The sequence below is a fragment of the Xenopus tropicalis genome, chromosome 4 (genome assembly GCF_000004195.4).
Source record: "Xenopus tropicalis strain Nigerian chromosome 4, UCB_Xtro_10.0, whole genome shotgun sequence".
NCBI classification, from domain to species: Eukaryota; Metazoa; Chordata; class Amphibia; order Anura; family Pipidae; genus Xenopus; species Xenopus tropicalis.
Window position 1 is genome coordinate 66,277,758 of NC_030680.2, and position 144,179 is coordinate 66,421,936.

The 144,179-nt window shown below is 39.5% G+C and overlaps 1 protein-coding gene across 1 annotated transcript; it reads left to right on the forward strand.

Moving 5' to 3' along the window:
• Positions 1-29,893: 29,893 nt before the first annotated feature.
• On the forward strand, positions 29,894-118,105 carry znf469 (zinc finger protein 469). Its single transcript, XM_012962311.3, has 4 exons — positions 29,894-30,053; positions 64,331-64,576; positions 67,638-67,735; positions 102,910-118,105. The coding sequence occupies exon 4, from the start codon at positions 103,097-103,099 to the stop codon at positions 115,325-115,327; it is 12,231 nt and encodes a 4,076-aa protein (XP_012817765.2). The 5' UTR covers positions 29,894-30,053; positions 64,331-64,576; positions 67,638-67,735; positions 102,910-103,096; the 3' UTR covers positions 115,328-118,105.
• The last annotated feature ends 26,074 nt before the right edge of the window (positions 118,106-144,179 follow it).

A 144,179-nucleotide genomic window follows, 5' to 3' on the forward strand; every position in this document is an offset into this window, starting at 1 on the left:
ATAAGTCCCTTGTTGCTTGTGAACGCTGAAGAAAGAAATGTGTTTATAAAGGCAGCTTTTCCTTATTTCCTTATAATTGTTTGATCTAACTGATCTTTAAGTGGGCATGTATGTTCTTCTGTCACATTCTCTGTACTGTAGATTATTTTACGTTTTCATACCTTGCAATTAACCATTTTGCCAATTTCACACTTAGCTAATTTGATTTGGTTTACAAATCTAGTTACATGGTTTAAAGGGGAACTCCGGGTTCCGAACCAAAATTTGTTTAAGAGCCCCACGCCACACAGAAACCCCTAATATTCCTATCCCTGCAATCTGTTCTTTCAAAAAAAGTATGAACAACTACCATTTTTATATGTTGAAATCCAGCTGCAAAACAGTTATTCTCTTTTTGAAATCCTGGCAGGGGAGGAGGGATTAAAAAATGATGTTACAAATGGTAACAACTTCTCCACAGCTTACAGACAGCATGCAGGAACTACATAACCCACAATACTATGCACTGTAATGTTCTTTTTATTATTGATATCATGTGTGCAGGGAATTGTGGGATTTGAAGGATGCAGGCTGAAGGCAGGCCGAGAATAATCGACTACTGCTGCATTCTATTTGATTTTTTTTTTGAGGGGGCAAAGGATAGCATACAAAATCCTTCTGCTAACATCCTTCTGCTTTTCTCTCTGCACGTTCCTGGTCGTCTCCTCCACTCCTCTCAGAGTCTCTGTCTTTTTACACCATCCACACCCTCTGCGCTTTCTCATCTTAAACCTGTCTATCTCGCTGCTCCTTACCTCTGGAACTCTATCCCTGAATCCCTCTGTAGGGAACACTCACCCACTCTCTTTAAGATAAAACTCAGCTGTTACCTTCTGGAGCACTAAAACATTATTTTGCCTAGTCCTGCGCTTAAGGGCAAATGCCCATACCTAGTGCACTCCTACCTTCCAATTTGTGCCTGTGTAGGGACCCATAGGGTTAAGCTCCCTATGGCTTTATCCTCTACCTCTTCATATCTCTAATGTTATTGGGTAAGAGGCCCTGTACTTGAGTTACAGTTCTAATACTGTTCCTTATAGGTCTAGTCAGGTTGACCACTCCTCCTGCAGACTGATAAAGTGTCTGGCAGGAGAGTGCGGCTTCCTCTTTGGCTGCCTGTCTGCTTTCCATCAACAGCTCCATTGAGCCTGGAGGCAGACATAGGCCCCAGTAAGCCACTTCCATTTGATATAAAGTCGGGGACAGGGTCCCGTAAACGAGGTAAAGTCAGTCTTAGGACTTAGACTCTGTTATAGCATGCTCTAGGAGTGTGACTTTGTCAGGGCTACTTAGAAAGAGCAGCTGTCGCTCCAACATAGGAGAATTTAGTGGGTTTAGCATACCCCAGGCTCTGTCTGCCTTGCTGTAGGGACCACAGTTCAGACACAGGTATCAGGCTAGTATTAACCCCTGAACCACCGTTGGCTGTAGGGATCCGGTCCAGTAAAGGGTATTCAACCTTGGGACTTCTGCTAGTGCCTGACATCTAATCTCCACTGTGGTGGTGCGCAGTTTCTGTGCTTTACAACTATTATCACCAGCTGTACCAATCTACCTCAACTGCTGTGAGTATTTACTGTTCCCTGTGATATTAACATCTGTTCTGTGAAAATTTGCTGCGGGAAAATTCGGCGGGTCAAAAAAATCCCGGTCATGTCAAAAATAGGCGCAGTCACGTCTAAATTTCTGATTCCTTAGTCACTTCTTGGTCCTGTAAAGCAGATGAAGACTAAAACTAATTGTGAGTTCACTGAGAAGCCCCTGATAATGATCTGCTCAAATGCTGAAGCTTAGGGAAGAGAGAGGTTTGTTTGTTTAAAGGTAGGTACTGAGTTCTGAACAAGTTGCCCTGTTTGTAAAAGGTATGGGAAGGAGAAGTTTAGGCATTTTGAAAAAAACAATATTTATTGTACTAATTCTTAGCAGCTAAAGGGGTTTTTAGGTGTATACTGTCTTATTTCCCTTTTAGACCTCTTTATTAAAAAGACCTTTTCCTTTTGTGTTCCTATGGTCCATACCTCTAAACGTATTCATCTCTCCCCTGATTGCTGGTGACACTGCTGGAAGGCTTCTTGTAATAGATAATGTGGTACTACCAAAATTCATTTGAGGAAACTCCTCTCTGGCCCCTTAAATAATGAACCAATTGTGTGATTCATATTGATGCAAATCAGGTTGTGAACTAAATCATATTCAGTATGCCTAGTGGAACCATAGAGAAGACTTTCTAAGTCATAGGGGAATACTGCTAATATAAATCAAAATACTGGTCTGGCATCTATTATCTGAAAACCTATTATTCAAAAAGCTTAAAAAGACAGCACAGCAATGTTCCATAGAGTCTTATTTAACAATTCTTATTTTTATTTTCTCTACCTCTGTAATAATAAATCAGTACCTTGTGCTTGATGATAACTAAGCTAGCAGTAAGCTATGCTGGAGGCAAGGTAATAATATGAAGGTAATAATATGGTGTTTTGAATGTTTTTAGCTCTTTAGTGTATTGTCATTATGGGTATTATGGAAAAACTCCTGGTCACAAGCATTGCAGATAATAGGACCCATACCAGTACAAAGAAGGATCAATGCCTTAGTGATGGTTTCAGTGGAGGCAGGCTTAAGGAAGTTTGTGCTGTGTTCCTGCTGATGACAACTTGGGGCACCAAAACCTATTCTGTAAGCTTCACAGGGAAATGCCTGGATAAACTGTAGCTTAGTTCAATGATGTGATAATAAATATATAGGCAATATCCAAGTCATCCAAATCTATAAAATTATCTGCTTGGTGTTGTTATGTTTGAGCCAAATGCTTTTATTTTGTAACTGCCTATGAATATTTGCTAACTGCTGTAATTATTTGAGCAAAATAACTAAGCTAGTTCTGTAAAGAGATGCAGGCTCTTTACATCATTGCAGATGAGCAATTCTTAGCCAATTCATCCCATCTGCTTTGTACGCATACACATTATAGTCTGCCAAAGGCTGTTAATAAAAGTGTTTTTAAAAAATTATGAGCAGTTCCGAAAGCAGAGCTAAGTATTTGAAAAGGTCAGCTATTGGCTGCTTTATTATATGCTTCCTTTCTGGATTTACCCAGTCAAAAATGACCTGCTGAGAAGGTATTCAGCAGAAGTAAAATAAAGCTTAAAGGGATATTTTAGAATTATTACAGCCAGTTTGCCAGGCATTTTTACTCCCTCACGCTGTCCCTCTTCCCCCTCAGTTTCACCCATGCTGCTACAGTATAAAAACAGAAGGCAGTCCTTGAGCCTTTGAGAGTTAAAGCTTCTAAGAACTGATTGGATTGTCTAGGTCAGAACTGACTGAAGGTCAAGAAACCACCGATTGACATTTCAAGGTTTGCCTTGGTTTAATTGGATATTTCCTTAAGTAAGCAGGAATAAAAATATGTAGGTAAGCAGTGAAACCTAACTACTGCAGAAATAAAGATTTTTTGTGAGCATGCAATATATTTTCAGGATCTAGGTGCCCAAAGGCTATCAATTTCAAACTGACGCAATTAATAAGACTTATATCACAGAGGACTTTATATGTAATGATCCAGTTCTTCCCAAGTGAAAGTTTTTCCCACTTGTTTGCTGTACAAATATAAATAATAAATGTACAGATGTAAAGTAGGTGAAATAGATCACTGTGTTTTTTTCTGTCCCTGGCTGAGGCTGGTATTTAAATTACATCTCCAATCAATTCTTCTTAATTCTTGAGGGACATTTCTAGGAAATCAGAAGCAGTTTGTATGCTTTGGTTTATGGCAGATGTTCACATAGTAGGAGAACAAGGTTTAGTACCTTTCCATATTTGAAGTTGGTGAAGAGGGACACATCAATACCTGATTAGTGAGCAATACAGGCAACGCAGCTGGGGACATGAACATTTTAACTTAAATTCGACACCACATCAGGGGACCACACAATCCAGTTGGACCATGGCAGTTCATCTGGTGTTGGTTTAAAGAAAAAAGCAACATTGTGTTTTAGTAATAAAAATATGAACAGCTTGTCTTATGCAATAACAGTGGTTTTCATATCAGTAAAAGGATTCAGGCACAAAGGAACTCATTAAAGGTAGGGGTGTGTAGAGGGAAGAGTTGTCTTGATGTCTACTCAATTTTACTTTCAGGGCTGTACATTTACCCTGGTTCTGAGTCTCTTTAATAGACAATATACAGTGGCTTGCAAAAGTATTCGGCCCCCTTGAACTTTTCCACGTTTTGTCACATTACAGCCACAAACATGAATCAATTTTATTGGAATTCCACGTGAAAGACCAATACAAAGTGGTGTACACGTGAGAAGTGGAACGAAAATCAAACATGATTCCAAACATTTTTTACAAATAAATAACTGCAAAGTGGGGTGTGCGTAATTATTCAGCCCCCTTTGGTCTGAGTGCAGTCAGTTGCCATACACATTGCCTGATGAGTGCTAATGACTAAATAGAGTGCACCTGTGTGTAATCTAATGTCAGTACAAATACAGCTGCTCTGTGACAGCCTCAGAGGTTGTCTAAGAGAATATTGGGAGCAACAACACCATGAAGTCCAAAGAACACACCAGACAGGTCAGGGATAAAGTTATTGAGAAATTTAAAGCAGGCTTAGGCTACAAAAAGATTTCCAAAGCCTTGAACATCCCACGTAGCACTGTTCAAGCGATCATTCAGAAATGGAAGGAGTATGGCACAACTGTAAACCTACCAAGACAAGGCCGTCCACCTAAACTCACTGGCCGAACAAGGAGAGCGCTGATCAGAAATGCAGCCAAGAGGCCCATGGTGACTCTGGACGAGCTGCAGAGATCTACAGCTCAGGTGGGGGAATCTGTCCATAGGACAACTATTAGTCGTCCACTCCACAAAGTTGGCCTTTATGGAAGTGTGGCAAGAAGAAAGCCATTGTTAACAGAAAACCATAAGAAGTCCTGTTTGCAGTTTGCCACAAGCCATGTGGGGGACACAGCAAACATGTGGAAGAAGGTGCTCTGGTCAGATGAGACCAAAATGGAACTTTTTGGCCAAAATGCAAAACACTATGTGTGGCGGAAAACTAACACTGCACATCACTCTGAACACACCATCCCCACTGTCAAATATGGTGGTGGCAGCATCATGCTCTGGGGTGCTTCTCTTCAGCAGGGACAGGGAAGCTGGTCAGAGTTGATGGGAAGATGGATGGAGCCAAATACAGGGCAATCTTGGAAGAAAACCTCTTGGAGTCTGCAAAAGACTTGAGACTGGGGCGGAGGTTCACCTTCCAGCAGGACAACGACCCTAAACATAAAGCCAGGGCAACAATGGAATGGTTTAAAACAAAACATATCCATGTGTTAGAATGGCCTAGTCAAAGTCCAGATCTAAATCCAATTGAGAATCTGTGGCAAGATCTGAAAACTGCTGTTCACAAACGCTGTCCATCTAATCTGACTGAGCTGGAGCTGTTTTGCAAAGAAGAATGGGCAAGGATTTCAGTCTCTAGATGTGCAAAGCTGGTAGAGACATACCCTAAAAGACTGGCAGCTGTAATTGCTGCAAAAGGTGGTTCTACAAAGTATTGACTCAGGGGGCTGAATAATTACGCACACCCCACTTTGCAGTTATTTATTTGTAAAAAATGTTTGGAATCATGTATGATTTTTGTTCCACTTCTCACGTGTACACCACTTTGTATTGGTCTTTCTCGTGGAATTCCAATAAAATTGATTCATGTTTGTGGCTGTAATGTGACAAAATGTGGAAAAGTTCAAGGGGGCCGAATACTTTTGCAAGCCACTGTATATATATGAGTTCACCACTTTAAAAAAAAAATTATTTTCATGTAAGTCCTGTGAGAGCGGCTTCTTCGTTGTCTATACCAATTCTGTGATTTGAAGACTGCACCCAGGCGTTTTTGTTTCCCGTAGATGTGAGTGCCGGCGTCTTCTATTTTTGTTTCATATTGTAATATATATATATATATATATATATAAAATACTGTATTTACAAATTAGATAACACATTGAAAAGAAATTATATTATAAGTGTTTACGTCTAGGAGATCCAACATGTGTAAAACTGGGAGTATTATAGAATATATAAGTACAATAAATTCAAGAAATAGTATGTGAATCACCAGGAGGGGACTCATTGCAATCATTTGCAATGATTTAATCAACTCAAGACACCAGCACTGCCACTGAACCTACATGCCATCCCTATTTCTGGAGTTTACTTTGCTTTTAAAAGGGTCCTTTTAAGTTTGCATCCAAACATTCAGTTCTTGGTAAAACGTTGCTTATCGCAATCCTAAGTCTCCTTTAAAGCTAGAACTAATTATCCTATTAATTGGAACAGATCATAGCTATGCTCATAGGTGTGATCTGGTATAACTGGGATCAATACAAGATCTATTAGGGTGACGAAAGATGGAGGATTAATTGTAGTGACTTTTAAGAAACTCACAGTTGAGGTGACTAAAAATCCAGTAGCATCGACTAAATGCCTGTCCACGGGGTAGAATGTTGGCCTGCAGATAAGCAAAGGCTGACAATCTGCCCCTATGCTTAAAAAGTCTTTTAGTTGTGCCTGCACCCAGAAGCTCTGAACCCACCCAGGTGCAGGCACAACTAGAAGCATAGGGGCGGATTGTCAGCTTGCGCTTATCCACAGGTTGACAATCCACCCCATGTGCCTTTGCCCATACCAGTAATCTATCTTTATGTTTGTATCCTGTCTACCTACCCATTCCTCTGTTATATATTTGAGACAGCGTACCCAACCCATTATCATAATAAATATTAATTTGCCTGGGTGCACAAAAACATTTAAACTAAGACAAACTTGCTCAATTTTTACTCAGTTTATACATGATAAAGATTTTTTTTTCTTGTATGAAACCTAGGCCATTATTAGTCTTCACAAAGAATATTTATAAAAAAAACATTAGCACTAATATAACTCACCACTTTCCTTCACATGGTATGGGCTGGAAAACACATTAGCCCACTCCAAGTCAGATTGCGGAAACAAAAGACTTAAACTGCAGATTTGCAGCTTTCACCCATCAGAATGGATACAAGTTCTTGAAGAAGAAAAGAAATTGGCAGGATTTTTTAAGTAGCTGCATGCTATGTGCCACTTAAAGCTAGTTAAATGAGATTTCCTGGTGGTACATATCATTTTATTGAACCTCCATTGTAATTTGCAGCCCAGCTTGGCATTCTTCAAAAACTATTGGTTATGTCTGCTGTTTGGGAATTGTATTGGTTATAATATAAGATGAACGCACATAGGAAAACCTAGGAGAATTTGCTAGTAACAGCTGTGTAGAATTTAGATATTGCAGGTGTGCTTTGCTGCATGCGGCAGAAGTCTAAAGCATCATTTAGCACACACACGGGGCTTAATAAAATTCTCACTTCCAACTGAAACGATTGACAGATTTGTTTGACAGCTGATGCTGTTGAAGAGAAAGATGCCATTGTCTCTGCAATGCTATGCAAAGCAGAGTTTTTCCCAAAACCTGTAGCTGCTTAACTCATGCATGTTTGCATATGTTAAAAATATTTAGTCCACTGCTAAAAAAAATATTAGAGGAGAGATCTGGGGCCAGATAAATATAATAACATCTATGTGTGTGCAGCACTGGTAACACAGAGAAGTACTATGTGCCTTCTGTATCACTCTGACATTCTGCGTACAACTGGGATGCAGGGGGAGGAAAGACTACTGAACACAGGTAAAGTATAGGAGCAAAGGGAACTGGCAGCCATATCTTGTGGTTAGATGTTCTTAGTGACCCTCATCCACATCCAACTCATGACACCCAACCTGCAGCCCTCTAGCTGTTGTTAAATTTTGAAACAGCAGTTTAAACATCTCTGTACTAATACAATCACCTTATAATTTTATAAGCTTCACTGGGGATGATGAACAATCTCCATAAAGGGTAATGCGTAAATGTGTGTCTGCTGTATAAGTAAAGGAAAATAAAAAAATATTTTTGGGGATGGTGGGGTTGATAAAAATCAACAAAGGCAAATATAAAATGAAAAATAACTCTTTTCTGTATTATATATAAAATGGAACTTTAATGGGGATTTAAACTCAACTTCTTGTATTCAAATAACCCTGATTTGCTTATTATAAGTTGATCCAAAAGCCTGCTATTATCCATCTAATATACCAGAACCTGCTAAATATAGAAAATGAGTGCAAAATGCAAAGTGCTCATAAAAGCATCCTGAGTAAGGGAGGAGGTTTAGATTCCATTTAAGAAAAGCCCAGCAGCATAACTATTTATAGGCCAATTGACCTATTCTACTTTATTCATTATTTATGGCCTTGCTGCCCCCCCCCCCCCCCCCCCTGTAACTGCAGGGCCTGCTTTCTCTTTAGTTACACCCCTGGAAAAGTTGACCTGTTTCACTTGCAGGAATTAGTGTGCCTTCCCTAAGATGGCTGCTCGTTACTGTCTGGCATAGTGAGGTCATAAACACATTTAGGGCTTTAAGGAAGTACTCCTCCCAGGAAAGAGGGAGGTAGGAAGTAAAAGGAGAACTGGAGGAAGTATGCTATTCAGGTTTACCAGATTGGCAGGTTTTCCAGCAAAGTGGGCTACTAAGTTCATACTCAGGAGGGTTTTCAAAGCGCAAACTCCATCCCCCCCCCCCCCCCATTGTACCTGGCATGCCTTTCCCAGTGCATGCTTAGTAATGTAGTTTATATTTAATAATTTGCCTACAGCCAATGTTAATGTAAAACTACATTACCCAGCATTCAATGGGTCATGCAATTCCCTTTTCTACTCTGCTTTGCTGCTGTTCCACACTCTAAGTCTCAAACTCTCTGCATTAAAACCTGCTTCCTGCTCTATCTGGTATTAGATTGTACTACTACTTTGTACTGTGATGTGGGCAGCTTACATTGGCTAAACAGGGAGCAAACTGCAGGTTGTATTAACCCTAGCTTATGTTGCAACTGTGGAATTTATGTAATAAGGAGGTGTTTCATATCTGTGATGATTCCTCTTTTAATAATAGGGTTGCCACCTTTTTCTGCCAATAATAATTGAATTAGGGGTGGCTTGTGATGTCATTTTGAGGAACAGTTATGGTGTAATAGGTGGGCAAAAGGTGGATGGAGCCAGTAAATGGACAGGGCTATAGGTGGAGCAGAGTGTGGCCTGTAGTTAAAAAGGGTGAGCGGCAGTGGAGAGCGTTGGGTAAGGAAGGCATCTATAGGACATTACAAATTTGCTGGCAAGTACATTGTCAGAAAATTTGTAATACTAGTGCAGGTTCCTCTCCCGATATCCCCCACTTGGTGGGCAATATCGGGAGAATCCAGGCTAATCCCTGGGGCCAAACAATCGAATTATAACGACGGGTATAGGCTGATGGATCCGACTAGATTTTTAAACCTGCCCGATCAGGCCCGGATTTGTGGAAAGGCCACAAAGGCCCGGGCCTATGGCGGCACAAGTTTAGGGGCGGCATGCCCTGGCGCAACAGAATTTTTAAATTTGGCTCCCATACGGAGCAGTTGGGACCTCTCCCCACTGCTCCGTATAGGAGTTTAAATGTGCGAATGCGCATCAATCGCGCATGCGCACTCAGGGGGAGAGGGCGCCGCGCGATTGCGTATGCGCACTCGTGGGGGGGGGCGGGGCGCCGCAAACTTAAATCCGGCCCTGTGCCTGATCGAGATCTGGCCGATTTCAGGCCAGATATCGGTCAGCAGTCCCGTCGGTAGTGCCCATACACAGGCCGATTGGCTGCCGAATCGGTCTAAGGGACTGATATTGGCAGCTAGAATGGGCCCGTGTATGGGGACCTTTAGTCTACTAAAAAATCATGAAACCATTAATTAAACCCAACTGGATTGTTCTGCCATAAGTAAGGATTAATTATATTTTAGTTGGAATTACAGAGAAACAGAAAATCATTTATAAAACATTTGTCTATGGGAGACAGCCTTCCTGTAATTTGGAGCTTTCAAGATAATGGGTTTTTGAATAACAGATCCCATACCTGTACCAAAAGTTTCTTTCTGGTGGATGTTCCCTTGAATTAGTGTGTGACAAAATAATAAGGTACAAGTTTGGTCTGCATGACAAAATTAAATATAATCTGAGAGTAAAGGTATTTATAAAAACCATTGTTGTATATAGGTGAACAATATTGTAGAATAAATGTTTATAAAGAAGCAATGATTAAGAAAAGGTCATTGGAAAAATTGAATATTGGAAATGGTATGTTGTATGTAGATATAGTAGAGCTGGTGGGTTATAAGTGCATGACTTCTGAGCAGAAAGGGACATAATTCTTCATTTTATTACCTTTTCTAGGTTTACAGTGTGATTTGCCTACAACTGATATATGGATATATGGTTATGTTCTCTCCGTTTGGTGATGTCAAGGCTTTATCAAATTCCTGAAAGGGTCAAATTCCAAGAAATACTAAAAGTAGTTTGTAAATTATGTTGGGGGGGGGGAATAATCCTAATACAGGCTTTGTCAGTCTAGGAGGAGAAGATAAAAAAAATATTTATGGCATGTGACCCCCAGGGTCAGTAAAAAGTGCAATACATTGTAACTAAAGGGTGATATTAAAGCTTTGAAAGCCTTTAAGTCTCAATACAGGGCTGACATTTTTAATCATGTGTGCAGCAAGTCTTTTATCACAGTTTATTATATCGCCTCTAAATTCAATATTATAATAAAGATCTGGCATGGGATGCTTAATGGGCAAGGGGCATTTTTTGGTTGGCCCTTAGCAACAGGCCATGGCCAGACAAAAAAGCCACAAGTGGATATTCACATGCACAGCTGCCACAGGAACAGCTCAATGTTTTCTCATATCTTAGACATGACATGAAAGGAGAACTAAAGCTTAACTAAAGAAGTAGGGCAGAAATGTTGTGCAATATGTTTTGGGCTTCTGTACCAGCCCTAGGCAACTACAGCCCTTTAAAGTAGATCACCAGTTGTAAAACATATGCAGTTGCGAGGCAACTCTGGGCTACTGCACAATGCATATGTTTTACCACTGGTGATTTAGAAAAATCCCTCTAGGCATGTAACTTCAAGTGTTGTTTTTGCAATTGGCCCAAATGTATAAATATAATATGGCCTTAGGTCAGTAGTGAGCACGCCCAGTGGGAAAGTTAAAGGCAGAATACATAGTTAGAAAATAACCTGCATAGAGTTTCTGTAGTTAAGGAATCACATTGAAACCTAAGCAGTGCTCCAGATATTTTGGTACAAGTTGTCATGGGGCTTCATTTATCTTTAAAATGACCATGTGATTGATTCTTAATTGTATTTTAAAAAATATGCCTCACATACAAGAGGAAAAACACATGGCCTTAGGACACTGTTAAATTATATAAATATATGTAAACATAATAATAATTTTGATGTTAATAGTTTACACAAAGACCAATAATACTTAAAGGAGAAGGAAAGGCACCCCCAAGTGACATTAATCGCTTACTTTTTACCCCGGGCTGGTGCCCCTGTTAGGAGAAAACTGCACCAGCCCGGGGTACCTGCAGTGAGCGCTTCCTTCTTCTGCGTTTCTTCTGTGGCGAATTCCCTGGGCCGGCGCATGCGCATTAGAGTGAAGGGCCGACTTTCTTGTTAAAGTTCGGCTCTTTCACTCTACTGCGCATGCGCGCACACTGAAGCCGGAAGGAGGAAGCACTGCAGCTACCCCGGGCTGGTGCTGTTCTCTCCTAACAGGGGCACCAGCCCGGGGTACAAAGTAAGCGATTTAAGTCACTTGGGGATGCCTAACATTTTGACACCCCAAGTGACTTGGGCTTTCCTTCTCCTTTAAAAAGACTTTAGCCTTTTAAAGTTACTTCTAATGAGAACATTCTATATAAATGAATCAGAATATCCCCGCTATAAACAACACTGTCATTGTATTGCAGGCTATTTGTATATAAGTGTCAGACAATGTCAGAATGCACAGGTGGCTCAGTCTACTGATAACTGCTCTACTTATCAATATGCTGACAATAGGTTAAAGGTTTGGGTTTATTTTTGGGATGTCTGTGTCCAAGGAACATAATTAACAATTTGTACCATAGATATTGGACGGTTCTACTCAAACAATTAGAATACAAAATAAAGTATAAAATGATAGCTGCAAAGGATGATGTTCCTGTTTTCTAACTGCCAACTTTGCATGCATGTCAACTGACCAATCTTTCTTACGAAGCATCTCGTCTCAAAGATGTTGCTCTTTTTCTTTCTCCTTACTGAATGATCAGTCTTATGGCTGTTCTCCAAATATTTAGCTAGCTTTACCTTAGCTTGTTACTCATTTTTCCAGTGCACAATAGGAAAAAGTCTGACCACATAGGCAAAGTTTCTCTGTTTCTCTACAACACTCGGCATAAAGTCATTATTTTACATTTAGTTGATAAATTGTACCTCATGTGACATCATGCTTGGCTTGCTCTTGTGTATATATTTCGTTTTACTTTGGTTTCAAATTTTAGAATTTCATTTTTAAAAGAAGGGCGTTACTTAACAGGACATCAGTTATAAATATGGTTGCCTATTCCCCTGTGGCATCACTTGGGGCTATAACATATTGGTGGCATAATAGGCAGATAAAAGTTGGATCTGGCTGGGGAATGGGGTGTGGCAGGGGTGGGACAAGCCAACCCGTCGCCCCCCTGATTGCCCCCACTGTGTAATGACAACTGGTGGGAGCAATGAGAAGGGAGCGTGGTCTAGGGCTAGGCAGGAGAGGTTCCTGCCTGGTGCCCCCCAATCATTGCGCCCAAGGCAGGTGCCTCTTCTGCCTACCCCTAGTTCCGGCCCTGGGGTGTGGTAATGGGCTGACTGGATGAAGAAATAGGTGAAGCCTGTGGTTATAAGGGGTGATCAAAAGCAGAAAAGGTCAGAGAATGGAGGCATTTATAGGGCATTACACATTTACTGGCAAGTACATTGCTGGTAAATTTGTAGTACTGGTGCCGGCCCTAGATAGTTATTTACCAAAATATATATATATAAAAACATTGGGTGTGAAGAGATAGTGATGTCACAACCGTTTGTATCTGTAACATCCTCCAGTTTTATGTAGTTATAAATTGATTTTTTTGCCAGAAATAGATAATTCTGTTTGAGCTTCCAGCACTGCTGTCCATGCCCTGTTTTTTCTTTGCTTATTTGCATTGTATTAATGGAGAATGAAAAGTGAAATTACTTGGGGTGCAAAACTGTTAACATCAGCAAAGTGGCACAGAGGATGCTGGGGCACCAGAAAAGTTTGTCAGTGTGGTGCTGAGAAGAAAAATATCCTAATGCATTTTTGAAAGGAAAGGAGAACTGCGGTCTGATGTCAGCAATTACAATTTTACCTTTGCTTGCCTATTAATAATATTGCCAGCCTATACAATGTATGCTATATTCACGAGTTTTGAACAGCATGGCTGATCTAGTGAGTGTTCTTTAACACAAATGAGGAAAAAGAAACTAGAGGTTTTGTTTTTAATCCATATTGCCAAAATTATTATTATGCATAGTTAAAATGTTTATTGTTTTTTGCCTGCTTTTTTTTCTATAACAATAAGACAGTACCTTGCCCTTGATTTAAGTAAGCTAGCATAAATCCATGTTGATGGCAACACTGCTCTACTGGTGTTTTTGTGGGCAGAACCCTTATTCAGAATAAAATAAGTCCTAAGCATTGTGTATGAAAGATCCAGGCTTTGCTGCTCAGTGTGCTGAGAAGATACTGTGCAGAGTATAAGTGGAATTCCTCATGCAAGGATGAGATGATTATAAGTGCTACCAAAGTAAACATAACACTATTTTTAGTTTAGAGTGGGCTAATATCTAATGAAGTCTGACACATTTTTAAAACCTTCATGGACTCTTGTAATGTTGTTGCAGTTTTTCAAATAATTAAACATTAATAACTGAGGTGCATTATTTGAGTGTATATTTTCTTTGGGTCAATAGCCTGAGCATCAAAGAATTTTGGGTGCAAACACAAAAGGCAATCAAGTCAATGAATGAGCTATGCATAATCGTCAGACCGTGTTATATCCAGCTATTCCATACACTCATTTCATTCATGCCATCTGCCATGTTTATACATACAACGTTTACAAAACTCCCAATGCAGTTCAATGCCTCGGTTGTTACCCAGACAGTTTACGGATATGTGCATAAGGCCTGCTAAAGAAATAACTCGTAATTGCCCTGATCCGAGAATAGCAGCTTTTTTGACTCAAATGAATTAAAAGACTGTCAGATTTACTTATAGAGCATTAGAATGAAAAGCATAAATAGAAGAAAATTAAAGTAGGAGAAATGACATCAGCAGGGAGCTGCAAACCCCTGCGCATTTTAACTGCATAAGGGCCAGAAGAATTTTAATATATTGTTTTGGACACACCTCTGTTTCCCAAAGGATTTATGGTCAGGTGGAACCTTTTTTCCATTTTGTATTAAACACTTGATGGAAAAAAATGGATTCCCATGAAAGAAGCATTGATTTTTTTTCGGAGACGTTCCATCAATATTAGGATTATGTGATGTTTAAAAAAATACCAAACTATGTGTCTTCATATTTCTGCTAATGTTTTCTTCTGCCTGGCTCTGAGCAGTGGAATCCTTGAAATTTTTCAGCTTGTGGCAGTGGCCTGTGTAGCTGGACCCGAGTGAAAGGATTTATTCATGGCTGCTGCCCTGCCTTCTTAAATTACCACACCTTGGGCCTCTCTGCTCCTTGAGCTGCTGTGTTTTTCTTTCATTAGATGGGATCTCCTATTGAATATCTAGCTTTGGATGGTAAAGGATGCTGCATCTTCTCAGGCACAGATGCCACAGTTTCAGATAATACAAGAAGCATATTTGTGGAAGCAGAGTGAGAAAATACACCTTAAAAAAGACTAAAAGCTATTCTTAAATTCAGTATCATTTAGAACCAATAAAATATTCTGTAGAATGTTAGATATTATGAACAATTACAAAAAAAAGGAATTAAGAGAAGAGGTCAGCAGCTCTGTAAAACTGGCCAAATCCATACAAGGAGAAAAAAGCTAAATTATATTTTTTTCTGCAGCAAAAACATTTAGACAACATTTACAGATAAAAAATATTGTCTGCATAGAGTGCATTGTTTTGTATCTGATTGTGAAATATATGAGAAACCGTGAAGAAAAAGACGTGCTTTTAGTGAAGGTTATAAAACTAGAACAGATTTTAAAAGAAAATGTAGCAGATGCAGTGCCTGGAGAGAAATGGAAAGTAGTAAAGGGGTGCAATAATAGGCAAGGAATAAATGACAAGGGAGAATGCAGCAAATACAAAAGAGCGCATTCACCTTGGATATATGGAGGGTCATTTTAAAGACAAATCAAAAACAGGATTAATTGTTCATAAAGAAAATAATAGGACCTTGGTTTTCAAAATTACTGTTTTATTTAAACATCAGATAATCCAAGATAATATGGTAGGTGGTAATGAAGCAACAGAACAATCTAGCCAACTAGGGCATAGGAATATACCCATGTGGATCCTGCCTTCAGACTCCTGAGCTCTGATTATTGCTCCCAGTGTGCACTGCAGAAACATTCCCTTTAACCTTTCCTCTGTCTTCATCTTCTTAAAGTGCCTACTTCATAAAGCAATATTCTGGGTAAGAGTTCCAAACTTTTACTTTCAGTTTGGCTTACCTTCACAAAGAGGGAAGGGGAACAAGAGTCTGTTCCTTTTCAAGGCATTTGGCCAGGTTGATAAAATGCATAAGGCAAGGAAAGTTTATATATTTATTATCCATTATTTATAGAGTACTGACGTTTATGGAGCGCTAAAACAAAAGGCAAGGAAAGTGAGAAGTAAGAAAGCGGAAAATGATAAAGGAAAGATGGAGGAAAGATGTGACAGGGTCAATAAAGACAAGACAGAAGAAAAGGGAGAGGGTGGAAATAAAGAAAAATTGAATAGGGAAAGGCAAGAGAATGTAGGAAGGAAAGAAAATAATAGAGAAATAGAGAATAGAAAAGAGAGAAAGGATCACACAAAAGAAGAGGAAACAGAATGGAACAACAAGTATATAATAGAAGAGTGAATGTGTAATGAGATTATGTAGAATACATTTTTGTAGTTTTTGTAGGTTTCTAAGGGGAGTAGAAATGGTTCAAGACGGGGCAGAGGATAAATGTGATACACCAGAAAGGAGGATGTGTCACAATAGTAGAGGAAATATTATATTATATATACCTGTAGGAAATAAAAATGCTGAAAATTCTAGCTGAAAATAGGGAAAGCTCCCAGGCCCCCAACATGTGGCATGCTTTACACTGCATTATGGCAACTCTGGGTTTTGGCAAATGTATAAATCAGAGGACGACCTATAAAAGCCAATAACTTTCAGTAGAAATTGTAAAAAATTGTCTGCAACACCAAAAAATAAAAGTGTATAAAAGTAATTACAATATAATGTACTGTTGCCCTGCATTGCTACAACTGGTGTGTTTGCCTCAGAAAGACTACTATAGTTTATATAAGTAAGCTGCTGTGTAGCCATGGGGGCAGCCATTCAAAGGAGAAAAGGCACAGGTTACTTAGCAGATAACAGTTAAACCCCCATTATATGGGGCTTATCTACTAGTTATCTGCTATGTAACCTGTGCCTTTTCTCCTTTTTTCCAGCTTGAATGGCTGCCCCCATGGCAACATAGCAGCTTATTTATATAGTAGCTTTTCTGTAGCAGAAACACCAGTTTTTTTGCAGAGCAACAGCACATTATATTTTAATTACTTTATAACACTTTAATTTTTTGATGTTACTGTTCTTAACCTGTCACTAAAAGGGTAAAATACATCAAGTGGGTTTGCTAAATTTAAAGGAAACTACAACAGGGTTTCCTAAACTATGATGAATATACTCAGGGCTGCCATTAGAAACTTTGGGGCCCTGTACAAGTTGTTTATATGGGCCCCCCTATGAACGCAAGCAAGCAGTACACAAATTTTGGCCACACCCCTTTTGTGTGAAATATAAACAGCTGATGTTACTATTCATAACAGTTCATATAAAGCGCCCATTAATGCAAGTGGACACTGTCCTACTTCTGTATGTACACAATGAACCTGCTTTACTATATACCCCCACCCCAACACATTCTCTTTCCTATTACTGTACATGTAACCACACAGCAGTACATCAGACCTAAACGCACTTTGTATACCTGCCCTAAGGCAAATTATTTTCTATCATGTTAGCTGAGCAAAATATACTACACTTACACTTTATAAATAATATAAATCTTGTTTTCTTCAGTCTTGGAATTGCTCAATCGCAGCAAGCAGGCAGGCGCCGTTTTGTGGACACTGTTATTAAGGCAAGATTTGTATCATGCCAAAATCTTGTTTATGTGATAGAATGACCTGATGCCCATACTCATGCACTGACTACAAAATTAGATGTTGAGGAGGGAGGGGAAAAGTGAGAAGTGCAGTGACATCTAGGTAGTGCTGAATGGAAAGCTATTAGTTATTGTCTGCCCTGCCTTTATGCATAAGGCATAGAGGCAGGGCAGGCAATATGATATCTGGTCTATGGAATTTTTAAATGCCTTTTAATGTGTGGATGTATTATAAAAAAAAGGAATTTAGGTTTCATGTTTAACTTGAAAAGGACTTTTATTACACTGCTTTTTATGTCTAGGTGACAGGTACCCTCCAAGGAAAGGGTAAACTCTAAAGATAAATATGACTAGAAATGCCATATTTTGCCCCAGCCTAAGGCTTCAGAATCTGTATAACAGTTACAATCCAGGCCTACAAAATTGTGCACAGTAGCTCACTATCTTGGATTTGGTGTCAGTGACACTGCACATGCTCAGCTGATGAGAAAAAAAGCTTAGGAGTTGGCTCAAGTCTTCAGTGCATTATACAGTAGGTGTTCATTGTGCGAGTGACGTGTGCCCTATTTTTTTTTGTGGCAGTTGATGCAGGGCACCCTGGAGCTACCACTTGGTCAGGAGGTGGCTGTAGCTCCATGAATGCCCTGTGTTAAGAGGAGCAGCAGCACCTGATTTGGAATGGAAGGCAGGAAGGGCTAAGCGGAGCCAAGCACAATAATACAGAAGTGCAAAGAGATCATTTTGACGCAACTTTCTGCAGGGAAAAGTGCAAGTTGCCCCGAAAAATGCAAGTTGTCCAATGTGCTTGCATTCATAAATAAGCCCTTATGTATGTATGTATGTATGTATATTTTTATTTATAAAGCACTACTTATGTATGCAGCGCTGTACAGTAGAATACATTAATACAAACAGGGGGTTAATAAGATAATATATAAATACAAAGTATAACAATAAATACAAATAAATACACAATACAGTTGCAATAAGTTAAGAGTCAAAGACACAAGAGGATGGAGGTCCCTGCCCCGTAGAGTTTACAATCTTATGTATTATGAATCAGCAGAAAAGAAAATGGGAAGGCTACCGGGGGCACCTTCAGAGACACAGATCTTCTTTGATAAAGGTTGTTGCTGGCTTGAGCTGAAAGAGAACCCCAAAACAAAATGTACAGCATTTTTAGCCTACAACAGTGTTAATTAATTCTCCTTTAAGGCAATGAAGGTGGCAGTATTAAAGTATGCGAATATGTACCTATGTAATCTCTTTTCATATGGTATTAAGCATCAGTCTTTAACTGTAACTCCCAAAAGTAAGGGTGTGCACAGGGGGAGGGGCTGGCGGCAGGTGGCAGGGGCCCCAGAGGGTGTGTGAGAGTTCATGGGGTAGCATGCCCAGTGAGCCTCACACACCCCAGTCTGACCCTGGTTGGAACTGCCAGGCTTAGTTTGTTTTGTAAATGCCAGGCACTGGGTTTAACATTTTCTATACCACTAATGTTCCTTTTATAATGTATTATTTGCATCTTATATATTTTCTTAATTTGTATTACAGTGTGTAGTGTCACACATGCTCACTTAAGGAGAAAATGAGAATATCTGAAGAAACCTGATCTTTTTCTTTAAAATAATGCTGTGAAACAGGGCTGTCCACCTGCAGGCCTTTGGCCTGAACGCATCCCTGCAGGCATTTTTATGCCCATAAGTCTATGCCATAGACAGTGACATCACCATTTTAATACAATTTGTCCCTCACACAAGTTTTCGGTCAGGTTATGTGCCCACAATACGGAAAAAGTTGGACAGCACCACTGTAGAAAATGCAGGAAGCATGCCAAAGCTGAAGTCACTGTATCCATGAATTATTAGTCCTCCTTTTTTTTAAAGAAACAAATAAAATATATCGTTTTCATCTTTGAATATGCATTGTGCATTACACACTGCAACTTTAGGGGACTAAATGTGGGGGCCTAGATTATAATATTGTACCCTTTATACCATATTAGGTAACCAAGATCAAGTTAATTTGAAACTTCTGTACAAAGAAAGCATGAGAGTAAGACTATTTGAATGTATATGTATGTATATTTTTGTTTATATTGCGCTACGCAGCACTGTATAATAGAACAATAAATTAAAAAACAAACAGGGGTCATTCCAATAATAGATACAAATAAATTAAAAGTACAATTGCATTAAAGATTCCACAGAGCTAAGTAACAAAGAGACAAGAAGATATAGGTCCCTGATGTGTAGAGCTTACAATCTAAATGAATCAAACATGATCAGGATGAAGTAGAATCCCTTCTAACCTTTATCCACTAATTAATAAAAAAATGCTATAATAAACAACCAAGTAGTGCTTTCTTTGACCCATTTCATTCAATCCATGACCAAGTACAGTAAAATAAGTTCTGTGTATGAACCTTTTCCCAGGGATTTTAGAGAAGATTATTTACAATGTCCTCTAGTGGTACAAGCTGATCAAGATGTGCGGATAGATGGCAGAGACCTATTTGATTTCACATTTCCTGAACTGCACAACACAGAGCTCAGATTTCTTCTTAAATAAGCAGTCTTCCCTGGGCACTGCTAGTGAAGGGAACAATTTACTTTAAAAAAAAAAAAAAAAAATTCCCTAAACACGGAAGTAGTTTGATTTATACAGTTTAGCCTCAGAGGCATGAAGGGATGTATTGACTAGGGTTATTGCTTTGCTAAGAATCACACCTGTGATTTGTTTTGTAATTTGCATTTAAAATATCAGTGGTATGTTCCCTAAAATAATTCAGCACTCATAGTTCTGTACCCTGACTCCAAATTCTAAATGATAGGAAATTAATTTTCTGTACCAGCATCTCTAACTGTCCTTCTGGCATCTTTGTTGAGTTATATTACATATTTAAGGATGTTTTGAATCTGTTCATAGTTAAGATTAGAAAACATGTGTCTGCCTTTACTTACAGTGGGACTAGCGTGCCCTAAACTTAATGTATGTGTGCTGTTGTATCAAAATCAACTCTTTTTTAGTTGATATTCTGCATTACTATCTGCAAAGAACAGAAATCTCAGCAACTGACAACATTAACATTGAGTGGCTACACATTCTGGGAAACAGTATAGACCAAATGCACCAAAAAAAGTCACAATGGCGGCCAGGCAACTTTGTAATCATATGCCAGACGCATTAATGATGCATATTAATATTCTTTCTTTAACATTCTTTCTGATTGCAGAACCATGTAAGTGGAAAATGACGACCTTTCTGATTATGTGAACAGTGGGTATTAGCAATGTTTTTTTAGTACTGAATGAAATTAATATTTGTTAAGGTTTGATAAAGAACTAGGTGATTTTGGGCCCAAATGGGAGTTTGTAAGGGACACCAGAACTAAACCCATATCAGCGAGGCAGTGCTGTAAGGAATACATTTCAGTAAGTAAGACTTAAGTAAGTAAAGAAATTTTCACCAATATGAACAGTGCTGGAATGGTGTATAGGTTTAATCTCAATAAGTCATTCTCTGCTAGTATTTGTGTAGTGTGAATGCAGGTAAATGAAACTATATAAGCTAGAAAGATAACAGCAGAGCAGAACTTGTGTTTAGGTGATTTGCAGTACTTAGTCTATATGACTACTGTTTGTAAATGCAGGGTAGAACAAAAGGTATTATAAAAAGGGTTGCAGTATGCTTGGCTGGAACCAATATTAGCTGTGCACTGCAACCTATTACTATCTAATCAATTGGATATCCTTCATATTCTCCTGTCTCCATGTTCATCACAGTTTTAGATAACCACTTGCCCAGGTTTGCAATAGTCCTTGACCCTAGTGTCAAGTTAGTGGGAAATATATGCTATGCATAACCTTCAAGTGCACAATAACTAATGTGGTTAGAAAGCAAGAGGCAGTGAATCCCAACTGCTGGATAATATGAATCTATGTTGTACACAAGCTTGTTAAATATGGGTCCTATTTGACATTCTGCCTGTTGTTCTGACTTAAAATACCTAATGTGTGACAGTGCAAGCACTTTAAATTGAGTTTGGAGCGAAGAAATTGTAGTGAATCAGCTTAGTTTTCCAAGCTACATCCAGTGTATAATCAACTCCTCATCGGTATACATGAGACACAAGAAGGGAAGAGAGAGGGACTTGTTTTTTCTCATTTTTAATTTAAATTTTTTATTACCCACACATATATATTTTCACCAGTTCTAGCCATAGGTGTATATTGCCCCTTTAAAACATACCTATTTCATTATGACCACTAATAAAAAAAAATTAGGCCTATCTTTCATCCTTTTGGGGGCTGTTATTCTATGGAATTTATTTTCATCACAGTGATGGCAGATGCAGAAGAGATAGGTTAGATGTGCTGTTATTAACACATAGGATGGTGCCAGACTAGATATAAACCAGACAAAGCTTACACTTCCAAAAATCATATTTTTATCATTGAGGTTGTAATGGAATTTCTTTTCCTTTTTTGTATGGCATCATTTGGAAATGTGTTAGCTGAGATTTTGACTTGCTAAATGAATACAAATGGAAAATGAAAAAAAGCAGGAGCAGCTTATATTTTTATAAGCGCTACCTTTTATGTATGTCACTACCCAGTTCTAGAGTTTGTAGATTAGGATATAAGGCTTGAAATATATTAACAGCAGAAGTGTTCTTCCCAGCCCATTTTGGCTGGACGCATCACCCCAAATTTTTCTACGGCCAGTATGGCATAGTCCTATAAGCTCCTGTAAAAAAGCATTTTATTTTGGCAGAAAAGGCTTTAGGGTGCATAATTATTATAATTCCTGTAGTCATTCTTGTAGGCATAGTTTTAGGGAACAGAAGCAGACTGATGAGACTAAGGTCTGCCCCCACTAAAGTGATACAGAATGTTTGCACTAAGTCTTAACTCTGCCCATGCCCTTCCATACTTGTGACCAACCTACCCTGGCCCAGCCCAGGTCAGGCCAGCCGAGGGGTGTTCTGGCCCCTAGTGCCATCAGCCCTTGCCCCCCTGCATTTAGGTTTTTTGCATTGGAGGGGACAGAGGGTTCACTGCTATTGTGCTCTCTGAACTAGCAAAGCCAAAATTTTGATTTAAAAATCGATCTTAAAGTTACCAGGAGCAGCATTTTGCTGCCCCTGGTAAGTTCAGGGTCACTGCTGCCTGAAACTAGTATCTCATCTTGCCTCATGGCAGCAGTGCCCCTGGCCCAGCCATTTTGGTTTTTATCCCACATCACTGTGGAATGGGGCATAGTCTCATTTGTCCTTCATTTGATGCATTGCATTGGGTTAGTAACTAGAAATTTGTCTCTTATAGTTATCAAGAGCGGCTTTTTTTTTACTACCCCTGGTAATTTGTGGAACACTGCTGTCTGAGGCAAGGTTCTCACCTTCCCCCTGGCAGTGTTGCTAGAATCTTCTGTCTCAGCCAGTTACACCCACAGTGCCATAAGTACAGGGAAATCACGTGTCCCAAGGACCTAATATGAGCAGAGGTGATTCCAAAGCCTGCACCTTCCCAATGCTGTACTGCCTTACCCCCCTGTGCTTACCTTTTTTGTGATCAGGGTAGGGGACACATTTGTAGTGCAGTGGAAATCCTTTCTCTGCACTAGAAGAGCAGAATTAATTAATTAATTAATAATTTTTAAAAAAACTGAATTTTCTCACTTATTTTTTTTGCCAATCCTGGTAATCTAAATCCACTTTGCTTTAATGCAGTGTTCCCCAACCAGTGGCTCATGAGCAACATGTTGCTCCCCAACCCCTTGGATGTTGCTCCCCGTGGCCTCAAAACAGGTGCTTATTTCTGGTAAGGAGGCAAATTTTGATTGCATAAAAACCAAGTATAATGCCAAACAGAGCCTTCTGTAGGCTGCCAGTCCATATAGGGGCTATTAAGTAGCCAATGATAGTTCTTATTGGCACCCCCAGGAACCTTTTCCATGCTTGTGTTGCTCCCCAACACTTTTGGGGATCCCTGCTTTAATGCATAACTGGCACTGGATACAGATATTGAACTTGGGCCCCCTTGAATAACAGGACTGTGGTTTAAGAATAAAGCCTTTCTTGTCAGATTAAATAACTTATTATTGCTTATTATTGTGTTATGTATAGTGCAACTAATTTTCATTATTCATTCACTCCAGTTAAACAGCCCCCTATAAGCAGTAAATAGCTTGGGTTTGCCAATTAATTAATTTCCTGGAAATCATCTTTAAGACCATGGCAACACCTTATTGTAGGGTTGCCTCCTTTTATAGAAAAAAAATACAGTTCTTCCTATATTTTTACATTTCTTCCTTATTAATAACAATTGCATCAAGCATCATTTTTATTAGCCAGGTTAGTAAAAATTTTTCAGGTGATGACCCTAAAGGAATGTTCATCTTTTGCCAAAGCTGTAGGACATTGGAATAGTAACACTTTTCCAAAAACAATAGTTTAAAGGGGACATTATGGGGGGGGCGATTCGTTAACCCTTTAACTGCCAGACGATTTGGGCAAAGCGGAACTTGTATTGCCAGACCGTTTTTGAACATTTTGTGCTCTTTCAATTTAGGGGCCTTTCCTAAAGGGTACTTTTAATTTACATGGGAAATAATATATTGTTTTTTTTGGGACAACCTAAGCTTTCAAAATATGCCAGAATTTTTGTGTAATTCCACTTGTGTAACAAGATATAGGCTTCTAAATGTCTAAAAAACAATTAAGAAAAATAATATTTTCCATAATATAAACACATATATCAGAAACATGAGTTATTTTATGCACAAAAATACAACTGATTTTGAAAGTTCAATGTCTCTTGAACGCGTCAATACCAAATACCAAGTATAGTTTTATGGAGATATCTCACTTGTATAGGTCAAAAACTCCCAGCAGTACACTACTAACTTTCCACAGCACTGCTCCAGAAATCTGCATTCTTTAGATTTCAAGGCCAAATATTCCAATTAGAGTAGGTTTGCCCTAGAAAACTATACATTTTTGGAAAGAACAGATTCTGATAAATCCAGAATAGGTAAAACTGTCTTTCTACTACAAATTTTCAAGTTGCAATGCTTTCCTAAATGTACCTGTTTTTAGAAAAAAATGTGACATTTGTGAAAATCATTTCAAAGATTCCACTCTACAGCTTGTTATCTCCCACATATCATTAAGTACAAAGATAAAACACCCTAAATATGAACGCCAGGGGTCTACTAAACAGTTTGATACCCAATTTGCATAGGTTTACCTAAGTATGTGGCATCATTTCTGTCATTTTAGCTATTGCAAAATAAACACATTTACTGCATTTTATATGGAGTAAAGCTATAAAAAAAAAGTACACTCACCCCAGAAATCCATATATTTTTGGAAAGTATACATTTCCCAGAATCTAAAATGGGTACCCATGTCTTTCTACTCTAAAGTACCAAGCCGCAAAGCTTTTCTAAAATTGTCGATTTTGACAAAACTTCTGAAAATCACCTCAAACTTCCACTCTCTTCTTTTACAGGTCATTAGCTAACCATATAAAACACCCTAAATATGAACACCAGAGGTCTGCCGAACAGTTTGATGTCCATTATACATAGGTTAATCAAAGTACATGGCTCTTACAGACCCCAAAACATACCTTGTGCACACTATTTTCATGGCTTAAATTTACCTAATTCATAAACACATGGGCAGTTTTGTGTGTGGTAAAAGAGGCAAAAATATCGGGTGACCCCCGAAAACCATATTTTTTTGGAAACTACACATTCAGACAAATCAAACATGGGTAAAGGTGCCTTTTTACACCAAAGTACGAAACTGCAAAGCTTTCCTAAAGTTTCTGAAAGTCACTTAAAAACGTTGCAATTTGTCATTTTTATCTCACAAAAGTTTTTACATACAATGGCAAATCTCCCCAAATATCAATGCCAGAGGTCTACAAAACAGTTTGATGTGCAATATGCATAGATATACCAAAGTGAATTTTTTCATCTGCCAACTCAGCTTCTGCAAACAAAGCCCCGACTGCATATTATGTGCCGTAATACCCCCTAACTGTACAGAGACCCCCAGGAAACCATATATTTTTGAAAAGTACACAGGACATCTTTCTACACCAAACTACCAAATCACAAAGCTTTCCTAAACTTTACGGTTTTGATGACATTTCTAAAAATCACATAAAAATTTTGCAATTTGCCGCATTTATCTCACAATTTTTCACATACAATGGCAAATCACCCCAAATATCAATGCCAGAGGTCTACTGAACAGTCTGATGCCTAATATGCATAGATATACCAAAGTATGTGGTTATGTACAGACCCCAAATAAAAGTAGTGCATATGAATTTTTTCACCTGTCAAATCTGCGTCTTCAAACAAATCCCCCAACTGCATATTATGTGCCCCCCCAACTGCATATTTAGACCCTCTAACTGTACAGAGACCCCCAGAAAACCATATATTCTTGGAAAGTACATATTCTGGCAAACCGAGCATGGGTAAGGACATCTTTCTACACCAAACTACCAAATGGCAAAGCTACGCTAAAAGAAATGCAACAAACAACAATGCAAGTCTAAAACTGCAATAAAATCACAAAAATGAAATACAAATAGGCAAATCAATGAAATAACAAAATTAATTATTTTACAGTGTGGTTAGTCAGAATACGTGATCCAATGGTCACACTGTGAAATAAATAGAAATAAAACAAAAGACAAAATGATAAAATAAGTAACTAAAAAAAAAAAAGCAAGAAAAAAAGTATATGTGTGTCTGTTTGTGTATACTTGTGTTTACACCTCTAAAACAAATGTGAATTTGTGTATATGTGTGTGTAAGTGTGTAAATATGTAGAAAAGCAAAAAAAAACAACCAGAAAAGCAACAAAAGGCAGAAAAGCAGAACAAAAGCTACATTTGGTAAAATGAGAGTTGTGTGTGTTGTACTGTAAATGCATGTGTGTAAATGTGTGTATATAGGTAAAAAAAAAGGTTATCGTATATACTCGAGTTTAAGCCGAGTTTTTCAGCACCAAAAATGTGCTGAAAAAGTAACCCTCGGCTTATACTCAAGTATATGGATTTTAAGATATACACGTACTTCACGTTCGTTCATGTACGTGTGTGCGCACGCATGAACGTCTTCACACAATAGGAACTTCCGTCTGCACACAACGCTTGAAGCATACAAGTGTATGCGCACGCAGCTTGAAAGTAAGCAGGGTAAGACCATGACTAAAATTCATTTTCTGCCCTAAGTATCTTTTGAACTATTGTTGAACGGCTAAAGTATTTTACAGTTGTAACCTTGTTATGAAGCAAGGAGGGCCCTTAACAAACAAGACCACAAAATGGGGCTTGAAAGTCTGGAAAGTTTTTTGTAGCATGTTAAATTCTCTTGACAGTTTGGAGATGTGACAGCATTATAACTGCAAGGTCCACTCTTGGTGCTACTGTGACATGGGCATCAAGGTAGTAAATGTTTCTTGCATTTACATATTGAGCTGGCCAGTGAACAATTATTTCTTCTGTATGCAGCTGCCTACACAGTTTACTGTTGGGCGTTTAACATGTTCAATAATTACTACCCTTTTAAAATTCATAGTGCCAACAGGTCAGCAAATGCGACTGAGCAGACCCTGCTCCAGTGGAGCTTAATAATTTCCTTACCAGTTGCACAAAAATGAACTTAGGGAAAACCATGGAAACACAGGTCATTGTTTTCCCCCTCAGGGCATACTCTTCAAGGCAGGAGGGTCAAAGAGTCCTCCATCCACCTTTCCGTAATCTGCAGCTGCCAGCATGATATATTTATGAAGAGTTCACAGGGGGACACGCTGAGTGTCCTTTAATTATTTATTTGATTATTGAAACTTAGCAGTAGCTCCATTTCCCACCCTAGGCTTATACTCGAGTCAATAAGTTTTTCCAGTTTTCTTAGGTAAAATTAGGTACCTCAGCTTATATTCGGATCGGCTTATACTCGAGTATATACGGTACTTACTTTTTTTGTGAGCTGGAGAGTCCTTGGCTGTAAACAGTGTCCCATGATCGATCTCAGGCTCTGCAGCAGAAAGTGTGTGGGCGGGATCAGCAGGGCTGGGGAAGGAAGCTCTTAATAGCAGACACGATGCGATCTGCCATTGTGTCTGCTGTTAAAAGTCAGTCCTGCAACAATCGAGTCACAGTACTGACTTGCCAGCCCCCTTGGCTCGTTGCCTATGGGGTTTGGGGTGCGCTGGACTCTCTGCACTGGTGGCAAAAGCCAACAGTGCAGAGAGAGATGCTTCATTTCTGAAGCATGTATGTCACACGTGCTTGGCACTCAGAGCCTTTTCTAAGAAGCACGTATGACATACGTGCTTGGCAGGAAAAGAGTTAAAACACGAGTTCAAATCCTGAATGGGAAAAATTCGTACTGGATACGATAATTTCTGAAGATCGCAAATATCACGAAAATGCTTAGGAAAAAATGGTATTAGTCACGATAATATAGTATTGGCGATCCGGAACTCATGAAATTTTCGTACCGAACGATTGTAAACAGCGTCAGAACCTTTCAAAATTTTTCGCGCGGGCATACGAAAAAGTCATGCAAATGCAAAAAAATCGCCGAAAATACGCTCGGAGCGTTCGTGTCTTAATAAATCTCCCCCATTGTGTAAAAAACAAGAATGTGCCAGTGCACATTTTTGGGCTGATTTATTGAAAGGGCTGTACTAGTCCCAGTCATCCACTTTTTGCTGCCTTCTTTTCCGAGCTGTGCAGGGGAGACAGTGGCACTCATTACACTGCACTGTAGGATAGGAACCAATCAGCAGCTAGGCTGACCTGATAGGGAACTCAAGCCTGTCTTTGCTTGTTTGACTGCAGGACTGTGTTTGGCTGTCCCCCTTCTACTGTGCTTCTGGAAGGGACTGTTACAACACACATCCCTCATTTGAAAGACAGATGGGGACCATAGCAGATCTAGAGGGAGCTCCAATATAGGAGCCATTTTTAAAGTTAATGCTTAGAGTGAAACTGGCAAAATATAGTATTCATTATTACCTATAAGGCTGGGGGGATTTTTAGTTATGCTATATTTCTCTTTTAACAAAAAAATTGCTTACTTTTGTTTTAGCAATGAAAGTAGCCACTTTCATTTAACCTCTCCACTATATAACTGCAAAGATCAGCACCAGGTAGAAAGCTCTTGAGCCAAACGATCAGATCACTTTGGCAGGATGCAGGCCATTGGGCGGGGGACTGCATCAATAAGCCAGTGCGCTCCTTGCTCTGTCTGGATTTTAAACCTAACCAAATAACATCTGACTGGTTTTTTGACAGATATTGGTCGGGTAGGCCCAGGGCCGGAACTAATGCTAGGCAGAAGAGACACCAGTGAGGGGGCGCTAGGCAGGTACCTCTGTTGCCAACCCCTAGTCTGGATCTATTAACCGGCACTTCGCCCTGCACGGCGTCTTTGCCGCCCTCCCCCTCTATGGCAGTGGGGGGGACTGGTCGAGGTGAGGTGGCAAGCCGGGTCGCCTATGGCACCCGGCCGAATTGGCCCATCTCTGGGTAGGCCTGTCAGAGGACCCGTACATATGCTGTTAAGCTTCCAACACAGTCCATCGTCAACTTTTATCAGCCCGTGTGTGGCCACCCCTAGTTTGGCTTGGGCATGTGTACTAGCAAATAAAGTCATGCTGTCCTCAGTAAAGCTTCCTACTCCCTGCCAGTCTCTATATTTGGGCTTCACCCTGAGATTGAGTAAGCACAAACAATAATTTAAAATGGGACCTCCACCCAAAATCTGTTTTTTGCATAATGTAAGAAAATGTAATTATAAGCAAATGTCTAATATATACTAATTACATATTTCTGTGGTCTTAAAGTTATTTGTAAATGTTATTGCTATTAAAAGCCCTGTCTGTTTATATTCTCTTCACAGCTGGCTCTGACTCGTGACACAATGTTGCAAGCCAGCTGATTAAAGCTGATTAAAAACCTACAGGAGATATAACTCCTGTTACATTGTTTTAAAAGTCAGACCCAAGGAAGAAGAAAGAGACAAACTCTGCTTTCATTAGCAATTACTTTTACAAATAACTTAAAAACCATTGACAATGGTTGATGAATGTATATTGGAAGGTTGCTTAGAATTGCCCTCTTTTTCTTTATGCAAGAAAACAGTTTTTGGGTGCAGAACCTCTTCAAATATCAAAGAAATTATCCATTTTGGGAAAACTATTGTATTTGGAGAAGTGATTCTTTCGCAAATCCCTATCACTTTGCAAAAGTTGAACCTCCCCTTTACTATCTAGTTATTGTATACAGGCTTTGTCTACGAAAACAGGTTGCTTTTGGTTGATGACTTTGACCAACCTCCCCCTCTGCAAAGAGCCATGCCTGCAGCTCTCCACAAACTCATTCCTGTACTCATTCCTGTATGCTACTGGCTCCTGCAGCTGGAGAGGGCGTGAACTCCTCTGCCAGCAACCGTGCTCAGTAATGAAGAGCTCAGTCTGTTCATACATTACTGGGGAACTAACGTCCCGTCGCTCTCTCGCACTTTCATTTACTGCAGGGCTTGGGGATTATGCAGCTGTATCATGCAGCAGGCTTCTAGCAAGGTAAGCCATCTTTCAGCCTCTATCCTCTGCCCTGTGGCCACCAGCCTCTGGGCATCTGTCACCTTATGGCAACTTTTCTTCTGTGATGCCCAAGTGCATTCCCATTGATTGTTAATGAGTGTGTGGGATCTGACAGGATGCAGCCTTGTGAGTGTGAGGTCTGCAGGGAAGGACTGTTTTGGTTTTTTTTTCCTATAGATGCATGACAGTGCCAATGACAGCTCCTATACACCAGTCATCCCCTTCTACTTGGTACTGTTATGTCATGGGATGGCAGCTTTAATGTTGTGCTGGCACTAGCTGCCTTGTGTTTGTATTTGTGTGCTTTGCTGTTAATTGCAATAACCTATTATTGGCCATTGCTGACAACAGATTTGATGATGATGATGATGATAGATAGATAGATAGATAGATAGATGATAGATAGATGATAGATTAATGCCTCCCAATGCCATTTGCTCTTTACTTGTTTATACTGGGGCAAATTAGCAGAAAATGATTGAAAGTGCCAGCCTCTGCCATAGGAGAATGCCACTGGCTGCCTCTCTTCCATTATATATATATATAGCAGCTTACTCTCATCCTGTGATCTGGCTTTGCTTGCTACAGAGAGTGCCAGAGAAAACGATGCCATCTTTAGCCTCCCGCACTTTTACAAGGCTCTTTTGCGTGCTGCTCTTCAAAGGAAAATGCCTTCTCCATAAAGAATACTTGTTCCTTTTTTTCCCCTTCTTGTGAATGGTTTTTTAAACTAACTGGGTTATTAAAAGGGGCTGGGTCGCGCAGGCACTGCCTGTGGGCTGGAGAAAGCGGGGAGGGGGAGTGCTCAGTATCAGCTGGTGAGGGAGCAGCTGTCTGTCTGTTCGGGGAAGTTCCTCGCATTGCTGAAGCACTTTCCTTTGCGAGACGCACCGTTCGGGGCATTCCTTTCTGCCTGCGCATTCCCTGCTACTGTCTGTCAGTCGTAAAAACTTAACCCATGCCAGCCCGGGCTGCTGTTGGGGGATCGGCCACACACCGGCACAGTAGTTTCCTTTCAGCACATTGCATCCCACCAACTACAGAGCAAGTGTTACAGACTGGTTTAGCGGCCATTCTTCTAGAGCAGGGTTGACAGGGCATATAGCACTATCCCAGAGACCCTTTGTGGGGGAATTGCAAATGACATAAACATAAGGGATGTCCAGCAGTCTTCTGTTGTGGTACTAGAACTCTTCAAACCCACTTGGCTGGAGGGGGAGTGGGAGTTACAGTTTTACAACAGCAGAAGGTGATGCATTTTGAGTATCCCTGATTTATCACCCCCCCCCCCCCCCCTCCTTAAGAAGACCTTATCCTTCTTGCATTGCCAGGAACCCTCTCCCCTGGAAATCCAGCCCTGCTTAGCAACACAAGGCCATTTACATTTCACAGGATAAATATATTGCTAGTACTTTTCTGAAAGTGTTTTTTAGCTGCTATGGAAGAAATTTGACTGTGTCACTAAGTAAATGGAATATTTTCATGTCTAGCATAGAAAAAAAAAACATTCTTTGCCTAAACAAGGTAGTCATTATTGGTAGTATTTAGCCTTGGTGTCTATAGCGGGATTCTGCAGCCACCTCTGTGGTGGAACCGCTGGCCAGTCTGCAGCTGGTGCCAAGAAAAGTAGCGCTCTCTCTCTCGCAGGACGCCAGCTTTGGTGGTTGAGTTTCGGAAGCACTGGCTTCCAGCAGTGTAGGGGCTGGGCTACATACTGTAATGTGGGCTGGAAATGACTTGTATGAATATAATCATCTTTAACTGTGTAGCTGCCTCCCTGGCATGGCAACCTTCTGGACAGCACACAAATGAAGACAACAGAATGTGTGCCCTTTGCCTTATTAATTAATCCTATGTATGAATACAGGTAGAAATGCTATAGGCTGTAGGGCACACACTGACATAGGCGGCCTGACAGTGCTCGACACTCTACTTATTTACAGGCAAAAGGAACTGGATGACTGTTTTGTGGATGTTGCTATTGCTGTCACTGTAAGATGAGGCTTTTAAGTGAATTCCCATTCATTGCTGGGCAGAGCAGAGCTTGTGGTTTCCCAGATTTCCTACAGGCACTGTTGATTTTTGTGTGAGCTTAACCCCTGGCCCTCTGCTGAGGCCTTAAGTCCATTGGATCATTTCACAAAGCTAAAGGCCAGTAAGTAGGACTGTTTTCATGCTGTGCTGCTGGGAGCCTCACTGGGCTGAAACCGAGTTCTAAAAAAGAAATTCTTAGTCATTGTATCTGTATAGGCTTCCTTCACCTAGCGGAAATATTTTGTGAATGTTGTTATAGGGAACCAATAGCTCAAAATGGAGAAAGATATATACACTAGAAATGAACTCTTTGGTTATGTATGCATACATTTGTACTGGACCAGTAAAACTTTAAAATCCAGCTTATTGAGCTTGGCACATATTGTATGACATCATTGTGGCTAATGTACCCCTGGAATTGCATTGTATCTAATATGTCTCACCTGCACTGTGTATAGGGTTACATTGCAATACATCATTTAGTATATTTGAATGTATGTATATTAAATTGACTTACTTTTCATTAAGTAAGGGAAGCCATTTCCCTCTTAGGCCTCATAACCACTGGTATTGCATGATCAAAGTATCCTTTCCTGTCAATACATTCCTGTATGCTTCATTTAGCATCTTTATTCACACAAGGAACTGCATCCCCATTCATCTCCAGCATTGGCCCATGTTGGTTTGCATCAGTGCTGTCCAACTTCTGTGGTACTGAGGGCCGGAAGTTTTCTGGCCTGTATGGTGGAGGGCCGCTAATGGAAGCCAGTTTTAACCACCTCTCCTTTTTTAAACTGCACCCACTGTAAAAAAACACCCATGTTATCACAAGAGCTTTTCAGACCATACCCACATAAATGGTGGTAGTGCAGCAAAAACCCATATGGTTGGGTAGGGATATCACCCTTCATTCATATGTGAAAGAATAATATTATGTCATAATAAGACACACCCTTAAATCCATATGCCTCCTCCTCCCCTGTGGATAGCACAGCAACCCCCAGCATATAATTACACACCTTAGTGACCATATAATGACTATTTCCAAATGCTAACAAAGTTCCAGAACTTCTGCCTGCCCTATACACAGGCAGCATAGGGCAGGCAGAGTATGGCACACACAGGCAGCATAGGGCAGGCAGAGTATGGCACACACAAACAGTACATACAGTGACACAATGCTGGCATTGCTCCTACAGTCTGTCTGAGGTGTGAACAGGTGAACAATGTGGGGGATTACAGTCTGAGCTTTTGAATCCCAGTCCTGGTCTGTCCCTGATTCCAGGATTGTGTCAAACCCCAGAACATTGTGTAGGATAATAGCATACAAATTTAAGGGTAATAGAACATGGATTGTTTTGCCATCATGTGATTTTTAGCTTGTGGCAGCAAAATTCCATTTTCAAGTAATAACCCATGGGTACCCATGGGTACATTGGCAGCATTATTATCATTATTGTCAAGGCAAAGGTATTTCAGAGGACTTTGCCTGCCCCCAGGGAGCAAAGCCAGTGTTTAAATATACAATATAATATTTATATTCGGTTTGGTATTGGTCTAATCGGTAATCTTTTTTTGGATGATTTGTTATTCAACCACAACCAAAATGATGGATTTGGTACATCCCTAATTAAATTCAAGTTGCATGTGATATATAGTCAGATACATGTAACTGCAGTATTGTGCAACAGGGAGAAAGCTACCCATAGCAAGCAATCACCAGGTAGCATTTCCTGATAACCTGTTTAAAACTTGTCTACTTAAGCTTACTGTACCTGCTCTGACGTAGTGCCCTCCATTACATATGTTATGCCTTCCTAATGCGGGGGGTGGGGGGCAGAAGATGAGATTTCCCAAGAACATCAGTTCTTAGCAGCCAGTTAAAAATATTGCAAATATATATTTTACATAGTAGTATGTGTTGCCTTAAAACCTACTCCATATTAAAATATTTTTTTTACTTGTCAAATGTGTAAATGCAAATTTTGCGGTAACATTAGCTCTGCTTCTGAAGCTGTGGGGCTTCCTCTGCTATGAAAGGAGTACTGCTGCCCACTGGCCTGATGGCTTCCAGTCTGCACAAGAACACAGCAGCCGCAACCATTTAGAAAAGTACACTTGGAACCTGGAGAATCACACGGACTGACCACAAGGGTCAAAAAGGAAACTCTGTGCATCAGTCTAAAAATGCTCTCTAGTTAAGGCCTCTTTGTGTGAGGGATAGTGTTTATCTTTCTTTATGTATGTCTGGATACTGTTTCTCCTGCAATATTATATTTCTTATTACACTGAACACAGAATAGATTGGAGACCAGCCCCCGCCCCCCCCCAAAAAAATGCGGGTATACACAGCCTTGTGGTGAAGTTACTCTTTTTCTAGTCTGGCTGGTAAAATACCAGCCAGGTGGCACCCTAAAGTCTGCAGGGCAAATTTGCCCATTGATAGAAAATGAGTCCCAGAGCATGTTGGCAAAGTCATCTTTTTTCATTCTTAATTTCCATCTGTTCCGGCATTCCAGGACTGATTGTGCAATTTGCATTAGCCGACACCACATTTGAGTCATATGGCTACATTTTCTGCACCTTATAGGCAGCCAAAAGTGCCAGAGGCTTTAGCTCAGCTATTCTAAGTGTATAACATCATACAGAAAAACATGATGCAAGTATTGGGTTTTTTTCTTACTTAAATGCAGATACCTTATTCTGTGGCACCTACACTTGCAATTTCATTGTGGGAGCAGGCTGCTGTCAAGGAGGTAACTTTGGATATTTATACTTCTCTCCTAAAAGTATTAAGGCTTGGAGTCATTAAAATATTTGAGTGCCATTCTCTGTGTGTCCTGGGAATATTTGTGGGATGAGATTTATGTTTTTCCATTAAGCTTATATTTCATCTCCATGTTCCCTTTCTAAATAAATGAGGTGCTTCTGGGTAAGATCATAAACTTAAGGACATGGGGTGGTGTCTGGAGCCATCTATAATGAAGGCTATTATATTGCAGGCCTCCCTCATGCACAGTGCTTTAGTCCTGCTATGAGGATAATAACACTAAGAATAGCAATGGGCAGTCACCTGTAGAGCAATCCTAGGAGAAATGTCTACATTTATCCCTTTAAGGAATGCAACTTTAGAACTAAAGTTGATACCTTGGTTTTGAATATGCAGACTTAAAGGGGCAGTATACCCATACCATAGTACTATAATGTGAATGTGCTAGCCCAGGGCAGTTTAAATTCCTTAATTCTGGACAACGCGTTTACCGGTAACGGGTCCCATACCAATACCAAGAATGTTGTTCCTATAGTGCTGCATTCAAAGCACTTCCTCCCCTGGTAAAAATGGAGAGCTTTGTTTATACAGAATTTGTGGTGTGATTTTAAATTGAGAAGCAATGTGACCTCATATCTGTCACTTGATGACATCAGAAAGTGACAATTATAACGGTAAATGTCTGTTACCATAGTATGTGTGCATTTGTGCATTATATATGTATTTATATTGTCTTTGAATTTATTGAATACTAAAGTGCTTCTATCATTATACGTTAAATGGTAATTATATTATAATGCATAAGTCATGTGGCATCCCTAACCACCAATTATATTATTTTACAGCTTATTCATAGTTTTAGTGAATAGTAGGGATAATTGCTTTATATTTGGTTAATATGCAATGAAATCTGTCAGTGCCTCACATTATATGTGTGTAGGTTGCAGCTGTAAAACAAATGTTAGGTTGAAGAACAAAACAAGTCATTAAAAATAGAATCAACTATAAGGGCTCTGGCACACAGGGAGATTAGTCGCCCGCGGCAAAACTCCCTGTTCGCGGGCGAAATCGCGCCGCCGCGTCTGCCATCCCGCCGGCGACTTACATGTTCGCCGGTGGGATGGCAGGGGAAGGCAACTCGGGGAGATTAGTCGCCCGCAAACAGGGAGTTTTGCCGTGGGCGACTAATCTCCCCGTGTGCCAGAGCCACAAAAAATTCTGTGGAATCTGTTATCTGGGATTCTTGAGACTTAAGGGTTTTCCAGATAAGGGGGTCTATCTGCAATGTGAAGCAGTGTGTCTTAAAGCTACTAAAACCATTGAAACATTAAAGAAAACACCAATGGCGGTGTTCTGTCATTGATTTTTGCTAGTTATTATTATTACAGAGAAAAAGTAACAATGGTTTGTTTAAATTGGACTTTATGGAAAATGGCGACTTTCTGGATATTGAGTCTCTAGATTACAATAACTCATAGCTGTAATATCAATAGTTCCCCTTTATACCTGAACAGTATAGTTTAATACTTGCCAATGTGAATTATAGAGATGCATTCCAAGAGGCAGCTCTATGATGTTTATTAAAATTGTCTATAACTTATCTGCTTTTAATGCAAAATTTTAAAACAGCTCCCATGTTTACTAAAATGCAATGCGCCCATTCTGTAGATTGATAGATGGAGTTATTTACACAAGGCAATAGCTGCTAAACGTTAACTTCGCTGATTAAGGTCGTCTCCATATTCTGCTATACATCTTGCAGATTGTTTTTTTCATCAGTGCTGAAGACAACACTAAAAACAGTTTGTATGAATTAGCAATAAGTTGTATTAAAATGAATTAGTAGCAACTTATTAATTTATTATCAAATATGGACAATCAATATCAGTTATGTTATTTTAATTTTACATTACTTATTATTAATGAACTCAGTAGTAATACATCTCTTTGTACCATTCATCCCCAGTTAGACTTAGTTAGACATTTAGTTTATTAAATGACCAGTCAGCATAAGTGAGTCTAACAAGGGATGAATCCCTCACCCACCATACAATTTTGAAACCTTAAGGTGGCCATACACGTTAAGATTTTTCCTTCCCTAACAAACAATTTCAGTGCGATTCAGCAAATTTGACAAATTATCACAAGGTTAGTGGGCACTGAACAATTGCACATCTTGCGATTTTTCATCGGACATCGGTCAGAAGATCGATGGGGTAGGTTTGAAAATTTTTGTCGTTAGGAATGAAATTTGCCCATTGTCCAATTGTTTGCAGAATCAAGCACATACTTTTCCTTACTTCAACTAGATGATATTGCTTGAAATGGTTATTTTCATTGATGGACAAATTGTACTTTTAAATGAGCATTTCAGGATAAAAAAAAAATAAAAATCCTAATGTGTATGACCAGCTTTAGTCTCAAGATGAACTTTCTATTAAGCAAAGGTGCAGAAAGAAAGTAAATAATGGCAAGTCTTCTTCACAGGTTAAACTGTCAGTGATTGGGGATCAATGTGACATTTTGGAAAGCAGTTAAGCTCAGAGAACCCCAGGGTGCAGGAAATAAATAATTGATGTCTGCATGCTCTGGCTGTGAATAGTGCATACATAGTCTGTCTGCATACAGATATTTGTTTTAGAGCTGCACATATGTAAGTCTGGTCTGTGCTTCCCAGAGTGAGTCCGCTGGGTGTCCACTCTCTTCTCTTGTTCTATTCCCTTACAAGTTTAAATACATTAAATAGAACCAGTGATTAATAGAAGCATGGTGCTCTCAGCTCTATTCATTCCTCCTGTGGAACAGAATCAGTTGTGAATAGTAACTATTTAGTACAACTAAATTACTTCTGAATTCCATTTTATCTCCTCTCTACCTGGAGGCTCTTCCATGAACCCACAGCCCTGTCCTGAAAAGTACACAAGTGTGTAATTAGTCTTATTTTCCCTGATATGACACTTTCCAGCTCCAGGGCTTGACTTGTTTTATTCTAATATTTCTCTTTCTTTTGTGTACCTACTAGCAAACTGAATGGCCAGCATGTTCAGGTAATGGAACAGTCATTTTGGTGCTGCTCCAAGAGCATTTTGGCGATAGCAGTTAGAGAATACAGAAAGCTATTGTTGGCCTACACCAGTGCTATTCATCTGACTTTATGTGTATGCTGATTATCATTTAGTCTTGGATGCTCACTGGCTAGATCCTATTGAACCTATTATGGGATTATGATGTGACATGTACAAATGTTTTCAGCCAATTAGCAATTAGAGCAATGAAGCAGACATCTGATTGGTTGATATGCTTTACTAGAATTTTGCTGTTACAGCTTAACCCCTATGTCATTTGAAAGAAGTCTATTGTATAATTATGCAGACTGCGTAGCCATAAATAACCTTACAGCCTTGTATTTGTTAAAGGAAAGGCTAAATTATGATGGCAAAATGTTAAAATGTTAAGCACCCCCTATTGAATGAAATTGCTAACTTTTGCCCTGGGCCAGAGTAAAAATGTACTAGTCTGGGAAAAAAATTAACAGATTGATGTGCCTCCATTTTATTTTCCTTCCAGACACCCCTTGTTTGGGCTTGCACATGCTCAATAGAGTCAAATTTTCTGCTTTTACACAAATTTCAGCACTAGGGAAGTCTGTGAAACGTAATAAAAAATGGTGGTGCTGGGCTCTGTTAGTTTTAACCCCTAGGTTGGTGCATGTTTCCAAAAAAGGAGGACAAGAAAAAAAGGTAGTGACTGGATTCACTTGGGGGGTGCCTAACATATTGGAACCTCCAGTAAATATGCTTTTCCTTCAATGAGTTGAACAGCCTAAGCTAACCAAAAGTTTACCAGCTGCTTAGAAACTACAGCTTCTACATACCTCCCACTGTCCCGCTGTCCCCGATTGACTTTTAAAAGTCCCACGGTGCAGAAGAAGCGGTTCCTGAGAGACGTGTGACGTCACGGGGAGAAGAAGAACCGGGGGATGCAGCTGGAGGAAGCAGGCGGGTGGTGAAAGGACCAGGGGGAGCAGCAGGAAGCAGGGGGACGCTGGGGAGGACATTGCGCGGGAGCTGAAGGATGTTGGGGAGGATGCTGGGAGGGAGCTGGAGGAAGGTAAGGGGCAGCTGGGGGACGCTGGGGAAGACATTGCGGGGGAGCTGAAGGATGTTGGGGAGGATGCTGGGAGGGAGCTGGAGGAAGTTAAGGGGCAGCTGGGGGACGCTGGGGAAGACATTGCGGGGGAGCTGAAGGACAGGATGTTAGAGAGGATGCTGGGGGGAGCTGGAGGATACTAGGGGGGAGCTGGGGAGGACATTGCAGGGGAACTGAAGGATGTTGGGGAGGATGCTGGGGGGAGCTGGAGGAAGCTATGGGGGAGATGGGGAGGAGGTTGTGGGGAGCTGAAGGATGTTGGGGAGGATGCTGGGGGGAGCTGGAGGATACTAGGGGGGAGCTGAAGCATGTTGGGGAGGATGCTGGGGGAAGCTGAAGGATACTAGGGGGGAGCTGAAGGATGTTGGGGAGGACACTGGGAGGGAGCTGGAGGATGCTGGGATGGAGCTGGAGGACGCTGGGAGGGAGCTGGAAGATGTTGGGTGGATTCTGGGGGGGGAGCTGGAAGATGTTGGGTGGATGCTGGGGGGTGCTGGAGGATGATGCAGTTGGGAGCAGCCCATACTATGGGAACACTGGGGGAGAACCAGCAATGTTTTAGGGGGCCCTGGGCTGGCTTGGCTACCAATGTTTTAGGGGGTCCCTGCTCTGGCACCAATGCAAAATGTAACACCTGGCTACCACTGTTTTATGGGGCCCTGGCTACCAATGTCTGTCATGAGTCTGTCATGATATACAGGTGCCACATAGCATAATGAAATCCTTAGGGCCACAATATGTCATAAAATGATTGGGGCCACCGTGTCTGTCTTCTGGTGCACTTTGTGTGTGTTATGCTTTACAGGTGTAGTTTTGTAAAATGGGCCTGTTTTGGGGGGGGTGGCCATTAAGTGGACGTGGCCTGAAAAAGTTTGCCTCGCTACGCGCGCCAGACATTTTTGTCCCTCCTTCTTTTTTTCAAATGTTGGGAGGTATGCTTCTATCAGGTTGTCGAGCTTGTTAAAACGATCCCTGTACTTATTAGTACCTTTTGAATCTTAAGTTATACTGACTGATAGGGACAAGCAAATATTTTGCCTGATACAGATTTGTGGAGGAATTTGCAGTTTTGTGAGTGGTGAAAAGAATCTGGGTTAGTATTTCACTCTTCTTTTTTGTTGTGCTTTTGTACTGATGAAACGAAGGTGCAATTGTGCTTACAAGTCATTATTCTATTCCTGCATTATTCTTTAGATGCAAGTGTGCTGTGCATATTCATTCAGCATGCAATAAGAACCCTGGAATTAATGCTATCTCTGGGGTGGTGATAGCTTCAGGTTTCCCTTGCGTCAGTAGGTGGATGCTGAGGGACATTTTCAATTGTGATTTTTATTGGGATTAATTCTCCTTTAATGAATGATGTCAATGCACTAAACAGCGGCACCCCATTTTTGCACAACCACAATTGCCACTGTGTACATACGCATGCTTTTAGTAGCTTCATATCCCTGCCAAAAAAGCTACAGTGGTAGCCAGTAGTGGTCTGAAAACCTCTCATACAAATGACACTAATGAACATCACATGCCCAGTGCTAGAAATGCAATACCAGACCACTAAAGTACCACAGGCAGCTAATGGCATGATGACTGGCCCATCACACCAGTGTTTATTTAAAGGGCACTCTCATTAAAAATGGAGAATGTTTATTGTATTAAAAGGTATTGTATTATAAGCATGGAATCTCACTGCAGACCCTAGGGCAATGGTACATTGGGTGCTTAGTTCAGTCATTCAAAATGCATGTCTGCACACAAATATCACATAGTTACACAGATTAAATCACATTGCTGCAGCAAACTACCTTAAGAGCTATGGCAAGGCATCCAAATGGAGCATGATTCCCTGTGGGTGACAAAGTATCTTGTATGCCACTGGCCCTGATGAGTAGTCAAGGCCAACCTAAAATTTTAATTGTTACCTATTACTCTTCTACATTGTCTGTTAAAATCCTAACCAGGTGTAAAGAACATTATACTTCCATATAGGGGTTTAGCAAATTATTAAGGGTTTGCTGGCCTCTTCTGTTGATTAAACAGGTACCAGTGCTTTATTTAAAAGTTATTGCTTGTTAAAGATAATTTGAGTTTGATTATATTGCTGAAATTCCTCCTCTTTTTGTTCTGTGTAACATATTTTTTTAAATTTCTGATCTCTTTCTATGGTAGATTTCAAGTTTGTGATTTCTCATTTGTAGCAGCTCAGATTTGGCCCTGACTAAGCTCTTCTTATTTATAGTTGCTCTGACAATAAAAGAGCAATGGATTATGTTTGTTGATATATTGCTGATCTTTTGGCAGGGGAAAAAGGTTAACAATACATATGACATGACAAAAAACATAGCAGTCACTCAATATAGCCTTGACAAATGTAACTTCATCAAGGCTAAGCAGGTTTCTGGTTATTTGTTCAGGCAGACAAAGCTGTAACTGCATAGTTTTAAATATAAGCTTAGCCAGGACAAAAAGAAATATTTTTAATGTACTGTTTAATACTGGACATGTAATGACTAAAAATGCCCCACAAATTTACCAATGATTGTGGGCTTAGCATTCCTTACACTTGAATCCAATGCGTTGTAGATTTCTGCTGTTAAGGACAATAATATACACCCTTTATAATAACTAATTAAGTCAAATTATGTAACCTACTAATTAAATGTAAATACAGTTTGAATTATTTCCCCAGAGACATCCAGCAGCTTAAAGTCTAAATGCCAAGATCGAGGAACAGTAGCATCCTGTTCTTTTGGAAAAGAATGGATTGCTGTATAACCTATTATATAAACAATCTTGCCAGAACTCTGGCAGAGAAAGCGTTAATGGGACTTGCCCCTAGCCCGTGTTGGAAGTGTAAAAGGGGGGGGGGTAATATGTGCCAACTTGTGACATATCAAGTGACTGACAGTGGTCCGTTCCCCATTTCTAAGACAAAATCATGCACTCATTGATGATTACCATATGTGATGTTGTAATATTTTTCTTTCATGAGTGCAATATAATGCTTGGGAATGCATGCCTGAAATGGTACGGGCGATACCCACTTAGGTCTGGCCAGTATTCATATATAGAGGCATGCATATTGAGGGAAAACTACAGAACATATGCTTGAAGAATGAATTCAATCCTTTCATGATATATACCATAGTAAATACAGGCGTCTAGATGGGTCACATACAATTTACCTGGTAACAGTTTGAGAAATGCTTTGTAAGTAACATCATTTCTTGTCATGCCTTTGCCTGCCCAGGGGCCCAGGAGTTTATGCGGCAACGTGAGTCTCCTGTGTATGAAATGTACTTTTTCCCCATTTTTGTTGCAGGGTCAGTGAATGGCTCTAAAAACATTTCTTGTGGACCCAGTAATTAGTTACAGCACAGTTTGCTCATATCTGTAATATGGTTTTCATAAGTTATCCAAATTGATCACAGCTTGGACATATGTCTTATATGTTATTTTATGGCGTTATCATACTCAGAGTATGCCTCCAGATTTGGTTTCCTTGGCTATTTTTGACAATTCTGCCCATCACCATTGCAAATATGACACACAAACAGCAGTTTCAGCAGGCCACCCTACAATTATTATCAGATTGCAAGCTCATTCGGCTTGTCCTTTCTAATATTTCCTGTTCCAACTGCCCTGCTATGTGTATAAGGGGGCATTGGCATATGCAGAGGTCAGAAAAGCCATAGTTCCTCCTCACCTCCTATTAATAATGATACACATGTATATGTTTATGTACATATATACAGTATATGCCCAATGCTTTCAGCTATATCAAGTATCTGAAGGGACCTCTGAGTCCAGAAAGCTTTGCAATATTGCTGTATTATTAGCTATTACATTTATGCCACTCATGCTGTTATATTACAAAAAGGTTTTCACCCTGTAATAGCAGTTGCAAAGTTTGCTCTGGTTTTAGTAACATCTGATTTGTTACTACACATTAACAAGCATTTGCACCTGTTATTACATTACCTCTTGACTTTGCACTTTGCTGTCCTTGAGTTTCTTCTTTCTGAGAAAAGGCACCCATTATCACACTCATATGCCATCTTCTTTTCATATATTACTTGCCTACTCATTAATTTTATGTGATATATTTTATTATTAGTAGGTATTAGTATCAGTAGTAGCAAGGGACAAAGAAAGTAATTGCCCATGCTAAATTTCCAATTGCGTTGCTTAGGATGCATCTGCTGAGCACTTGCAACGATTTGGCCCTTGCAGCACAAGGGGGACACAACACAGTGATATAGGCAGGCAGTAAGAACAGGACTCCCATAGCACCTTTTGCAGTTGGCGTCATTTAGACATGCAAGCTAGAATGAGTTCAAGGGAATACCCATGTGCTGCCCCAGGCTTCCCCTCATGAATACAGCACTACTGAACACAGGCACTTCTGTATTTTTGTGAAGAAGCAGGTCTTTATGCAAAGACAAACCCATGAAGCTTTGTATATATTGAGATGCAATTTTTAATTTGTAATGAGACAAGGCAACCCTTAAGTCTGTGTATTCATTGGCATTTCACATGTGTTCAGGTGCAACAGTCTATATGAGGCAAATTGATGATGCATTAAAAAGGGTCTATTTACAGAATGGGAACAGATTTTAGCCTGATTATAACCAAATCAGAACTGGAAAACCTGCCAGTGCATGCATCAGACAATCTATTTGTGCTGCAGCTACCATTACAGAGATAGCAGCACTTAAAAAAAGGAAATGCACCTATGTCATCCATAGGAAGCAATTCCTTCTGAGGTATGACTTTTTTACAGTAAAGCCACCTGAGCTTCCACACCTGACTTGTTCTGTAGCATTTATTATTGTTTCACACTTGTATAGGGGAACACAAATGGCAAATGCATCAGTATCACTTAAAACCAAATACTTTCCCATTTTGTGATCAAGCCCTATTACAGAATGTTTAAGGTTTAAGAGACACTTTTATGAACTTGAATGTGAATAGATAATGGTTCTTAATATAAAATTTTTGCTTTTCAAACCAACAAAAATATTGAAGTAAAAAAAAGCATTTGGCATGGCGGTGACTTCTACACTATTAAGTTTAGATTTCAGATCTGGTCTGAGTGACACTTTGCTTCAGCCTGCTAGCAAAGGGGCTCATTTTCCCTTGTGAAGCAGTGCTTGCGGCAGTGGAAGTGTACAGAGATAATCATTATCATTATCCGGCACGTTTCAGGTTAGAATAGGATTTACTTTCCTCCAAACCCGCCTTTCTTCTTTAAAGTGCTTATTTCATTTTAAAGTTCTTTTAGAAACCTTCCTGTCACCCTACTGTCAGCTCTGCCCCTGTCAGTGCTGCATGTTTAATTACCACCTTGGGCCTAAATTGCAGCCTAAGGATTTGTTTTCTCACACACAGCCAAGAGTTTGTCCAGGTCTGTGAGGTCTGTCTTGAAAGCAGAACTGTAACTGTGCTGGAACTGTAGGGCAATTTTTATGGCATAAATGTAAGTTTTTCCGCAACAAATTACTGAAGTTCATAACATATATTAGCATAAATGTTTAGTTCACTGTCAGTTTCTTGTTGAAGGAGAACTAAAGCTCAAATAAAGAAGTAGGGCAGGAATGTTGTACATTATGTTTGGAGCTCCTTTACCAGCCCAAGGCAATCACAGCTTTTTAGCAGGAAAGATCTGTGCCCCTAAAGATGCCCCCAGTAGCTCCCCATCTTCTTTTCTGCTGATTCACTGCCAAGCTCTGTGCTGCTTTCAGTTACTGAGTTTAGGGACCAACTTACAATATACTGCGTATATAGAATATAAATGTCACACTGAGCATGTGAGTGTCACTGACACTTCAAACCAAATCCAAAATGGGGAGCTCTTGTGACAGTTTTGAAGGCCTGGATCATTACTGCTATAGAGATGCTGAAACTTTAAGCTGGTGCAGTAAGTTCAGTATATAAAATATGGCATTTTTAGGGTTTAGTTCTCTCTTTAAGGGCTGCGAATACGGCGCTGTTGGTTTAATCACAATGGTAAAAAAAGTGCATCTTCAACTGAATTTCAACCAAAAACCACCGGTTTTAGAAAATGGGACAAACTGAGGGAACCAGTCAGAACAGTGGCATTTTTCAGAACAGCATCATGTAGAGGGCAGAAGGGGGGAAAGTCTATATTGCTGACATCTTTTAGTATTATTTTAATCTAATTTAAACTGGAAAGGGACAGTGTCATTTATTAGCCACTGTAAAGCCACAATTGTCTTCCATGCAGAAGAATGTATAAAGTCTTCTGGCTTGGAAAGCATGCATAGTTACGGAAGGGTTACACACTCTTTATTAGAGATGAAAAATACTACATAACGTGCAAACTGTACAAGACAAACACATAAACAGTTAGACTGAAACCCAATGTGTGACGCGACCTGTATGATAGGATTGCTCTGTTTTATCAGAACAACATGTGTTGTTTTTTTCCTCCTGATGCTGCTTTTTAGCTGCAAGGATGGAGCAGAAATGTGCAGAGATTTGTCTTGGATCCTTGCAGCATGATGGAGGGTTAATAAAAGGGAAAGAAGCAGAATTCTGGTTAGCTGGTGAGGGAAAGCTCCTGTTTATTATTGGAAGGAATATTCTTTTTCCAGGCAAGGAACAGTAATCTCCAGCATGCAGCCGGGGATGTGAGATGATTGAACGTGAGGCCTTTCTTTTCAGAAATACAGGAGTCTTTTGTAGCAATGTGCTAACCCTTCTCCCTGCGGAGGGGGAAGCAGGATGATATGCACAGGGCAAGACCAGAGGAATGGCATAGGGCTCACGCTAAACGCTTAATGAAAACACTTCCACAAAGTCACCGTTAAGATCTTTGTTAATGCTCAAATTCCTGTCTGCTCACTCTGCATATCTCTTCATCTCCTTGCGTTCCTACCAATAAATTATAGCGGCCAGTATTTGCCTTGTACAGCCCTCTAGTTGCCAGATGTGACAGTGACATACTGAAAACTGTGGAAGGAACTATTTGGTACACACAAACATAGCCAATGTCTATAGAGTTTTACAGGAAATTTCTATCCTATGACCTGTACAAATAACAAGACTCTGCACGATGAAATGATGGAAAAGGACATTTTATTAATTGCTGGAGAAAAAGATCTTTATAGAAAGAACAGTCTGCTCACTGCCAAAGGAACCTGCCATAGTAAAGACATAGCGAAAAGGACAGTCTTTGAGACAGGAAGGGCACTAATAATATTCTCAGGTCTCCTGTATTTTTTCACTATTTACTGTATATAGATCAGCTCAATTAGTAGTTGCCTGTGCAAGCATTGGGCCCTCACACAACCCCATTTTGGCATAGTAGAGACAAACTGGCAAACATACAAGACTTACATTCAAAACTAGTCCATCAGAATTGGTTTATCAATTTATAAGCCTTAAAGGTGGTCATACATGGTAAGAATCTTTTACCCTGATATGCCCACCTTGGGTGGGCAATATCATGCTAATGCGATCATTTGGCACTAGGGCCAAACTATTGCATTACAATGAAGGTAATGTGAGAAGTTGGAACGAGGGTTGCATCAATGAGCCAATAAGTCCCCAATCAAGCCTGCCCGATCGACATCTGGGCGATTTTTGACCATATATTGGTTGGGCAGACCTGTCGGAGGGCCCCATAAAGGATAAGGCAGATAAGCTGCTGAATCATTCTGAAGTACCTGAATGGACAGCTTAAATCTGCCCATGTATGGCCACCGTTAGAAGATGTATCTGAGAAACAGTTGCTGGACTTGATTCTGAGTTGAACAACAAACATTGAGTTTGTTATAAACCCACTACACTCAGAACACAAAAATGTTGGAGAGGGGAGACAGTTGCAGCAAATCTACTAATCCTAGACTCAACTTTACCCCAAAGATTAAGTGGGTTTTATACTGTCTAAATTGTTACAATGTTATCAGGCAGAATAGTCTTGCACACACAGCAACCACTGAAATAGGTTGCTTTAAATGCACATTATCTTAATTAAGTATCTCCTGATGTGTTGCACAGGCCAAATAATTATTGAACCCATATTAGCCCATATCAGGGGGGCATCATTAACCCAGAGATTTATATTAAAATTCTTAAATTTAACCAGCTGGTGCTTTTAATTAAATCAGTATTTAAATGGCACTGGAACTCATCTATAGTCTAACAAGAAAGCTTGGAGTGGGGATGTTTAACAATACAAAGTGTCAATAGATATTGGACAATGCAGATCATTGCTCTATTAGTATATCATTGTTGGAATACGCACACAAGTCTTTGATAGTTCATGGTTCTAGTAAGGTTGCACAGAATCTTTCAGGAGGTGTGGATTGGAGATTGCAATCTTACACATCTGGTGGAAATAACCAAAAGTAAAGCTCTTGTGGTCCAGTGTCTGCTTCAGTCACTCATAAATCTCATATTAACAACCATACCAGAGCCTTGATAATGTGTTTTTTGCTACAAGCCTGGTAATTGCTTAATAGTGACAATCTGCTTTACTCCTTTGTACATCACTTTAGCTTACCCATGGCATTGCACATGGTGAAGTTTGTGCCTGCTTGCACATAAAAAAATGTATGCTGCCAAAAAATAGTACTTGTGCTGACACTGCTTCCAGAGAGTGTGGAGCTTGGCAGTGAGTTCCAGCTGAGGAAATGCAATTTGAAAAGTGATCTGAATACTTTTAGCCTTATAGCGTATGTCAATGAGATAACCTGCCGAGACAGATGTTACTCTCTGCTGACTCACTCTGATTACTGTTCTGACTCACTCTCATTACTTACATATTCTATATTATGTATATCATTATGTTCATATCCAGGGAATTCCTGGAGACAACAAGTAGACCACAGAAGATCATCCAAAAGACAGCTTACAATATGACTTTAATAACTAGTAGTCAAAACAAATGTAGTTCTGCAGAATATAAAGTAAGTTATTGCCCCAGTTTTCTGCAAATATAAAAGAAAGTGTTAGGACTTGTTTCTCATGTGAAGAGGTATGTGGAGCATGCAACAGAGGTGTACAGTAATGGAAAACAATATTTAATAGAAATATTGTTTCTAATGGAATTGTGTCTGGTTTTTATCTCTTCTGATAAAAAGTAGCAATAGTAATACAGGTATAGGACCATTTATCCAGAATGCTCGGGACCTGGGGTTTTCCAGATAAGAGGATTTTCCATAATATGGATCTACATATTTACTAAAAAATAAATGTTATGTTAATAAAGCCCCATAGGATTGTGTTGCTTCCAATAAGGTTTCATTTTAGTTAGGATCAAGTACAGGGTACTGTTTTGTTATTACATAGAAAAAGGGAATAGTTCTTAAAGGAGAAAGAAAGGTAAAAACTAAGTAAGCTTTATCAGAAAGGTCTATGTAAATACAGCCAGAAGCACTCACAGAAACGCTGCACTGACTTCTCTGTCAAAAGATTAGTTGTGTCTGTTTTCCTCTGCCAGAGACATGCAGCTGCCTGCCATCTCCTCTCTGCTGCTCCCCCCACCCTCAAGAATGCTAAGAACTCACTCCCCTCCCTTAGGAATGTGGATCTGAGCCAATCAGCAGGAAGCTGACTTAGTCTAACTAACTGAGCATGTACACTTGGTCTTGGTCTCGGTGCAGGAGTGAGGCATTATGGGAACTTTCTATACACAGCTCAGCGTTTTTTCTTCCTGTTTGGCTTCTGATCTTCTGAACAGGTGAAATATGGGGAGACTTAAGGGCACTACTGAGACAACTGAAGGTATGCCTACAGCTTGAGATTAACTCTTTACTAGCCTTTCCTTCTCCTTTAAACATTTAAATTATTTGATTAAAAGGGAGTCTATGTGAGATGGTCTTTCTGTGATTCAGAGCTTTATGGATAACAGGTTTGTTGGATAACGGATCCCATACCTGTAACTGTTGTTGAATGTCATCCTCCATTGCATTATGAGGGTGGAACAGGCAGTTTTCCGCTTGGTCTGACTTAAGTTTAAGACACCCTCTAGGATTGCTCTTCTATCAACATGAATTTCTGTTAACTTAGAAAATATTTAGGATTAACTTCACTTGTGCTGCTGATATTCTGTTCTCCATGTATACTTTATCCTGTTTTATCATGAGAATTCCAATCTTCATTTTGTTGTGTTAAATGGCTTAGTGTTTGGAAACTGTAATTGAGAGAAAAAACTAAAGCTATAATGCTTTATGTCTGCTTTTAGTGCTATCCAGCTGCTTTACATTTTCTGCCTAATTTTGGCTCAAAGAACTGAATATATGACGTTTTACCACAATCTCTGTAAGACTTCAGAAGTCTAGGAAGTGGCTGCTTTCCAAAACACCAGCCATCCACTAGAAACTGCATCTATACATATTTATATATTGAAAGACACATTTTCCTCGATGTGGGTTGCTTGGGATGTAGCCATAGATTGCTGTCCCGTATTGCCTATTCAGTGATGAGTTTTATGAGCTTTATTTAATATCTGTGTGCTCATTCTTAACGTATCAGGGTATTTGCTATTTTGAACCCACTGTTCATTGGCAGTGGATGCTCTTTCATTGCCATTTGTGACATACACAAACCCATTACCATGAAGATATGTGATAAATGCTACTTTATCATACATCTGGGCCAGGAAGGAAGAGCATGGAATATTCCAAACACATTCTCTTTATTTGGAAGGGGTGCTTTTTAAAAGTAGTGACGGATTCATCTCTTTTGAGGTCTAGAGCTACTTCTGCCATTACTATGAGCTGCTTATGGGAAACTTAGCGCTGAAACAGTTGATCAGATATTTTGGGGACTTTAAGCTGACCCTCACAAGGACAATGTGATTTCCATGGAATACATGACCTTCTGTACTATAACTAGTGTAACTACTTTAGCTGCTACACAGTGAATGGTAAGCTCCAAGACAACGAATAGAGTATCCATTAGGGCTGTCCAGGTAGAGCTGTGGCCCTCCAAGGACTTTTTATGATATTCAGTCTCCTCAAGGATGCCATTGACTTCTTTGGGTAAAATTATCATTTTACTTTAATCCAGCCCTTTAACATCTGCTATGAGAAATAATCCTCCCACAACATGAAAAAAGTTGAACTGGACATCCTGACAACAGGGCTCAATATTTGAAAGTCTTTTTTACGTCACTATCAGAGTTTAGACCTTTAATTGGAATAATAAGTACACAGGTCTATAACTGAGTGAAAATGAAATTGAAAATTTTAAATAGGAGATTTTGAATGGTAGCAACCCTTTGGGTACTAAGAGTATGCCTCTTAGGTAGAGAACTCTTCTATCTGCAATCTTGTGCACGTGCAACTGTCTCTCAGGGCACTTGTACAACCCCTCACATCTGTTCATTTCAGATCTATCGTTTGTGGTATTGGCACAGAGGGCATAGGATAAGCACCACTATAATTAATCCTAAATAACAGCTTGGACTGAAACCTTTCTACCTTGCACTACTGAATAGACCTACACTGGACATGAAAATGTGTGAACTTTTTGGTTCTATAAATGTAGTTTAAGATATAATTGTGCTAAGTGGTTCTCCACTGGTTTCTGCTAGTAGCACTGGATTTCCATGCAGACTATAAATTCTATGGGATCAGTTTGCAGACATACACTAAAATTAAAACATCTTGAGGTGAATTTGCACTGCACTGTGATCCAAAGCAGGTCTGTTATTGTCTTCTTTCATGTGGTTTTCCTGCAAGCTGTGTCTTTACATCAAACCTAAATTAGTATCTCGAGGGCCTGCAGGCTTGGAGTTTCAGCCTTGAAGGATAAATGCTTGGCTCATGTCTTCCTTTTTATTCTCCTTTGTGGGGTGCCTGTGAAGTAGCTGAATAAAAGAAAATTCCCCTAAACAGCGACTGGAATAAATCAACAAAGACGCCAGTTCATTCATTCTTGATAAAATGTGGGCACAAGATGCTAGTTGGTCGAATGTCTTTCTCTGTTGTCTGGTTGTTGATACAAAAGCTTTAATTCGAATTTCCAAAGCTTGCAATGAGAATATTTGCTGAGAGAAGCCACTTTTCCTGAAAGGGATGTTTGTTTCTGTCTGCTCCAGTGATATTCTTACACACTGTCTCCTCTCTCACATGTGTACAGTTTTTTGTATTAATTGTATATTTTGAACTTTGATACACCTAGGTCTCTTTAGGGATGTATCCACTACTAACAAATGTAACTTGTTGGTCACCCACATTTATAGATCAACCCATGCCAAGTGTGTAGTTGAGGCAAGGAATAATTTTGTATCCACTCCAATAGACTCCAGTGGTGTCTTTTGACACATGCTCATCAAAACTGAACATGAAACCTTAGTAATCTCCAACAAAAAAACAAATGCATTGGACAATAATATTATACATTTTATTAAAAATGCTCATTATATGCATTAAAAGACAGTTTGCAAAACTGACCCTTGGCGCTTGCTAAGTTTTTTAGTTTTGCCCACTCCTAGTTTTTAAACCACACCCATGTTATCACAAGAACTTTCAAGACCATTACCATTACTGGTGGCACGGCAAAAAAGACAAATGGTTGGTGGTCACTGCAGGGATATCACCTGTTGTATTAATACATGTCAAATTAAGACATACCCCTCAATCCATATGCCTCCTTCTCCACTCTGGATAGCACAGCAACCCCCAGCACGTACAAACATTTTAGGGACTCCTTAACAACTATTACAACTATATGCTAACAAACCCCCAGAAGACACTTGCAACAGGCTCATCTCCCACAGGCAGCCTAGGGCAGGCAGAGTATGCAGGGACTTACAGTCTGACTCTGAAGTGTGAACAGTCCAGTGCTTACAGGTGTGAACAATGCAGGGGCCAGTTAATCTAAGTACTGATACCTTTCAAAATTTACACAAGGTAAGCAGTCACAACAGTCAGACTGTACTACAGGAGCTGCATAAGGTAGACCAGTTAGCAGGCTGCCAGCTGGACTGCCTTGTCCTATACTATACATCTGTCCAGAGAACCTGAATTGGCATTTTAAACAGGCAATATAAATGGGGGAGAATGGTACATACACAGACAAATTGCTGAACTAGAGTAGGAAACACTTGACCTAACGAAACACTGTGTTTTAAGCAAGGTACTTATGGTAGCTCCATAGCCTGTTTTTCCTCCTGAAAAATGTAATTATAATTAAATAAATGCAATCAGTTTTACAAACCTTATGCTATGTGGCTAAGAATGCTAAGAATTTTAGTGTTCCATCAGCTGAGACCATTAGGCTTTTTATATTTGATGCAGGCCCTGTGCTGGTAATATGATTAGAATTCATATAACACCATCCCTTTCTTTCTCTGTGCATAACAAAACGGAGAAAAAAAATAACAAGCAGAAACACCCACAGAATAATAAATCAGGGCACCCCAATCACAAGAGCTTAAATACTAGAGACCTAGAAGGTAATGGAATGCAGCCAGCCTCTTCATTATACCCCATTATCATTTGCTTCAGGACTCTAGATTTATCCCTGGTCTCTGATCGGATTATATCAAGTCTCTTACACACAGTGACAGGTAGCTTTAGAATTACTGGCGTGATCAGGCTTGTTAGGACGAAGAGGATGCCCTGCAGCCCAGTGTTGGTAACCAGTGACCAAACAGAGAGGCTTGTCCTATCCTGCTGGGCTCCAGTGAGAGTAGCGAAGCACAGGATTAACCCTTTTTACTGAATGAGCCTAGAACTGACAAAAATATTGCAGTGTGTTTATACTGAAGATGTTAATGTTTGGACATGTAAATGTTCTCATGTTCCATCCATATTTTTTGCATAAACAAATTGCTAATACCTATAAAAGCAAAGCTGTAGTATTCACAAATATAAGTTAAAAACTGTAAACTCTTAAGTAGCGACTTTTCTGGTAAAAAAAACAATGACCAGTCTTACTAGTTCTGGTATTTATCCTTCATATTTATAACACTGATAACATAATGTTGTTCAATTATTTCCTGAAAGCTCAGAAAGGAATTTATAGGAAAAGTTCAATCCTCTAATCAAATATAATATTTAGTGCGTATCACTGACAAGCAGGACGGAATACAGACAGCTTTTTCCTGTGTTATAAGACAAAACACTGCATTTCTCTTTTTTTTTAGTATGTTGCTAAGATGCCAAAAGGCCCATACGCAGAGCCTATACAATATATACATTCAAAGTGGAACCTATCCAAACTGTCTGAGTTATGTTATGCTAAGATAGTGTTGGTGTTTGCTGCACAGTAGCATCTGGTAATGAGACCTGAAATACTACCAGGTACTCAAGCCCAGCAAGACACTAGCAAGTCCCTGGTTATAACAACCAGCTTGTCAGCCAACAATTTACCTCTAGGCTGGTAATGGCAGATTACAAAGGCTCTAGACAAAGAGACATAGAATAATGGTGCCCTATGTAAACCTGAAACTGCAAGACAATCAGTAATAGTTTCATAAGCTTACTCAAAAGATTCTCCATACTGAATTTGTATGCAAGCTCGTAAGTGTGTCAGTATGGTATACTTTTTATTGAATTTTATTCTTGAACCAACAAATATATTTTTTTAGTTGTAATAATAGTGTGTAGGCAGCCATCTTACATGTGCATTGTACCTGAGTCTGAACTTTCAGAAAGAGCCAGCACTACACATTAGAACTGCTTTCAGATAACCTATTGTTTTTGCCTACTCCCATGTTAGTGGAGTCACAAGACAGACTTGAATTTCTTACTATTGAGTGTTATTCTGATACCTGCAGGGAGCTGCTATCTTGATTCCTTCCCATTGTTCTGCTGATCGGCTGCTGAGAGGGGTGATATCACTTGCAGCTCAGCAGTAAAGTGTGACTGAAGTTTTTTTTTGTGTCTTTTTTCAACCTAAATTACAATGTTACTATGAATCAGCAGATAATGGGTAGCTACTGGGGGCATCTTCGAAGGAACAGACCTTCCCTATTAAAGGGCTATGGTTGCCTTAGGCTGGTACAGAAGCCCAAAACATAATGTACAACATTCCTGCCCGACTCCTTTAGCCAGGGATCCCCAACCTTACTCATGAGCCACAGTCAAATGTAAAAAGACTTGGAGAGCAACACAAGCATCATAAACGTTCATGAAGGTGCCAAATAAGGGCTAAGATTGGCTATTAGGTAGCCTCTATGCATGCTATCAGCTTACAGGGGGCTTTATTTGGTAGTAAATCTTGTTTGTATTCAACCAAAATTTGCCCCCAAGTCAGGAATTCAAAAATAACTCCCTGGTTTGGGGGCACTGAGAGCAACGTCCAAGGGGTTGGTGAGCAACATATTGCCCCTGAGTCACTGGTTGTGGATCACTGCCTTTAGCTAAGCTTTATTTTTCATTTAACCCACGACAGTTGTTATAAGTACTTTATTTATATAACTTGGGGATGGTGTATATTTTTTCATATCACCAGTTTGAGGTTAGAACCAATAAGAACTGTAGAAGAATCTAAGGAATATCTAGTAGAAATAAATCTAAAGCAACTGGACTTGTTTAGTAATCATTGAAGACATTTCACTACTCATCCGAGCAGCTTCTTCAGTTCAACTGACTGGTATGGGTAGCCCTCAGCATAAATACTCTTCCCCTAATCCAATCACAATGGGAGTTTGTAACTCTTCAGAAAGGTGACATCTGAAACTCACAGAGGTGTGAATGCTGAGGAGTTACTTTAAAAGGATTACCAAAGTATCATGCAACTCTTCAAAACAGGTGTTACTTGTTAGAGTTGCATGAATGGATGTGTGAAGAGTACCCCTGAAACTGCCGGGGTACAGATGTTAGAACAGCATTGTATGTAGCAGACAGATGGTGTTGAAGTCCCCCGCCTCTGTTTAGGGATGGTTTCTCCACTTTAAAATGAATGGCCTCTTTTACACCTCTTTCAAACCAGCGGTCTTCTTTGTCCAAAATTTGGATCTTGCTATTTTCAAAGGAGTGTCCCTTGTCTTTTAGGTGTCGAAATACAGCAGAGTCCTGGCCTGTAGTGTTCGCCCTCCTATGTATAAATAATTCTAAAGCAACTGGAATTGTTAAGTAATCATTGAAGACTTTTCACTACTCATCTGAGGAGCTTCTTCAGTCTGGTATTGAAAGTCCTCAGCATAAATACTCTTCCACTAATCCAATCACAATGGCACATTGTAACTCTTCAGAAAGGTGACATCTGAAACTCACAGAGGTGTGAATGCTGTGGAGTTACTTTGGAAGGATTACCAAAGTATCATGCAACTCATCGAAATAAGAATAAGATCTTGTGGGTAGGGCCCTCTGATCCTATTTTTTACTCTGAACCCTTGTTTGTTACATTATGAAGACACCTTTTCCTAATAAATACTTGTAAAGTACTGCATGACGAATAAATGGTGATAATGATAATATTTCTGAAAGGCCTTTCAGCTTATGATCCCATAGTGCAAAATTTCTAATATCCTCTTACTGCCATGCTTAGCAACTGACATTGTTTAGTCCAATACTAAGAACTATAACTTATCTGACTGCCAGATAAAGTGAATGGCATGTGAAATGAACTAAGATTTATTACTGTGAACACCTGCCATATACAAAGTTCTCTGTGCTGACATGTTAATAATAAAATTCAGAGACTGTTTAGGTTTTTCCTCTGGGTTATATTTTGTAAAACAGATTGTATCATAATAGAAGTTAAAACAAACAGCAGAGGGCAATGCCCTCTCCTTTAAGAATGAATACTTAAAGGAGAAGGAAAGGCTAAGTCACTTGGGGGTGCCAAAATGTTAGGCACCTCCAAGTGACTTTAATCACTTACCTTTTACCCAAGGCTGGTGCCCCTGTTAGGAGAAAACAGCACCAGCCCGGGGTACCTGCAAGTGTCTCCTCTTCCTGCTTCAAACTTGCGCATGCGCACTAGAGTGGAAAGCGTAACTTTAACAAAAAAGTCGGCTCTTCACTTTACTGCCCATGCACCGGCCCAAGGATTTTGCCGACAGAAGGAACAAGGAAGGAGGAAGCGCTCGCTGCAGGTACCCCGGGCTGGTGCGGTTTTCTCCTAACAGGGGCACCAGCCCGGGGTAAAAGGTAAGCGATTAAAGTCACTTTGGGTGCCTAATATTTTGGCACCCCCAAGTGACGTAGCCTTTCCTTCTCCTTTAACTAACAGAGTACCTAACTCACAGACAGATTTATATCATATTAAGTGGTCTATTGAAGAATCTTACCAAATTGGAATATATATTTCAGTTAATATTGCCATTTTTACATTTTTTCCCTTGAGCCACCATTTGGTATCATTTTTGTGCTCTTCCAGAGATCACCTGACAGGAAATAATGCAGCTCTAAATGTAATAGGGAAAAGAGTGGGAGTAAAAGACAGAACTTTGTCCATTGGGTGATGTGATCTAACAAGTATGTGTGCCCTTGGTCTGTTTATGTGCACCGTGAATCGAATGATCCCAGGGGGCAACATTTCTTAAAGGAGAAGGAAAGTAATTTTGGCATTTTACTGCCAATAGATTCGCCACATTAGTGCCACCTAGAACACTATATTTATTCAGCAGAAAGCTTTACTATACCTGAGTAAAGAGCCCTAGAATTTCCCTCTGATAGCATCTGCCATTTTAGCTTGGTCTTGGTAGCTTCCTGCTGCAGTTATAGCTGTTAGAAGCTCAGATCACACATTCTTAAGGGTGGGGGAAGTGAGTTCTTATGCATTCTCATGGGAGGTGGGAGCAGGAGATGGGAGGGGGAGAGAACTGAGCAGACTTGTGCCCCAAACCTGAAGGAGCCCTAAAGGAGATGAAGTCTGATACTGAAGAACATGTTCACAAAAAAAGAGACAAGAAATCCTGTATTTTTTTTATAGAGAACTCAGTGCAGCATTTCTGTAAGTGCTTATGGCTGTATTTTCACAGACCTTTCTGATAAAGCTTACTTAGTGTTTAACTTTCCTTCTCCTTTAAGATGACAGTTTTTTATTTAGGATTATCCAATGGCCCATACTACTAAAAAGTATATTTTTATGAAATGGGTTAATTTAGGTGAAGCTGGGTTTTACATATGAGCTGTTTTATGCAATATATATTCATAAAGACCTTTAAGAGAGACATTGTTTGTGGCAATAGTTGTTCTTTAAATACAAGTGATATTTAACTAGTATATGCATTAATGCTATATGCTGTATGCTTGATGGCTTTGCAGTAATTAAATAGGGAGTTGCATGCATCTGGATTTTAAAGAAGCCAGATGGTTGGGCTACAGATTATCCAGGTTGTATTAGAGATCAAGTTGAGTAAGTTATCTTATTATCTGTTAACACTATGGGCCTTTAAAAAGTGTTGTGCATATGGTTACAATAAGGATCACTGCATTTCTGTGGTGTGCTAAGACTGCATCCGTGAACTAGAAGGCAGATAAATGCTGTATGAAAATATTGTTATCATACCACACATATACTATACTTTAAGCACAGCTTCTGATTATGGGAATCTGAGCCAGGACAAATAAACAGAAGCTCATTTTATGGCTGCCATGAATAGCTATAGATAGAGCCGTTAATCTGAAATGTCAGGGTACATTACAGGAAAGCTTTGCAGATCTTGGCAGTGGAAGAGCACGCTGAAACCATTGCTTTCTAAAAGCCATGTGCGGGCAAACTTAGAGGCAGGCTGTGGTATGCCCAGATCTCAAGAAATCCCTGTCACCTGGTTGGTAGACACACAAATAGTACATAGTATGCATATGTACAAACTGACTGTCGCTGGATATCAAACCACACATTAACAGAACAGTGTGAGTCTGTGCAGGGGGTTGCTGGCTGTGTTACAGAGGTGCAACCAACGAAAAGAATTTGAGGCATCAAAGGACTTCTGTTTTCAGCTAGAAAATGTGTATAAAATGGTTTCAGTGTGGAGAAGAGAATATTCACAGCAGAAGGGCTTTTGTTTTGTGTTGGTGCCACATCATGCCAAAAAGCATGGCTTAGTAGGGTAACATCACATCTCCCAATGAAACCAATAAGCTAAATAGAAAAACAGTTGGGAGCATGCAAGCATGAATGCTGCCCACAGAATGTTCCATGGCCTGTTTGTTGGCCACTGAAATACATGCCTAATTATTTTTATTTATTTTAAGTTCATATTGGTTAGTTCCTATAGATAATATATTTATTATATTATCAGCAGGGCTGTGTAGTACATCCTGATTTTCTCTTGAACATATCCCTATTAGGACTGTGCAGTCCGGTCTTCCATAGTAATTAATACAGTTGACATGGCTGCGGAAATCTGTCCCTGAACAGTTTCTTATGTGTGGGGAAACATTGTAAATACGTGTATTTTTGTCTGGTTATGGCCTCCTCAAATACATTATGATTGATATTGCGTAATATTTCCAAATATCATTAAACAAATAATGGAAGGGGCAGAGGTCTTTCCACATAGAATCACTCGGTCTGAGAAATCTGTTTTTGTTTTCTCTAGAACTTGGTAGCTGAGTGGGGAATTGTGTGGAGATTAATGTTCATTCTGAGGTTTTTTTTTCCTTTGTGAAAGAACAGTACGTTCATCTGGGGGGGCTGCCCCTTTTTGTTTTCCCAAGATTTACAATTAAAACATAGCTGAAGTGGAGATTCTTCTCCAGTGAGCTTGTGGATAAATTTTGGGCCGGTAGTCAAACATCTTATTCCTTTGATAATTACAGTAGCTACTCTGGAAAGTTCTATCTGCTTACTGAGGGGATTCCCAACAGTAGCCTCTATGAGATGAAGCTTGTGCCATTCTCTGATCCTGCAGCAAATCCCCGTCAGCCGTCTGGACTGATTTGTAACTGTATAAATGGCATCTGTTTTTTATATGTGGTGTGTTTTAGTAAGAAAGTCTGTTCTTTCGTAAATGATCCACCCGGGATTTAAACCAGTAAAATTAAAGTGAGTAGACAGTAACCCATTAGCTGCTAGAAGGGACACCAGCCTATATCGTTTACACAGCAATGCTTTTTGCGGCATTATTCTGCTCCTAAATTATATATTCTAAAAGTGATACCAGATCTAAATTTCTTGATATGATCATTATCAGACACAAGAACAAAGAATATATGTAAGCTTAACCAGCTAGTTAAAAGGGATATTATACTGATTGGTTTATTACTATTTAAAAATAAACATTTTATAGGTAAAGGGTTAGTTCACCTTTAAAATTACTTATAGTAATATGTAGACATTGATATTTTGAAACATTTTGCAGTTGGTCTTAAATTTCCAATTTTTTAGCTTTTTGTTCAGCAGCTCCCCAGTTTGATATTTTGGCAGCTATCTGGTTGCTAGGGTCTTATTTACCCTAGCAACCAGGCAGTGGTTGGAACGAGAGACTGAAATAAAAATAAGAGAGTGCCTGCATAAAATGATAAGCAATAAAGAGTAATAATAACAATTGAATTGAAACCTCACAGAGCAATAGTTTTTTGGCTGCTAGGTGTCAGTGACCCTCACCTAAAAACTGGAAAGAAGCAGAAGAGTAAGGCAAGTATTTCAAAATCTAGAAAAAATAAATTACGAAGGCCAATCACAAATTTGGTACGAATATGGCATTCTATATCATTCTAAAAGTTAACTTAAGGGTATATAAGTATTTTCTAATGTAACAGTAACATGCACTCCATTTCTCATTACAGTGTTGGCTACCAGAGGCCCCTATTTCATAGGGTCTAAATGTGGCCATACACTGTAAGATCCAATCGTTTGGCATAAGAGCAGTCTGAGCGTGTATGGATTTCATACATAGTAGAAAAAGGGAACTCATATCTCTATAAAAAAGTGCTTGCTTTACATCAATTCTATATATTTTTGAACCTTTGACCATTGATGGCACTGCTTCTGAGTCTATAGCTCATATTTCCTATATTATATTTGCCAAAAATGTCCCATGCAAAACTATCACATAGATTTGCCCAGGGGGTGTTATTCTAGGACTCATTTTGCTTCCAAGTTCCAGTGAACTTAAAAAAAGGTCAAAGAGAAAAGCTAAAACAGCAGTAGTGTTACTTTTTTTTTTTTTTTTTTAAAGAGTTGTGGAATGCTAAATGAATTAATAGTATATAGAAACTTGGTCTCTAGAACTCATTTTTAAGGGAGTGCAGCTACAGTACTTGGATTATATTTATATAGTACATGTATAACCTGCATACCTATATAATGGTACATAATAATATCATCAATTATTTTCGATTTCCAGTGATGTCACTTGTGCCACATGACTGATATTTGTTTATTAAATAAAGTAATGTAATAACTAATGTAGAATATCAGGATAAAAGATACCAAATATATATTGCCATTGAATTGGCAATGGACAACAATGCAAAAGTAAAAACTTTAGGTTGTGGCGAAGATTCAAGATGTTATGTAATAAAAGGATCTAAATATGCCCAGGAGCTGAAGTGATTAAAAACTACAAAATTACATTGAAATTGCTCACTGTACCTTAGTAGCCAATATCTTATGGTCTCTAGACTAGAGATAATACTAGACAGTTATTTTGTATGTCAACTGATATCTATATATAGTGTTAATACTCCATATGGAACAGAAAAACACATATTTATATCATTGGTACCTGTTGTAGGACCTGCAAAACCAGAAGGCTTACGTGAGAAACCTTGTATTCACCACCAGCCTCTTTCATTAGTCTGCCAAAGGCTTTAGTGGGTAAGAAACTAGTCTAGATTAAAAAGTGGATACACCGAAAAACATCAATAGGCAGGCACTCCGGGATTTTTGGTATAAAAAATGTTTTGCAGAAGTTCACAAAAAATGTAGTAAAATCAAAGTATATTTATTTAAAGCTAACACATGTAACACATGTTACGCATGTTAACATGTTAACACATGTAACGCGTTTCGTACCTTTGCGGTACTTCATATGTATCCCCCCTTTTTTAGATTAAAAAGTGCACAAATAAGTATAATGCAGGCTAACAGGCATTACATATAAATGGCTGGCCACTTCATATGACCCATTATCATCTGAGGGAATAATTTAAGAAAGAAAAAGATACATAAGAGTGTTTCTATCTATCTATCTATCTATCTATCTATCTATCTATCATTTATCTGTCTATCAGCAAGAACCTGAAGTGTGGCAATACAGTTATCATCTAACATATTTAGAGCAAGGGTAAGAATCTGGTCCCCATTCATGTCTCCTCTGGCAGAGAATATGCATTATCTTAAGCTAGATCCATGGACAAAGATTTCCACAGATGGAGAGTAATACATGGGTTATTGCTTCTAATGTAAGGCATATGGACAAAGCCAAACTTGGGCCAATAAGAACCGTGCTCTTTACTTCCAGGATGTTTGGACAGATGTTTTATTTTCTAATATTATTTCTTTTGAATCAAATGAAATAGAAGCTTTGAAAGTCAATGCAGTCATTTATTGTCAGTTTCCTCCCTAATGCTGCATTGTGCTTGGAAAGCGCCAGCTCACGTTGTGAACTCTTTTTGCACCCCTGACACAATGCATTGTGTTAAAAATTTAAACTGTATGTTTTAACATCTCTATTGCTTACATAAAAATACATTTTTGTTGTATCTAGTGAGTCCATGACTGAAATAAGTATAATGAAATCATACGTTTATAAACATAAAAGCCACCATGTGTACTTCCTATGTCTTACCACATTAAAGTTGAAGAGAAGCAATGTAAATGATACTACTGGATGTTTATTCATATGTAGCGATACATATAGGTCCTGTTCTACTTGATCCGAATCAAGACAGAGCTTGACTGTTCAGCACCCTAGCAAATAAGAAGTAATTCAGTATATTTATATTCCTAGCTATAGAGTCCTAGCCCACTAAATCTTCATGATCAGCAGTCTCAGTGGAACAGTTAGAAAAATACAGTTTATAATATGATGATATTTGTGCTTATTTACAAATCATACAAATGTTATGGCTTGTTTTGAATATTTCTTCAAGAGCATTATCAATTATACTGTATGATCCACAATTGCTTATGCCTGCCTCTTTGCCATTCATTATTACACCAGGTCTTCAACACAAAAGCTGCAGAGGTATAACATTGGTATCTACCATTTTAAGCAGCTTGAATGGTAAAATACCTGCTAGGTGGCAATCTGAATACTGGGCCAGTGAATACTGACACCAGTGAAAGCCACTCATTATTAGTCATTATAAGTCATTTTACTTGTTTAAATTATAGCTAGCAAAGGTACATGACATAGGCAGCCATGGAATAGAGGCTTGTGTGGAGTATTCAGAAGACCTTTAATATCAATCATTGGCAAGAGCTCTCCAGCATATATTTTAAAGTAAAATAGTTGTGGGGACTGCATTAATAGAAGATGAAGAGAAGGAAACCATTGTAAGGGCAGCTATAACCATAGTGTAAACAGTAAGGCCTAGAAGCTATATGGGCCTCTTTTAGCTCTAGGATTGGGGAGGTCATTAGAGAAGATGCTCATGCAATAGTCTTGCATTCTGGTCCACATTTTTTATGAAGTCAACAGATAGAGAGGAAAGGTCACTTTTACTGGGGCGTTAACCCCTTACAGAGGGTTTAAATTATGCTTATGCTGGGTGCTCGCTTGGACTAAGCGAAGACAATGAAACCCAGCTTTTAGTTCTAAGAATTTTCCATTATTTCATACCTCCTTCACATCAAAATCTCTGTATTTGGTCATTTTCGTAGAGAGTCGGAAACTCAATGTTTTCCGGCTTGCCAACAGTCTAGTGTTTCAGTGGAATGTAAGTGGAAGCAAATGGTTTGAAGGAAATTACATTTGCAGGGCTAGTTAACCTCTCTGTGTCTGACTTCAAGAAACCAATTTTTCATTGCACTTCTTACTTCCTGGATTTTCTTGCTGAGGCAGATCACAGTCACCCGACAGGCAAATGAGAAGATTGCTTCCTTCAGTCTGCTGAAAAACAGTGCATATAATGAGGTCTTGTCAAGGCCTAGACCTTTCGCTGTTTTAATAAGGCATTTGATAAAAGAGCAGAGTTTTATATTAGTAATAGTAACCTTCATTTTAGCGTTACATAACAAGTCATTAGCAAACAAGTCTGGATGTATGAATCTTAGTTTATAAAGGTGCCTTTCATACAGCCCTGCTGATTGGTCGCAGGACTCTGCTGGCTTCACTGGTTGCTCACAGCCTGCTCTATAGACATTTCCTTAGTAAACACGGGCTCCACACTTTGTAAGAGGTTGCAGCAGGGACAGTCATCTTAGGAAAAAGACACCAAAGAAAATTAAAACTTTTCAATTTTTTTCTGATAGTCTACTAATTTTTAGGCAAATTATATAGGAAAAATCCACACAGAATTGCACCAGTCAAAACACATCTGTCTTCCTGTCTTCAACCTAAACAGCAATTTAACATATTATCTAGCTTCTGGTTTATTGAGAAGACAACAAATATAAACCATCTGAACTACACTGTCTGAAGGTGCCCATACATGGGCAGCTTATTGGCCCATGTATTTGTCCTCAAACAGGCCTGACCGATATCTGGCTGAAAATCAGCTGTTTAAAAGTCCCATTGGGGTGAGGAGCACATTGGCTCATTGATGCGGCCCTTGTCCCGATGGCCTATATCCCGTCAATGTGATTTGAATGTTTGCCCAATGTCGCAGAAAGATTTGCTCGTTTGGATCCACTCTTTGTCTACACAAAACAGTAACTGCGTCAGTTTTGCTACTCATATTAATAAATGTATCACCCAAGTATACCTGAGTGAAAGTGATTTTTTCCTATGTATCAATAAAAAAATAAAGCCTTTATTAATCAAACAGTTTGCTTTTTTAAACTCGGAGTTTTGACTTTGCACCAGAATGACTCCATATTTACTATTATATTAAAATTTTGAACCAGCCACATTATTATTGTATGCTGAAACTGGCAGTTTTTCTCCCACTGTGTAATGACCCCCACCTTTTCTCTAATGTAAGGGTGATAGAAGCTCATTATACACAGTTCACTGAGGCTCATTTTCATATTGGCCTTAAAGCACAGCAGTAATGAAGTTAAATGGCTTCAGTCTTGTTCCATGCAGCACTGTTTTACCTTTTATCAAACATTTGACTTCAGTGATGGCCCTCCAGCAGCTGGATAACTGCAGCTGACACTGTTGAAGGAAACCTTTGTGATGCTGATGGGCCACTGCAGAACAGTTCAACAGCCATTACAAACAAACTAAGAGAAAGGAATACAAAAATATATCTGCACAGATATACACATAAATATGCATAATTACACAGATTTTTTTCTCTCTTTGTTTTTACAGCTGGGAAGAATATACAGTGTTGACGTCTGTCTTCCTTTGGCTGACACTTAACCTGCTTGATCCACTTGGGGTTTCCTTCTAGCCTTGGATGTTTAACCCCTTAACTAAGAAGCCATCCTCCTTCAGCATCCGAAGAGAAGTTGTCATACATCAGGTGCCTTTCTGAGGCCCAAAGGGTTAACCTATGGCAGAGTAAATGGATAACGGTTTGGCAAAGCAAAGTCTTACCCAACTCCTGCACACACGGTATGTGCATCACTTTCATTTAGATACAAATTACTATGAGCAAATAATTTGGTATAAGCAAATCAATGGTGTAGAGAGAGGTGTTGTCTGAGTGCCTAAGCACACAAGGGTCTATTTACTAAGTGAATTTACGCATCTTTAGAGTGTACTTTTAACACAGCTTGTGTCAATACTGCTTTCCACTACACTACATGCCTTCTGCGTCACCCTGTTCAGTTTTTATTTCTAAACAGAAGGCCTAGCTTCTCTAAACAGAAAAACTTTGCAAATTATTTATAATGTTGTTGTTTGAAAAATGCCAGACTGTTTCAGTAGGGATGCACAGTACTGTGTGAAATATAAGCTTGTAAAAAGGAGTGCAGTTAAGCAGTTACTGATGGGGGGGCATCAAGGCAACTCTATTCCTGCAATAACTGGGGCATTGATGCTTGTCTTAACCATTATTTTAATGCAAGGTAATAACTATCATTGCAGTATAGGTTTTATTACAACATGATTAACACTCACAGAGCTAAATACTGAGCCAAAAATACTCCAGAAATGTGCTTTGTAAAAGTACAACAGCTGTTGAATGTTAGGGGGTAGTCGTTGTAATTGAAGGGAAAACAAATTTAAGGAAAAACTTCCTATTGCTCTGAGTCACTGACTTAAAGGTCAAGGAAAACCCTATTCAGTGGGGAGTAATATGTTAGACACCCCCATAAATGTAAGTTTTTCCCTTGTGCTACTTTTCCCAAAGAATTGTACAAGTCCATAGAAAAAATGAAAGCAGTGTCATGCCACCATCTTAGTTACCTCTCCCGGGTGTCTGTTTTTAGACTAAAGCTGGCCAGACACCTCTTTTGGTAACCTCAAAAAGAAGAAATTACTTTTTGTGGTAATGTGATTCCATTTATTGGCTAACTGTTATATGTAAAAATGCAAGCTTTTGAGAAAAAATGACATCTCTTCATCAGGCATGTAATATTGTAATGTCACCCACTGTGACCTACAGCACTTATATTTGCCTGTTTGTGTCTGTAAGTTACCCTCCCATATAGATTGTAAGCTCTACGGGGCAGGGACCTCCTTCCTCTTGTGTCTTTGACTCTTAACTTATTGCAACTGTATCTTGTATTTATTTGTGCTTATTGTAATACTTTGTATTTATCTATTTTAATACCCGTTTATATTAATGTATTCTACTGTACATCGCTGTGTACATAAGTAGCGCTTTATAAATAAAGTTATACATACATACATAAGCATAATGTTACAATTTCTAAAACACTACCTAAAGTTATATGTATACTCATGGACACAATAGGATGCAGTTACATCAAAGTAGGTATCTGACATGGACATGTGAAATGGAAAGTAGATAACAGAGAACTAAAAAAAGATAAGATAAGGATCTTGTATCCTGAAAGCACTTGGGCACCAAAAAGTTTGCATATTCAGTAGGGACATATGCTGTGGCCATTTGATGTTGTTAGGCCCTTTCGAAGCATCCATGGTTCCCATGGGGATGTCCCCTAGATACATTCAGCCTGGAAACAGGGCCGGATTTGTCTTCTGGCCGGCCCCGTTGGTCGCACTAACCCCCCCCCCCCCCCCCCCCGTGTGTGCATGCGCAAACATTTAAACTCCCATACGGAGCAGTGCATGCCGCCCCTAAACTTGTGCCGCCCTAGGCCTGGGCCTTTGTGGCCACAAATCCAGGCCTGCCTGGAAATTATAACTTATAATTGCATATGAAACTTTTATCCCTGTTTAAGACACTGCTCAGGGTGTCAAATTCTTCCATACATTTATATTCCTCCACCTTCCTCACCAAATGAGTTGATCTTTACATTCATGGCCACTTTTAGTAAGAGTAACATTTACATATCTTATGCTACTGTATATGTAGAAATCTTCACTGCTGCTAAGGATGACTTTGAGAGGTCATTTTAATGGTGGCACTGACCTGCGTTTGTCTTCTCATTGGGCCGGTGCATCTTTTCCTAAAAGGAACACTGACCTGGGAAAAAAATGGTTACATTAACTAACATTAACTGGATGCCTAACATATTGGCATCACCCAAGGAATGGGTATAGGCTTGTTCAATAATCTTATCTGATAAATGCAGTGAAAACTTTCTTGTAATAGAAGTAGTCACATGCCTTGTACTACACACATTACAATCACAACAATCTGATTTATGTGATTCATTCCAAATGTTCAACTGCCAAAAGCAGAAAAAAAATGTTAGTTTAAGGGAGTGCACTAATAAACAATTTAAAAAAAATTGGCAAATAAAAACATCCAGTACAGTCTGTGTTCATGTTTAAAACATTTCCCCTTTAAAGAAGAAGGGCCAATGGTTGAACATTTGTGATTTACATACATTTTTTCCTTTCATGCTGCCCCTCCCTGCTGGTCTGAAAACAAATATGACTAATGCCCAGTTGTGGGTTGGCACTAAACTGCCACTGCGGGAGAATGCGATGTTAGCCTTGTGTGCATATCTGTTAGAAAATGGGGCAATAAAGTGCCCCTTTCCTCTCATGCATTTAATAATAGAGCATAAATGTCATGAAATATAATAGGCTGTGATTCAGGAAATCTGAGTGCCTGTAGAATGTGTGACTACTGCCAAGCCACTTTAATTCCTGTTCCTCAAGTGCAAAAGATTTAAAGGGACTTGAAATACTCTGCAAAAGGTAGAAAAAAAAGCATTGGCAACATTGGCCCAAGGTCCAGTAAATTACCCAGGGCAACCAGTCAGCAAATGTCTCATTGATTGTCATGAGATCCAGGACAAGCCCTAATGTTGTGATGTGTATTACACAGACCTGAAATTCCTATTCTCCATTATAGCAGACTTTCCATGGATTGCTTCTAGTTTAGTCAAGTCACAATTAAAACTAAATATAGCTATCCTAATAAAAGAACAAAATAGCTGCTTTAGTGTAAGTATGCTTGGTAACCATTAGTGAAGTGAATTTGTTCTCTGGAGGAAGGAACAAAATACCCAGCTGGGTTTGCAGAAGTGATACCGAATTGGACTTGACTGGTTCTCTGTCTCTCTGTTCCTAGGAGACTAGTTCATCTGCCAGTATTGTCTCGCTGCTTTGCACCGTTGCTAGAGTACACCAAAAAGAAAGTAATGTGACTGCCCCAAGGACTCCAGACAGGTAAAACCAAATACTAATCTATCTTCATTAGGCCATACGGACACAAAAATAAACTGTATTTCCTGTTGCACTAATGATGTTCCAGATTTTTGTTTTGTTTCTGGGAGTTTTATGTTTGTGGGGTAACTGAAACTTTAAAAAACACTTTGGAGCAGCAGACTGACCACAAGATCGGATCAAATACTGCAAATTTCGCACTGGCATTTGAAAAATGACATTCATTAATGATTAATTACCATTAATTGGATTTCTAATTTGTAGCTCTATTGATGGCATTGCAGCATTCATAAACTATCTATATTTTCAAATCTATAGCTTCTTAAGTTGTTTCTTTGTTAAATGGGCATGCATCTTTTTTATCAATCTTCTTTTTTATTTTTATAGTATTTAAACCACTGCCGGGTTTCTAGGTTAACAAAGAACATTAATAACTATTTTAATGTGAACTGCCCCTTTAAAGCGGACCTGTCACCTTAAGAAATAATTTCAAATTGTTTTCTATTGTGTTTGTCAAGCAAAATAAACTTTACTTACACTATATAAATTATTTTAATCTTATTTTCTTCAGCCTTGGAATTCACAATTGCAGCAAGCAGGCAGGGGCCATTTTGTGGACACTGTTATCAAAGCAGGCATTGCATGCTACCAAAATCTTGTTTCTGTGCCAGTATGGGGGGACCTGAGACCCATATCCATGCACTGGTTACACAATTAGATGGTGAGGAGGGAGGGGGAATGTGAGGAGTGCAGCAACATCTAAGAAGTTCTGAATTGAAAGTGAAAGTAACTGTCTGCCCTACCTCTATGCCTAAGGCATAGAGGTGGGGCAGGCATTATATGATTGACAGCTGGGATTTTAAAATGCTTTTATAATGGGTATGGATGTGGTAATAAAAACATTATTCTGGGTTTCATGTTTAATTTGAAAAGGGCTTTTACTATACAGCTTTTTATGTCTGGGTGACAGGTCCACTTTAAATTTAGACCTATTTTGGTTTTTTAGCACACAGCCCTTGCCCACACTGAGATTTATCTATAATGTTTAAATCTGGGATCTCTTTTCCAGAAAAGTGATTTCCTTTTGCTCAGTAATAATAAATCATGTACATATATGTGCTATGCACAATGCTTGGGACCTGTGGTTTTCTGGATTAGGAATCTCCATGCCTTAAATCTATTCATTTAAACATAAAATAAACCCAATAGGATCAAGTACAAGGTAACTCTTTTATTATCACAGTGAAAAAGGAAATCAATCTTAAAAAAAGAAATATTTGATTAAAATGAAGTCTGTGGGAGATGGCCTTTTGTAATTTAGTGTTTTCTTGGATAATGGATTTAATGCCTGTACCTTGTACTAAGCTTCATATATCCATGTTGGATAAAATCCTATTGGGTTTGGGTTTTTAGATCCAAATTATACAATCGCTACATCCAAGTCTCAGTCGTTCAGAAAAAAAGATCCCTCCCCTATAACATATTTGCAATTCATAACTGCCAACCCAAATATGCCAGAAATAACTGGTTCCAGTGTAGTTAATGGTGCCCTCATTTCTTATTTTTCTGCATACCATCTGCACTTTGAAGGAAACACAAAAACAGAGCTGCTCTTCAGAATGTTAAATCAGCTCAGTCCGATCACTTTTTCATGACTGATCTAATGTATTGTGCTTCCTTCACTAAAAATGTTCAAAGTGGCTGGGGAAGGCTTGGCCACACAAAAAAATTACTTTAGAGATCCATTTAATCTTGCCGTCACTCTACTACAATTAAAATGTCCAGACCTAGGTTCATCTAACCTATGTAAATCAGTACTGAACACATGGTTCATGCCTTAGGCTTCACCTTAGCACTAATAGAAATTATTTATAGCTGTATAACCTGATCTGCATGTGTATTATTCCTGGCAGGAAATTTATAGAGTCCATTATTTCAGGTTTATATCATGTCTTCTGGAGGCTCAATTTCACCTCCTCCTTATATCTAACATTGCTGGTTTAGTAAGTGGTCTTTCATTTACTGAGGCCTTGAACTAATTAAAGAATTATTCCATATCGCAACTGAACTCTGAGTACACATATACAGATTTCCACATGTAGATCATTTTTAATGTAAGGATGCTGTATAAATCCAATGAGTTCAAAGAGCTCTGTCACCTGTGGAACGATGCTGACTTTTATTTGACCTTCAATGCCTATTTTTGAGGTTCAATACAAAGCTGGCGTTGCCCCATAAGCCATACAGTCATAGAGTCCCACATCAAAGAAATATCCTTATTACAAGGGCAATCGCGCATCGTATTTAAAATGTCTAGAGACTTTAAAGTGTATTTAGATATTCTCAGATGTGGCAAAGTATAATTTCATCTTCTTATTACTGATAGGGTGTGGCCTGCCCATACGGCCTGTAGGCTGGCATTTCAAAATAAAGAATATAGCGTCAAGACTGACTCTTTGAGTCATCTGGAGGCCCATGGTTGATCTCCATAATTCTGTGGTGTAAAATCAGCTACAAAAGTAGAACTTGTAATTTACTACCTTACCCTTGACCTCTTGTTAATGTCTACAGCACAGATGTCAGGCTACATCTGTTGCGAACTACAACTCCCAGCTATTAGCTGCAAAGGAATGCTGAAAGATCTCACTCACAACTGATGGAAGGCCATGAGTTTGACAACAGCAGGATTAAAAGCTAGTTTTGCCACTCTTTGTACCACTTCAGCTAAATTTGGGTTTTTCATCCTTTAGTCAAAGTGTACTTTATGTAATATAGTTCAGAAATGAGGCATGTTTGTATAGCGGTCCATTCTCTCTCACTTAATGTATCTACATTTTTCCATGTGCTGAAAGAGCCAAAAATGTGCCAAGATACCACAATGAATAAACAATCTTTTGACTTGCACAAATGCTTTCCCTATGAAAATCCAGTGATGAGTAAGAGAGGGGTTGCAGCAGTCAAGTCCCCTATGACACGAAAGGAAAGAAGAAGATGTTGTTTCTGTCTGTGGTGACAGTAGATATATCAGAATCTGTGATGTCATCCTGCTTGCTGCTCATTCCCACATCCCACATTTGGTGTAATCTCGGTTTTCGACAGAAAGAAGATTTCTCCTTTGAGAGTCCGCTTGCAGCCGCTTTGTCTGCAACTGACGGACGGAGCAAGGGAATCCCTGACCTCAGACACAGGCTGGCTTTTATTTCGCTTTACTGGAAGAAAAGCCACTGTCATCACTTAATCACTGCATCTTTCAGCTCTAAAGAATGCTACTTTGGTTAGGCAGAAGTATTCAAGGTGCCAGTGTATATTAAAATATCAGCAATCGTTTGAGCAGCTGTATTAGCTCTGATGCGTATAGTCTGCAAGCTGATTGTGACGGTTTCTTTGAACATATGGGTATTGCTATTTTTATACTAACTTCAGTTTAGATGAAGGCGTTGTGGGTACAACAGAATTGGCAGTTTGCGATAATACTACTGGTAAATAAATAAAGCAGAGAGATGGAATGATTTGTATTTATAGAAAGATTCTACAGATCTCTGCTTCATTTTGTTTATCTGTCAAAGAACAAGAGGAGCTGACAATGAACCACCTGTATATCATAGTGGGCATCTTGAGAGGAGCACTGTATGCGGGCTTCAGTTGTTCATGTAGACTTACTTCATAAGGATCTGATATATCCAGTATCTTTACATCAAGCAAAATATACCATCAAGAAACTGAATTTTCCTGCTGCAACCATGCAATAGTTAAGAGGCATGCATTTTCACACTAATTGATACTACCCTTTTCTAAACCTAAACCTTATATAAGAAATTTAAGGGTGTGCTGCACCTACTGACATCTATTGACGAGGGCTGCAAATGGAACCCTGGAACTACTGTCTAGTCAGGATATGGCAATAACTCCATGGTTACCCTGCGTCTAGAGCTGATTTGGAATGAAAGGCAGGAAAGTCTGAGTACCTTTAATGAAGTGGTTTTAACATGCAAATCACTGTGGGAAATTGTGCGGAAGCGCAACTGCTCCTAAGGTCTTAAATGGTCCCTGTGGCCACTGCTGTTAGATCACACTAAGTAGTATTTTACTGTTGCAGCAGATTAGAAGAGATGGAGTAGCAAACAGATCATTTCAGAATCAGTAAGTCAGCAGCATTTTGGTTATTTTAAAAAGTGATACTGCCATGAGGTGGGCGGGCGGTGAAAGGGCCTGAGTGCAGGCCAATCCACATTATTGTTAGAACCAAATCTATGTATTAAACCACTATCACTGACTCGCTGTATCCCCGTTTCTCATATATGTGGAAGAAGGTCATCCTTTCTCTGGAGCAGACTATGGTATTTTGTAGGAGCTGTATTAAAAGAGCTGTTGTAAACTACTGCCCCCTCTGATTTCATGCTTCTTGTGCATTGCTGCCTGGAGCTGAGAATGCAAGCAAAACCTGCCTATGAACATTATTTGAAAAACCTGGACTGCTTAGCATCCATATTAAATGAGAAGGAAAGGCTAATAAAGAGTTAATCTCAAGCTGCAGGCATACCTTCAGTTGTCTCAATAGTGCCCTTAAGTCTCCCCATATTTCGCCTGTTCAGATGATCAGAAGCCTCATATTAAAAAAAACGCTGAGCTCTGTAAAGAAAGATCCCAAAATGCTTCGCTCCTGCACTAAGACCAGTGTACATGCTCAGTTAGTAAGACTATGAGGAAGCAAATCATGTTTCTTTTGATAGAGTGAGTGCTTATGGCTGTATTTAGACCTTTCTAATAAAGCTTCCTTACTTTTTACCTTTCCTTCTCCTTCAAAGGCAAATAACAGGTACCAGGTGCCATTGATTTTAGTTATAATTTTTTTCAGATAAATGAGTGAGCTTCTTCAAGACTTTTTTTACTGCTGCAAGCAACTTAATCATACTTTTTATAGCCAGTTCATAAGCCAGTGAAGTTGGTCTGTGACTCACAGAATGAGTAGCTTGTTTGCAGCAGGGAAACAAATCTCTGGTTGAGCTAAAACAAACATGACCATTTATGATATGGATTTTTTTTAGCATTCACTACATTCTAGGGGATTTTTAAAATTGTTATCTTAGTTCCTCTTTACAACTAAACTTTGTTATCATTGTTTTTGCAGGCTTGATGTTGGTTTATTGTTATGCTAACAAACAGCTCATTATGGTACTTTAAACCAAATATATCATACTTTCATTGCATTTTTTTCCTTCTGCCCAGTCTTTTGGAAAATTAATGACATAAAAGAGCTAATCTGAATAAGGCAGTGATAGGATTTGAAATGAATGCAGTACAATGAGCACAGAGCCTGAATGGCAATTAAAAGACTTTGGTGAATAAAACAGTGCAATAATAAATTGTAATCTCTTTGTGTGAAAAGCTCAAGACATTTAAATCCCACCCAGCATCTTCTTCAGATACAAGCTATATATTTCCCACCTTTGCACCAAGTGCAAGGGCTCTGTGAGCTCGCCCACACTCCGCATAGATCCTACAGTATCTCCATTTAGTTCCTGTGTTTGCACATCTGTTAGCTGTGAAGAGTCCCCTTCACAGGGAACATATGAGGAGCTGCTTTCATCCCTCAGCCCAGTGAGAGAGATAAATCAAAATGAAATGGTCACATAAAATATGCAGCTAAATAACATACTCCAGGGAGCCCAGAAATGTTGACCTTTTCCTGCCTTTTATCTGTATTTGCTTCTAAATAAATGAGGACTTTCTTCCTGGCTGGATTTAAAACCAAGAAAAGAAGTATCAGTTGCCTTTATTGGTGTTTATTCTTTACATTTTCTATTTCGAGTATCTGTTATGACAGAATGTGCAAGATTGTGTTGAAGAGCATGCATCTTGCTTATAACGCCACAGGGAAAGTAAAACCTTGGTGTCTGCCTGCACTACAAACCCTTTGTGCTAATTGCTAAAACCTAGTGGGCCTCAGTAGGGTTGTACCTTTCCAACTACTTTCCAATATCCAAATGGTCAGCAGACAGAAAAGTATCTTACCTACATAAAAATTCTGTGTATGAATGCCCCCACTACTTGTCTCACATACATACTGCTTTGACTACTCTAAGAAGTGACCATTTTCAAGCCATCTTCACCTATCAACATCAATATCAGTATGGGATTTTGATCAAATAATTTCTCTGAGATGTCACTGTGGCGATAAAAAAGTAGTGTGATATGTGATATGTTGCCATCCTCAGGCTGACAATGTGCATCACATGCAGTATTCATCATGGTCTTTTTTTCAGAGGTTCTGAGGAAGCACCTTCAATTTTCACCCCCCCCCCTTTGCTTACCTATTTTGTGGCAGTGCAGGTAGTTTTAAAAACTAAAATTCAGTTTTATGCCATCCCTGGTAAAGTGCCATCTGTGGCAAGGTTCTCACCTTCATGACTGAATATAGTTTGTGTACCCCTTGAAATATATATGATGTGAGATATATATATAGGTATATACACAGTATATATATATAAACATTTACTGCCTAAACTGCTTAATACACATTCAGCTATATTAATAAGCCTCCATTCATCACTGTAGTAGAGTATTGACTCCATAATTAGCATGCAGTTTGCCAAATTACATGGCATTTCATGCAATATTGTCTCTTATGCCCAATACTTACATTACATGCAGTATTTATATGTTTAAAAACCTGCAAGTTCAAGCTCCCCCCCCCCCCCCCCCCCGCAGCTGCCAATTCCTCACACTAATAACGGAATTTCATCCTATGTTCTTTGGCAGTAATCACAATTGTCATAGGAATGGGAAAAAATATAAAGAATGTCTTTATTAGGTAGGTTTTGGAAGAGGACAGAGAGTGGAAAGTAAAATTTTTTTTCAACTCAGCAAAAATGAATCCAGTGGAGTAACTAGAGGCCCATGCCCTCCCTTCACCTTGCATGATCACCATTTTCTTATTCTGGAACTGTCAGACCCTGTATGTTGCATTGTACAATGGCTGCTTCACACCAACTCTGTTTTCCTCTGTAGTTCATAAATCTCTGTCCATATGGCGTTTGATACGGTTGACCACTCCCTCCTGATGCAAATTCTGCATTCGATTGGTTTCCGCAGTCAGGCTGCATCCTGGATTTCTTCTTATCTCTCTAGCCGTTCATTCACTGTCTCCTATGCTAATAAAACCTCATCTCCAGTTCCTCTTAATGTGGGGGTACCTCAAGGCTCTGTACTTGGGCCGTTGTTGTTCTCCCTCTACACGCTGTCTTTGGGAGATCTTATCCATTCATTTGGCTTCAAATACCATCTGTATGCTGATGATATCCAAATTTTTCTGTCGACCCCTTCATTAACAGCTGAAACTGAGACTCAAATCTCTAACTGCCTCCTGGCCATCTCTAACTGGATGAACCAACGCCACCTCAAACTGAACCTAACAAAAACTGAACTAATGATCTTTCCGCCTAAGCCTGGTCCTACCCCCCCTTTTCTATCTCTATTGATGGCACCCTCATCAACCCCGTCGATTCGGCGCGTTGTTTGGGGGTGATCTTTGACTCCAGTCTCTCCTTTTCTAACCACATTAACACCACTGTCAAAACCTGTCACTTTTTCTTACGCAATATTGCCAAAATTCGTCCCTTTCTTCCTACTGCAACAGCTAAGCTGCTCATGCATGCTCTCATCCTGTCACGACTGGACTACTGCAACCTGCTATTAACCAGCCTCCCTAACTCCCATCTTTCCCCCCTACAGTCTATATTAAACACTGCTGCCAGAACTCTCCTCCTCTCATCCAGGAGAGTTCAGGCCCTTCCCCTGCTAAAGTCCTTATCGTGGCTTCGTATCAAACAAAGAATTTCTTACAAACTTCTTCTCCTAACCTTCAAAGCCCTCCATTCCTCTGCTCCTCACTACATCTCGTCCCTTGTGTCTCCTTATGTTCCCGGCCAACTCCTTCGTTTTTCGCAGAGCAATCGTTTGGTTGCGCCCCCCACTAATACTGCGGTTTCCCGCCTTAAACCTTTCTGCCTTGCTGCCCCTTACATTTGGAATGCCCTCCCTGATTTCCTCCGGAGAGAATCCACCCCCAGTCTTTTTAAAACTAAGGTTAAAGACTACCTTTTGGAGCACTCGCCCAGCACCTAATCTGGGAACTGGCACTTATATTGTAGTGTCACCCACTGTGACCTACAGCACTTATATTTGCCTATTTGTGTCTGTTAGTTACCCTCCCATATAGATTGTAAGCTCTACGGGGCAGGGACCTCCTTCCTCTTGTGTCCTCGACTCTTAACTTATTGCTGCTGTATTTATCTGTATTTATTATTATACTTTGTATTTATCTTTTATCTTATTAACCCCCTGTTTGTATTAATGTATTCTACTGTACAGCGCTGTGTACAGAAGTAGCGCTTTTTAAATAAAGATATACATACATACATACATTCTACCCCCCCCCCCACACTCAAATGTTCCAGGGCTCATGAGCAGCCAAACCCTTTGCTTCCTATAGATATTCCTCTGAATATATTAATAACACATTATAACACAATAATAATGTTTTATGGCAGAGCCATGAAACAAAAAAAAATTTCCCCCTTCCTCCTCATAGAATCTTGAGTCTTCTGTTCTGGTATGATCCATTCTGGCACAGGCACAAAATGTAGGAATGATGCTAAACTTGCCTTAGTGACAACCTCCTCAAAATGGCACCATCCTGCTTTGTGACTGTGGGATATTAGAAGATGAAAACAAGGCTTGACTAGTTTGTTTTAGTACAAGTAAACTTGTTTTTGCTCGCTTAAGATGGCAGAAGAGGATTTGGGTGTAAAGTTCATTTTGATAATTATATATGTTAATTATCTGAGGTAAAAGCAACTGATCATTGTGATTTCACATTCCAAACTAAATATATTTCTAGCAACAATATAACTACTGAACCATTTAGTTTCTACCAAATTCTTTATAAATAGCAGCGCCAATTTCTGTTCCATTTAGCAAAACCTGGTTTGTGCCAGTACCCAATCATCATCCCTGCTTGTGTTATTTGTAGGTTTTTATTTGCACTGGCATGAAATCAAGCTGAAGGGAAAATGTAGCAGATTCAACATAGCAACATGTACTATAAAGGGATAGCTGCTCTTCCCAGAAAGGTGTGTAGGAGATGTTCCAGCCATATAAAAGCTATTTCATCCCATGCACAGGGCCCATATTTCTTTACAAAGAAATAGAAATGTAAGGAAGCGGAAGATTTTTTTTTTTGAGGAGAATGGGGGACAGGTTAAGAAATGGAGCATTGTTTCAGATTGAAGATAAATTAGAGCCTGCGTGTTCCTGTGAAAACATATGTGTTCACCAGTGACTTGGTCTTCCACACACACAGGGTGCCCTGTGTGGGCTGACAGCAATGGGAAATTGTAGTGTAAAGTGATCCCATCCAGTAGAACACAGATCCTTTTCACACAAGCCCCAAGCTCCCTCCACCCTTCCTGTGTCCCTGCGCCTACTAATAGAGCACACTGCCATAGGTAATGATAGAACCATCCAGCAAACACAATGAGCAGATGTGAATAGTGTCTAATTGTGTTCCTTTGCAGATTCACCCATGACCTTCTAAGTCTAAGCACCAGGGAAGCCTGTCATGTTCCAGAGGGGGGAGATTTTATGAACATCTTTCATACAATGGATTGAGGCAAGGATAACAACAGCTATATTAACCCTTTGCAAAGGTTGTAAAATCTCTTAAAAAAAAATCTCTCATAAAAACCAACTTAGTTAGGAAACTGAAAACTACAGCACTTACCAGTCTTTTACATTTATATAGTTCTTCTGACAGTCATCTTCATTGTCATACTCAGACACATATAAGTATAAACTGACAATATTTATCAAAAATGTTCATTAATAATATACTGGGACTATGCCAGCAGTATCTCATATCAACAGCAAATAGGCATTTACCAGAGGTCCTATTTGAATGGTTTTCCACCACCCCCTGCAGTGCAGCACTGTGTATTTATGTGCGCCATTTGTCCCTTAATAAGTGCATTTGGGGAGCTGTAGTTCTGCTACATTTGGGAACTTACCTATCTCAGCTCTAAGCCATACATATTCAGAGAAAGTTAAAAACTGGTGAAATAGATGCTTTTAGATTTTAGGGCTTTATTGACTGAATAAACTGTTGGCTGTGTCAACGGCATTTTCAGCCTCCAGTAAACCATCTATATGATTCAGCTTGTGAAAAAATAAATGAGCATTCTGAGGCTTCCATACAGGGGGCCTTGCCATGCTAGTGGATGAATATTGGTATTATCTGTGGTCATAAACGGAGGCATAGAAAACTGCTCCCGCTGCTTATTTTCCCCCTAGTGCAATGGAACTGCATCTAGTGGGATTCTAGTGAAAGGGACAGTTTGTGTTGTTGATGGGAAGTAATTCTGGTTATAGCAATGTGGTCTGATGCCCTATTGCCAAGTCCGTGGTGCCTCTTAACCTCTCCAGTTCCTGAGGGAGCAGTTATGTGTTAAAGAATGTTGAATTTGTAGAATGTGCTTGTAATGTTTTCCACAATTTATTAAAGCCAGCGACTATACTCATACTGTTGCTAAGTGAAGATGCAGCTTTTCTCCTTTCTAGAGGGGCAATTCTACCTAGTAGTTTTCTTTATGTGTATAGTGAAATGTTCTTGCTTATCTTTTTGCTTCTGAGTACATAAGGCTTCATGGTTTGGCAGTGGGAATTAGGTTTTCGATGAGCTGTTATTCATTTTACATCTACCATTGTGTGACAAACAATTTTTGGGGTACTAACATCCTGGGAATGCACGGGAAAATGTACCTTATGTATGCTTAGCTTTTATTTAATCCCTTAAACCACAAAGTATGAGGGGAGAACATTGCATGTACTGGAAATCCCATCACCGCTTATTTGTATTTACGTTAGAAACACATTAAAAGCGCCATATTGCTAGTTTCTAGTGACTTTTAGTAGAAGAGGAATTTTAGTGTAGAGTAACTTTAGTATAAGTTCCCATACTCACCTAAAATAATGTTAATAGATATGTAAACTTTACACATTAAAAATGATTTGCTGCAGTAATACAGGGAGAGGTCAGGCCAATTTGTGTGCCTACAAGACGGGAAGATGTGACTATTAGGATCACATATGCAGTATATGGGAAATGGTACAGTAATTATACTCCAAGAAACTTTATCATGGCAAAAGATTATGGGAGACTTAAGACACCCTTTAAATGACAATCTATTATGACTTTTTAGTGTCACTGGCTGTTGGCATTTTACAGAGAAATTCTAGTAAGTTGCTGATGAGCAGGCATGGCTTTGCAGAAAATTTTCACATTTGGCCATTGGCGAATTGTTTCGCGAAACTTCCACGAAATTTCGGCTCAGAAAATTGTGGGCTTGGCAAGAAGTTGTGGTTACATCAAAATAGGCTTGGTTGTGTCACAAAAGGGCACAGTGACTAAAAAATGGTGCGGTTGCATCAAATAAGTTGCATAAAACGTTGCACCGTGAAAAAAACGTGCGACGCAAGTTTTGTGAATTTTTCACTAGTTTTGCAAAATTTTTCAGCGAAGTGAAACTGGACAGATTTGCTCATCACTAATTATAGTGACTAGTTGTTAAGATAATGTTTTTGGGTTTTTTTCCCCCCAGTTTTTCATTTTTTAAACTTTTTTTGCATATATTTTCATGCACAATTAAAAGGAAAGCTTTATGTGCATTATTAAGGGGCCTATTTACTTATGTTCAAAAAAACTTTTATTTTTTCTGAGATCGACTTGTATACTGTATAGCTGCATGAAAATACTTGTTTTCGAGTATAGATATGTATTTTATATTTTTTATTTTATATATATTTTTTAAGTTCTTATTGGTTGCTATCATAACTGCGCTGTTTAAATGAACCCAGCTGATTATCCACGGATGATTCTTCATTATACAAAAACATGTTTTTTTCAAACATTTGCAGCATTAGTTCTACCTCAGACATAAGGTCCCCCCTTGAGAATAAACCATTCCTGTATGCTTTGCTGAACATGTTTAGGTGAATGAAGTTACCCTAAATCCTATTTGTTAATATGTTGTTAGTACGTAATTCCTAAACTTCATACATATAACTGATATTATGCTGTCATAAGAACAGCAATGCATTAAACATTAAGTAATACATGTATAAGGGTCGCTAATAGAGATCTAGAGACAGAGTTATAAGTGGAAGTGCTAGACACTACTCTGTGCAAAGGAAATGATAGTGTCCCTGCTGAACTCCCCCAAGGTGTAATACCAAGAATCCAGCATTGCTGCCTTCATAGAAACAGGTCAGAGTTCACATGCTTGCCATCCCTGCGTATTGATGCTTGGTTTATTGCATAGAAACATAGAATTTTACACCAACAATAAGTGCTTTCCCAATGCACAATGCACTTTTCAAATTAATTTAAAAAACACTAGTCACTGTTTCATTCTTGACCTCCCCTTTCATTTTGCTTAACCTTGTAACGTTTGTAGAATTGCAGCTACAAAGTCACACCCAAGTGCTGAAAAACACTTTCAGTCTTTTCCTTTAAGCAAATTCTCCCTGTTGGTGACCTATCAGCCCATCAGTGTGTATCTTGTACTAAATAATGACCCAGAGGATTGGAATGTCTTTCTAGATGGAGCTACAACTTTTTAGGCCTACAGGATCAAGCCTTAAAGCAGATATGAATGCAAAAACAAAACTTGTGTCAATCAGAGAAAATGTTATTCTAATCGGTTTTTCAAAATACATTCCTTAAATATTTTCAGTGGTCATTATTTGTAAATGTAACTGCAACTGAGAGCGGTATATGTATATTGCTTTCTGCACTCTTGGTCAGCTCTCCTTCAGTCAAGGGCTCAAAGGGGTCATTCACTTTCGCAAGTACAGTGAATGATGTGCAATTTTGAGCACAATTGCCATGTTTTTTCCCCACAATACATTGTTGAACTCTACTTCTTCACTGGTTTCACTGTCAAAAGATAAAAAAGAAGCAGTAGCAACAAAAGAGCCAGTGATGCTCATCAGAGTAGGGCGGATGTAGATTCCTTCTGCACTGAGCAACCACTTGCTGTTTGCTGAACCTGTTCCTATGGCAGCAGACATATTTTGAAGTGATAGTTTACCTTTAAATGGCCCACAGGTGCAAAGGGGTTGTGTCAGTGCAGGAATGTGATCTCCACTAGTAAATGACTTGGAATGAATTCTGCTTAGTTCTTTAAAGAGATTTTTTTGTACAGCTTTACTTTGAGTCTTACTCTAGAAGCCTACAGCTGCCTGTAACTGATGCTCTTCCTTTATATACAGAATAAGAGTGCTAAGATGCTGTCCTGTTATAGGCCTCACCCTCCAGTAGCACAGGCAATGAAATTCTGCTTGTTCCAGTAAAGTTGCAAGTGAGTGGTGAGACTTCGAAATCATTTTGGCTGCTATATGTAGCCTCAGCTGCCGTGTATCTCCTCAGAACACTGTAAATACCAGAAATCCAAGGGACTGCTCTGTAACCACTTATTTTTGACTGTAGAATGTACACCTATATCCAAGTGGCGATAAAGTAATGTTTAGTAATGAGGTTTGGCCATATTGTGAATGTTTTGAGGAAAATTTATTTTCAGGCCTGGCATTTCAAGTACGGAGGGCCCAAACAGTCCCCTCCCCCCCACAGCCCACTAAATAGTGACTGTCTGTGGCATCTTATAGCAGCCCTCTGGCTTTTCCAGAATCTACAGATTGCCAGGCCTGGTCTTTTTGTACTGTTGGACTCTTGAGTACTGGTGATTAGCACTAGGTCTGCAGACCCCTCACTCACAAATCACTGTTGCAGATTTGAAGTGTTCCTTTTTACACTGTCAGACACACTGAAAGTTAACGAAAATACTACCTGGTTGTCCGGGTCACTGACCTTGGCAACCGCCTTGAAGCAGCAACATTTAGCATTTATCTTTTGATAGAATCCCTAAACTATTAAAGAGCTACAGAACAAAAAGTTAAATAATTCAAAACCCTAAAAAAAAAAACTAAAGCGCAATTGCAAATTGTTTTCAAACACTACAGGATTATAGGAAATGTAAGTTACCCATTTAACACTTGAATAGAAAATCTAAAGTTAACCTATTAAAATGAAGTACAATTTAAATTTTCTCTTTGCAAAATATGAAGACACAGCTGATCTTATGTATGTCTATGTATGATGCACCCAATATGGCAACTTCCAGTCCTACACAGGATGATTTAGATTAAGTAGCTTGCAGTGGTAATTATCCCATGGTTACCATATTGTAGGAAACTTGTGTTTATAGAATGTCACTGCAAAATATAAAAAAGCAATAAATGGTGTACTTGTTAAAGTCATAAGAGCTAGAGCAGCAGTGAAAACATATGGAGTATAGCTAAAATAATATAAGTGACAGAGAAAGTTGGAGTGACAGATTGCTCAAAAAAATGGAGTTTTGGGTTAGTTGGCAGATATGATAGAAAGGTGTATGTGTGTTTATCTTTAAGGGAGGAACGCTTTCCAATTAATAGAGGCTGCCTTTTAAAGAAGACCTTGTTGGATAAATAGACAGTAAATGGAACGGCCAGACAGGAGCCGGCTTCAAATCTCTCGCTGCAAGCTGTGAAAATTGGCAGCAGGGCCAGTTTTCCAGAGCTTGCCTGAAGCGTCTGTCTGACATCTGCAGGTCTCTTAACCCCTGCCTGATTGAATCTAAATGGTTAAATGGATTATCCTCTGAATCTTTCTATGCTACCTCGCCTCTAGATTGCACCATGCAACAGCAGCTAATAGCAGCTTCACCACCAAACAGGAGAATAACCGCCTCATGCATTTCTGCAGCACATTCATTTCCATTTGCATAGAGCATCTTGCCATTGCTGAAACGTATCTTTCTTTTCTTTTTTAATGGATTATCAGCATATCCCTAATTCTTTTTGAAGCACTTTTCACATTTCAACAAGAACCAGCTTGCACCCATCAGTCTTGCTGTGGGTTTATAAAAATGGCAACAATACCCCCACTTATCTGTTGGTGGGAACATAGTTGTAAATGTAAGAAGACAAGTTAAGCACTAACAGGATAAAAAGATAAGTATTTTGTACACAGAAAGTATGTGACCCTCTTTATGCTTCACAAAGAGAGCAGGAGCCCCAGTGTGTGGAATACCACCTAGCTGCACAACTGAAATGTTAGCGCCCAGATACCCACAGAGAGAGACCTTGCCCCTCAAAGGGTTAGTCTTCTTGCAAATAAATACTCTTAACAAGCTTGCTCTGCAAACACTGCCTAAGCCAATACTAACTCATTCTGCTGTAGACATAATTGAAACCATTATCATCCTCATTCCTATAAATGTCACCACTGGCTTTCACTATTCTCATCATGAACGCTCTGCATTTTTTAAAGTAAACTGTATTCCAAACAAACCATTAATCACCTAACAATAATTAAGTTATTAGAGCAGGAAACAGCTGTTGCAGCACCTCTTGCAGTTTGTGTTCTAGGGTTATTGCAGTTTCACAAAGCCTATTTCAGGAGCACTTGCAAAACAGATGTATATGGTAGCCCCATTGAGGGCTGATTAGTGTAACACTTGAGCCTGGGGACATAATGACTAATGTGGAGCACTATAGAAATGTACATGACATAATATAGAAGCAAGATAGCTTTGGACATTTGGTCCATTTTAAAGCCATATGTATGGGGGTCAGTAATATAACTGTATCCGGTCATTAACAGTATTTTACTCTGAACTGTGGTGAACTCTTTACTCATCTGATAGTAAAAGCACCATATGAGCTGCTGAAATTGCTCAAATTTAAAGAAAATTTAAGGAAAATGTCATCCGTTCGGCCTTGAAAATGTGTGTAGAGGTATAATTATGACTATATTTCCTTAGTTATTATCATATTACTAGGTCCTTTCAGTTTTCTAACCATCTTACTCTTGCTCTAGATATGTATAATTCCCTACATCAGTGGTCCCCAACCAGTGGCTCAGAGGCAACATGTTCCTCACCAACCTCATGGATGTTGCTCCCAGTGGCCTCAAAGCAGGGGCTTATTTTTTAATTCATGGCATGGAGGAAAGTTTTGGAGGCATACAATACAGGTATATTGCCAAACAGAGTCTTCTATAGGCTGTCATTCCACAATAGGGGCTACCAAATAGCCAATTATAGCCTATATTTGACACCCCCACTAATTTTTTTATGTTTGTTTTGATTCACAACTGTTTTTGACATTTGAATATGGCTCACAGGTAAAAAAAAGGTTAGGGACCTGATATTTTCTGCAGTACAAATAACTAAATGAATTAACTCAGGCCCAACTTGCAATCTGTGGATTCCATGGATCCAATCTATGGATTCTGGTAACTGCCAGAGGGGCTGCTGTAAGATTTCATAGACAATCACTATTTATTGCGCCTGGGGGGACTGTTTGGGCCTCTGAGTACTTGAAATTCCAGGGCCTACTTTGAATCCCAGACCTGCATGAACTAAATGATCAGCTGATCTGCCACTCTGTGGTCCAGTAATGCGTATGGCACTCCTAGTGACCTAGGCTGTTTTGGCTGCTGCATTTCGTGCCTGCTTAAAATCACTTTTATAAATGTAATTATAAAAGAATTTTGTTTGCAAGTACTTCCCCAAGAGTGCTTTGATGAAATGGGTACAAGAAAGACAAATTAATATAAACAGTCATTTAGAAAAACTCTCGTTCACAATCTAAGTAAATGGGGGAGTCTCAGGGTTTGTTGCTGTTATGGTTTAAGTAAACAATGGTTGATATATTTTCTCTGTTTACTGTCCAACCATTTTTTGTGTAAAAAATTTACTCTAGTTTTGCTTTACTTTTGGAGGAACAATATTTTTGCAAATCCCCCCACGCTTGAGTGTTTTTCTGACATCAATTGCATTCATCATTGAAATGTATTGATTTCCCTTACGCTGGCTCCCTCTAATGGACTGCTTAGTAGCTGCGTGTGTATGTTACTACCTACTCATTTACCGTACCTTATAAAATAGCCTTTCTAGTTGAGAATACTGGGGAATATTTACCCCCAGCATCTCAAACTCCTTCAAGGTGATTTTTTTTAACATACCAAATTCAGCAACTGCGATACTTACCTGGTCTGGTAAATGTACAGCTGTACTATTTTGCTTAATAAATCAAAAATGAGTATGTGACTTCTGAAAGCATACTTATCTTATCCTCAGTGATCACCAAGCAGGTATCTTGGGATGCCGCCAGAGTGGATGGAATGGAAATATTTGATTCATGTTCTGAAGAGTTATCTGTACCACAATAGGCACTGTTGGCATCTTCCTGGACCTTATTATGCTCTCAGTGGACACTAATTTTCACTAACATTCTCACTTTCAAAACAATGTGTTGAAAATAGCATTGATGATAACTGATGATTTGCACTATGTTTTTGCTCAGAACCTAATGTGTAGAAACACAAAGAGATTACTAAGTGGGTGAATGTATCCTGGGCTGAGATGCTTTGTTGAATTACAATATTGCTTCTTAGGGGAAACCAGAAGGGATAATACAGCAACAAATTAGTGGTTGCAGGTTGGTATAGTATGGCATTAGAGCAGTTAGCCACGTGCTTCATAGTCAGCTCTTTGGCTGTATGTTCAGTGTTGAATGAGAATACACAGCCAATCATACTATGTTCATTAATGTTAGTTTCAGTTCATGGCTGAAATTGTGCCATGCTATGAATTCTATTTTAATGAGCTAATTTTGATTATTAGTCTGGACCCTGCTGGGTTAAGATAGATGTATTTCTAGATTCTGGAATCAAGCTACCATATTTCATTGAGACTTTCAATATATCATCAGCCCTATGATCTGTGAAATTTCAAGCTTTACTTAGAACTGCTCTGCTGCTTGGCTGAATTCATAATTTAGTGCTGCTCTCTTTGCCTGTCTCCCCCTTTTCTGCATATCGAATCACTCTTCATGAATGCATACAGCCTTTTTATGGAATATTATGGTGTTTTTAAACTGGGATAATATGTCTATGGCCAGGAATGCCATACCATTTGGTGATTATATTAGTGCTGCAAATGTACCCTATAGTCATGTGCATGGAATGAGGCGTCGGAAGAAGAAAAGACAATGCACTTAATATATGCTTGTATTAATTGCACGATTATAAACATAATTTTGAATGATTTTGATTAAAACCAGTTATCCTAACCATCAGTGTACACTAGTCTTAATGGCCAAGTCAGATAATGGTGGATTGCAAGATCCCTCTAAAATGGTGATTTTAGTTTAGTTTTAGATCACTACCCAGGTCTCTGCCCAAACACTTGGCAGTTGTTTGCTAACAAATGATCACATATCTCTAGTACCCAGTGAGTTGTGCCCATCAGGGTAGCTCTAAACCAGTCATGCCTAGAGGCTGTAGGAGATCCTAGGGCACATATGCGGGTGCACACTATCTGTGTCAGGGGGGAAGAGAACTTTGAAAGGAAAATGAGTCTATTATTATAAAGAAGAAAAAACATGACAAAATGCTTATTAGTATTTTGGAATAGATTAATAAATAAGCATAGATAATACAGATGGATTACACCTCAGTAAATGCAAAGCATTTTATGAAAACAGTTGCTTAGAAAAAAATGTTGGTCACATATTTGCTTTATAAAGCAAAACCTTTTGGTTCTTAAAGGGTATATAACAGGGATCCCTAATCTTTTTTTATCCGTGAGCTACACTCAAATATAGAAAGAGTTGGGGAGCAACACAAGCATGAAAAATGTACCTGGGGTGCAAAATAAGGGCTGTGATTGGCTATTGGTAGCTCCTATGTGGACTGGCACAACTAGTTTTTATGCAACCAAAACGTGCCGCCAATCCAGGAATACAAAAATAAGCACCTGCCACTTGGAGCAACATCCAAGGGGTTGGTGAGGAACATGTTGACTATGAACCACTGGTTGGGGGATCACTGGTATATAAAGTGAGTGCATGCTGCGCTGCTGACCAGAACCTGTGGGTAACAGTGTAACATTTTCAGAGCCCCTCTGTGCATTATATATGAAGGGCAGGCTTTGTGACTGTCTGACTGATCGCGTGAGTGCACGCAAAGCCAAATATAACTCACTTTGGTCAAGACTACAATCGGATGTCTACATTATTTTTACAGTAAATCTAATTTCTCAGTGCATACGGCAAGGGAACAATGGACAATTTATCTGAGAGCTCTTTAAAACAGAGGTCCATGCTATCTTAATAAGATCCACTTGTGCAAATACTGCTGTTTTTGAACAGATTTTTTTCCTGGTTAACCTCTTACTTGCCAGAGGCATGAACAGTGTCAGCAGTATGAAAGCACCCTTGATTTCATCAAGCAAAACAATAAGTGAAAATGACTGTTATGAATTATAGCATTTAACAACATCAACTCCAATATGGCTTCCATGACTGGGAAGAGAGTATTTCTTTTAAATGAGAAGTCCCTTTTATAATATAGTATATTAGCTTGTATAGATTGTATCACAAAATCCTTTCCTGAGCTCTCATCTACAAGCATTTTATGGATCTGCTTAAACAAATACACAAGCGTTAGACAACTGGAACTAAATCGCTTCCATTCAAAGTAAATATGCACTGGGGGGCATTTGTAGTTTCCACCAGCGATCGGCAATATGTCCCCTTTTATGTAGGAGGCTTTGGGTGGAAAAAGCATTCTGCTAATTCACTAATTACTGTGCTACACAATCCAGCAGAATGACTGCACGTTTTGGTATAGACGCCCTGAATAAAAACAAAGGCTAGTCCTTCTAGGCTAAATATTACTTGCTAGGGCTTTTCTTTCAGACACCTAAATAAATAAAGATTTTGTGATGAAAGCAATATTTAGGGCCCGATTCATCAATGTCTACCCGAGCGGTAATGACTGATTTGTCAGATTAACAAATGTTATTCTGCATTTGTACGCAGAAGTGTTTGTTCTCTTTTTGGGGACTCTGACACCACAGTGACAATTGGACTTAAAGGGGTGGTTCACCTTCAAAAACTGATTGTGACAGTTTTTGCAATTGGTTTTAGTTTTCTATTTTTTTGTTATTTTGCTTTTTGTTAGGCAGCTTTCTAGTTTGGTATCACATCAGCTATCTGGTTGCTAAAGTCTTATTTACCCTATTAACCAGGCAGTGATTTGAACAAGAGACTGAAATAAGAAAAGGTAAAGGAATGAATAGAAAGATAATTAAGATTTTTGTGTGCCGTGGTCAGTGACCCCCAACTGAAAGCTAGAAAGAGGCAGAAAAGGAATAATAAAAATTAATCTAAAGAGTAACTAACAAACAAAAAAAAAAATAAATGTTAAAAAGGCTTTGATAGATGTGCCAGTTCCAACTGCTAGGAATACACCAGGAATCCCCAGTCTGAATTAATTCTGCCTCACGCGGTATATACTGTATACGTTGTGCTGATTTATAGGCACTAACTTGCACCAGGACAGTCACCAGTTCCAAGCACTGCACCGCAGGTGTTTTTCATTTTAAGATGAAGAAAAGCCATCAATGTTAAGAGTGCACATTTACGGAGGAGAAAATAGCAAAGTAGAAAGCATCCAAAGAGCTACTGATGACATAGGAACAGAGATTAAAGGGAGAATAAAAAGTAACTTGCGATTAAGAGTCTATTTTCAGGGTGTTTATGGTGCATTGAAAGCAGATGAAAAGGCAAATACGTATTCTTATCCCTTAAAGTCCTCATACACAGCTGTGACCTGTTTCACTATACCCTTCATGGCTTTTTGGAATGTGTATAGATAGGAACAGGAAACTGGAGGTAGAAAACTTATTCTGCATTAATGCAGAACAGAAAAAGAAACCAGTATGGTATGTAAACATATTAAAAGATGCAATAAAACTGCAAATAAACTACACGTTAACATGGAACAGATATGATGCACACCTAAACCGTTAGTCTGAACAGTGTCAGAGCAACTGTTTTAATGGTGTCTTCCTAAGGCTAATGCCACACGAGGCGTAGGCGGATATTTTTGGCAAGTGGAAAAGCGCTTGCTGAAAATTCTGCCCTACGCCTCCTACATGTGCCTGCACCAGAATGAATGAGATACGCTCGGGTGCAGGCACATGTAGCCGATATCTGCATAAAAACGCGAGATAATGCAAAGTCTTTATGCGTATATCGGCTACATGTGCCTGCACCCAAGCTTTTCCGCTTGCCGAAAATATCTGCCCTACGCCTCGTCTGGCATTAGCCTTAGGGGGTAGACCCATCACGTTTGGTTTTTTTAAACCATACAACTGACCCTAGTATTTAAATGTGATAGGGACCTTAGATTGTAAGATTACTGGGACAGGGAATGCATAGATGTATAATGTTTGCAAAGCACACCTCTACCTAGAACTGAAGAACCTGTTTCAATCGGTTTAATGCTAGTCACATGTACCCCCCTTTTTAATCAAAATGAGGCCTTCCCCTGAAGGAACTGTGCAGGCAGGGAGAAATTGTAGTTGGACTACTAAAAAGGAAATAGGGTGGGAACAAGAAAGTGGAAAAGGAAATAACGGTGTTAATAAATGGGTGAGAAGAGAAATAGTATTGATGACACCTAAGGTAAGGTAAAGTGAAGGGAAATAAGTTTGTGAGGGGTCAGTGGCCTAAGGCTTCTTCATAGGCACCCTGTATTTTTATTTTACCCATGCTGTTTTACATGGCTGGGGTTCTGCCTTATACTAAATCCCAGCCTGCTACAAACAGCATGGGTAAAGTCACTATTTCTATTTAGAGTCTGAAATGCTATATACATTACATTTCTGTGGATGTTATTAAACAGCAGTAATCCCATTTAGTGTAGAATCCTTTATGTGCTTACTGATTATATGGGTTAAGGCCCAATGTACAGTGAAATCAACATCATGTTGTCTGGACAGGCACAGATAAGGGGTTGACATACTGGCACATAGTTGATTTTAACAACAGTTTTTAGAGGGGTATCCACTAGACAGAGTATGCAATCCTCCTGCGTTCCACTGAATAGGGCCGCCACCGCAGCTAGAATATACTGTTACCAAAGTCATTAAGATTAATGCAGTAGATAATTTGTGAGGTATGTTTAAATGTAGCTGTCTGCCCTGTATCACCAAAGATATCATTTTACCCAGTAAGTTAACGGAGCACTTATGTAATAGATCTTTTTTTGCGCAGGCTGAAGATATTTAACAGTTTCACTGCTATGCAACCCTTGCATGGAGTTGGGAAATAAAACTGAGCACCAACAGAGCAGACTTAAAGTTGCCTGGCAGCTGCAAGTAGCAAATTTAATACTAAATGGTCAGTGTTAGAGAAACATACATTTAGTTTCATACTGCTTCTAAAGAAAAGGGATTGATGTTTCACTTAGTGTAAAATCTACTGTACTGGGGTATTTCTAAACATAATTACACATGTTGGGTCGTGTGCACTCAACAACCCATTTGGTCTGGAACTTCATGACGTGAGCAACGTCGGATCTTGACCCGCCTTTCTCCCAACCTTAACCCCTTTACCTCTTTTACTTACCAACCCCAATAAACACACGGACACCAATTCTTGGGATAAAAATGGCCGCAGAACATTTATTAATAACAATCAGAGTTTTAATTTAAAACATATCATAAGAACAAATAAGATACAAAACAACTCATGAACACAATACAAATGTTTGTATAACAAACAACCAACTTTGAATAAACATACACCATAACAAGCCAATAACTGCGCAGCACAACTGGCGCTGCCAGCTGCCCTTCCAGCCCAGAACCCCCTACCCAACAAAACTCACCTCCTAATCCACTTACTTACCCCTGAGGTTCCAGGCATGCCATCCCCAAACAATTATCAAACTCCCTTCCTAACCCCAACCATTGTTTTCCCCCAACTCAATCACCCCGCCAACACCACTCGTTGCCTCCACCTCTATAGGGAGGGAGGGAGGGTGGGCGTTTTCCTATGCAGCCTAAAATGGATGAGGAGCGGGAACGTTTTCTGCTATTTATACCCCTAATACGAAACAACCAATCAGATAAAAAACTGGGAGTGGCTATGTCTGCCCTACTGCTACGTCATGCCCCTGCTTCCCTACGTTTCCCTACAGGTCATTGGGCTACTGGAACTTAAGGTTAATGAGCATTCTCTATAAAAGAGCTGGTATCTATAATATGGCCAGCACACACTGCTGTAGTGTTGTAAAGAGAAAGATAATAAAACAAACAGGGCTGAATACTTGAGCCTTTGTTCATGCAGCTTTGTTTCCATTGACAGTATTTATAACTGCATAGGGCTCATTTACTTTTCCCCAGGGCGCAAGTGCTAGAGCACTAAGGGACAAAGAAACATGCCCATAAGTGTCTAAAAAGCACATTTGCGCCAGGCAATGCTGAAGTCTGCACAGTAGACTGAAAATTGGGAGCAGAGTGCAGCATCTGGTAGTGTAGTCCTGCCATGTCCTTACTGCCTTCCATAGAGCAGGTGCTAAGCACAGGGCCCCATATGCTTCCTAAGTTCCCTAAATCTTATTAATGCATTTAGCCAGTTGTGGCATTTTCTGCACCATGAACTGGTACTAGTGGTTGGCACCAAGCAGTAAGAAAAGAAGACTGAGATAGGACTGATGGTTGCAACCTGAAATAAGCTTTAAGTTGATAATAAAGCAGCTAGAATCTATAATAAACTCACGAGGGGTTCAGCAGTAGAGTTCAGGTACAGGCAAGGTTACCAGGCAAGCAATGGCAGGCTGAAATTCAGAGTCCAAGCAAAGGTCATCAGACCGATATAGGAAATATTGAAGCACTCTTGGCTAGGGGGCCCACCACAGGCCAGGGGGGAGGAGGATAAGATACCTGTCAGTCACTAAATAGTACAACTGAATTTTCTTTACTGTAACTGTATTTAAAAATTATGATTTTGAAGTCAACCTCTAGTATAAGTTGCTAAACTGCACAAGTTTCACCTTTTCACTCATATTTTCTACCTGTAGTAGATTAAAAACATGTAGTAGATCAAAACTAATGACTGATTGGTTGCTGCGGCTAATGTACTGGTGTAATTTGCTGGTATGCAGGCATAAAGCATAATGGCAGAATGTTATCTGTTTTAATTGAGTTTTTTTGTTACGGAGATATTTGTTGTAAACCTATTCCTATACCTGGGTAAAAGATAAATTAACAAATTTAAGGAAGTGGCAGTAAGAATTCAGTTCCTGGTTCCAAAAATATTACAGTTTATCTGCATCCAACATTTCAGCCCATATGATATCCTCATGCACAGAGTCAACAGCCAGCTCATGCATGGATTCTTCAAATAACTCAACCCTGACAGTGGCCAAAGGAATTTCTGTTTCATGGAGGGCTCAGCTCTTGCCAAGGTAGGATGTGCGGAACTGTCAGATGGGTTTGACAGCCTGTGCACTGGGGAAGATTGAAAGCTTTTACAGCAGCCTGCCAATACCCTCTCCTCTATGGTTACAGTGATATCAATGTGCTTGGCTGCTATGGCTCCCTGGCTAGAAAAGCCCGTGGGCCTCTTTGTGCATGGTGGTTGTACCTGTGCAACCAACCAAATAGACGTGGAAGTCCCTAAAAACCTTTATTGACTCTTGCACATACGCACAAACTTTTTACAGATTGCTGAGGTTTTGCATGAGGGGGAGTTATGGTATGCTGAACAGAACAAATATCAGTGTGCTGTGCAAAAGCATGGTGATTAGCAGCAAAAGTTAGTGCTCAACTTCTTTAGTAATAAGGTACTTAATAAAGAGAGAAAAGGAATCAAATTAATCAAAGAATGCAATGCTCTCATGTTGATCTTTAACTCCTTTTCTGCTAATAACAAGCAAGACATTGGATTGATTTGTTACCAAAGCTAATATGTAAGTGCAATCAACTGTGTAAAGCAATAGAATAGATGTAAATGGGAGTGAGCATTGGCTTTATTCACAAAGGTACTTGTGACCATACGTGCTCCTTGTGGCAAGCACCAATTGTGCATGTTTCCCCTAGTAGGTAAAGTCCACAGAAAGGTAAAGTCCACAGAAACAACTTGCTTTCACCAAGATAACTGGCCACTAATGCCATTATTAACCCTGTGCAGGAAGGAAAGTCAGCAGTGAAATTGTGCATAATTCATAAAAATGTTTTTGTATTTTGCACTTGCTTTGTAAATGAGCTTTAAGGGGTTGAAAGAACTTGATGAGTTAGTAGGCTGTCACCTCACCCCTTTAATACTGGCCACATATTGAATCCAAAGCTTGCCTGGCTAATTAGCAATGAATTTAGATGCATGCTGCATGGCTGCACATAAATCAGTTCAGTCTGCAGCATGCATCTAAATTAATTGCTAATTAGCCATGCACAATGTTGATTCAATATGTGGTCGGTATTAAAGGGGTGCAGTGGGAACCCTACCAGTTCATTTCAAAGACAAAAGATTATTTGTATATCTGTGCACCGCAAATTCTGCCATTTGCCCCTCATTCATAACCTGAATATTGCTTAATACTGCAGGAAAATAAAGTGAAAATAAAAATCTACTTAAGAGAGAAAAGGGTTTTTTTTGTTTTTTTTTTCCTACTACAGTTAAGGAATATTGAAAGCATGGAAATATATTTTCTTAGTTTTAGTCATTGAAACCTACTTAGCTTTTCATAGATTACCTCTCAGTGTACTAAATGGAATAAGGCTGCAATTTATGTGTCCCCCTCCTGTTGTTTGTTTTATTCTGCTCATTTTTGGCAGTGTAAGGGTTAAGCTGTGGGAAATAGCTGGATCTTTAGGTTCATTCATTGACACAGAAGTCGGTCCCAGCTACAATCTGTTTTAGGGAGTTGTCTTTTTCACAGAAGGAAGTCATTTTTTGCAGGCAAGCACTAAGCTTGGCAACTGCCCCAAACTGAACCTGCTGCTGTTTAACTAACAGGTCTTTGGATACAAAATTACTCTCATATCCATAAGCTCATTATAATATAAGCTCCCCTTGCCGCTGTGCATTACAATAGTTTAATACATAAAGACTGGAATAATTGGCATATAGTATTCAAGTGATTGGTCCCACTGATAAATACATCTGCAGCTTTGTGATGCTTAGGGTATGGAAGGCTGCACTCTGCACTTCATTCTGACTAAACACAGGCTGTATGTATGGTTTGTGCTTTTGATTTAATTATATACACCTTAATAGGCTGTGTGCAAGGCCTGCTTTTTACGGAGGTGCCACACTTATGGAATCTGATGGACTTTACCTTGATCAAGGCCCAGGTGATTCTAGTAACACTGCTACAATATAAGAGCAAAGATGGCTATGTAAGGTGGGGCTTAAAGTTACTCTTTCAGTTAAATATAGTCAGTAGAACATATGCTCCAGATAACGGAAAAGCAGCCCGAAAAGCAAGAATGCAGCTTGAAAGTATAATGCCTATAATGTGCAGTTTTGCAATAATACAAAGCTAATCCATGCTAATAGCTATATTGGAAAATGTTTTGCAGGTCTGGTTTTCTGAAGGTTTCTGAAGGTTTGGAATTCCTAGTCCAAATTCAAGCTTTACCTGAAGCTTGTAAGCACATCAGTTATATGATCTACATGTACAGCTTGTAGAATATCAGACTAAATTGTCTATCATAATCAGGTTACATCTGTAGCTTGCACCAAAAAATCAGTCATTTGGCTATGCTATAACTTAAGCTATATTTACAGATTGAAGTTTAACATTAGATTAAATAATTATCCGTAATAAAGCAGCAGTCTACATCCACAGTTTATAGCACAAACGGAGAATAAAATATGAAATAATTAGGCTATGGCTTGTAGTACAAAACTAGACCAAATTATTAGACTACATTTCAGCTCACAGCATAATAGGAGTTTAAATCATATGCCATAATCAGGCTTCATCTACAGCTTGCAGCACAAAGGGATGCTAAATTGTTTGGCGTTATCAGGCTACATCCACACTTGTAGAGCCTAATATACTTTATGCACTATGACTGATTTTCTTAAATCAGCTAGAATCTGATGAAGGACCAGAATGGCAATTCAACATTGACAAGAAAGCTGCAGGTTTCAGATTCTTGCAGACTGACATCCTTTTGGCTGCATATACCCACTGCATATACCCACAGCTCATTTTCAGTTTAATGCTTCCTTCATAGTCATGGGGTGGGGGTTGGATGAAAGATTATCTGATACTTGCTATATGACTATGAATAGCATGTAAACTCAGCTAGAAACATTTCATTATCATATTAAGTTTACTTAATGCCTTATGTTCTGCTGTGCCAAAGTTTATATCCTGTTACTGCTTTATCTGTTTCCTATCTTCCCACTCCTTATTCAATTCTGCCAATTTCCTAAAAGCTTTTCACACTTTAAGGGGAAGTATAGTCTGCCAACTCTTTTTTTCTCTTTTTGTGGGTGCTTTAAAAAAAACATTTTTAAAAACAAAGTTGGTAATGTTTATGTGTGTTTTTATCCAGTCACCTTTATTGCGTTTCTACCTATGTTTAATCTGCATAAATGATCCTTCATTCAAACTCTTACAGGCAGAGTAAACTGTAATATTTCCATTTATACAAGGGCTGATCTGCATCAGAATGATGGCAATATTAGTGGCAAGCAGTGTAAGCCAGAGAACAAAAGGAGGTTTATGATATACTTACACTTAGGGGCCCATTTACTAAACAATTTTGAGATAATTTTGTATTTTTTCTAACTTTTTTTCTAACTTATACAACATTTCGGAATGTATGCAAAAAGTTTGTTAAAATTCCACAACTTTTTGTGGTTTTCGTTGAATTTCCACAGAAAAAATCGTATTTTGCGTAAAGACTATGAACATTTTGGAATTCTAACACTTTGGTAACACTTTCCTCGGGACTATTTTTTTCACCAGGTTTGTCCTGTCCAGAACCGCTGAGTCCTATGGAAGGCTTCCAAAGCAAGAAAGGTTTTCGTGGCTTATCAAACGTTTCGGCACGAACATATTGTGACTTTCGGAATGCAATTGCGATATTTTCGTACAAACATTAAAAGCATTTTCGTGGCATTTTAGAACTTCAGAAATTATCGTGGTTACTCCAAATTTTTACCATATCATATTTTATGATCCAAATCCAAAAAATTGGATTTTAGTAAATGGGCCCCTTAGTATAGGCATTCACTATGTAATGGGAATTGGTTTAAAAGCAGCTATATAGTACTTTTTGGTATTCGGTACTTATCTCTCTGAAGAGGAACCTGTGCAGTTTAATATGTTGTTTCTCAGGTTGCGGCTTCCGGAAACATAGGCCTTGTTGCTGCTGGAAGGGGCAGGGGCAGGGGCATTGCCTGAAACTGTAAACTTCCTTTACAAATGTGGGTGCAATTGGTTCAAAATTAATGTGTTTTATAGCAGTTATATATTATCCTGTGAGTCCCTATCGCGGGAGGAGGCTGATAGAAGAGTTCTGATGGATATCATGCCAATCCATATACATACTGGGTCTCTCTCTCACCTCTGAGAGCAAGTTAGCCTCATTGATTATATATCTAACATATAATGATAAACTCAGGGCAATATATTACCTGGCATGTTCCAAGAGTCTAGGCTAGGGCATCTACTGAGTGATGTATTACACTGTCAATCCTTACTTAATGGCCTGCATTTGCTTTAATAAAAATTAATTGTTTAGACTGTCTTAATGTGTGTTCAAGGTGCTTTTTGGTAGGGTAAGTGTCCATCTAGTGGCTGTGCTGTAAAATTACACTTAACAATGGTTAACACAATGAACTACCTAAGCCTGAGCAATATGAATAGAAATGGAAGAAATTCATATAAATAGCAGGAATTATTTTGTTTACAATGTATTGATAAGATAAATAAGTAATTCACTTTTGTCCAAAAAGCGAGCAAAAACTTAGATGAGAAAAATCATTTTTTAATCATAATTACAGAGCTAAGTAAAGTCCAACTGCATTTGGTACCTCTTATATATTTGTTTATTGTTAACATTATACACAAGGCCCTTGCATCAGATATTTCCTCTGAATTAATGAAAAGGGACAGTGAGCAGGACCACGCATCCCAACCGAACACCCGGGGAAGATATGGAATGCCACATTAGTGCTCAACAGGGATGCACCAAATCCACTTTTTTGGATTCGGCCAAACCCTTCGTACCGAATACTGAATCAAATCCGAATCCTAATTAGCATATGCTAATTAAGTTTTGGAAGGGTGAAATCTGGGAAAAATTTTCAACTTTCTTGTTTATGTGCCAAAAAGTCACATGATTTTTAGGATTTGGTTCGCCCAGATGCATGGATTCGCCGAATCCGAATCCTGCGAAAAAGGCAGAATCTTGGCTGAATCCTGAACCAGATCCTGGATTTGGTACATCCCTAGTGCTTAACCTCACTTATGCTCTTGTGGCTGATTGGAAGCAAGAGGAAAGCCTTTCCAAGAATAGAACTGGTTATAGCAGTAGAAAGACACAATTCACTTGGTTTTAGAATAAGACGTTGGATAAACTAGTGCCGACTACATTTGGTAATATAATATACAGAGTTAAGTTAGATGATATATTCTAAAATTGCAGTTGCTATAAAAAGGAAGCTTTAATACCCCCAGAAAGTAAACATAGTTTTTTTTAAAATGCACACTGAGGTTTTGGTTTTTTATACTACCAGGGACTGATTAGTATTAAGCAAGTTTGTTCATCTTTCAGCTAAACTTCATTATGTCTTCAAATAGTATACTCAGTGGCCTTTGCTCTTAAATACCAAATGCTGCTTTATAATCTCCATTTTCAAAGAAATGTTTTAAAGAATTGGACTCCCTGTTCTCTTTCCTTATTAAAGATGGTAAATGATGTCTTATAATCGGCTGCAGTCATTCTTTTCCCTTCCCCTTTCCCATGCCACTAATTTCCAAACTTTTTCTTGTGTGTTTCTAACCTTCTCCTTGTTTTATATTTGAACCCAATCACATTAGCATTTACAGAATAAGTGACAGTGATAAATAATCCTGAATAGTATATACAGAATTAATGGGACTTTATTTTACATCTGAGCAGGAATTTTCATTAAATAAACTCGGCACAGAAACCGCAATTGATTCCATTCCAAAAATTAATTCTGTTAGTTGATATATGCATGTCAAGATAACGGTTCAGCAAACCAGGAAACTTCAAATCACCACAGCCCTGCTTTCATGGTAAATTTGTCTTGTGACATGGTGAGATTTTCCTCAGAAAGCTACTCTTTATTGGCATGATATGGCTGTGAGATACCATTATGGACTTTGTCAGTGTTGGAAATTAGCCATGCAGTTTGCACAGCGTTGAAGTAGAAGCTCATACAACAACTCTATATAGCACCAAAATGATACATTTATGTACTAAAAGTAACCATTCATGTTACTCCTAGTTCCACCCTAGTCCTTTGCATGGGGTTTTACTTGACAGCTTATTGTTGGAAGGCTTCATTTGTAAATGCAAGTGCAATGCACTAGGCACAAAAAGGACACAAATTGCCTTTTTTTGTACCTACATACACAAAATAACAGATGCTGCATCTTTTCATGCTGCACACATTTCATCTGCATGTTAGAATTTTAATAACCTACCCTAGAGACCTACAACAAAATGCAGTCTGTAACAGAAATTGGCTTAAAAGACATGTAAAACCTGTATTTTCCTACAATGTACTTAAGTTGGGCATATCTCCCCCACCCAAATGGCATCATTTGTATTGCATACAGTATATCCCCTCTGTTTGCCAGAACCATCACATTTTCCTAAAACAAATAGCAGGTTTTATTCAGTGGCCATTTTTCCTCTTATACATAATCAGAGACATTTACATCTGCACATGTGCATTGTAAAGGTCATGCAATGAAGAATGCAGGCTTACACAGGCAGAACTTACTTTGATAAAAAGTTCTGCTTTGATTAAGGACTGCAATGTATAAGCTGAGCTCAGGAGAGAGGGTAATGAGAAAAAATAGGAGCAGACAGCTAGAGCAGAGGTACAATGGGGACCAGCAATGCCATCTCTTCATTGGCTGCTAAACTGGAGAGTGTGATCAGTAGTCTGAGCTGATAAGATGTGAGCATGCTCAGTAGCCAACAGCTGACGAAAATTCCTGAGGAAGGGGAAGAGTGGGTTAGACAAGGAGAGGAAAATCTAAGTTATGGAGGCTTTACTATTGATATTTGAACAACCAGAGTAGCAGGTATTTAAAGATTTTAAAGATTTTGTTGTGGGGGCTTTATGTGTCCTTTAATGAAATTGTACTAAAAGGTATGTGCCTAAGAACTAAAGTGGTTGCTGCTGTGCACCATTTACTGTTATGTGCAGATCATTTCTGCTCTGGAGTAGAGCACAAAATGTGTTCCTGAAAACAAAGAGCATAGATACAATAGAGCAAAGTGAATTGTGGGAAAAAGATGTGGCGCCTTTATCAGAAATCCCCGTAATGGAAATATTTCATCATTATTGCCTGACATGTTAAAGACCCTCAGGGTTCCAAATGACTTCTTTATTCAATTGCATGCCCGCAACTGTGATAATACGATCTAGATTGGGGCTGTCTGTATTAGCTTGGCTGGAAGCCCTTGCAAATTTGAAGAGCAATAAATGGGCTGTATAGTTGTGGCTGGATTTCGTATAAGTGGTGGATTGTTGTCAATTTAATATCGTGCATGTTGATTGCCTGTGGATTCAGCTATGTCAGCTCAGCAGGGAGTGAATGATAGCTTGCAGCTGTAGGGATAGCATTGACTTGGAGTGATAAATCCACATGAGTATTGGTTTGTCATAGGAATTAAGACTAATGAAAAGGCAGAGGGAAAGGGTGCATATTTGTGCAGCATGATATAAAAGATGAACTACTGCCAGTAATTGCATCCCTTTTTGTATGCAGAAATCTAAGGTATTTGCTTTAAAACCACTTCCATAAACAGTTCCCCAAAGGACCATCTATTGCTATGAATTCTGTTGTAGGACTACAAGTACTGCTTCTAATTCTAAAAAAATATTACTAACCAAGCATATAGCTACGTTTCAATCACTATCAGCCACAACTCTGCCAATGCAACCAGAGTGCCCGGTATGGAACAGAGACTACTATAACATTATTGACACATATCCAAAGGGGCCCTGGTAATGTTCATGCAGATGTTTCTTTACCTTGGGTCATTGTCATAACGACATTGGTAATTCCTGGGAGCTTGGGGAGAAGGATTTGTTTTGCACAAATGTACTGGTATTGCTTAGAAACACTATCAAGCTGCCTATACTCGGGAGTTTTATTGTTACAGTTCTGCCTTGGGCCTTCAGGTGATTTTTGGAGTAGAACCTTTAACATCTTCCAAAAGATAAAGCATGCTGGCAATCGTACTGAAGCACTAGCTGGATAAGGAAACATATTTATAAACACTGGGCAAACCTGCCCATGGCAACCAATCAGATGTTTGTTTTCATTGTTCTACCTGGAGATGGCTGAGAAAACGAATTGCTGATTGGCAGCGATGTGGAAATTTGTCCAGTGTTTATAAATGACATGGGATTTTTTTCTTGGAAAAAAATGTCTGCCTATTTAACCTTTTTCCTTTGTTCAGCATATATGTGTTTTTGTAATATTCCACGTTACATTTAGATTTGATTCACATCAATTTCTCAGTCAGCAAGACATACATTTGTCTTCCAAAGGTGAAATGTACATGGTAGGGTCTGGCTTCAAATAGGGCCTGGATTTATGAGGTACCAACTCATGTGCATCTTACCAACTTTTTTATTAGTATCTGGGAGCATTGAAAGGTGACACATGATTTGTAGCCATTCATGAATTTGCTGGCTTCATATAACTTATATAACTGGCTTAAACATCATGCTAAGAAAATTTATGGGATGTAGTTTCCTCTGCAGAGAAATCCTCAAATACTACATAATTCAAAATATGTGTTGTCTGTATTATGCACACAGCTATTTGAGAGTATTACAGAGAATAGTTTTTTTTCACTTTTTGCTAAATATACTTGTGTGATCGGTCCCTTGTTTACACTCACTTCTGCATTGAGATACCTTAATAGAATGAAATAATAGGGTAGAAGCAGAAAAAAATGAGTATTTTACAAATGTTTAATTTTATTAACACTATTTTAAATTCCAGAAAATAAAATGGGAAATAATTAATTACCCACAAACAATAAAAAAGGGGAACTCCACCCAAACACAACCTAAGCTTTTTGAAAAGTAAACACAAATTCAAACAACTTTGTAATATACATCAGTTAAAAAATATTTTTTATTTATGTAATAATACGGTTTGGAATAGTTACCTAAGCCTGGCTCCCTGTTCTCCTGCTGATCTGCCTGACTACTTTGAGACTCCAAAAAAATATAACAGTAGTTGACTGTCCTCAGCCTGAATCCTCCAAACCCCACAATTCCCTGCACACGTGATGTTAGTAAGAAAAAAAGAAACATAACAGTGCAATGCATTGTGTTATTTAGTTTCTACATAATGTCTGTATGCTGTGGAGAAGTTGTTACAATTTGTAACATCAATGTTTTAGTCCCCTCTTCCCTGCCAGGATTCATAATAATGAAGAAATAGTCTTATATAAACTACCCCAGCTGACAGTTTACCATTAATAGATAGCTATCAGTATGATCAGAGGTGTAAGTAGATGTTACTGGGCCCCACAGCAACTTCAATTTAGGGCCCCAAAACATTGGTTAGTTGACCTGTTTTACCAAGATATATTGAAAATACATAATAATTAGGGAATTAATGGGCCCCCTACGTTCCTGGGCCCCTGCTCTGCAATTGCAGGGTCTGTTTCCTCTGTAGTTACCCCCCTGAGTATGATGATGATAGAAACCAAGGAAAATACTGTTTAAATGCCACTATGTTACGAAATCAGAGCATTCAGAATTAAATTGGTAACAAATATCTGAACCCTTTATCATCACAATCGTCTAAAAGATGGCAGGGAACTTCTGATTATTCACATGACGTAATACAGTAGATCCCTCATTCTCTTTTTCAGGCAACCAAAAAAACTGTGTAAAATCCAGGAAAATGTACAATTAGGATAATACAATATGCATTATATATTGTTAAAGAAAATGAGGGAAAACTTAAAATCAGGGTATGTAAAATTGAAGTTTAAATATCTAAACAAACTTTCTAAGCACATTTGTGATGCTGTGGTACAAATGCAGTCTAGCTCTGCTGCAAGGCTTAGATTTACAGACTACTAAAATACCTATTAATGCTCCTGAACTCATTGTGCTTTGCCTTCAAGTGACCAAGTAAAGCTTGATTGGGTGGAGATTTTGGGTACCTGCCTTCACAGCTTTAAGCATCCACAGCTGTGTAGAGGCTTTGCGTGCTATGTTTTCTATGATAAATGAGTTTGACATAAAAAAAAAGAATACAAACCCATTGCTGCATGGCTGTAGATGTCTCTTTTTTTGGAAATGTTTTGCCTTGTGAGGATGTGATCTGTAATATATTTTTCTGAAAGTCTAAACCAGCTGCCGTAAATTAAAATATATTTCTATGTCTTGCTACAATACATGTTACATAGTCTGATTAGTAAACATGTAGGCAAAAAAACAAGCTACAGAAACACCGGAAGACTGTAGAAGTATGGGACCTGTTATCCAGAATGCTTGGGACCTGAGGGATTTCCGGATAAGGGATCTTTCCATAATTGGCCTTTCCATACCTTAATTCTACTAAAAAATAATTTAAACATAAAATAAACCCAATAGGGTTTTTTAGCTAACCAATAAGGATTAATTATACCTTAGGATAAAGTACAAGGTATTGTTATATTATTACAGAGAAAAAGAAAATATTTTTTATAAAAATGTGAATTATGTCCTAAAAAAATTATGTCTTTCCATTATGGACATTATGGACTTTTCATTATCCAGAACTTTCTGCATCACGGGTTTCTGGATAGCATGTCCCATACCTGTATTTACATTTTTCAGGGTCGTACCATAATTAAAATTTACAGATTTTTTTGTACTAAAAGGGAAAATGCTACATAGTATATAAGAAAAACAACATTTGAGAACAAAATCAGCTTAGATTTGCAGATTCAGTCTACTTATCTATCTCTCCTTTATTCTAGGTCTCCAGTTTATATACTGAAGCAAATGCTTTCCTGGGTACTCCAAGACTCAAGAATGAAAGGGAAAAGAAGAGTTTGCATTCAGTGATCCGACAAGAATGATTCGCCACAACCCACATGTGATAAAGATGTGCAAATCTAGGGGTTTTGCCAAGCATCAAGCTGTCCACCCCTTTTGAGTTGCATCATGACGGGAGAGACAAAGCATATGTATGCCATCAGCACCAAGGAACCTAACTGCAAGGACTCTGAAAGAGGCTCATCCTTTGAACAGTTCAACAATAATGAAACAGTGATCTCTTCAACAAGCAGTGCATCAGACAACTGTGGAAATACCGTATCTGGTTCAGGAAATAAAGCACCTCAGTTAAATGGAAGGGAAAAAGAGACCCATAACCAGAGGGAAGCTATAATAAGACCACAACAAGCAGGAAAGATTGATTTCAAATTATTGCACAACAGACCAAAATTTTCTAGTGATGCTTCATGGCCTAACAGTAGAAGCAACCCACTTTCTCCCACAGGAAAGAGTCGGGGAAAAGACAAAGCAAAACGATCTGGAAAGGGAGATCGCACTCAGCACCAACTATGCAGACTTAATATTACAAATTCAAGATCAAATCCTACCATTGGAATTGCCTACCCTCAGCAAAAGGTAACACCACCTAAAAAAATTGAAGTTAATCAAGGATCTGTCTCAGGAAGTTATCGCTTCCATGTCCCTAGTGTTCCTGAGAGGGAGACGGAACTACAGCAGAAGGACCTTAGCTTCAATCGGTGTTTCCAGGAGTCTAGTCCAAGCCTTACCTCCACCAGTTATACCTCAGCTTCAGCTTCTAGGGGTCACCCCGGATTAAAACTTCAGCCACCGCTGGGCAACCCCCATGAAACTTCCAGCTCTAATGTTCAGCTTCATTTTTTAGAATTCCAACAAAATGGAAACTCCTGGAATTCATCGGAAAAAAACTTTCCAGGAGCAAATAGCTATGGTGTCTCAAATCAAAAACTCTGTACATTTCCTGAGGGCAAGAAGTCAGACCCTCATTGCTTTGGATCCATGCAGTATCAGTATCCATATCAGGTGCTGCAGGAAGCAGTTGGTAATACATTCTGCAACAATGCAGGTGGCCAGGACTTTGCAGATGTCTCACTGTCAGTAAACCAGTTGGCACACAATGCGTTTTCATTCCAGTCATCAAGAGAAGGACCAGATGATCCACAAAGTAACGGGCCTTACAACGGTGTAGACAGCAGGACATATGTTCTTCCTTCTCCACAAACTTCGTTTTTACATGCACAGCAGGATACTCAACATTCTCCAACGCCTCCATGTTACACAGGGAGGAATGAACATAACAGTGATCACAATGGTGCTATTTCTTCATCTGGTGCTATAACTTCTTCTGGTGCTATAGATCAAACCCAAAGAACTTTTCAAGAAAATCAATCTGTATTTAATCATGATGACTTAAGTTTACATGGTAATGGTAAGCCAACATTAGGCAACAAAAGGCAGCCTCCATCAAAAGACTTTGCGACCAGTCAAAGACTTCTGACTTCAGGAAATGCACTACGAAGGAATATGCCACAGGATTCTTTAAATCAAGTGCACTTCCCTAGTAAAGTCTACAACAATGGAAACACAGGATCTGCACCTTTTGATAAAAGCATTTCCAGATTACCTCAGACTTGGGATGCAGGAAGTAAAACTTTCCCACCTATGGACCAAAATTCTGTGTCTTTTGCAAATTCTTCTGGAAAGCTTGTACCCTACCAATGCCAATCTAGTCCTGATCAGAGACAGCATTTAAAACCTGATAGGATTCCATGGCAACAAGTTCATCTTATGTCTCCAAATCGTATGGAGTTGCAAAGGCAAACTGGAAACCAAAAACTTCTATATCCTACTTCTACTCCTGAGTGGGGCAATAACAATATAAAGCAAAAGATTCCAGTAGAGTATCACACAAAAAAGAACCTAACAGTAGAGGGGATCTCTGCACAGAGAACTGATGGTGTTAGACAAAGCTACAGCTTAGGCAATGTTGTAATGTATGACAGTGTGAAAGAAGCAGGTCCGCAAGTATGTGATTCAAGAAACAAAGGTGTGCTGTTTGGAATAAACCAGCAGGTACAACACGTGCCATCTACAAAAAAGAATAGCAACCAATCAGTGAATTTAGCAGCAGCATCTCCCTGTCAATCTCCACTTCCTTCACCTGTTACTAATCCAATCTCTGGAAGCACCTGTTCATCTCTTTCTCCTATGTCTAGTAGTCCTGTAAATCCCAGTTCTGACGAGAGTCACAAATCAACACTTACCTTTCCACCTTATTTCCACCAACCATGCCTTTCAGCAGAAGGAAAACCTTTCCATCTCACAGAATCTTTAAATTCTAGTTCTCTTATGTACCACCCACCAGAGGCTATGAAACAATTTAGTTATTTAACAGAGGTCTCCAAGGATGAACATCTGTTTAAAAATACACATGAAAGTCAATACACCAAACAAAGTAATGGTTCCAGCAAAGTTTGTATGGACAACTTTGAAATTGAACCTCCTCCACCCCCTCCTTACTCTTCTCACCACTTGTTAGCCAATTCACTTAGCAGTGCAAATTTAGACCAGTTGGATGTCCTCCTTACATGTAAACAGTGTGATCAGAATTACAGCAATTTGTCTTCTTTTCTTGAGCATCGCCAGTATTGTAGCATGAATTCTCAAACTGATCTGAAGGATTCTTTACAGGCCACTGAGCTCAGAAAACAAATTGTGGACCCCTTAAAGGCAACTCACACTACTTCTGGGCTCTCTAAAGGTCCACTTGAGATTCATCAACATCTAATTGGTTTCAACAAAGCAGTTGATTATTTTCTTGATAGTGATGCCAAAGAGGATAACAAGGATGATTCAATGAAAGCTAATACATTCCACAGCTTAACATCAAATATGCCTTTACCAGCTTGTGATACATTAGAAATGGATGATGCCAAACTTGATAGTCTAATCACCGAAGCATTAAATGGATTAGTGTTTCAAGCAGACAATGCAGAAATAGACAGCAGTTTCATTGATGTTTTTGCTGATGATGACCCTTCTACACCTAAGGCAATGGGATGCAGTCAGACCTTTAAAGTAAAAGAATCTATAGAACACAAAAGAAAGCATATAAGTGTAGAAGAAAAGCAAGGTCAAACTAAACAGACCCAATACATCTATGAGGATAATTCAGACATAGAACATTCATGTAACCCCAGGAATAAAATAAAGAGGCACAGTGAACAGAAAAATGCAGAAATTGAACCAATTACCCCATACTACTTTGAAACAGAGAAAACAGATGTTGTAAAAAATAACCCACAAATGCTGGAAGAATATGAACTGGTCAAGCAAGGTAAAGATGAAGAAGCTTTTAAGTCAGAACTAAAAAGGAAAATAAGTATGAATAAAAATGATCAAGACATTCTGTATGACAACAAAAAGAACCATGATTCTCAACGAGGGAGAAACAGAAAAGCATCTTTGCCTGATTTTTCCAATAAGGAAGTAAAGAAAAAGAAATCATACAATGGAACATGGAGTAAAGAGTTAATTCATAAAATTGTACAGCAGAAAAACAAGCTGCATAAGCTTCATGTGAAAAACAATAAAAATGGACAGTTTTCTTTAGTAACAGAAAGACATTTTCCTGCAACTAAAAGTCATCCTTTTGGGGAATACGACTATATTTCAGATTCAGAGGATGACACTTTCATCTCTTCTTTACCAGGAAAGAGAACACCAAATGGCAAACTAAAATATACTTTCAATCGTGACCATCATGGAAGAGAAGGAAGGACAAAAGGCAAAGAACCTGTTTGGAGGGTGGGAGAGGCCACACGATTTCAGTTAAAAAACAAAGATTTGAGAAATATGAAGAAAGACATTAATAGGATTAGGAGAAGAAGCAGTCAGTCTTCAACTAGCAGTGACCAAAGCACAAGTAATTCAAGTGAAACAGGTTCAAGTCCAAAGAGCACTGAAAGAACTGATTCTGAATTTGAGCAGGATGCATTACTAAGTCATGATGGTGTGAATGTATCCAACCAGAATATAGTTATAAAACCTCTATGCAAAGAATCTTTACCAAAGACAATGAAATCTCAAATGGACTTTCCCAAAGGGACCAAAAAGTTTGGATCTGCTAAGTTTCTACTTGCAGGCTCCAAGGTTTATCAAACAAAGTTAAGTAATTCAACAAATTTTGAAGATAAAAGCAATTTACAGCAAAATGATGAAAAGGAATACTCCAATGAAATTAACTCTGTGAAAAGCGCAGACAGTCAATATTTCAAGAAATCAGCTGATGAAGAAGAAAGAGTAAGCTCTTTTCACAAGGCTGTTGTTGCCAGCACCCTATCACAAGGCATCTATCATTCAGACCTGATACTGAATGCAAATAATGTACCACAGCAACGTTCTTTTCAAAAAGATTCCATTCACTTCCAAGAAGCAGAGCTCAAGGATTCCACTTGTCTTTCTACAGAATTTAATCCTGCCATGAGCATGAGTTTTTCTGATGCTAATGTAAATTATATGAAAGAAGTACTGCATAGTGATCACAAAGACTTTGCTATAGCTGGAGGATGTTACAGTGCAGATCCAGTAGAGCTTATCTCAACAACAAAAAATCAAGAGGCCTATACCCATCACAGTCAACAATTCCCTGAGCCTACTGTCTTGCCAAGTTTTTATGATAACAACATTTTTGGTAAAACTCAGAGCCTTGCGCCCCAAATAGGTCAAGTATATGTAAACCAAATTTCTCACAAAAGCAACAATGAACAATTTGAGCATAAGTCTTCAAATTCAACATCCTTTCCTTCAAAAAACAACGATGAGAATAAGTTATCATCTACACTTTCATTTGATTCACCATCATTATTTGGCGAGTTACCTTTGGCAGATTTTGAATCCCCATTGTACACCAATGTTCAGCCTACAAAAGATAGCTATGTTGATTTTGCATGCGCTGATGATCAAATAAGAAAATCAACAGGCTTTGAGCAGCAGTATCCCCAGTTTTTGCAAGAAAAGAGCTGGGACATAACTGAAGAAGCCTCCACAATATTATCTAACAACATAGCTCATTTTCAAGTATTAGATAGTCAAGATGCTGAGAAATATGATGAAGTATCTGGGTCATCAAGGCCAGTTTCCCTGGCTTTATCAGAAACAATTACCGATTTTAATACAGCATTTATAAGTAACATATCAGAAGATGAATTGGAAATCAAAAGGTTAGTTACGGAACTTGAAAGCCAGCTTCAGACTAACAAACTTCACAGCGAGACAGCTTCTCAAATGTGCTTAAAGAATTCAATCAGCTTTGAACTTCCAGAATCTTCTGTCCCATTTCAAAATATGGTGGTAAATTCACTTGAAATTCAAAGAAAGAATATGTATTTTGAGGACAGTAAGGCAAACAACAATGTAATTAATTGTTCTGGAACTACTGTCAGCATGAAAACTAACCTTCAGGATTGTCAGTCACTTAAAAAGGTTGAAGAAAGACATGGGAATCCCAAGAGTCCTTGGACCTGCTCAATACAGTTTGATGCATTTAATTCCACAAACCAGTGTCTTGAACCAACAAAGACACAAGATTCTTTTAGTTCAACAGACAATTGTAGTCAGTATCATTTACCACTAAATGTAGGGGTACAAGAAGAACTAAATTCTCTGCCTAACACACTTATTACACCCACTGCTGTGCCTGATGCATCCTTGCCTAACACCTGCAATCAAGAGGATCAAAGTTTTTCTGAAAATGATATGAGAAAAACTATGACCTCAGCTGATCAGATTTCTGAAAATAGTGACAATCAAACTAAAAAAATTGATGCCATACAGAACAACTCTGGTCAAGAGCTTTCTAACAAGCAGCAGCTAGATGACAACTTTGATGATCCACCAGAACTGGAACCGTTTCACAGTGGTCCTGAATTAAATTCTACATTTCATCTGCAAAATAATAATGCACCTGTATTAGATATAACAAACACTCCAGAGCACAAGGCAATTTTATCTGACGAGAGACTACCCAGTTCATTATTTGGATCTGATAGTCCTGTGTCAACAGCTCAATTAGGATGCAATGAAAACAGCCTGTGTAGGAAAGAACAGTCTCCAGATTCTGTCAACTGCAGAAAACAATTAAATATTGAAAAGGCACACCAAAGCAACTTGCTTCTCCTTGACATGCCAGTTCTGGTAAAGGAAGAAAGTGCAGTTTCTGAAAAGTTACCAGTTGTTCAAGAATCAACAGATAACCCATTGCAACAGCTCCAATTATTTGTTGCAAGGACTGCCAAAACTAATGAGGAAGAAATGCTGATACCATGCTTTCCATTGTTGTTACCTACACCCTCCCATTCTGGTTCTCAGTTAGAAATGGAAAGTGATTCCATCTACATTGCTGAAAACACAAAAATAAATTCTGTAGAGGCTTCTGAGGCCTGCATTGTGGCAGCTGAGCTAAAAGAAACACCTGATGTGTCAGAAACAAAGAAACATTCCGCTATTGAACAGCTCCATGCAATGGACAGTGAGAGACCATGTCCTGAAATACTTTACCAGTCATTAAGCGGTACAACACTTAAAGAAGTTGATTCATGTCATGATTTAGAGAATAAATGTTCAGACATTGATGTTGTTGAGGTTGTAAAGGAGTGTATGTCACAAGACCACATAGACAAGGGCCTCGGTAATAGAACTGAAAACCAGATAAGAGAGCCACAAAAGGTAGATGATCAGAATCCATGTGACACAAATGAAAGCAAAGCAGCATTGAAACACAATGAACAAATAGATTCTGACTCTTTCAGCCTTATATCTGAAGCTGGTGCTTTCACAGTTTCTTCAGAGAATGCAGCTACTTCAGTAAGCAATATAGAAAAACATTCTCACCCTGGCTCCCAACATGAAGAATTTGCACTGCCTTATACAATAAATACAGATGTAAATAAACTGTGTAATGATGCAAAGAATCTTGAAATACGCAAGGCTTCCAAAGAAACCTCTGTTTTTTTAAGCCCAGAAAGTCACCTGCAGGATATGAATATGGTGAAAGAAAAAGATATTTTCATGGAAAATGATGAAATCAGCAAGGGTACCACTACAGAGTTCAATAAAAAATCAGATGATTCTCTTTATGTTGGTGAAACATCTGCTCACTTTCCCTTGCATCACGGTCATCTGAAAGCATTGCAAGAAGGCAGTCTGGAATTTCACATTCAGCTTCAAGACATTAATGATTCAGCAGTAAATCCACAGCTAAACTTTGACACCTTCCCTCATCTTCCTGTGGATGCTTCTGAACAAATGGCTTTCTCAACAACAGATAATGATCCATGCACTAATGAAGACACTACAGTATCACAAAGCATACCAAAGTGTCAAGTAGAGGGTGAAACCCATTCTTATGATGCAAAAGCACATACAGTTGAAGGGACGGATGCACTTCTTTATCCAAATAAAAATAGATATGTGGACTCGTCTTTGAAGATTTGCCAAACAGAACCAACAAAACTTAAAGACTTAATTTCACCAGTCTCTAAAGAAAATGTACCTTCATGCTTCTGCCCTGAACTTTTATGCTCTAACTATAAAGAACACCAGGCTAATCCTGTTGCAGATATTTTGCTCAGCTGTCATTCCGTGCCTGCCAGTGATGGCTATCCAATTTATACCGAAGCTGGTAACAATAAGCCATATTCAGCCCTCCAGACCCAACTTTTTACAGAAGACTTAGAAATCATTAGAGAATCTTCAATGTGTGGTAAGAAGGATGAAAACATTACATGTAACTGGAGCAATACAACTGAAAATAGCCACATAAACTGTGAATTACAGTGTGTAGACAGAGAAGCACCTTTGACATGCGACCTGATGGACATTGCCGAATCAGAGTTTTCAGGCTTAAGAAATCATGAAGCTGATGCAAGAATAATTCAGTCTTCCAAAGAACCACCAATTACTGAAAATATTAGTACAGCTGTTGAATCTGAAAGAAAATGCGCCACTGATATGGACTCTGTAATATTGCGTATTTTGGATTGTGATAAGAGCAAAGAAATATTAGAAAGCATTGGCATCCCATCAAGAAATGGTCAAATTAAAGACAAGAAGTCAACTGGAATGTCACTGACATGCAATATATGTTCCATATCTTTTAAATCAAAAACAGGATTGACAAGGCACAAAGCTGTTAAGCATAACACAAAAAATGATGGGCCAGCCATACTGCACAAAGAAATTCCAGTAAGTGAGACCAATTCTACAATACATAATTGGGGACATGAAGACAAAGTTTTACAAAAAACCTCCAAAGCCTTAAGACAGCAAACATGCAACACTGACTCTATTTCTCATAATCCATTCATAGAAACCCTAAACCAAGAATGTGGCCTTCCACATCCATACTTGGTCTCCAGTAACAGCACTTTATCAGCAAAACCAAAAGGGGAAAAAAAGATTAAAGGCCAGTCTGATGGCCCTAATAGTTTGGAAGATGCCTGCAAAAAGAAACTTAATGGCAAGGTAAAAAAGAGAAAATCTAAATTACTTGTGAACAAATGCACCGATTCTCAGGTACCCTCTGATGATATTTTGAACATGCTCAAAACAAATCTTTTAAAGGCAATAGGTCAAACAAGTAGTTTTTCTTCTACTGAAGGCAAAAATGCATGGAACCAGCCTTCAAAGAATGACAAGCAGCAAGTGGAAAATGGTATTGAAAATAGTTTGGCAGAACCATATACTTCCAAAACTTTTTCTGCTGAGGCAGATGAGGTGATGAGGATTGCTATAGATCTTGAAAAAAATGGATCAGTTTTACTTGGTGAACAGATATGGGAAAAAGATGCTAATGAACAACCTGAGCAGGTAGGAAATGTTGTATGTGATACAGAGCCTGTTAAAAGCATACCATTAAATGAAGAAACACAGTTTAATGAAGAGTCATCAAAAAATGACTTAGATATGTGTTTAGAGAAAGATATTAAAGATATAGATTATTCTAAAAAAGTCACGCTGGAATCTGATGCATCAAAGGAAGCAGATCAAGACCTACATAGCTTGTTTGATGATGATAACACATTTTCCCAACTTTTTCCAAGAGATGATCATTTTATCAGAAGAAAGTGTACCCGAGTCTATGGAAAGAAGGCTAAAAGACAGACACCTCCCTTTGAACCAGACATTAAAAGTGTACCAGAATCAACCCATACTTCTCATGTTACAAACTACACATATAATTATAGAAATATTGCCATGGATTCAACATTAATTTCTGATGGCAACCCTAGTATAACTGCAGAGCCTCATGCAGATCACACCAGTCCAGTGAAAATAGGATCTGATATGGATGAAATAAGAATGATGCCAATATCTCCAAATCATTTGCTGGAAAATAATCATATGCCTTTGCTGACTAGGGAAAGCCAAAAGGTAACAGATGGAACTGTAAGCTTTGAGGACAACCTGTTTAATTCGGCTGGAGGATCTAAAGGTTCATTTACACCAATAAGAGATTTGGATGAGGACTATAATAGCAAAATGTCAGAGGATACAAGTCTCCCAGAGTTTCCTACGATTGATATGAAGATGCTTAGTGCAAAGTTTGACATGAGTGAATTGTCTTTTTTTAGTGCTTGTGGGGATGATTCTGAGCAATCTGACTTGGATACTCCAGATATACCAAATAATGAAGATCAACAGAAAAGATATTCCAAAAGTAGGATTGGTGATAAAAAACAGGCACGACGTGGCAATGTGAATATCAAAACCAAGGATAAGCAATACAAATGTAAAGTTTGTTTTCAGTGGTTTCTAACATTGGGTGAACTGGATTTCCATAAACTGACTCATAATCCATCACCTCCACCTACTTGCTACATGTGTGTTCAGAGAAAGTTTAGTTCCCGAGAACAATTACGAGACCACCTAAAAGATAAACATGCAAAAAATAAAGCTGGCCTTTGGATCTGTGGAATGTGTTTCAAAGAAATCTCAGATGTTTGGATGTACAATGAACACTTACGGGAACATGCAACACAGTTTGCCAGGAAAGGCCAGGCACAGAAATCTGTGATGGGGATACCTGGCTGTTTTTCTGAAGACAGTATGGTTAGGACATTTCTAAGTACCTTCATTTATAGAACACCCAGTAAACCATCAAAAACACCTGATGGGGAGGACAAAAGTCCATCAGTCAAAAACCAAAACCAATCAGAGCATAAAGATGATGATGATGACCTTGTGGTGGAGAAAGAACCAATGAGGAGTAACCAAAATATTTCACCCACTCCAGTTCACGTAAAGCTCTCAGTCACTGCTCCTTTGGAAACTACACAAAAAAATGAGCCAGTTCAAAAAAATGCATCAATTCACCCCCATTGCAAGGATCCTTCCAGAGATTGCCATCATTGTGGGAAACAATTTCCAAAGCCATTTAAGCTACAGAGACACTTAGTGGTTCATAGTTTGCAGAAAATATATTTATGCCATAGATGCCCCAATTCTTACCAAGAGGTGCAAGACTTAAGGAGTCATCTTAACAGCAAGCATCAATTGTCTGAAGAAGGGACTGAAATAAAGCACACTACCCTTTATGCATGTGAATTATGTGCGGATGTCATGCATGTGATAAAGAAATCCTTTATTTGTAGCACATGCAACTACACATTTTCTAAGAAAGAGCAGTATGATAGGCACATGGAAAAGCATTTAAATGGAGGCAGTATGATCTTTAAGTTTAGGGGAGTGATGAGACCAGCCACTTTGGGAAAGGACGTTAGAGAAAAAAGAAAAGAAGCTTTTACAAATGAAAACATGTCACCTAACAAAAAACAAAAACTTCTTAATGAAAGTGAACCAGACACACCTCCTGCATTAACCTGTTTTAATGTTAAAAGCAACGGAGGTCAGCCTCCTTACGTTGATTTGGCCCTCTCATCCCAATTAACATTAAACACAGATAAAAGCAATAAAAGTGAAAATGAACAAGACATTGCAGTGAAAATAGAGGATTTGCAGACTGATATACCAACAATCAATGAAGAAAAAATTATAGATGACATAACACTAGCCGCATTGTGCATGTCACCTGTTGTTGATGATCTCATTAAAGCTGATGAAGACAAAGGAGACAAAGGGGAAGATATTTCAATGGAAATGATGAAAAGGTTAGGTGCTGAAATGGCCTCTTCCAGTGAGACTACAAAATGTAATAAATCCATTTTGTATGATGTAGAGGATTACAGCACAGAACCACCAATTTTAAAGGTAGCAAGTCCAAAAATAAAGAAAAAGTTAATATCCTCTAAACACATGGAAGAGACAGCTGATGTCCCAGAATTAGGATGCCAACAGACTGGCACAAATGATGTGTTTTGCCAATTACTGTCCAAGGAAACTGCTGAATTGTCTACAACAAACAAAGATATGTCTGCAGAAGACAACTCACAGAGTGAAATTATAAAGACTGGCAAAGAAGATACCATTAAATCAGTTCCAACGGATGAGGCAGACATATCTGGTTTGCTTCCCAAAGAAGAGGCAGTGGTTCCTGAAGTAAACCTTTCTTTAAAAGATTCCAGAAGCCTTAAAAAGAATAGATCAGTCAGCCATGCTAGCAAGACCGTCAGTCAAATGGGCGTTACAGCTGTTTGTGAAGAAGATGCAATAAAGAGTTCAGTAAAGCAATGTACACCAAAAGCAAAAAATTTAACTGAAACATCTTTTGCTAAAAAAGAAACAATCCTATTAAAACATGCAAGTGTGGATACGATCAAATCTTCTGACAAAATAATACAAACTGTGCCCTACAAGATGCACCCAAAGAGCCGCAAAGAGCACAAGATAACTGGTACTAAGGCATGCTCTGGCTCCCAGGAGAATTTCTCTGTAGATGGTAAAACAAAAAAGATGAAACAACTAGGCACTGTGAAGACTGAGACTTCTGGAAATTTAAAGAAACAAGAGTGGACAAATGGTCTTTCAGCAAATTCAGAGACTAAAGATGAGGCTCTGTTAAATCGCCACCATTCCAAGCCAAACTCAGGCGGCCCCAACAGCCAGTTTAAAAAACCTACGATTGATGCCCACAACCAGAAAAAACAGAACTCTAAGTTGAGCAATGGGGAATACAAAAGCAAAAATGCACTTATGCCAAAAACTTTACACCCATTTGCTTCAAAAAGCTCTGTTTCTTCTACAAATAGTGTTTCGAATAGGCGCAGACTGGGCCAAAACACAAAACCCACTGAGCCATTAAACTACAGGACTGCTGAATCACAGAACAATTTGTTAAGTCAGCTATTTGGACAAAAGCTTACTAGCTTTAAAATTCCTCTTAGAAGAGACGTAACAGAATAAGACTGTTCAAAGTAGCACGGTTGACAAAAAGAGAAATAACTTGGACTCTAAAGAACAGGAACATTTCATTTTTTAAACTTTTCTTTTTCTCAATCGAGCTTAGCAAAACTTGCACTGCAGTGTGTATGTAAAATAGTTTCCTTTATGTTCTAGAATATACTTCAGCGCAGCTGGTTTGTCATGCAACTTTGTTATGGATTTACATTTCTAATCATCGAACTGCTTTGGATAGTCACAAATCCCCAGTTTCCTGATGTTTTCTGGACTTTTCTTTAGTACTTTAATAAGCTGCTGAGGTTATAGGCTTCTTCCAAAAAATCCTTTCTATGTCATTTCATTTGTTCTGCACAAGTTAATATTTCTAGCTCCTAAGCTCTTTTAGGATAGGAAAGACAACAAGTCATTGGATTATATTCATGGTGTATAAGTGGCACACTATTGAGCAAATCTAAGATTTATTTAATAAGCCACAGGTCACATTAACTTCCAGGTGATTTCAACATGAAAACTGAGGCATCCAAACGGCAGATGGAACTATAAAGTAAATGAATGTATGAGGATTATAATGGCTGCCCTTGCTTGTCAGACAATGGCATAAACCCAATAATATTATGGATACTGTAGCAAATCAAGTAATTATTTTAAAAGAGCTAAGTGCTATCACTGGTGGTATTAGTAACTTTGGCATTTCCCAACTGGTTTTGTCCCATTCTGGTTGCCTTTAGCAAACATTAGGTAGGTGACATTTACTTGTCTGCTGTTTTAAACAAACATTTGATTGGTTGCTATGGGTAGCAATAACAATGTTACTTCCTGGAGCACCTGTTATTACATTACCCTATTGGAACACTTATTAATCAAAGGGTGAATAGACAGTTCACATAGTTGTCATAAAATAATACTACTTCACTTTCCTACTTTTTTAAAAATGCATTTAGAAAATGATGTGATCTGTTTAATATTCCTTGGGTACCAATGTTCAACATAATGTTCTCCAGTACCTGCTGATCTACAATTCCACCATTTCAATACTGAAATCTCTTATTCCTAAGCAACTGAAGGATACCAGGATGGACATTCCTAATATAACAGCACCTTTATCTAGACAGAGGCTCTGCCATGTCTAAATGTTTAATAATCAGCATATACCATTTTATCAGATATGTAACGCTGCTTTTTAGTTTTTAGGTCAGGGATGGGTAACATGTAGCCCTCTAGGTGTTGATGAAATACAGCTCTTTGAAACCCTATCAGCCTTCAGGAGGCCATATGTTGCCCAACCCGCATAAGTGCATACCTTGCTCTGACTGGTTCAGTCATTGCCCAAACACACTGTAGCAATAATTGTATCTTAAACAAATGTTATATGTTTCACTGGGAAGGTCGCAAATATATGCATATGTACCCTACATTGGATTCACTATATGTTAGGATGTTCCCTTATATATATATATATATATATATATATATATACCTATAAACAGGACCAGCACACCATTTCACAGCAATTCTTCTATTTATTCATTCACCGTGCGTTCCAATGTTTTGGTCCCTCCTGGGGATTAGAACATCCAGCCTCTCCTTCCAGCCTTAATTTGGAGGCTGCAGGGGTTTATAATTGTACAGCAGTGAGTAGGCCATAGGCTGGATATCCCTGAAACAGTGCAGCCCTCAGAAAAAGTACTAGCAATAAGGCAAGTGGAACAGTATGCACTTGCACTATACAGGCAGGGTGAAAGCAGGAAATATTGACTCTAACCTGTACGTAGGAGTTTTTCGTGCACTCACCAACACTGGACTGATGTGGTATCCCACAAATACAGATGCTTCTGGTTCCATATACAGTTCTTAACAGATAATGCATATTACCCAGTTGAGAATATACACTCCAGTGTTTGTATTATTACTATTGTTATTATTATAATTATTAGTTTAGCTAAGCCTGTTTTGGGTTTTGTTCATTAATGTATAGTTCAGGCCAACCTTATATTTCCTACTGTGTATTGTTCCCTTTATATAATATCTGTGACCACTGTAAATAACCTGAAGGTATCAGTATTGTAAAACACTGCATAATATAACAGAGAAACTGTGCAATTTCAGCTGCTTGTAACCCATTAACCCCCTCACCGCTACTTAAGCCCGTGACACTGACTAGTTTAAACCTTTCATTGGTTTACCCACACTCCTGAGTTTGAAGGACTTAACATACAATACAATAATATAACTTGCTTGACAATCTTACTGTAATGCTCCCAGAATACTTTGCTTTAGAAACTATGGTGCTATTTGTTCATAGATCAAGTAATGTGAAAAGAGACTGAAATTTTCATTGTCCAGTGCCGGTACAGTGTTAAAATCACTCCACACTCTATCTGACTTTCTTTTGTTTTTTTACTTAAGAATATATAAATATATAAATATAATATGTCAGAGATGGGAACTCAGGTGCAATGTACATTCACCCTGATTCTACAGAACACCTCTATCCAACATGAGCATACAAGGCACTGATGTAGCATCAGAGGCAGGAGTACTGTGCACAGATCCTAAGTAACATAAAACGCAAAGCTTCCTCCTGTTAATATGTATCATTAAAATGCATTTTTATTGTATAAAAAATATTCTACTTACTTGGTGCAATGCATATTTCTAAAGATTTTATTTTGATATTTTTTGTCCATAAAGCAGAAAGAGCATAATGCCTTTTTATATTGTAATTTTGTATGGCTTAAAATGCCTCTTTATAAATGTTTAATTAAAATATGAGATACTTTTGTCTTGATTCTTATTTTTAACCCTAAGAAAAACTGTGCGGTGCTGATTATGTAGAGGGAGACGCTGCCCTGCTGATTGTGTAGGGGGAAATGTGCTGCCCTGCTGATTGTGTAGGGGGAAACTCTGCCCTGCTGATTGTGTAGGGGGAAACTCTGCCCTGCTGATTGTGTAGGGGGAAATGCATACCTCCCAACATTTGAAAAGCAGAAGAACGGAAAAGAATATCTGCCTATGTAGTGCGGCACAATTTTTTTCAAGTCATGCCCACTTTATGGCCATGCCTCCAAAACAGGCCCATTTTACAAAACCACACAAGCGTCCTCCAGCTCCCCCCTAGTATCCTCCAGCATCCTCCCCAACATCCTTCAGCTCCCTCCCGCATCCTCCCAAGCATCCCCAAACTCCCACTTAATGTGCTCCAGCTCCCCCCTAGTATCCTCCAGCTCCCCCTAGTATCCACCCCAACATCCTCCAGCTCCCTCCCAGCATCCCGCAGCTCCCCCTTAACTTCCTCCAGCTCCCCACAGCCTCCTCCCAGCATCCTCCCCAACATCATCCAGCTCCCTCCCAGCATCCTCCCAAGCATCCCCCAACTCCCATTTAACTTGCTGCAGCTCCCCCCTAGTATCCTCCAGCTCCCCCCTAGTATCATCCCCAACATCCTCCAGCTCCCTCCCAGCATCCCCCAGCTCCCCCTTAACTTCCTCCAGCTCCCCCCAGCCTCCTCCAGCTCCCTCCCAGCGTCCTCCCCAGTATCCCCAGTTCTGCCCTGCTGATTGTGTAGGGGGAAATGCTGCCCTGCTAAATGTGTATGGGGAAACACTGTCCTGCTGAATGTATAGGGGGCTTGCACTTTGCTCTTAAAGCAGAAAGAAAATCTCTGTAAAAAAGTTAATATGTAGTAAAGAGCACAATTGCAATGTATTCTTTTGGAATGAACTATTGTTGAAAAAAGATTGATTAAAGCTAGCTCTTGGTCAGGTCTAGTGTCCCAGATTTTAATTCCTAAAGGAGGAAGCCTTCTGTATGGTGTTGCCAATCGCTATACAGAGTGCTGGTATTACAAATTTACTAGCAATATAAATGCCGGTAAACTTGTAAGGGTTGCAGCCCTACCTATAATCCTTCCGTCCCTTGCTCTTTCCACGGCAGATCACCCCTTTTATTTAGAGGCTAGCCTCTGTCCTGCCCATTTCCCCTGCCTAGTCTGCCCATTTCCCCACCCCCAAGTGACATCACTGGCTGCCCCCCAACCTAAAGACTGGTATTAACAGCAAAAAAAGGTGGCAATCCAACTCCTGCATAGAGAATGCAAATTCCCTTTAAATAGTCGCCCTGAAATTTTTCTTACTTCAGTTGGTATAATTTCCATCATTTCATGTCAACATGATATCTGCACCTGATTCTTTAGAGGCAAATATGCTGCATCAATTTAAGCAGGTGCTATGGGTACCCTGGAGCTACCACCACCAATTCACAGCAGGTATGTGGACTGATGCAGAGGCATCAAGTGTAACTATGTGGAGGTATAAGGACTGGCTTTGGACACACTTACCTTGATAATTTTTTCTGGCCTCAATATACTCTAACATACTCAAAACATTTAAAAAGTGAATGAGCTAAGCCAACCCCAGGGTGCATTCTTGCTTCTAGAAATCAGAATCAGTAGACTAGCTATGGCTATATGAATAGTGATGGACAAATCTGTCCTGTTTTGCTTCACTGAAAATCACGAAACTCAATGGGCTTTTTTTGCGATGACTTTTTCTAAGCTGTGCACCTTTTTTTTTACAATATATTCTAGTCTAAGACTTTTTTTTACTGCATACCCATCACTAGATATGAATAGTAAAATATTTATGAATGATTTTTAGGTGGTTAAAGTTTTAAAAAAACTGAGAAGGTGTTTCTAAGTAATTCTATGAGCAAATATTAAAGCTAAAGAGGAATTCACTTTTATTAGGTAAGATAATGGGGTTGTTCCATTAATATTTCCAGGCTGGCCAATCAACAAAGAATATAAATGTTTGGTTTTAGGTTTGTGCAGAATTAGTTAATTGCAGTTAAGGAAAGGTTCTTGGTCTTGCAAATCAGATTCGATTGGAGATCAATCCAAAAATGAAGAGATTGGGACTGAATGCAGACTTTTTGGATCATTAAACAAAATAAGTTGAATCTATTATACCTCATATTTGTGTGATTCCAGCCTTAATCCTTAGTGAAGCGCTGAAATTTTAAATGAAACCTTTTAGGGCTAAAATGGAAAAACTAGGAGGGAGTGTTGCATAGAGCTCCATGCCTTAAAGCAGTGCTGTCCAACTTCTGTTGTACCGAGGGCCAGAATTTTTCCGACCTACGTGGTGGAGGGCCGATAATGGAAGCCAGTTTTGACCACTCCCCTTTTTGAAACCGCACCCACTTGAAAACACACCCATGTTATCACATGACCATACCCACATTAATGGTTGTTGTACAGCAAAAACCTGCCATACTCTGCCTGCCCTACCCTGCCTGTGTGTGCCATACTCTGCCTTCCCTACCCTGCCTGTGTGTGCCATACTCTGCCTGCCCTACCCTGTCTGTGTGTGCCATACTTTCACTGTGTGTGCCATTCTTGGCTGGTTTGTGCCATACTTGGCCTGTGTGTGCCATACTCTGCCTGCCCTACCCTGCCTGTGTGTGCCATACTCTGCCTTCCCCACCCTGCCTGCGTGTGCCATACTTTCACTGTGTTTGCCATTCTTGGCTGGTTTGTGCCATACTTGGCCTGTGTGTGCCATACTCTGCCTTCCCTACCCTGCCTGTCTGTACACACTGCAAAAAGAACATATACTGAGGTGGTACTTCAATTAAAAAGTTTTTTAATATATAGTTATTGTGCAGACTGTAGGAGCAGTGCCAGCATTGTGTCACTGTAGGCTGCCTGTGTGTGCCATACACACAGGCATCATAGGGCAAGCAGAGTATGGCACACACAGGCAGCCTACAGTGACACAATGCTGGCACTGCTCCTACAGTCTGCACAATAACTATATATTAAAAAACTTTTTAATTGAAGTACCACCTCAGTATATGTTCTTTTTGTAGTGTGTAGGGATTATATGTGGGTTTCTACTCCTCCTGAGGTGTGAACAGGGGAACAATGTGGGTGATTACAGCCTGGGCCTGAGGTGTGAACACTGCAGGGGGTGAACAATGCAGAGATTAAAAGGTGTGAACAACACAGGGGATTACATATTTAAACAATACAGCCTGATTACAGCCTGAATCTGAGGTGAGAACCATGCAGGGGGGGCAGTTAATCACAGTACTGATACCATTTAAAGCTTACACAAGAGTAAGCCATCAAAGCAGCCAGACAGGTGGGGGGCCATACAGAGGGGGGTCGCGGGCCGCATGCGGCCCGCGGGCCGCCAGTTGGACAGCACTGCCTTAAAGGATGCTGCCATGGTTATGAAGGGTTTGTGAAGAGAGATTGCAGTCATGTATTCTTCCTTTTTCTTTCTCCATTGTTTTTACTAATGTTTTAACCTAGACATTCAGATATATAGTAGAATATTAAAACTATTGATTCAAAAAGTAAATACATTGGATAAGCAAAGATACGAGAAAATACATTAAAATCAGATATTGAGAAATTTAAAACAGCAAAATATAACAATACACTATAATGCGTTATATATATACTTTTATTTCATCTTGGAGCTAAAATAACAAATCAAAGTGTTACATCAGTAAAAAGTTGAATAATTAGTAAAGAGAAAGCAAAAAATACAATATTAAGGATCAATGACTACAGAGGAATTGTACATACCTTTGTGGATTTCTATTCTATACGCATCTTGTAAGTTATACATAAGTATATAGACCGACAACAACAACAAAAATTCCTCATCTTTAGATCTCCACGTCTAAATCTGATCACTTCGTGGAAGCAAAGAAATCGTAGATATGATCCACTTCGATTCAGGTTTAAATTTTACTTCATTGTATAAATCCAGCAAAGGCTTAATATAAATTTGAAATCTATTTTGCAAGTACAGTTCAAGTTCTTTCCACATAACTGTTATGTTGACCCATCGCTATTTAGTTTCTTATAGAGGAAATTAGTTGTTACAGTGAAATTAGAACATCCAGGAATAAAGAATATTTATTAGCTAAATTCTGTCATGGGTGAGAATCACAAATTGCATATAACTCATCTCTTAATGTCCCTGTGTTGATTTCTCTATTATTTATGGAAATAAGATGCTATATGCTCTCCCAAATCTAAAGTGGACTCTATTCTAATATTGGTATAAATCACTTTTTGAGAGATTAATTCAATAAAATATCAAAGGTGCCTTAGATTTTTAAATTCTGCACCAAATGATGTCACTGCACATACAGACACGCGCATAGCTAATTATCCATCACATTTTTTCTGCTGAAACTTACTTACCCTATTTTCCCTATTGGATCACACAAGGTCTGAATGGGTGTAAAATAATGGTGTCAAATCTGGCATTCAGATAGTGTAAAATAAAACATAAACCTTGATAAAATTTGCTGTTTATTTTACACAACTTTTTGCACTGGTGTTAATTATTTTGCACAGTATGAAAAATAGGCACCTAAATGTGAGCTGCTCAGTATCCTCTGTCAATGCATCCTTCCATTGGTCTTCCCATTGGTCTTCTCCTGCCCCCTGGAATTGTGGCTGGTATTGTCACTCGTATTATCCACTACACATCCCTAGAAGGAAGATAGAATACGAATACTTGCTTAGCAGCATATCGGGGCTGTAAAGGAGAAGAATGCAACTTTGGGTGAGATTGTCACTGGGAAAGCAGGAGAAATTGGCTCATTGGGGTGGGAGGAGAAAAGATTAAAGAAATGTAAAATAAGACATGGGTTTCGGTACAGCTTGACACATTGGGGAAAGGAGGGATGGCTTGTCACATGGCTGAAATACAGAGGAGAGAATGGCATATAGGGAAAGAAGGGTAATAAAAGAAATGGGCACTGGGAAATGAGAGATTGGCACATAGAAAGACTGTGAAAGAACTAATGGTATATGAGAAAAGGAGTTTGGTATGGTACCAGACAAGGAAGGAAAGGCACATCAGGAAATAGGATTGAACACTGGGAAAAGAAAGTGGAGATGAATAAGTGAAAAATATACATTTGGTAAAAAAAAGACAAGAACAAAATGAAAGATGCTTTGTGTCAGGTTTCCATACTTTGCTAACGGGGGGGGGCATACTTTGCCTGGTTTGCCCATGGCACCAAAAAGCCTAGGTCCTACCATGGGGTAAATTAAGGGAAATTTACACAAAGCACATTGCACATGTGTTTGTAAATGTTTAATCATTTGCCTCACTCACAGAACTTATATTCTAATGTTCCCATACAGACACCATAACATTAGCAACCTACCCTAAGGGGGAACTTTTATTAACTAGAAAGGGAAGTTTGAGAACAAACTTCATGTTGGGTTGAAAAACGTGAAGTCACTGAATGAAATCTGATCTGTTTTTGGCTCCACCCACTTTTTCTAACCTTGGACCACAGTTATATAGTAAAAACCACTGTGCAAAGTTTGGGGACCCTGGTTTTAATAACCTGTCTGAATAGTCTAAATAGTTTGAACAGCAGAAATTTAAATTTCCCCACTGAAGGTCAACGAGTGACATCTGATTGGCGGTCGGTGGCTCAGGCATAAACATTGTGAGACTGACAGCATTTTACACTTCACCATTGAAAGTAAATAGGTAAAATGTGATTGGCTGTTGGTGGCTCTGCCCACTTTTTTCTAACTTTGAATGACAAATACCCACTGACTAACTCTGGAAAGTTTAACAACCCTGGAATTAATACTTAAATAATGGCATCAGTTAAAATATAAACCAATTAAATTTAATGGGTGGAATGGATTGGCTGTTGGTGGCTCTGCCCACTTGTTCTAAAACCCTGAATATGTAGTCAGCCAGTGACAGACTGTGCAAAGTTTGGGAACCCTGACATAAATAGTGTGAGAAAGGCAGCATTTTAAATTTAAACCAAAAAAATTCAATAGGTGAAGTCTGACTGGCTGTTGGTGGCTCCACCCACTTTTAAAAAACGAAAAGTCCCCTAGTGAGACTTGTGAGAATTGCAGCAGGTTGAATTTCCCCATTGAAAATCAATAGTTACCCACTTTTTCTAACTCTGAACTGCAGTTACCAGGTGACTAGCTCTAGTTTGGGGACCTTAGTATTAATATTTAAAGAATGGCAGCAGTTTAAATTTAAGTATATGAAGTCTATAAGTGAAATCTGACTGGCTATTGTTGGCCCCATTTACGTTTCTAAACTTGGAACAAAGTCACCCAGTGACAAACTGTGAAGTCTGGGGACCCTGACATTGGCTGTTGTTGGCCCCTCCCACAAATGTTGCTGTTTCATTTGGGCTCCACAAAAAGACAGGTGGCGGGATCACTTATAAAAGCACAAGCAGCCTGCTCTGCTATAGGGCGAAGAAGTGTTTGTTTGGGTGTTGTACCCCTAAAACTGTAGGAGGAGTAGCGTTTAGAAAATGGGGGGCGCTAAGAAGAAGAAAAAGCGGAAGAATAAGCTGAAGTGGAAAAACAGTATGTTGGTTTTTTTAACCCAACATAATTAGATACTAATGGTAATATAGGTTACTGCATATGTTTTATGTTTTTGTTCAGTGGTTACATATGTATATATTACAGGAATCAGGGTTAAAGGCTATTATAAGTGGCATTAAAGTTGGGGGTTTGACTGGGTTGGTGATGTAAAACTCAAAGCTTTATATTGCTACAACCTAAAATGTTTAAGTTACTGGAAAGCTAGGGATGCTGGAGACTGAAGTTCCACTTATAATCAATAAGAGGATATGAGAGAATGAGAGGATACGTGCTTAAAGGAACAGTAACACCAAAAAATTAAAGTGTTTTAAAGAAATTAAAATAGAATGTACAGTTGCCCTGCACTGGTAAAACTGGTAAGTTTGCAACAGAAATGCTACTATAGTTTATTTAAATGAGCTGCTATGTCAACACGGGGGCAGCCATTGAAGCTGGGAAAAAGGAGAAAAGGCACAGGCACATAGCACAGTGCTGTCCAACTGGCGGCCCGCGACCCCCCTCTGTGTGGCCCCCCACCTGTCTGGCTGCTTTGATGGCTTACTCTTGTGTAAACTCTAAGTGGTATCAGTACTGAGATTAACTGCCCCCTTGCATGGTTCTCACCTCAGATTCAGGCTGTAATCAGGCTGTATTGTTTAAATATGTAATCCCCTGTGTTGTTCACACCTTTTAATCTCTGCATTGTTCACCCCCTGCAGTGTTCACACCTCAGGCTCAGGCTGTAATCACCCCCATTGTTCCCCTGTTCACACCTCAGGAGCAGTAGAAACCCACAAATAATCCCTGCACACTACAAAAAGAACATATACTGAGGTGGTACTGCAATTAAAAAGTTTTTTAATATATAGTTATTGTACAGACTGTAGGAGCAGTGCCAGCATTGTGTCACTGTAGGATGCCTGTGTGTGCCATACACACAGGCATCATAGGGCAAGCAGAGTATGGCACACACAGGCAGGGAAGGCAGAGTATGGCACACACAGGCAGAGTATGGCACACACAGGCAGAGTATGGCACACACAGGCCAAGTATGGCACAAATCAGCCAAAAATGGCAAACACAGTGAAAGTATGGCACACGCAGGCAGGGTAGGGAAGGCAGAGTATGGCACACACAGGCAGGGTAGGGCAGGCAGAGTATGGCACACACAGGCCAAGTATGGCACAAACCAGCCAAGAATGGCACACACAGTGAAAGTATGGCACACACAGTGAAAGTATGGCACACAGGCAGGGTAGGGAAGGCAGAGTATGGCACACACAGGCAGGGTAGGGAAGGCAGAGTATGGCACACACAGACAGGGTAGGGCAGGCAGAGTATGGCACACACAGGCAGGGTAGTGAAGGCAGAGTATGGCAGGTTTTTGCTGTACTACAACCATTAATATGGGTATGGTCATGTGATAACACGGGTGTGGTTTCAAGTGGGTGCGGTTTCAAAAAGGGGAGTGGTCAAAACTGGCTTCCATTATCGGCCCTCCACCACGTACGTCGGAAAAATTCTGGCCCTCGGTACAACAGAAGTTGGACAGCACTGACATAGCAGCTAACAGATAAGCTTTGTAAAATATAATGGGGTTTTATCTGTTATCTGCTAAGTAACCTGTGCCTTTTCTCCTGTAAATGGCTGCCCCCATGGCTACACAGCAGCTTTATTATATAAACTATAGTAGTCTTTCTAAGGAAAACACACCAGTTGTACCAGCACAGGGCAGCATTACATTATATAGTAATTACTTTTATACACTTTCATTTTTTGGTGTTACTGTCCCTTTAATAATATTGTTCTTCTTCCTGCATTGGGCTACGGAGCAATGTTGGGCTGTCCCACAGGGATACCAGGAAAACTCTGGTGTGCTCAGGTGTCAGTGGGCCCTCCTGATTCTAACCATTTGGCCTAATTCATGGTAATATCCTATTTCTCTATGGGAACTAATCGACTAAATCTAAAGAAGAACAGAATAGTATGTAAAGAAAAAAATTAGGAAAATATAGAAGTTGAGTGAGAAGTGTATAAAATATAGTTTGGAGTGTGGCCCATAGTCTAGGGTTTTCTGGTGGGCCCCTGGCATCCCAGTCCAACACTGCTACAGAGTGACAGATCCCAAGACAACAGTGTGGTAGTGAATGGTAGTGTGTTGGGGGTATCCTTAATGGAGAAGGATCTAGGGGTTTTTGTTGATAACAAGTTGTCTAATTCCAGGCAGTGTCATTCTGTGGCTACTAAAGCAAATAAAGTGCTGTCTTGTATAAAAAAGGGCATTGACTCAAGGGATGAGAACATAATTTTGCCCCTTTATAGGTCCCTGGTAAGGCCTCACCTTGAGTATGCAGTGCAGTTTTGGGCTCCAGTCCTTAAGAGGGATATTAATGAGCTGGAGAGAGTGCAGAGACGTGCAACTAAACTGGTTAAGGGGATGGAAGATTTAAACTATGAGGTGAGACTGTCGAGGTTGAGGTTGTTTTCTCTGGAAAAGAGGCGCTTGCGAGGGGACATGATTACTCTGTACAAGTACATTAGAGGGGATTATAGGCAGTTGGGGGATGTTCTTTTTTCCCATAAAAACAATCAACGCACCAGAGGTCACCCCTTTAGATTAGAGGAACAGAGCTTCCATTTGAAGCAGCGTAGGTGGTTTTTCACGGTGAGGGCAGTGAGGTTGTGGAATGCCCTTCCTAGTTATGTGGTAATATGTGGACAAAAATATGTGATGCTGGTAGTGCGGCAAAAAATGTTTTGGCCACGCCTGCTTTATGACCATCCCCCTACATGCTGCACCCACATCACATGCCCCAGATGTGCCAGTATAATCATTAAATAAAAAGAATAAAGGACATATTAACTTCAAAGGTGCCTTACTACATTAAATTGATAAAGGGCATATTAACCCCAGACATCCCAGTAAAATTACTAGATGAAACTGATAAAGGGCATATCAACTTCAGACATGCCAACAGTTCTGTGCATTTGCCAGAGTTATACACAAGGCCAATTCCAGTGGTACATAAATCTATGTTATTTCCTTCTATCCTTAATCAGTTGAAAGCAAAACAATATTAATGTACCACTAGAATTTCTAGCCATATTAACAAGGCCAGCCTAAGGTTCCCAAACTTATAAGGGCCCCTTTTATATGTCTGCTATATTTTATGAACGGATCGGCAATACCTCTGTCTTCTATTCCCCTGAATGCTGTGCTCTGCCAGAGATTCCCAGGAGTGAGAGATATATGTTAGGGGTGGAAAGGTGAAACTGTCCAGCACACAAATAAAGACAGCAGCCTCTTCTGCCTGATAAAAGACAGAGCGCACTCCCAGCCCCTGACCCGGTGAGCAGGAGCAAGGAGACGAATGCTCGCCAATGCCAGTTGACCCTTGCCTATCACAAATGCTCCTCCCAGGATAATTAAACATCAAGGTAAACCTGTGAGCTTGAGGTAGCAGGGGAGATTCAAGATTTAAGGGGGCGGGCTTTTTTTCCCAGAGCAGAGCAGGCACAGCAATCAATTAACGGCAATGCTGAGAAGCGGGACATCTAACAATGAATCAGGGACAGCGGGCAGTGCTATAAATATCGGGACTGTCCCACTGAAAGCAGGATGGTTGGGAGGTATGCTGTGTGCACAAGTACATTTATATACATACATGCTTTAATGATTTTTCTACTGTCTATGCTATTGATATGGAAGTTTCCTGCCAACTGTAAGGGTAGGGACAATGAGAGAGCTTCTTCCGAGCACTATAGATCATTGAGCATGTTATTCTATGTTGCTATTATTTACGTGAGCAGCACTGAGTGACTATTGTGTATTTAGGTACATAGTGACCTCTAGTGGTTATATTTATTAATAATAGACGTTCCATGTATTGATGTGAGAAAAGTGCCAAAGCACATCTACTATAAAGAATGACAAATATTAAATACATATATAGATAAAATATGATGACATGCGATAATTCATATTCTTTATGGAAGCCGAAGCTGCAAGTTATCCAGTTTGTTTTCTTTTTTTAATGAATAAGGTTAAAGGAAAACTATACCCCCAGAATGAATGCTTAACCAACAGATAGTTTATATTATGTTAAGTGACCTATTAAAGAATCTCGCTAAACTGGAATATATTTATCAGTAAATATTGCCCTTTTACATCCTTTCCCTTGAGCCGCCATTTAGTAAGGGGCTGTGTGCTCCCTCAGAGATCACATGACCAATAATAATAATGCAGCTCTAACTGTAACAGGAAGTAGTGTGGAAGCAAAAAGCCGTAACTCTGTCCATTGATTGGCTGATGGAGCCTAGCATGTATGTGTGCCTTGGCTTGTTTGTGTGCACTGTGAATCCTATAATCCCCGGAGGCGGCTCTTACACAGATTCTACAGGAGGAACAGGAATCTGCCTGTTCATACTTTCTGCATTTATCTGCATTTAATTTTTCTAACTCAGCCCAGTTCCTGTGTAATAAATCTGGGGTTACTTCCTATTTGTTTGGTATTTACTGGGAATCTTTGGGGTGTCACCACAATCACAACTACAGTACATCAACCTAGGGTGGGCTACATTTTATTTGCCAGTCATTTCACTTTAGGGGCATTTCCTGAAGGGGATTTTTAGTTTACATAGAAAAACTATACATCTTTTTTTTAGGACAAGCTGGACTTTCTGTCTTTTTCTATTTTTTTTTATGTAATTCCCCTTTTGTAACAAGATATAAGGGTCTAAATACCAAAAAAATGTTTTATTTCATATGTGGAAATACAACTGATTCAGAAATCTGCATGTTTCATAAATGTTCCAATGCCATAAGTTTTATAGAGTGTCAGTGAAGTGATTAAAGAGGGGCCCCACTGTTAAAAATGTGTCTGGGTGGCGTTACTTTTCCTTTAATTAAAATTTAATAATGCAAATATGAGGTAAAAACTTGTTTATAAAAATGTTAATGAGGCTTTTGCAGCTATTGTTCTACGGCTGCTAATCCCCGTTAATATGTTAATGATGCCCCAATGACGCCCCTACAAGAGAAGACCTTAGAATTGAACTGACACTGAGCTTTATGTTAAGCTTTAATGTTGTTAAAATGTCATATAAATGTTGTTTAGAAGACAAATTATTTCGCCAAAAACTGAAAAGTGGTGGTTGAGTTGAAATTTAGGCGGATTTCTGTTTTTAAATATGGAGAAAGTGTAACACCTTATTTACCGTATATACTCGAGTATAAGCAGGCACTGCAGTAGTACTTTTCCTACCGGCTGATCTGGCGCCTGAGCGCGTCACGCGCACACCCTTCCCATGCATCACCCAAACACGCACGCACAGAACACGTCGCGCCTCGCAACCCCCGTCCCACCGTGCACACGTGGCGTGCACGATCTGGCGATGCACGGAGGGGGGGGTGCGTGGTGTGGTTTTATGCAACCAAAACTTGCCTCCAAGTAAGAAATTGAAAAATAAGCACCTACTTTGAGGCCACTGGGAGCAATATTCAAGGGGTTGGGGAGCACCATGTTGCTCACGAGCCACTAGTTGGGGATCACTGATATAGGCAATTGAAGTTGTGCCCTGTGTGATGCTTGGAAACAGGAGATCCTCTGCAGCCCCCTATCAATATATGAAGAATATTTTATGTATCAATCTGCTAAAATGCCCTATCCTATTCACCTATTGAATTTTATTAGTTTGATGACAGGGTTCCCAAACTTTGCACACTCAGTCACTGGTGAATATGTACTCGAGGTTAGAAAAAGCATGTGGGGGCGCCAAAAGCCAATCACATTTTTTAATTGTTTTCAGTGGGGAAATTTTAACTGCTGCCATTCTCACATGTTTAATGTCAGGGTCCCCAAACTTTGCACAGTTTTGGCACTGGGTGACTACGTTCCAAGTTTAGAAATGTGGGTGGGGCCAACAACAGTCAATCATATTTCATCTATAGACTTCATATGTTTGAATTTAAACTGCTGCCATTCTTTAAATATTAATACTAAGGTGCCCAAACAAGGTTTAAAAAGGCAGGTGGAGCCACCAACAGCCAATTATATTTGTCTCTTTGATTTTAATGGGAAAGTTTAAAATGCTGCCATTGTCACACGTTTAACACCCATGTCCCCAAACTTTTTACAGTTGGCTACTGGGGCACTAAGCTTAAAGGTTAGAAAAAGTGGGCAGAGCAAACAACAGCCAATCTAGTTTTAGTCATTACATTTCATTGGTTTATATTTAAACTGCTGCCTTTCTCACTGCATCAATGCCAGGGTCACCACACTTTGCACATTTTCTCACTGGATTACTATATATTCAAGGTTAGAAAAATCAGGTGGAGCCACAAACAACCAGAACTTTCACTCATTGATTTCAGTGGGGACATACACTCACCAAAAGGATTATTAGGAACACCTGTTCAATTTCTCATTAATGCAATTATCTAATCAACCAATCACATGGCAGTTGCTTCAATGCATTTTGGGGTGTGGTCCTGCTCAAGACAATCTCCTGAACTCCAAACTGAATGTCAGAATGGGAAAGAAAGGTGATTTAAGCAATTCTGAGCATGGCATGGTTGTTGGTGCCAGACAGGCCGGTCTGAGTATTTCACAATCTGCTCAGTTACTGGGATTTTCACGCACAACCATTTCTGGGGTTTACAAAGAATGGTGTGAAAAGTGGTATGTAGCAAAGCATTTGTGAAGCCACAACACGTACAACCTTGAGGCGGATGGGCTACAACAGCAGAAGACCCCACCGGGTACCACTCATCTCCACTAAAAATAGGAAAAAAAGGCTACAATTTGCACGAGCTCACCAAAATTGCACAGTTGAAGACTGGAAAAATGTTGTCTGGTCTGATGAGTCTCGATTTCTGTTGAGACATTCAAATGGTAGAGTCAGAATTTGGCATAAACAGAATGAGAACATGGATCCATCATGCCTTGTTACCACTGTGCAGGCTGGTGGTGGTGGTGTAATGGTTTGGGGGATGTTTTCTTGGCACACTTTAGGCCCCTTAGTGCCAATTGGGCATCGTTTAAATGCCACGGCCTACCTGAGCATTGTTTCTGACCATGTCCATCCCTTTATGACCACCATGTACCCATCCTCTGATAGCTACTTCCAGCAGGATAATGCACCATGTCACAAAGCTCGAATCATTTCAAATTGGTTTCTTGAACATGACAATGAGTTCACTGTACTAAAATGGCCCCCACAGTCACCAGATCTCAACCCAATAGAGTATCTTTGGGATGTGGTGGAACGGGAGCTTCTTGCCCTGGATGTGCATCCCACAAATCTCCATCAACTGCAAGAGATGGGCCAACATTTCTAAAGAATGCTTTCAGCACCTTGTTGAATCAATGCCATGTAGAATTAAGGCAGTTCTGAAGGCAAAAGGGGGTCAAATACCGTATTAGTATGGTGTTCCTAATAATCCTTTTGGTGTGTGTAGAACATAATACCATAGTAAGTTAGGTTGAAAAAAGACATCCATCCATCACGTTCAACCTTAATGACTATATATAGCCTGCTAATTGCTAGTTGATCCACAGGAAGGCAAAAAAAACTCCATCTAAAGCCTCTCTAATTTGCTGCAGAGGGGGAACAAATGCATTTTCATTTATTGCAGTTGGGAAATTTTAACTGTTAACATTCTCACACATCAATATCAGGGTCCCCAAACTTTGCACAGTTTGTCACTGGGTGAATACGTTTCAAGTTTATAAAAGTGGATTAAGCCAATCAGATTTTACTAATAGACTTTCATTGGTTTCAATTAAACTACTGCTATCTTTCAAGCCATGATTAAACACAGCTACAAATGGCTGCTAAAATTCAGTACTTTTGATAATAGAAGAAATATGTTACCATTTTGATCTCGGTGAGTTTAATAGCCAAGTCTTCATCCTGGCCTTTAAACTGGCCCTGAAACATAAGCACAACTATGAACACAAATCCACATAAAAAATAAAAAATAGTTTTAAAGGTTCTGGTTGAATAAGAAATGTAATTTACATTGATAAGGTTGTGGAGAAAATGGTAGAATAACATTTTGTATTATTGTGATTGGATAAGGATGCCATTCTCTCCTATGGCACATCCCTCTAGCATATATAATAACAAAGCATATTGTTTTTTTTTTTTATAAATAACAGGGATATAATGCATTCTTTAATAAAGTAGATATAGGATAGTTTTCATATGCATAGCAGGGATAATATATTGCCCAGTGATGCTGGGATGGCTACATTTATTTAACTTACTTTTAGAACAACTCCAAATCCTCCTTGTCCAAGAAATTTGGATACCTCAAATAATTCATAATTTCTCTATTTAAAAAAATAGAGAAATATTTTTACATGGAAATAATATAACATATTACATATTACGTTGTACCTATATTGAGATCATGGGTGGGTAGATGACAATAGGACATCCATTCTGGAGAAAGGAAGAATGAGAAAGATGTGATGCATTTTTGGGTTCTGTTTTACAAAGCTCCAGTGCACAAGTGCACATTTTTTTCCAGAAATCCACACAACCATGTTCACACGACCATGCAACTACTGCCTTATGCTTAGCAATAAAAGAATACTTATTTTTTAATGGGATTTATTGTGAGGACTGCTTGGGGCCTTGGTTTTCCAGATGGTGGTAGGACACAAAGTACTGGGCCAAGTACTTTGTATCCAAGTATAAGTTGTATTAGTGTGACAACTAATCTCCTCATGTGTCATTGCCCTAATGTTTAAATGTTTTTAGTAGACTAATGCTATAGCGACCAATTATGTTACAAACCCCGGAAAACTCTGGTTCCCAAGCATTTTGCATGTGCTTATTCCATAACTGTATATATAATTTTATTCTGTCATAAGATAACAAAGCCACAGAAAATCTAATACAAATGTATATCACGGGCCACACTATTATATTAACAGAGCCTTTGCTATGTAATCCAAATAGATGTATGAATGAAAATAGGGACTATTATACTAAAGCAGTGATCCCCACCAGTGGCCCCCGAGCAACATGTTGCCCACCAACCAATTTGATGTGACCCAGTGACCTCAAAGCAGGAGCTTATTTTTGAATTTTTGTCATGGAGGCTAGTTTTGGAGGCATAGAAACCATGTGTATTACCAAATAGAGCCTCCTGTTTTTTTACATTTAAAAGTTGCTCACAGGTAAAAAAGTTTGGGGACCCCTGTACTAATGGTTACCACTAGATAGTAGATGACACAAGGGTAAAAACTGGCCATGGTTGAGATGCCAACCTCTTGCTTTTAGTCTTTAAATAGTGTGTATATTTGCTTAGGAGACCCTTCTATTTTGCTGAAAGGTTTCTGATGACTCCTTAAACTTCCTTGTTGTTGCGTTCTGCACCGCAGTATTCCTCCTGCCTCTTGCTTGGAATTCAGTGCAAGTGTATTTGGAGCTACCGCCACCTCATAGACCCAGGGTTCCCATTGTGTTCCAAGTGGACAGAGGGAGCATACTTGCCCTAAAAAATTTATTTTGATGCTGAGTGTCACAAGATGCTTTTTCAACTACTTTTGGTATTTTGGCTTCAGATTATTATTGTTATTTTGTTTGATAATGCTCACAATAAGTCAATTAGGTCAAGGCATTGCCTTGCGGGCAGGTGTTTGGTCATACCCGTGCGGCAGTAGCCCCAATGGGCCCTGCAACCCCCAGTCCGACCCTGCACTCATTGTGGGTTTTAATGATTTTTTAAAAAGTCCCATTTAGGATAATAAGTGCAAGGTTATGCACATAACTTACATAGATTAATGAGCTGGGCAGAGTGGCTGGTGGTGGCCCAGTCTATATATACACACTTATTTATACAAAGGCTTGGGTGCAAATCAGGAACATTATATAGTTACATAGTTAGTTACATAGGGTTGAAAAAAGACTTGTTCAAAAACTCATCCAGGCCCCTCTTAAAGGCATTTACAGAATCTGCCATCACAACATCACTAGGAAGGGCATTCCCCAACCTCACTGCCCTCACCGTGAAAAACCACCTACGCTGCTTCAAATGGAAGCTCCGTTCCTTTAATCTAAATGGGTGACCTCTGGTACATTGATCGTTTTTATGGGAAAAAAGAACACCCCCTATCTGCCTATAATCCCCTCTAATGTATTTGTAATCATGTCCCCTCGCAAGCGCCTCTTTTTCAGAGAAAACAACCCCAACCTCAACAGTCTAACCTCATAGCTTAAATTTTCCATCCCCTTTACCAGTTTAGTTGCACGTCTCTGCACTCTCTCCAGCTCATTAATATCCTTCTTAAGGACTGGAGCCCAAAACTGCACTGCATACTCAAGGTGAGGCCTTACCAGGGACCTATAAAGAGGTAAAATTATGTTTTCATCCCTTGAGTTAATGCCCTTTTTTATACAAGACAGCACTTTATTTGCTTTAGTAGCCATGACAATGAATGACATTGCCAGGAATTAGACAACTTATTATCTACAAAACCCCCCAGATTCTTCTCCATTAAAGATACCCCCAACAAACTACAATTTGGTAGATAGCTCGCGTTTATATTATTTCTACCAAAGTGCATAACTTTGCACTTGTCCACACTGAACCTCATTTTCCAGTTTGCTGCCCAGTTTTCCTGTTTTGTCAAATCGCTCTTTAAAGCGGCAGCATCCTGCATGGAACTTATAGTTTTGCACAATTTGTATCGTCAGCAAAAATAGAAACAGAATTTTCTATGCCCACCTCCAGGGCATTAATAAACAAGTTAAAAAAAGGACCAAGGATTGACCTCTGCGGTACTCCACTAACCACACTGGTCCAATTAGAAAATGTTCCATTTACCACCACTCTTTGTAATCTATCCTTCAGCCAGTTCTCTATCCAATTACAAATATTATGTTCTAGGCCAATATTCCTCAATTTGATTATTAACCTTCTGTGAGGTACTGTATCAAACACTTTAGCAAAGTTCCAAGTCTGGCAAGATCTGTTACGCATAAAAATATAAAAAAAAAAAATGCTGATGCACAGCAGGAACTTAAACTTCAAAATACATATTTATTTAATCAATGCATTAGTCATCACCTGTGACCTTTACATACAGTATATTACATATTTACATAAAGGTGAAATCATTGCATATAATGGGCATATAATTATAGATCAAAATATAGCACTCTCTTTTGGGAAGCCTACTGAAATTTTCATTGTTCTCAGCCTATGACCATGCTAATGATCTATGTATTCCTGGCATCTGAGTGATGGGGGGAAACAGGGTCGGACTGGGGGTTGCCCGACTTCCCGACTTCCTCCCCCAGTCAGGAGCTGGGTCTGGGCTGCTGGGGCCCACTGGGTTTTTTCCCGGTGCCCCTGTCGGCCCAGTCCGACCCTGGGTGGAAAGCTAGCAGAAAGCACAATCTACATGAGATCCACACAGGATAAAATGATCTGGAGTTTGTAATGCAAAGTGTATGTAAAATGATTAACCAGAAGGTGGCAGCACCTTACTTGCAGATTTGCAGCTTACACTTGTTTCTAACTATTTTTACTTTAAGAGCCATGTAACGTTCAGTGTCACAATTATCATGTTTTTTATGCACAATGCAGCATTTTTTCCATAATTTCAGCAACAATGTTATCATCCAAGATACTACTGCCAGACTCAGCAAAAGGGCACACCTATGAATGCTATGAGGGCCCCCTTTGTGCCCACCTAAAGCAAGAAGTGAGGGACAAGATCTGGAAAAGATAGTACGTGGACATATTCACGTTACTACCGTTAGAGCGCTTTGGTATAGACAGGTAGGAGGCGGATGAGCAAAGGCGTAGGTACCGCCTTCTCCCCTGGACTTTCTCAAACTGGCTCCAAGCCTTTTCCATCCTGTTTAATGACAGCCAGTGCAAATAGGGCACATCATGCCGATTCCAACATGAATGCTCAGGGTGTGCAGGAAACCACCCATACAGCAGGGTCGGGAGTTAGACACAAGGAAGGTTTTAGCAAAGGGAGTGCCGCCGGTGATTCTAGATGCGATGCTCCCGTGGCTAAATAAATACCCTAAGAAGGACAAGGCCACCCTACTGCAGGAGGGGTTTCAATATGGCTTTAAGATACCAGCAAAGGTAGGGAACGTCCTCACCTCAAAAAAGAATTTGTGGTCAGTGACTGCTGCAACAGCAAAGGTGTTGGACAAACTTAACAAGGATGTAGGGCTGGGCAGGATGGCAGGACGCTTCCCAGAACCCCCCATACCAGGCCAGAGTTTTTTCCTTTGGAGGGTTCGGTAAATGATGAGATTGACAAACACCTAGCAAGTGTATACTATACGTCCTTTGATGAGGCAGTCCATCTGGTGCATGAGGCTGAAAAAGAGACCTTGGTGGGAAAAGCCGAAGTCAAGTCGGCTTTCAAACTACTGCCAATTCACTGGGAATCCCTTCATCTGTTAGGTTGCTTTTTCCAGGGAGGTTACTATGTGGACAGGAGCCTGCCTATGGGATGCTCCATTTCATGTGCCTACTTCGAGGCATTTAGCTCATTCATGCAATGGGTCGTTAGGCAAAAGGCTGGTGTAGAGGCAGTCATCCAGTATTCGGATGACTTTTTTTGCGTGGGCCCCAGTAACTTCAGGCTTTGCTCAATTCTGCTCCAGAATCCATTGCAGGAGGTAGCGGAAGACTTTGGGGTGCCACTGGCACAAGACAAGAGGGAGGGCCCAACCACATGTCTGAGATTCCTCGGGATAGACAGCATCCAACAAGAACATAGGATCCCCCAGGATAAACTCCAGCTACTAAAAGAGGAGCTTCAATATGCAATGTCAGCAAAAAAGCTCACACTAAGGCAATTGCAGTCCCTGCAGTCGAATCATCCCCATTGGCAGGGTTTTTCCAGGGGCCTGTCCCTGGCAACTGCCAGAATACAACATTCCCATCACTTTACATTAAGTTCAATGCTTCCAAGTAAACCCAGCACACACAACCTATACTTACCAATCTATACTATCACATACATAAACTATATATACAACCACTATATATATAATATAATATAATAACTGTAGATATTAGTATCACAATAGCCTCGGATACTATGCTTGTTTAAGAACTCATCCAGGCCCCTCTTAAAGGCATTAACAGAATCTGCCATTACAAAATCACTAAGATGGGCATTCCACAACCTCATAAAAAGCCTTTCCCAGTTGACACATTGTAGAGATGCCCTTATACTGGCAAAGTCTCCACATCTATAGTTGAGCATTTTAGTTACTCCCTTATAGAGCTGTCTCTGCAGCATTATCTTAAAGGAGGCCATGTTATGATCACTGTTGCCCAAATGCTCACCCACACAAATGTTAGCGATAAGTTCAGTATGATTAGATATTACCAGGTCAACAGAGTCATTCCTAGTAGGTTCTTGAACTGCCTGAAATATTTACAAACCTACTAGCTTTTTCTGACTTAGCCACCCCATTACTCCAGTCAATGTCCCCCATAATAACAACTTGACCCAGTTGTGAAGCCTCCTCCATTTGCAACAATAGCTGGGCCTTATCACCCTCACCTATACGGGTGGTTTATAGCATACACCAATGATTATTTTCTTTGTAACGGACCGTTATTTAACGGACTGTTATTTAACATGGAGTTATAGTTTGGTAAAGTGAGGCAAATTTTGTGGCGTTATTGCCGGTTTTGCTGGATTTGTTTTGGTGGCGTCATTGATTAGCTTTCTGAAAAGGCCCCATTTTCAGGTGGGCAGAGTGTTCTTATTTTCTACAACTTGGAAGTAGTCCCAGCTATCCCAGATTTTTTTATGTCTTTGTAATGTGTTGGATATTCGTGCTGTCATTTCCTCAAATTTTCTGTTGTTGTCCACCCTGGAAATGACTTCTTGGATAGTGGGTACTACTGTGGATTTCCATTTGGCAGTAATTGCTAGTCTAGCTGCAGTGGCTATTTGGTTTACCAGTTTTTGGGTCGGATTGCCTTCCACCCTTTTTAATCCCTTTGTCCCTCCTAAAAAGTGTGTAACCATTTAAATTCACGGCCCAGTCGCATTTTCCATCCCACCAGGTCCCAGTCATACTAATTAAATCATAATTTTCAATACATGCAATAGCCTGCAGCTCCCCTAATTTACCCAACAAGCTTTGTGCATTATCCAGCATGCAGCAGAGATTAATACTTCTCCCTCTGATATTTACATCAGCTACCGGAGAGTTAGAGCTAAGGTGAAAATTAGTCTGTTTCCCTTGTAACAATGGAAGCTCTTTATCTGATAAACTATATGCCCCCTCACTCCTCCCCCATGACCCTTTGCTAGTCCCACTGCCCCGTCTACACTAGCTTTCCCATAAAACTCTAGCTCCCCCACCCCCCCTTGTCTAGTTTAAACACTCCTCCAGCCTCTTAAAGGGACAGTAATACCAAAAAATGAAAGTGTATAAAAGTAATTACTATATAATGTAATGCTGCCCTGTACTGGTACAACTGGTGTGTTTTCCTTAGAAATACTACTATAGTTTATATAATAAAGCTTATGTGTAGCCACGGGGGCAGCCATTTACAGGAGAAAAGGCACAGGTTACTTAGCAGATAACAGATAAAACCCCATTATATTCTACAAAGCTTATCTGTTATCTGCTATGTGCCTGTGCGTTTCTCCTTTTTCCCAGCTTCAATGGCTGCCCCCGTGTTGACATAGCAGCTCATTTATATAAACTATAGTAGCAACACACCAGTTTTACCAGCGCAGGGCAACTGTACATTATATTTTAATTACTTTAAAACACTTTTATTTTTTGGTGTTACTGTTCCTTTAACCATTCTCTCCCCTAGCACAGTGGACCCCCTTCCATTGAGGTGCAATCCATCACAGCTATATAGATTGTACCCCAAAGAAAAGTCAGCCCAGTGCTCTAGGAACCCAAACCCTTCCTTCCTACACCAAGTCTTTAGCCACACATTTAGTCCCCTAAGCTCTCGCTGTCTCCCTAAACTTGCATGTGGCACCAGCAAAACATCTGAAAAATTACATTGGAGGACCATTCCTTAATCTTAGAGCCTAGATCCCTGAACTCACTCTTTAAGGTCCTCCACCTACCATTCACTTTGTCATTAATACCAATATGTACCAAGACAGCCGGGTCATGCCCAGCCCCTCCCAATAATTTGTCAACCCAATCAACCACATTGCAAACCCTGGCACCAGGAAGACAGCAAACTGGTCGGTTGAAGTGACCCGATCGACAGATTACCCTGCCCACTTTCCTAATGATTGAATCCCCTATAACCACATCTGTTTAGGCCTAGCTTTGCTCTCCTCCCCACCACTACTAGAGAAACTGTTCTCCCGGCTGTTAGAGAGATCAGACTCATCTAGAACCGCCAGTCCAGAGTTCACGCTCCCATCTTCTTCACACAATCTGGCAAATTTGGTGGGATGCACAAACCCTGGCGCAGCCTCCCTCTTCCTTTTACCCACACTAGATTGTCTGTCACCCAGCTTACTGCCTTATTATGCTTTCTCTGCTCCACTTCCCCAAAACTATCTGACCCCGCTAGCTCCTGCTCAGTGAGCAAGAGACTCCGCTCAAGATTGTCAGTCGAACGCAGTGTTGCAGCTTATCCTCTAGGGCTCTAACGTGAGCCTCTAATGTGGCAATTCACTCACATCCACAAAAGAGGTAAGCACTTTGGAACATGCATACATGTGGCAGACTGTGCACTGTGCCAGACCTTCAGTGTTGCTGCCACTTACAGAAACAATTGAACTATGGAAAAAGATTTGGAATAAATACAAACTTTGTACCTTGTCTGAAACTCCTTTTGTTTGTAACTCCTGTGGTTTATAACTCCACTTACAGAGCCCCACTAACTCTTGTGGTTTATAACTCCACTTACAGAGCCCCACTTGAAATTTGTTGGCTGGCAGTTCTTCATGATGATGATGATGATGATGAAGCAAAGTCAATGTAACAGTAGCATAAAGGTAAACAGGGAGGAACCCAAAATTGAACTTACAACCTTCTCCTTTTAACATAGCTGCTCTTCCCACTACACCAGTGATACCACTAAGGAGCACAAGGTCATGAGTTCAATTCCCATCTGAGCAGCAAGAGATTCCCAGGTTGAAAATTATGATGATTAAAAAAGTCTAAGTCAGTGATCCCCAACAAGTGGCTGGTGAGCAACATGTTGCTCTCCAACCCCTTGGATGTTGCTCCCAGTGGCCTCAAAGTAGGTGCCATTTTTTAATTTCTGGCTTGGGGGCAAGTTTTGGTTGCATAAAACCCAATGTAAAGCCAAACAGAGCCTTCTATAGGCTACCAGTCCACATAGGGGCTACCAAATAGCCAATTATAGCTCTTATTTGCACCCCCAGGAACTTTTTCTATGCTTGTGTTGCTCCCCAACACTTTTTCCATTTGAAGGTGGCTCACGAGTATAAAAGGTTGGGGATCCCTGGCCTAAGTGAAGAAGCATGGAAGTGAAACTCTGGAATCAAGCAGCAACAAAGCACAGAAGGCCAAACACAGCCACACAGACACATGATACCATGTCCTCCACAGAACAAGGCTGGATACCCACTCAAGGTGGCCCCAAAGACAAGCATAGCTACACCAAGGAATAGTCAAAAGTAGAGGTGGAAACTTGGGTTGGTGATTTTGGTGGCAGATGGTCCTTCATTGAAGACCAAGCCAACTGTAACCAAACACTCCAAAAAGCAGAGGAAAAGGCAGCTGCTCTTTCCCCTACACCGCTGAAGTCACAGGGCACGTTTTCAAATTAAGTGGCAAATGTGAGCCAAAGTGTCTAAAAAAGACAGTGGCGGGAAAAAAACAGAAGCACGCGCAAAGTTCCCTTCACAAGGCACTCGTCTTAACCCCTAGCAGGCTGACAAAGCATGCCTGTTTTGGCAAATTTTCTTGGCAAAAGCAAAGTCACACTAACAGAAAAGAATGAGGAATCTGGGATTGCCCTCAGAAGCAAGGCCAGGTTTAGCACTGTATAGGCAGACAGACCTTCACAATGCACCAAAGCATCTCAGTGTGTCTAAGATGTGAATTGAAATTTCTGTTTGAAAGGTAGCCACCTTAACCCCTTGGTTGCTGAGGCATTGTCCAAGTTGGTATATGTTTTGTCTGGGGGTCCTTTATGATGAAGCAAAGTCACTCTAACAAAAGCTTCCCAAAATGAGAGAACTATCTGGAAAGGAACTCGCAGGCAAGCCATAGTGCAGGTCAGATCATGTGTGGGTAGATAACAATAGGGCATCCATTCTGGAGAAAGGACAAATTAGAAAAATGTGGAGACTCTCCATGCAGTTTTGGGTTCTGTTTTACAAAGCTCCAGTGCACAAGAAAATATATATATATTTTTTTCAGAAATCCACACTACATTCATGTTCACACCACCATGCAACTACTGCCTTATGCTTAGCAATAAAAGAATAATTACTGTTGTAAAGGAATTTAATGTGAGGTCTGCTTGGGGCCTTGGCTTTTCTAGATAAGGAGTCTTTCCATAATCTGGGTGACCATACCTTGAAAAATATTTAGAAATGAGAATACCCAATGGCATTGTTATGCCACAAAGAGGGCTGGATTTGTGGCGAGGCCACAAAGGCCTGGGCCCAGGGTGGCATACATTTAGGGGCAGCATGCCGCCCAGCCACACGTAGAATTTGCTCCCATACGGGCATGGGAAGTGCAAAAAACCTATGCATGCCCTGTCCCCACTGCTCCACATGTGAGCAGAAAGGATGCGCATGCGTGGATTGTGGGGGTGGGGGCTAGGGGTGGCGGAGAATGGGAGTGGCCTCTGGGCACCTGCAGTCACATCCAGTGCTAACCACAAATGTTTCTTGATGATAGCTTGGTTACCATAAGATTAAAATTACTGTTAAGGTAAATGGACTTCCAGATAAAGGATCCCAAGTTTCCAGATAAAGGATCCCATACCAGTATATGCATTAAAAATAAACAAGACAAGACTCTTTCACAAAGATATGCAAACACAGTCTAGCAGCTTTAAACATTTTGTACATTTTTTTTAAAGCTACAGACAATTTTGTCATGTGCAAATACAAACATTTCTTTGTTGTGATATTTTTAGATCTAATTGTGCAAACTAGTAGGGCAGATAATTATTAAACATATATTCTATGGGGCCAGGTTCAGATTTGCTGGAAGGATACAAAGTCCTTATTTCAAGTCTTTTCACCTATTTTGTTTAACTGATCTGTAACTGGGAGAATGAGTGGCAGCAACATTGAAGGTCTGACACAGTGCACAGCCTGCCAAATGTATGCAGTTGTGGAGCAACAATACCAAAGTGCATACCTCTGTTGTGGATGTGAGCGAATTGCCACTTTAGGGGCTCACGTTAGAGCCCTAGAGGAACAAGTTTCAACACTGCGTTCGATTGACAATCTTGAGAGGAGTCTCTTGCTCACTGAGCAGGAGCTAGCGGGGTCAGATAGTTTGGGGGGAGGGGAGCAGCGAAAGGATGATAAGGCAGTAAGCTGGGTGTCAGTTAGACAATCTAGTGTGGGGAATGGAAGAGGTAGGCTGCCCCAGGGTTTGCGCATCCCAGCAGATTTGCCAGATTGTGTGAAGAAGATGGGAGTGTGAACTGTGGACTGGCGGTTCTAGATGAGGCTGGGAGAACAGTTTCTCTAGTAGTGGTGGGGAGGAGAGCAGAGCTAGGACTAAACAGATGGTGGTTATAGGGAATTCAATAATTAGGAAAGTGGACAGGGTAATCTGTCGAGCGGATCGCTTCAACCGAACAGTTTGCTGCCTTCCTGGTGCCAGGGTTCGGCATGTGGTTGATCGGGTTGACAAATTATTGGGAGGGGCTGGGCATGTCTTGGTACATATCGGTACTAATGACAAAGTGAACAGTAGGTGGAGGACCTTAAAGAGTGAGTTACTTTTTTGGAAATTTTGCAAAAAGTGAGTCACTTTTTTGGAAATTTTGCCGGTGCCACATGCAAGTTTAGGGAGACAGTGGGAGCTTAAGGAGCTAAATGTGTGGCTAAAGTCTTGGTGTAGGAAGGAAGAGTCAGAACTGGGCTGACTTTTCTTTGGCGTACAATCTATACAGCCGTGATGGATTGCACCTCAATGGAAGGGGGTCCGCTGTACTAGGGGAGAGAATGGTTAAGAGGCCGAAGGAGTGTTTAAACTAGACAGGGGGAGTGAGTTAGAGTTTTATGGGAAAGCTAGTGTAGATGGGGCAGTGGGATTAGCAAAGGGTTGTGGGGGAGGAGTGAGAGGGGCATATAGTTTATCAGATAAGGAGCTTCTGTTGTTACAAGGGAAACAGACTAATATTCGCCTTAACTCTAAAGGTCCCTATACACGGGTCCCTATACCCTATCTCCGCTGCATGCTGGCTAATGCACAAAGCTTGTCGGGTAAATTAGGGGAGCTGCAGGCTATTGCATGTATTGAAAA

Coding starts and splice junctions, on each gene's coding strand:
- znf469 (XM_012962311.3), top strand. CDS start 103,097: ATGACGGGAGAGACAAAGCATATGTATGCCATCAGCACCAAGGAACCT.